Source organism: Pithys albifrons, chromosome 2 (genome assembly GCF_047495875.1).
Source record: "Pithys albifrons albifrons isolate INPA30051 chromosome 2, PitAlb_v1, whole genome shotgun sequence".
NCBI classification, from domain to species: Eukaryota; Metazoa; Chordata; class Aves; order Passeriformes; family Thamnophilidae; genus Pithys; species Pithys albifrons.
Genome location: NC_092459.1, coordinates 31,995,862 through 32,140,040, shown reverse-complemented (window position 1 = coordinate 32,140,040; position 144,179 = coordinate 31,995,862). Strand labels below are relative to the sequence as shown.

Genomic DNA, 144,179 nt, shown 5'->3' with positions numbered 1-144,179 from the left:
ACTAAGGGCAAGAAGGAGATGCACAAGCAGTGGAAGCAGGGACAGGTATCCTGGGAAAAATAACAGAAAGTTACCTGGTTATGTAGTGATGGGGTGAGGAAGTTCAAGGGGCAGATGGAGCTGAAGCTGGCAAGTTTCACAAAGAACAAGAAGGACTTCTACAGTTAAGAAGATATACATGTTAACCAAAAAAGGAAGGTCAAAGAAAGCATACCGCCTCTGATAAACAAGGCTGGCAAACTGGCAGCTATGGAGGAGAAGGCTGAGGTACTCAACAACATTTTTGCCACAGTGTTGACTGGCAACGTCTCTTCCCACACCTCTTGAGTAGGTGGACTGCAAGATGGGGACTGAGGAAACAGAGTCCTTCCCACTGTAAGAGAAAGTCAGGTTCATGACCACCTGAGGAATATAAACATACCTAAGTCTGTGGGACCTGATGTGATGCATCACAGAGTTCTGAGGGAACTGGCTGATCTAGTTGTCAAGCCACTGTACATGATATTCAAAAAATCATGGCAGTAAGATGAAGCCTGTGCTGATGGGAAAAAGGAAACATTGCACCCATTTTTAAAAAGGGTAGAAAGGAACTACAAGCCTGTACTCAACTCTGTGTCTGGGAAGATCATGGAATAAATCTTCCTAGAAGATATGCTAAGGCACATAGAAGACAAGGAGATGATTTGTGATGATGTTTTGCCCTCCAGGGCAAGACCAACCCAGTGGCCTTCTCCGATGGACTGGGTACATCAGTGGAGAAAGGAAGACCTATGGATGTCATCTATCTGGGCTTCTGTAAGGCCTTTGATACAGTTCACCACAACATTCCTCTCCCTAAATTGGAGAGATAGCTTTGGCAGGTGGATGGTTTAGTGGCTAAGAAATTCACAGATATTCACTGAATATTATGAATTGGAAGGGACACACAAAGATCACTGAGTACAACTTTTAAGTGAATGGCCCATATGGGGAATGTACCCACAACCTTGGCATTATTAGCACCATGTCTAAATGTCCAGATGGACATCAGTGGCAAGTTGTATACCTTAGGGATTCCTACTGGGACCAGTGTTATTTAATATCTTCATTAATGACATAGATGAAGGGACTGAATGCACTCTCAGCAAATTTGCAGATGACACCAAGCAAAGCAGTGACACACCTGAAGGACAGGATGCCATCCCAAGAGATCTGGACAAGCTCAAAAAGTGGGGCCATGTGAATCTCATGAGGTTCAACAAGGCCAAGTGCAAGATGCTGCACCTCAGTCAGGGCAATGCTCAGTATCAATACAGGATAAAGGGACTGAGAGAAGCACTGCTGAGAAGGACCTTGGAAATGCTGGTGGATTAAAGATGGACATGACCCAGCAACATGCACTTGTGACACCAGTTCTTTAGAGAAAACGACTGGATCATAAACTTCTTCCGTATACAAAAGAATTTAATAAAGTGTAATACTGCTTATATCATAAGGGTCATATATATAAGGATCATACAAAACATGTTGAGGTCATGTTTATGACCTCAACACACCTCACAGAATAGGACTTTTCAGCAGCTCCACTTCCACTGAGAGGTAGCTCAGCACTGGCAGTGCAGGAGAAATGTGGGAGGCCATGAAGAGGCCTGGAAGCTACTCCTGGTTTTTCAGTAGAGCTGTTTAGGCCTCATGACTCACTTAAGGACTATTTTACAGCTTGGTGCTCTTCCATATTTCTTAAGTATATTCTATATTAAACATGAACTAAAATAGACAAAGACACAACTTACCATAGAAATGGTAAGTGCTACAAGCTGAATATAGAAGCAAAGTATTATGTTCAAGCATGACAAATCCTGCCTACAGCTCTGGAGTTTACCTGAGGTCAAACTAAAATGAGGCTTGCTGAGGAATAAAAAGCCCCACATTAAAAAAGCCTTCCACATGGACTTTTTAACATGTCCACACAGACCAGCTTCTCAGGTGTTACTTCAGGGCCTGGGAAAGGGTCAGAGCAATTGTGCCTCATAAATGTAACTGTGGGAATGGTTTAGCTAAGCACCAGAAATTCTGGGAAAAGAGATGAGAAGGCAGAGGTAGGAACCTTGTGTAAGAAGGAGATGTCAATGAAGACAGGAATGTGTTGGGCAACTAAGAGTTGAAGAGGACAGCTAGTGAAGAAATAGCTCTTTAAACTCATTTTTATATCTTGTTGCATTTTTAAAAATTCCTTAAGCATTTCTTCACCATGCTGATCAATATGTTACAGTAATGTTCTTATTGACTATAAAAATTATTCCCACCAATGGCACAATAACCAAGACAATGAGATACATAATCCCATTAGTCTTCAGTCTTACAATTAATTAAAGTAATTAATGAGGCACTATAGGCATTTTGCCTTGAAAGAAACAATCTTTGTCATTCTTGCAACACAGTTCAGAGGGTCTCAGAAACTGATGACGGGAATCAAGTACAACATATTAGGTCTCTCCTCCAAATATTAGTCCAAAGTGCCCTCAAATGGAATCAGAAAGTTCTTCTGCTGTCAAATGCTCTGGGAAAGAAAGGAGACAGAGCTACCAGAGAGTGCCTTGTGTCTTCTGTAGCCCATTTGTTGCAGCTCCATGTGACTTGCTCTCCAGGTATTCATAAACTGCTCAATTTATGTAGTTTTATTGAAATATGAGCCTGAAGCTCCTTCAGGTAACTCATTATTTTGTTGTTTCTGAAGCTTTCGCAGGAAATAAAATCTGTCCACCGGTCTCTGTCATTCTGCATGTCTGTGTTGTATCTGACACAACTGCAATAAAACAGCACAGCAGAGTTGTGGGGTCCAAATTAAAGCTTTGGGAGAGGGGTGTGTCATTGTAAGAGGAGTGAGAGAGGCTGTCATATTTCCTAGCAAATAACTGGTATCCATGGGGCAAGAGGGCAACTTGTTCTTGCATTTGAAAGCCCTTAGCAGTGAGTTGTCTGTGCAAATAAATACACAGTTCATGTTGCTACTGCAATCCCAGGAAATGAGGGAAAGGTGAGGGTTTTGCTCATGTCCAATACAAATTAAATGGGAATTCAATCTATAGGTACTTCTCTCAGAAGTGATCAAAGAAGTAATTGAATTAAGCAGACAAACTGCAGCAGCAAACCCCAAGCCCAAATGTGTCTGATCAAAGAGCAAGTGCTGATAATGCATGAGCTGTGATAAAACTGATTAGGCTGCTGACTGAGAGGAAATTGGTCTTTTTGTGGTTGTTATATTGACCATATCCTCTATTAATTCCTTGTAGCTGTACCTGGGTAACACTTTGAGCACTGCAGAACCTATTTTTTGAGAAATAACCTCAGTAAAGCCACAGATGCAACACATGCAGAGATAAATGAGACAGGAATCAAAGCCACACAAGTTGGCTATCCTTTTTCTATCAGAAGTGAGGTGAAAATCATTAAGTAGTTCTCAGAGGGAAATTTAAGTAGAAAGCCAAAGGGGGTGGTCTTCTTCCAAGGAGAAGAGGGGTTCTTTGTAGGCTTGTTCATCTCATACCCTGGAGATAGGAGAGCTGCTGCATAGTGCTGCTCATTTCAGCTGACTGAAAACCCATCTCAGCTAGGTTGCTGTTTTTCATTCAGGAATGATTTAGCCTTGATCCTTTGCTTTCCTTTCCTGAGATATCCTAACCACCACTGAATACAAGTTGTGATCAGTGCAATCTCCACAGAGGTGAAGATCATCACCACACTGAAGTAATTGTTATCCCACTCCTGCCTGTCTGTGATTCTTTAGTAGTCCTAAAGAGTCCTGCAAACAACATCCAAACTACAAAAACACCATGTCACTTTTCCTTCCTGTTTACAGAAAAGTATACATTTGTACAGATAAACTTAGACCAGCTGATTACTGTGGAACTGACCGCTAGCCAGAGGGTGGGAACTTCTGGAGGATAATAATTTTAGCTTCAGGTGCTTCTACTGAGAATGGAAAGAGGCTTTAATGCTCCCTCACAGAAGTCAGAGGACAGAAACTAGGGGGTTTTTAACATGCACCATGTTAAAACTAGAGGGTTTTTAACAGGCATGTGCTGCAAGTAGCTCTCTAAGACCATGTCTAAATGAAGATCTGAATAGAAGTGGATGGATGCTGAAGGACAAAGTGAGGGTCTGGAGTATACAGCAGGGGAATATACAAATGTAGGAGAACTGCTCTATGCATGCCAACCACAGGCCATGTGGTGCATCCCCTACTCTCTTCTTCCCACTAAAATTTCAGAGAAGCAGTTGGAAACAAATGCATTTTCTTTGCCATCACAGTGAACAATTTTTAAAAGTTCCACAGGGATACAGGAACAAAAGTGTCAGCAGAGTTTCCCAAATGTTTTTGAAATCCCTGCCTACTTGCCTTATGTACACACATGATCTTCATGACTGCAGCATTCAAGCACCCTGCCATCCTTCACATATTAATCTTCTCAGCATCTTTACTAAGTAGCCTGGCTGTGACAGCTCTGCTTTACAGCAAGTGGTAAATGGCAGTAGAGAGACCAAAGGACAGAGCCACAAAAAGACTTGGGCATTGTGTTCTTGAGGACAGTGAAATGCTGCACCAGTGGAGGTTTAGGTTGGACATTAGGAAAAATTTCCTCACAGAAAATGGGCTTCCGAGGGAGGTGGTGAAGTCATGATCCCTGGAAGTGTTTAAGGAAAGACTGGACATGGCACTTAGTGCCATGATCTAGTTGAAAGAGTGATGTTCAGTCATAGGTTGGACTTGATGATCTTAGAGGTCATTTTCAACCTAATTGATTCTGTGAAATGCAACATGGATCCAGCAGGATGTACTGCCTGAGGCCAGATGCTCTTACAATACACAGGGAGGCTCAGGGGTGTACACGAAGAGGCAACTGCCCTTCCAGTGCCCTGGAGGTACAGCAATACGTGGCACAGCAGGAAGCACATCACTACACTAGAAGGGTTCAAGGACATCTGAGGGATGGGAAGGCTCATCCTCAATGACACACAAACATTTCTATATACATAGAAAGGTCTTTCTGAAGCCATCCTAACTCCTCACCACTCCCTTTTTTTAGAAAGCTCCTGCCAGATTCTGTTCCTTGGGCAATTAATGATTTCTGACAATTTTCATCATCACCAATTTTTTTCCTACTATTAATGTTGCCATTTAACCTAAACAGTTACTTTCTTTCCCCATGGTTTTCACTATATTACTTTTTCATGAAGGTCCTGCTTGCTTTGTATCATTCAGCCAAACAAGTCACTCTCAGTCACCACGTGGAAGATAGACTTCCCATTGCCTTTATCACCTTTAGAGCCTTTCATAACATCTGTTCTAGTTTATATTTTATTAAAACAAAGCTGATCAGAGCTGGAACCAGTCTTCTAAATAAAATCTTACATTAAGCCGTGCACAACAGTGCTAATGCTTCTCATCTGTACTGGGAAAATTCCTATCCCATCCTAAAATTTGACTAGATCCTTTAAGCTCACATTTTGTCTGCAGCTGCATCTCTCCTGCAGCTGAGCTCAGTTGCTGTGGCTGTTTGAGAAGCATAAGAGTCCAGCCTGCCTCACACCTCCCTACCTCTTTCTTTAACAGCCCTGTGATCAACATACTTAACTTCCTCCCTACTTCATACTTCATCTTTTGGGCTTAAACCACTGGGGTTGTTTGTGAAAAGTGCCTATAGGAAGGCATGGGAAGGAAAGGAAAAGTCACCCCCTCTCTTTTGGTTATCTTGCCTATCAACAAAAAATAGCCCAAAATAGTGAAAACATTCATACCTGACTCCACCGGATCTAAGACTTTTTTCCCTTGCAGATGATAATGTCTCTTTATGTTTTGGGCAGATTTCACTGAGGGAGACACGACAGCCAAGACAGTCAGCCCCACTTGCTTTTGTTTGGTTTGTTTTTGTTTTTTTTTTTTATTTAGCCATTGATAGCAGAGCTTTCTGACTAATAAGCAGATAGCAAAGGACAGTCTTGTGCTTCCAAAATGCATATGGCCTTACACTCAGAGCAATTTCTAGGGCATAGAGGCAAATACTCCAAGGAATACACTCAAGTGCAATAAGAAAACGTTCCCTGGAGCTACCTATCCCTGATGCATCCACCTGGCTGGGCAATTAGTCTTTTTTTTTCATTAGTATAAATCTCTATGGCAGCCCATAGTCCAGTTTTAAATATCTGTCATAACCTTCTGGAATATATTCACAAGCACATGATGAAGCTTAAAAAAACACTAAGAAAAAGGCTGTGTAACAACAGGAGTACTGAAACTACTGTGGTGTCTGGTAGCAGCCTTACTGTGCTGCTGGGGCTAAAAGAAAAACAAAAACACAGAGGAGCACAAAGTAAAATGTAATATACCTATTGAGTTAGGGTTTGATAGAGGTATTAATCAAGCATGCTCTAATTATTTGGCTTAGTTCTCCCTTTAAGAAACTTCTAACACTGAGAAGTGTCTTTGATCTGAACAAGGGAACAAGTGTCTTTGATATGAAAACAAAAGTGTGTTTGAAGAGAGACATATCCTGTACCTCTTGCATAATTACAGAAATGTAACCAAAATGGAGTCCTTTGGTGAGCTACAGGCATCTTTAATGGGACAGACTCTGGAAAGGTATGGGCTGTAAGCTTACTGCACTTATGAAGAGAGGTATTGTGGTCTCGGAACTGCCATCAGCGTTTCTGAAAAAAAGAGATCTAGGTTTAAGTAGAGATGATTATGCAGAAAACAAATTTAGAACTTATTTTGAAGTCAGTCCAAGTTTTACGTCATAGCATTTCTTGACCACATTCCTAGCATTGCTTTGGAATGACAATTGAAAAGGAAATTGCCTCATCTAGTGAGCAGCCAAACTTCTGTTCAGCTGGACTACTTGAAATGATCTGTGAAGGAACCATGTGCTTTGTATTTCTGGGACTGCAGTAAACAAGAGCATCCCATGACTGACTGCAGCAAAGTTCCATTCAGATAAAAAAGAGATCTGACCTCTCTCTACAGGTAAAAGAAGTTTTGGCAAGACTTTCTGTTCCACCTGCTGGGGGAAATCCTGAATCTCTCAATTGGAGCTGTAGGAACTGAACCCAGACAAATCACCATTACTGTTTCTTCTTCCATTATTCTTCCCATGTGTACCACAGGCTTACCATGGTTGTTGACGTTATTAGAACTTTCAATCACAACATGAAATATGCCACTACCTATACAAACAGGAGGGGAGAACTAGCACATCAGGGACCTTCCCCTGCAAGTCAATGAGCATCAGAAGCAATGTAAAACTCTAGACCCAGCAGTCATGTTGGCGTCGCATTCTACCAGGAACCATGAAGCTATTAGGGAGTGAGAAACAGTGAGTGTCACATACTTAAATTACTGTGTCATGGTGGCCTGCAGTAACACCCTGTAAAAGGCCCTCAGAAAATTTTCCCCAAACTCTCAGGAATGTGACAGAAAAAGTTTGTGCTCAGCCAAACTCCAAACAAACCCAGCACATTGTAAAAACTACAATCTACAATTTGCTGCATCCCATTCTGTTACAGATATAGATGTAGCCAGGGACACCCATCTGGCCATGGGTGTGTGACAGCTCTCACCTCTCCAGCTATTGCCCTAGGACATTATGCTCTGCATCTCAGCGTGCAGTAGTCAGTGGCTTCATGGGAAAGGAAAGTAGCTGGAGCTGAAAGCAGTGGGATCTAGCAAAACCAACCTGGTTTTGCAATGCTCATCACCACTTCCAGTGTCTTGCCATGAGTATAGTAAATAGATGAAATGAAAACAAGGGAACAGCCTGAGGTTCCCACATACACTTAGAATTGCTGGCCACCAGATTCACAGGAGCAATGATGCAAGTGGTATGAATTAACCTCACAAACGTTACTCATTTTTCTGGGTGTAAAAAGCCCCATTTTAAAATTCAAATATGGAGGGAATCAGCAATACAGTACATGCAGAATAAATTAGTGCTTCGTTCCCAGAGACACCAGGCCAAAACTGTGTCTGCTCAGTTCTTGTTTCTATCTGGTTTTGGTCTCTATGACTCATAAATTCAGCAGATGACTTCTCCAAAACCACAGACATTGGTCCTTTCATCTACTTTTTTCCAGCTGATCTTCAGCTCATTTAGGTCTTTACTAATGTTTTGTTGACACAATGCTCTTGGTCATCCATGACCTGTCTTCCCAAACATTTTCTTGGCTCCTATTGGCCACAGGACCTTGCCAACTTTCCTCTTCACTATCTTCCTGATCTAACCAGTTTTTCTACCACAGCTTACTGGTTGCGATCCAGGTCTCTCAGACATTTCCAGACCCATAACCCAGGATGTTCTCTCAACTCTTATCCCCTGTCAACATTATGAGAATAAGTGAATGACTTTAACTCTTGCCATCCATATTTGTTTGCACCAGAAAGTACAGTAAGCCACTGCTTCAGGGTTTTACCATTTGAAGGGTTTTTACCAACTGCTCTCCTTGATCTTTCCTCCATTATTGTCATACCAGTTCATCAAGAAAATGAAATTCCTCAGCACTACTGACCTTTCCTGCCTGTTATTGAGCTGCATTTGCTTTTCTCCTCCAGTGGAAAGCAAACAAGACATATCCAGACCTTCCTCCCATGTCAGATTCTGCTTGGCACTTTTGCCTGAGTGTAAGGAGTAGGTGCTGCAAGGTATCAGGTCACCCACACATCCAAAGCTCCTACCAAAAGCTGACATTATTCCAGCACTTCTGCACCCCTTAGCATACACAAAAAAGGAGAAGTGATTGTCATCATTTTTGTCTAATTTCTATTGTTGCCTTAAAGAATCTGGCTGGTTTGGGGACAGTGTTTTACACCACATTCAGGGTTGACATAGAGTTGCAGTTCTGTTTTTCCTATTTCTTCTGACATCTTCTGGGTGCTATAATCTTCCCTGGGCTCTCTGAAAACACTGTGACTGTGAGGACACCATTGCCAAGGTGTTAGGGCTCATGGATGGCCCAAGCTCTCCAGTACAACTTCTTGAGTCTCTTTCAACATCCATGTTTGGCTCACACTCAACCTCCCATCTCTGAAGCCTCTCACTGACTCCGTCAGCAGCCACTGTCCTGTTCTATAGAACCAAGCTTTTCCTGCTGGTTGAAGATCAAACTGGAATTAAACATAGATTCTCAGAATGGTTTGGTTTGGAAAGGACCTTGAAGATCATCTACTTCTAACTCTCCTGCCATGGGCACAGACACGTTCCACTAGACCAAGTTACTCAGGGCCCAAACCAACCTGACCTTGAACACCCACAACCTCTCTGGGGCAATCTGTTCCAGTGTCTCACCACCCTAACAGTAAAGAATTTCTTCACAATATCTGTTCTAAACCTATCGTCTTTCAGTTTGAAGCCTTTCCCCCTTGTCCTATCACTACATGCCCTTGTAAAAAGTCCCTCTCCATCTTTCATGTAAGCTCCCTTTAGGCACTGGAAGGCTGCAATAAGGTATCTCCAGAGCCTTCTCTTCTCCAGGCTCAACTACATTAGCTCTCTCAGCCTGTCTTGTTGGAGAGGTGGTCCGGTCCTGTGAGTATCTTCATGGCTCTCCTCTGGACTCTCTCCAACAGGTCCATGTCCTTCTCATGTTGGGTCCCCAGAGCTGGATGCAGTACTTCAGGTGGGGTTGCACCAGAGCAGAGTAGAGGGGTAGAATCACCTTCCTTGGCCATGCTACTTTTGATGCAGCCCAGGATACAATTCACTTTTTGTGCTGCAAGTGCTCATTGCTGGCTTATGTTGAGCTTCAGTGTGCCAGGTGGCCAAGAGGGCCAAGAGGGCCAATGGCATCCTAGCTGGTGTCAGTACCAGTGGCCAGCAGGACCAGATCATGCCTCTATATTTGGCACTGGTTGAGGCTGCATCTTGAATCCTGTGGTTTGTTTTGGGTCCCTCACTACAAGAAAGACATTGAGGTGCTACAGTGAATCCAGAGAAGGGCAACAAAGCTGGTGAAGGGTCTGGCATACAAGTCTTATGAGGAGTGTCTGAGGTAGCTGTGGGTGTATAGTCTGGAGAAAAAGTGGCTCATTCTCTTGTAGAGAATGAGAAAAAGACCTCATTCTCTACAATTCCCTGAAATGAGGTTGTAGCCAGGTGAAAGTCAGTCTTCTCTCCCAAGTGACAAGTGATAGGACAAGAGGAAATGGCCCTCAAGTTAGGCTAGGGGAAATTTAGATTGGATATTAGGAAAAATTTCTTCCCCCAAAGCATGGCCAGACATTGGAACAATGTGCAGGGAAATGGTGAAATCACCATCTCTGAAAGTGTTCAAAACATGTGTGGATGTGGCACTTGGGAATATGGTTTAGTGATAATATATTGATGTTGGCTGGACTCAATGATCTTACAGGTCTTTTCCAACATTAAGGATTCTATGATTCTTATCAATCAACACCCCTAAGTCCTTTTCCTCAGAGCTGCTCTCAATATATTTTCTGAGCAGCCTGTACTTATGGCTTTACATGTGTGCAGGACCTTGCACTTAGCCTTGTTGAAGCTCATGAGGTTCACATGGGCCCACCTTCCAAGCCTGTCCAGGTCTCTCTAGATGGCATCTCTTCCCTCCAGCACACTGACCACACCACACAGCCTGGTGCTGCCAGCAAACTTGCTGAGAGTGCACTCAATCCCACTGTCCATGTCACCAACAAAGATTAAAACAGTGCTGGTCCCAGTACTGACCCCTGAGGAACACCGCTCATCACTGTCCACAAATCAGGCATGTAACCAAGGCATTCCCAGTCATTATTACTGCAGCTGCACATGTGCCTCTGGCCTGGCCACAGTGCTCTCCACTGCAAAAGTCACTCCTCTGGGACTGATTGCTTTTTTTCTTGTTAACTCCCACCATGCTTACACACACACGATTTTGGCCAAAAGAGGTCTCGAGAGCAAAAACTGCTATGTTTTGTACAGGACGGCTCATCCAGCAAACAATCATGCCTAGAACACCAGTTTTACCTTTCATTTATTAATTTTCTCAGTTTGTATAAAAACACAAAGTGGGATTATGGGAAGAACATATTGAAAAGTAATACTTAAAAAGTTTCAACATGAAAAGATTGCTACGTGTTTCTGACACAGAGTCCTGAATTAGAAAACTTCAAATATGTAAACATCCCCGAAATGCCTCAAAAGATCAGGTCAATCATATCTGCCACATGACTGACTTTATTATAACTGGAAGCAATACAGGTACTAAACATGGATTTTTTTTTTAATACTTTGAGATATTTTGCAAGCTTCAGAAGGGAATGCTTGGCATAAATACTGCTTGCAAAAGGACTTTTCAGCAAATGTATTAATCTTACAGGATCTGCCAAAATGAAAAATCCATCTATCCATGGATTTCCTGTATCATTTGGCATGTTCATTCAAAAGAAAAAATTTGGGGGGTTTTAATTATGATTATTATTTTGGAAGCTCAGTAGTGCTCTTGAGATTTTAATCCTGGTAACTGAACGGTGCAGTCAAACCACTGACCTGTGTACTACTTGCAAAATAGAGAACTTACAAAGGGCTCAATAAAAGTTATTTCTCTTTGCAAAGCCCTGAAGGTGCCAGTTCGCTTGGTCCAGGTGCCAGTCTACAGCTTGCCCTTGAGGACATGGGAAAAAAGGAACTAGCTTTGATTTCTGCACTGGAACCCTTCCTGCCAGGAGTGACAGTCAGGGCAGGGGGAGGCTGAGGTTCCCTTGGGGTCAAGCAATGAGGAAGGTCCCCTGGGTTGAGCATCCTCATCAGATCCTGTACCATCCCCAACACTGCTTCCAGAGCTGACATGCCACAAAACCCCCATGGCTGGGCTGGTGGCACTGGTTTCCTCTGATGTGTAAGAGGCAATGCCTGAAGTTTCATTTCTCAGCAGGCTGCTCAGTTCCGTGGTAATAACATGTTTGCTGCAGCATGTAAAAATAGAAATGTATAGATGTGGTAATCTCTCCCTGAAAGCCCAGCCAGTGTTGCTTAGGGAATGGCTGAACACAGAAGCTAGCCCCCATTGTACTTTCTTACATGTTTTTCATCATCTTTAGCTGTACCTGTGCTGCAAGATGAAGGCAGCCAAGTCTGAGTGGCAGAGGTGAGAAAAAAATAAATCAAGGACTTTGTTTAAACAGGTTTTTCTGTTAAAGAAACTGTGTCAGTTTTGAATCTTATATCTGCATGGAAGTATTTTTAGCTACTAACTGCTACAAGCCCTGCTTTAAGTTTCTGCAGCTAAAAGCAGACCCCAGCAAACAAACTAAAGCATAATCCCTCTCTTCCAATGTGTTTACCTCAGTCAATCTCTGGCATATAGCACACTGACAGAAACTCAGCGCTTTTCTCTCAGGTGTGTTTTTTCACACATGGGAAAGGAAGAGGTCGAAAAATTGTTTGCAAAAGCCAAAAAAAAAAACCAAAAAAACCCCCCAAGAAAACCAAAAAACCCATGATGGTGAAAAAATGGTGGTGGTGGTGGGACTGATATAGCAGAAATTAACTGCTTTTCCTTCTTTTTAACAGAGATCTCTGTGTCAAGATCACATCAAAGAACTGATTTAGTACGTTGCTGGCCAGAGTTTAGATGTTCTCCACAAGAATCACTGGAGATGCCTCTTGGTCATTTTTTCCCTTCCAACAATGACATAATAAGCAAGGGAAGGGGAAGCAAAGGAATTAAGCTGAACCTTGGTAATACAAGCTGATTCTATCCCAACAAAAAATACAGTCAATCTAACAGTATATAGCAGGCTGGGTATATATAACACAGACCTATACTGGCATACAGTGTTTACTGACTACCATGGTAAGCTCCAATGAGAAATGCAAGTGATGAGGGAGTTTTTAAGGTGATGATGCTGACAGTGATGAGGGAGAAGTTCTTCAGCTATTCCGTGGTGTACTTGCCCTTCCCTCTGACAGGACCACTGGCTGAAGGAACAGGTGAGGATCTCATCTTTCTTATTGCATCCATTCCAGTGGAATTGTACCCAAAACAGCATGCAACTCAGAGACTGCAGTCTGGACTGCATAACAGCTTTCTTTTTCCAGCTCTGTGGCAAAGCAGGGCTGCTCTTGCTCATGGCACCACGGCATGGCATCGCCTGCCTGCTCAGCAACAGAGCCTGCCCATTAGCCACATAAACAAGAGATGCTGCAGGCACTGGCAGATTTGTGTTACCCCTCACAAAATATGTTCCCCATGTGCCAGCAGTGCTGTGGGCAAGCTGAAATATGTTCCCCAGCCAGCAGCCAAGTACCACATAGCCACTTGTTCACTTTGCTATCAATAGGATCAGGGAGAGAATCAGAAGGGTAAAAGCTAAAACACTCATGGGTTGAGATAAACACAGCTTAATGGGAAAGACAAAAGCTATCATGTCAACAAAGCAACACAAGGAATTAATTCACTGCTTCCCATGGGCAGGCAGGTGTTCAACCATCCCCAGGAGAGCAGGGCCCCATCATGCTTTACTGTGACTTGTGAAGGCAAATGCCATCTCTACAAATGTCCCCCCTTCTCCTTCTTCCCCCAACTTTATATACTGAGCATGATGCCATATGGTATGGAATATCCTTTTGGTCAGTTGGGGTCACCTGTTCCAGCTGTGACTCCTGCCAACCTCCCAACCACCCCTAACTTCCTCACCAGCACGTCAGTACAGAGAGCAGAAAAGGCCCTGGTTCTGTCTAAGCTCTGCTCAGCAATAACAAAAACATCTCAATATTATCATCACTGTGAGATCACACATCACATATCATTGTGTATGCAGCACAAATCCAAAACACAACCCCAACTAGTTACTGTGAAAAAAATTAATTCTTTCTGAGCCCCAACCAGCATAACTCCTGTCACAACCCTTCAAGACCCTGAGCACACCACCACTGCTTTTATGGAGGTTTGCACTCTTTCATGGGCTGGAAGCTCTTCCCAGGTGCGCAACAGAGCCTCCAATACCTAAAGGGAGCCCACATGAAAGACGGAGAGGGACTTTTTACAAGGGCATGTAGTGATAAGATAAGGGGGAATGGCTTCAAAGTGAAAGGAGTAGGTTTAGATAAGATACTATGAAGAAATTCTTTACTGTTAGGGTGGTGAGACACTGGAACAGGTTGCCCCAGAGAGGTGGTAGATGCTCTATCCCTGGAAGTGTTCAAGACCAGATTGGATACAGCCCTGAGCAAGCTGATCTAGCTGAAGATGGCAGGGAGATTGGACTTGATGACTTTTAAAGTCCTCTTCCAAACCAAACTGATTCTATGATTCATGCTTAACATCCCAGCCTTGTGAGATCCTGCACCAAACCCCAGTAGTTTTCAGGTCTAAAAGAATCCGGACAGTTTCATGGTCCATATGTCCATCTCACAGCTGCCATCACTGGGCTCTTAGTTGTGTGAAGATAACAGACAGGACAAAAATGTTTTCAGGACATTCTCCTCCTGTTTAAACTGCCTGAAACAAGGTTTTTCTCATAAAAATGTGACATTCCCAGTCTTCAGCAGTCAAAAAACTGACTATGCGGAGGACAGAAGGAGTAAAACATGAAGGAAAACAGCAGTCTTGAAAACAGATGTCCAGAAAGCAGACAAGGGGACAGGGTGGGCAGCATCTTGCTCAGGGATCTGCCCTCATGCGCCTGCAGCCACTGCACTGGGAATGCCTCTCTGCCTGGTGCTGGCTCTGACTGCACTCAGATGGGCAATGGAGGAACCATGACTGGCACTTTGGAATAGGATAATTATAATCTGGGCTCTGCAAGTGTGGGTTAGCTCTCACTGAAATAAACTGCTTGAATCTGTGATGAATATCAACATTGTAGGCTCAAGGGGCAAGGCAGTAAATTGTAGTAGGATGAAATACCTACATTTAATTATGTCAAATTATATACAATTTGAGAGTTTTTTCTGATGCATGCTATTTAAAGCTACGCCTAAGTGCACTTCCTTGTCTGAATAAAGCAGCTTTTGTTGCAAGATGTGGGTTTGCTTTGTAGTTTACAATTTATAGTCTTCACCACATTTTGTCACTTTCTTATTTCTTGACTGAGATGTTTCTGAACATCTCATTTCAAATAATGGGACACAGGTCAAGTGCCACACTATATATAGGCTCTTAGAAACGCATAAGCAGTGTTCTGCTGATGTTTTTTCTTCCAATATACTCAAGTATCTTGAGTATGCTTTTCACCAAAGCATATATATAACACACGCATGCACAGACAGTCATTGCTCCACAAGCCTAAAATTCATGCACTTCTACACGTGGGTGGGGCCAACCCCACTGATTTTCACTGCAAATAATTTTTGATCAAACCAATCAGGGGTGTATAAATAGCCCCAGACTGGCCCAAGTGAGCTCACTCTTGGGCTCTGCAGTTGAGCTCTGCCTTGGGACACTGCCTCAGGAGCTGTGTGCCGCACTCTCATCATGGTGGGGCTGGTAAATTACAAAGTAAGGAGCCTCCATCTCGAGGCAGAGGGACATCTAATCATTTCCTGTGTGGGCAGAGGAAACAAACAGCTGGTGAAGCCGAAAGGGTTGCCACCCACACAGTTCAATGGCCCTGGAAATAAAAGAGCGTTTATGTGCAAGTAAGAGCCTGAAATATTGCTGTCTGATGGGCTTGGTGTGCAGGACTGTGCAGAGAGCGAGCTCACAGCCGCAGGCCAGTAAGGATGCACAGCATGTCGACAGAGAGACTGAAATTTTGTTCCGCCTCAGCAAGCACAACATTTAGCTGGTGGTGGTGACCCAGACCTGAACCATTTATTCACATGCAAAGGCACACAGGAACATTTCTGATCCGGTGTTCCTGCCAGTGTGCAGCCCTGAGCTGGAGGGTTGTCCTGTGGGGTAGTGGGTCCCACACAAGCCCTGTTGTTGCATCCACTGGCATGGCCAGGGCCTGGTGGTGCGGCAGCAAGCACTGATGTTCTCCAGGCATACAGAACACAGGACAATACATTTCATGGTTTTATTTCTCAGTGTTGTGGCTTAACCCAAGCCAGCAGCTAAGAACCATGCAGCCACTCATTCACTCCCCTCCACCTCCCCAGTGGGGAGGAGAATAGGGGAAAAAAATATAAAGTCTGTAGGTTGAGGAAAGAAGTTTAACAACTGAAGCAAAATAAAATAAAATAAAATAAATAATTACAATAATAACAATAACAATAGAAAAAAGAGAGAGAGAGGGGATTCAAGAGAAACAAGTGATGCACAATACAGTTACTCGCCACCCTCTGACTGATGACCGGTCCATCCCCCTCCTGGCCAACTGTCCCCAGATTATACACTGGGCATGACATTCTATGCTATGGAATATCCCTTTGACCAGTTTGGGTCAGCTGTCCTGGCCTTGCTCCCCACCAGCTTCTCATGCTTCTTTTCATTGGCAGAGCACGAGAAACTGAAAGCTCCTTGACTCAGGGTAAGAACTACTGAGCAACAACTGAAACATCAGGGTTTTATCAACATCCTTCTCATACTAAATTCAAAACACAACACTGTACCTGTTACTAGGAAGAAAATTAACTCTATCCCAGACAAAAGCAGGACACTCAGATACACCATCATGTCTCTGTGTTCCCTGGCAGTGAAAGGGGAGCGTTCATGGTCATAACTCACCTTGTTGCAAGGGATTGCAGCAACACTTACCTAGCAGCACGAGCATAGCATCAGAATTAATGAAAGGATTAAAGAGCTTCATAAATAAGTAGTAAAAGAACAAATCTCACTTGAATTTAACTATTTACCCTGGTTGAAAAATAAGCAAGAACTAGCTTAGAAAATCACCCCATGTTTCATAGCAAAGTCGAAGGATCCTAAGGTTGCATCTATGGGTATGGATAGATACTCCAGCATAGGGGAAGGAATTGACTGTAAGATAAGGATTACTTGTCCTTAAAAGTAAAATTAATCAAACTCATTGGGAAAAATACATTAAACTTCAGTTTCAGGGAGCCAGATTGATACACGTGCAGACTCACTCATTTCAGTATGTATGTGTATCACTCTGCTTTTGCAGCTATGCTCCACTGAGGTAATTTTAACCATACTAATAACTTGAACATCAAGCTGGATGCAGGTGGTTCCTGTGCTGCCACAGAACAGCTACGCAAGAGCAGAGGTAGATGAAGCTGAGGAGAGTGAGTTGGTGCAGAAACGACAGAAACCCATACAAATTTGCCCGGAGCCTCACTTAAACCATAGCACCGTGGTAGCTGAAGGCTGTTAGAGACGCTGACAGCAAAATGCTTAGCTATTTCACTGCTCATAACAAAAGATGAATCACACCTTCTTCAGTGAGAGCTAATTAGGTAAAGTGCCATCTTCCAAAGGCTCATGCTTTTCGTGTGACAACACCCCTATCATCGCCTGAGTGGGCGTTTCAGCCTCTTGATGGCCCTGAGCAATGAATAATTGTAAGTCACCAAAAGTGCCTCCACCTGGGGGAGATGGAACAAGAACTTTCTCACAAGGGGTGAAACACAATGGCTGCAGACACCACAGGTAGGTAACAGATGCAAAAGACCATGATTTCCAGGCTGGCTCCCTCTCCCAAGGGGCTGGGGCTGGGTCTGGCAGCAGAGCAGGAAGCCTGGGGAAGTTGGGATCATTGATTGAGGGCAGGCAAGGGTATGACCCCCATAACAAAATCCTGCTGCCCACCTCACACCTCTTCTCCCTCCCACCCATAAGCGGCTGCCGCCACTGCTGTGGTACCCCCTCCACCCCCTTCCTTGGCTCTGCCCCCTCTGCCTAGGAGCAGCAAAGTCTCCCGGGAAAATTGTGGTTTGGTTTTGGCACAAGGCCAAGCCAGGAGGGGAAGGATGGAGGTAGAAAGCCAAAGCTTCAGACCGTCTCGATTCAGCAAGGCTGTTCAACGCCCACTTGCCTTTTTTTCAGTCACCTCTAACTCAAGTGTAACACCAAATGAGGAACAGCTCAATAACACATACTTTGGTTTTATTATAAGCAAGTATGACAAAAATCACTTCAAATATTTAAAACTATTGAAGTATCTAGGTTGTTGGCAAAAAGGGGGGGGGAAACTGGCCTGAAGAAACGGGTGGTGGGAATGACAAAAAAGTCATTTGAGAGGAGTAAGTTACCATTACTCTAACCTTGTCCTTCATCCTTTTTGTTCTTTGTATATTAACATTTGTACGCCAATCTGCTCACACTTTCCTTCCCAAGCTACATTCTGTTTTTTGAACAGGACCAGTAGGTTACAGCATGAGATGCAACTATTAGAGCTGTGCTTGAACAAGGCTGTGCTTTGTTCCTCCACTGCCTCACTGCTCTCTCTAGAGGCATCTGAAAATCCCTGAGGCCAAGCCAGAAGGCATTAGAACGTTATCATCACTGCAAACACAATCTTCCTGTTTTTTATGGGATAAATAATTACCCCAAACCACTCTAATATGTGACATACATCTCTCCAGTGCCTTCTGCTTTGACTTGAGGCACTGCTCTGCAGCACACTGGATAGTAGAACAAAGCCTACAGAATTACATTGCAGCTGTGTCCTGCTGGAGGCACCTTCTTTGCATCTTCTGCACAAACCATCCCAAAATGTTAAACCTATCTAGGTTTAAACCTATCTAGGTTCGTCTCTTTCTGCAAGTCCCTGGATTAGAAAATAAAGAGTGTGAGACAGCTGAGCTGCACGTCGAAAGCTGCAGTGTTGCACTGCAGATGCATGCAGGCTTGAAATCACACGGTGCCTGTCGGGTCTCAGGTCACTGAAGAACAATCTCTCTCCAGTATCTCCTCCATGCAACCACTAGAGACCTACTGCCTGGATGTGCTGCTCCAGACTCAGCCAGGCCCTGTCCCCAGGCTTGCAGGCATTAGCAGTCCCACTGCCACAGCTTGACCAGATGCAGGGTTCTGCAAGTTCTCCTGCCCTCTCCCCTGACCAAACCAGAGGTGCTTGGGATCCTGGCATAACTCTGCACACCCATAGTGTCCTCTACCAGGCAAGGTACCCTGGCAAGGACTGCCTCAAGGCCCTCAGCACAGCTGAAACTGGCAGGGCAGCAGTGGGAAAGAGGTTGCATCAGCTTCACTCCCTGTGCATCATACTGCAGAGACCTGAGAAGACAAGCAGATCACATCTGTGTGCAGGGGCCTCTCTCTGACCTGCAGGTGTGTGGATGGAAGTGGCAATGTGGACTGCACTCCCTGCCAACCCCCCACCAGTCACTGGAGCAGTCCTGCACCTCCGCTAACTGCCCTGCTCTCCAGGTTTCCCCCTGGGAATGACAGGACAAGTCTGGGTCATGCATGAGCAGCCCAAATTCATAGTGGGAGCTAACCAGAGAGGTTTTGCCTGGAGGGGGAACAACTGTGCTCATCTGTGCTGTTTCATCATCCAGGCTTAAGGGGGGTGACCAGCAAAGGCTGTCACTATAAATAATCTCTGTATTATCAACACTGTTTTCAACAGAACTCCAGACACAGGCCTGTAATAGCCACTTTGAAAAAAATTAACACTACCCCTGACAAAACCAGCACAGGTGGGAAAGATTGGAAAGAAACTATCTGCCTGCAGCTTGGGTCACTTGCTTCAGAATTGTCTGAGACTGCTCAAGACTGGAACTCATAGTGGCTCAAGCATGGCAGAGCTCACAAACACTGCAAGAAAAGAGCAACCACAGGCATCATAAATCCAGACAATTTTTGTTTTCAGCAAGTACTCAGCTGCAAGCAGAGTGCAAGTAAACAGGAATTATTTAATTATCAAAGTAATTAATTACACACAGAAATCAACAGGGAGGCCTTCTAAAACACTGGTGGCACATTACTGTCAGTTGTAGAACAGTTAGCCACAGACCTACATGAGCAAGACCAGACACTAGTTTCTACTCTTAAAGTAGTACAGTTATTTTGGCAGACAAAAATAGGGTTTAAAAACATCACCAAAGACTATAAAGCAATTTCAAGGCCAGTAATGTAAAAACAAAGCTGGGGCTGCTTCAGTGTTGTGCTTGTAGTACAGAAATAGATTAATGATCAAGTTAATCAGTATCGTTTATCAGGAGGCTGTTCTTTCTGCTAGATGGCTGGGGATGACTAATGTGATGTTAAGTATGGATGAGGCCAACACTGCTAGTAGCAGCTGTACTGAAGTACAGACCATCTTCTCCCATCTTCTTGTGCCACTTAGTGCATGGCTGCAGCATCCACACAACACTTCATGTGCTTCTTTTCTGCTCCCTTTCCCTTCTGCCAAAAGCAAGAAATGGGTAATTTTCTCTGAAGTATCTAATAGCTACATTTGGGATGTTATGCCATGACAGCCACAGCCACTGGAGAACTTGATTCTGTTGCCCACACATTTAGCAATGATGCCCAAGATGACTTTTAGGGCAGCCAGAAAGAAGTACCTGACTTGCAGGTATGACTGTGGACTGAGGGGAGACCTGAATCTTTCCTGGTAAGTAGTCAAAGGCCAGGCAGGACACCTTACAGTACCTAATGTGGCACTAACCACTGACAACTGAGGCAGTTATCCAAGTCAGTTCAGCCTATAGAATGAGTCAGATTACCGTAGAGGAACTTAGTACCAGCTTAAGTGCTCTGTTCAGCCATACACAGATACAGCCCAGTGCTTAAATTTTAGGTGGCCTAATCCTGAGCTGAATCCCACACACAGCCTGTAGGAAGCAACGGGACTGTAGGTCCCTCATCTCCCTTCAACTCACTGCTGTTACTCATGGCTTTGCTGAAATTGAAACAGGTCTTGTACATGTGTTATCTTCAGATATTCATCAGAAACCTTATGAGTTACGGTAACCAACTCCAGCCAGGGGATATTTATAAGCCTGAGGTTTTCCTCTAAATTATTCACCTCAAGGAACTAACAGACCAGTTCAGCATCAGCCCATCACCCAGGAGACAATACTTGCTTTCACACACAACATGTCATGTATCCCACCTTATGTACTTACTGGAGATTTGAGCAATTTATTTTGAAAATCAAGGAATGCACCAATCTCAGTGCTGGCCTTTTATGCAAGCTCACAGAAAAACAGTCAGACATCAGCTATCCAAGCTCCAGAAAACAAAGGGCTCCATTTAGATGTCTGAATGCCAGCATCTAGTGCCTTTTGAGATGCCCTAAGGCACCCAAGATACACATGGGGTTGGCAGATAACACATAGGACCTATGGAAGCAGAAGCTGGAGCTGTGGAGACCATGCAGGATACCCCAGGGTATCTCAAATGCTACTTGATGCCAAAGCATAAGCAATCAAATTAAGTTCTAAAAACCTTGTTTATACTGAAGCCAGCTATACATCTCCACAGCTGTACATGTCTAACAAACGTATCTTGCAGAGCAGCTAAGCCGCAAAGAAGCTACAAAGGAATTGCATCCTTATTTCGGATCTGCTGATATCTGGCAGAGCTTACAGACTGTGTCAGCTTATTTTGTTATGAACATATAATGCTCGCTGAACCCCATGAGCTGCTGTGATAACAATCTCTGCCAGCTTGCTGAATGGATTCCTTTCAGTGGCTGCCTCTGAAGTTATGTGGCTAGAACAGAGCTTCTGCAGTATCCTAGTGCACTGGGAGCACCACCTTTTAGCTATGGGAGCAAGAAAGCTGTCGGAAAAGATTAACAGGTTCAGAATTGATTATCAGACCATAGGAGCAGAAGGTCAATTGTGTCAAGACTCCTGGCTACTGCAGGGAGAATGTACTGCTGGCTAATCCTCTTATAAACACGTGCAGTTCCACAAGGAAGAATACCTCTAATGATTTAAATCCAGTTTGTATTAATCAGTACACTGTTCATTACAGCATAGTTGTTATGGCACTACAGTCTTAATTTGAAATAGATGGCAGCAGAAGAGTCTTTCATTTGCAGTTAATGAACCTGGGGCCTCATGAAGGTTGTGTATGTCTTTCATAGAATCAGTTGGAAAAAGCTGGAAAAGACGTCTAAGAATCCAACCATTATCCCAGCACTGCCAAGTCCACCACTAAATCATGTCCCTAATGTCACATCTACACATCCATTAAATACCTCCAGAGATGGTGTCTTCCCCACTTCCCTAGGCAGCTTGTTTCAAAGCTTGACAGCACTTTTGGTGAAGATCTCAGAACCTAGTATTAAACTATGTATCGTAAGTATTTCTAGCAATTAATGTTAAATGAGCATGACTAGATAGATTACTAATTTTCTGGACTATCAGCAAGGAGTAGTGACATGATTTTTCCCTTCAGAGTATTTAGAGTGAAACAACCAATGGCTAGGCTAATTCTTGAGAATATTTGACCATATATTTTTTGCATAATCTAATTAATTTAATTAAAAAACCTAAGTGGTTAAAAACCAGAAAATGTGATTCGTCTTTAGATTTAATTATTAAAGAACTTAATGAAAAACAGTTATTTGCATGTACCAGCACACATATCTTCCTATCCATTTTAGAACTGTTAGTCATTTTTCCATAATACACAGTTTAAATAGCCTTCATTCTTGAGCACAGGTTATGTGAGTGAATACTGCCATCTAGGCAGGCTTTTGGGAGAAGCACCTATTTTTAAAACATTCCTGTTTGCCAAGGAAAAATATTCTATTACCCAAAACAGAGAAGAAAGGAACATTTTTTTATACTATTAAAACTGACACATCACCAGTCACTGAAAATAAAACACCTGACTCTCAATCAGATTGTCTCAATCCACATTAGGAGTAAATATTTTCTACATGTTTATTAAGAAATATATTATTCCATATTTCCATACAGGCATATTTAACGTAAGCTTTGCATTAAATTAGAAATTGCTTTTATCTATGAAAACCGCAAATACAAAGTGTATCATATTAAGGCTATTAATTACCAAAGTACATTTTACTATGGCAGTAGTATAATTGTATCTGTTTTATATGCTTGGAAATACAGTAACAGTACATTTTGAGAAGACAGTAACTAAAATATCCCTTGAAGTTCTACAAAGACAGAAATAATTTTTAAAACCATTTTTCTTCATACAACCAAAATAGCTTCCATTCAGCACAAAAAAAATATGTAATGCATCTATCTTATTTAAAACTATGAACAAGTTCTATACATTGCATTTACAGGAGAATTAGAAGACTTGACTAGCAATCTCATTTTCATTGGAGACATGAACAATCAGCTTTATCAGTTGTGTGATTCTTTAGGGAATGTACAAACCATGAAGGCAGAATCTTGCACAAAATGGTAGTAGGACCTGAAAAGATTATCATTTAGTGCTTTCCATAGTTACAAGTCCTTTAAGCATGGCTTTTTGAACAGAGTTCTGCTGGAGGGCAAGCCTTGCCACACATTACAAACAATGAAGTACACCACAAGAATTGCTCCTGAGGTTTGGCAGAGTGAGATGAGAGCTGTCAAGGAGCTCTGAGAAGCACAGCACTGAGATGTCAGCGTGTGCACCTCAGCACTCATCACCAAGGACAGATTTCCCTTGGATGTCAGTGGGTCTGCCCAGTTAACAACCTCCCATGTTATCAAAATGGGTGACAGAGAGGCATGGGTGGGAATATCCAGTGTGAAGTTATTCCTCCTTGGTGTGTTTCAGCTGTCACCTTGAGGATTGTCCTCAGCAGGTTTGTGTACAAAGGTATTCTTTCTTCCTGGAAGATCCCCCTGAATAATCATGGGAAATGTGACTATCTGCCTACTGGTATACATTTCCCCAACCCCTCAGCTCCTTCCCCCATATAATAAGAAGCAACACAGCATGAGACTGGTTTGTACAGAGAGCAAAGCAAGAAAAGACTGGGAACTGCTTTTTTCACAACTGCTTAGTAGCAGACACATTTCATATCTAGAGGAAAAACAATTAAACAAAGATACTGCAGCAAGGATGTACCAAATAAGCCTCTCACCTCTAGCAATAAAGCAAAAAAATCGCTCCTCCCTTCTCAAGAAAAATCGAGTTTCCCCTTGCAGAAAGGAAAATCAAGTATTAGGGACTATTATGCATGAAGCCACTCAGTAGAAAGACAGATAAGGCCAGTAGTTAAAGCAGGTCTCCATTATACAAATTGATCTGGCTGTCTAAGGTTTATTTTGTTGAAAATACTGTCACAATCAAATCACTTCTTTGGGTTTTTCCAAAACAATAGCAAAACTAAGAGACAACATGAGCTTAGTATGTTTTATTGAATAAAATCCTGCTTCTAATATTTACACAGTGAAGTCTTGAGATGTAACCTAGTGAAGCATGGCAGTGTGTAACATTCATACAACATCTGGAATATCTTTAAATACATCTGAAACTACTTATTACAGCCATCACCTGCCCATCACTGATTTCGTAACTAAGGAAAATTTGAACTTTCTGAAGAGTAGCCAAGATGAATATTAAGGATAGCTGAGTTAAAAGAAAACAGTCTGCTATGTGAATTCCAAATGCAAAAGATCTGAATAAAGTGTCAATAGTTTTGAAGGCAGCTTCTGTATATCCCTGTGGTTCTTCTCATCTCTGCAGAAAAAGATGACAAAATAAATGATAAATCTTACGGCTGAAAGTAATAACCACACCTTCAACACACAGCACTCTAGAGGATAACCTTACTTTTTAAACTCATGTTTTAACCTCAAGGTATGTGGACTATACACAAATACTCATTTTATATTAAATACTATTTAACACTATACTATTTAAATACTACTTTTAAAGGTAGCGCCATAGAAGTTAGAAATGTAGCAACTGATATCTAGTGTCAACACAACTTTAATTATTGCCATTTACAGAAAAATTTTAAGAAATGTCTTCCATCCCACTCTAAAATGTTAAGCAAAGCATTACATATTTTTTTCTAAAGCTCTACTAGACATACTACCATTCTACTATTACAGTGAAAAGGCGTCTTGTAATAAATCCATAATCAATACCTTTCCCGTTTATAGGTGGTTTTTTAAAGGTAATTTCCTTATTGATCTTGCATGAATTCTCAGCAAGATTTGAATGCAAATATAGAGTTGCAGCAGCCATACTAACAGACCCACAGCCCTAATAGACTGCGATCTTATATTTGGACTACTCACTGGTTGTAAATAAGACAAGATTCTCTGGCCATTTGCATGATTTTTGTCATCCAGCAGGAAAAGATTATAAACCAGGAATGTTGCATCCTACTCAAGCCTCTGGAGGTTGTTTATTCTAGTGGGTTACATTCAGAGCATTATTAGGTAGGCAGTTCAGTCTGCCACATCTGCAGTTTCTGTGTTGGAAAAAAACTGGTTGTTGGTTTCAGATGAAAAAGATCTTGCACAGTCTCTCATACCTTACTTACCAAACAGGGAGAGGAGTTATAGTTTTCTTGTGCCTCAAGTTAACTTGTATAAAGCCCTGATGAATAGCCAGGAGTGTACGGAAGAAACGATTATGAATCAAAGTACCTACCAGGTCCCTTCCACTTTCCCAGCACAATCAACTTCAAATACATGCTTGGAAAGAACAATAAATTTAAATCAACCACCTGACATCTCCTAACATCATCTAAACTTTAAGCACCAAGACTAAACTTTCCATAAAACAGTTCTGCAGTGAAGTTCAGTGTGATAACTTGGCATTTTTAGAGACTAAATTTATAACAGTAATGACATCTCTCATAAACACACACTCTTATGGAGGTAAACTGTAACCTGGCAAGGAACAGCTTTAAAATTCAGACTTCAACAAGAAAATAAAATACGTAAATGTGGTAGTAAAAGCTGCAAAAGATAACAGAAAAGCATTTAGCTATCTGACATTTCTATGCCAGAGTCATCCCTTAACATATTTGTGCATCATGGTAGTGTATTTTATAAAATTTGGGGGCTACTTTCTTCTGTTTCTTATGGGTTTTTTTTCTCTCCCCCAAATGAACAGACAGACACCATTCCATTCACACAGGAAATGTATATCCATCCTAATCTCACTGCTTCTTTTATCTTTATCTGTTTTCCAGCTACAGAGTTATCTGGAACACAGCTGCCTACCTGGAAGCTATTTCTCTTATAGCTAACATAGCTACAAATTTTAATAACTAAGAAACTGCTGAAAGATAGAGACTTTGCTCTTGCGTGTCTCATTGGTGATGTATACAGGATGAACTGACAAACACTGTCTTTGAGCAGGAAATCCATCTGTACTGTCAATCTCAAGATAAGCAAGTATCCATGTGTGAGATGCTGTCAACATAGGTTGAATAAAACCAAATGTACATTAAGATAATAAGGCTAACTTTAGAAATTATTAACTGCAGCATCCAGCTTGAAACCCTTCATTAGCCTCATACAAGAAGAAGTAAATTAATTCAGGTGTCCAAGAAGAACTTTTCTGGCTTGAGGTACATTTGTGTGCACACATAAATACATTTCAGGGAGAATTTTGTTAAGATACAGATTTCTCCTTTGTAAAGTGAGAAATTCTCACTTGTGTGACTAAGGATAGAAAGATTTTGACACACCAATAATTTAAAAGCATATTATTACTGGTAAAAGTTTGGAGATGGCATGTCCATGCTTTAATATAAAAGCTGTTTCCAGGTCTGAAGACGACTTTCAAGAAGTGCTGGAACATGAAATATCACAAAATTTGGTGTTATCCAGTAACAAGGGGAGTGAATCACATTGCTGCACATTTCATGAAATGAAATTTCAGGTAGCTTCTCAGTCAAACTACAGAGATTTCAAGGCATGTTAGAAAGGGCAATCTGACATATACCACTGATATATTTGACAATTACCTCTTATGTCTTTTTTCCCCACAGCCTGCCTTAAAGCCATAGATGAAGCAAATTTCAGTAAGCTGTCAAGAGAGAACAGAGGAAGGCAGCCAGACATGTCACCAGGTTGTATCTAAAAAAAATTACTTGAAAGACAAGCCAAGCAACATCTTAGCGAGCTGTGTCAGTTTTGGTTATGATAGTCAATATTCCTCACAGTAGCTGTTTTGGATTTGTGCTGAAAACAGTGCTAATAGCAAAGGGATGTTTTCATTACTGTTGAATGGTGCTTGCACAGCATCAAGGCTTTTTCTGCTTCTCACCCCACACCACCCATGAGTAAGGACAAGGGGTGCACAAGGAATTGAGAAGAGACACAGCTGGGACAGCTGAACCCAACTGACAAAGGGACATTCCATACCACATAGTAGGCTCAGCATATAAAGTTTAGGGAAAGAAGGAGGAAGGGAGGAATGTTTGGAGTGATGACGTTTGTCTTCCCAAGTCACAGTCACGCATGATGGGACCCTGCTCTCCTGGGGATGACTGAACACCTGCCTGTCCATGGGAAGTGGTGAACGAATTCCTTGTTTTGCTATGCTTCCATGTGTGGCTTCTGCTTTCCCTGTTAAATTGTCATTATTTCAACTCATGATTTTTTTTCACTTTTTCAATTCCCTTCCCCATCCCACTGGGGGAAAATGAGTAAGTGGTTTGTGCAAGTCTGAGTTGCCAGCTGGGGTGAAACACCAGTTTCATGATTTCTGTAACTCAGAAGCCAACCATACACTCCACCACAGGGAACACATCTTCTGTCTCTCCAGCAGTATGACAAGAAGGGGCCAAAGTTCTCTAACTTCCAGAAGACTGTGCTCAAATCCACACAAACTACAACACTGCTTCTTAGAATTGGTCTCCCTATACATGAAGTGGTTTGGAACACACTCACCCCATCACTCCGTACCAATGGCATGTCATTCATAAATGTTAGCATGAGTACAAAAACAAGTAAATGTAAAGTAATCCTTCAGTTTCTCAGAAATGTGATGCATTATAGGCAAAGTCTGTGGAGTCAATAGCAGGATGGAGATCTACTGCAACTGCTGTGTTAAGCACATAAGGCCCATGTGTAGCACGCAGAAAAATAAGGGAATGCTCCCCTGAAAAGTGCCTCACGACAAGGCATATTAGGATTCCCTCATAGAAAAAACTTTGAGCAGCTCATTCTGTGACACTAATATCTAGTCATGCCAACCGAAAGACGTGGTGCTATGGTCCCCAATATCTGGATGTTTTGTTAGACAAACCAGAAAGCAGAGTTTTCTGTGCATTTACACTGTATTCCAGACAATCTCTAATAAACCTGCTTCTTGATACAGTAAATACACATTTTTAGCTGGCTAGTAACCTCCTCTGATATTTGTCTGTGGTTCAGCCCACAGGAGAAATTTAAGTATGAATGCAGATGACTTTTCCACGTTTTAGATCAGGTCGCATGGAATTCCAATGTGGAAACTGGATTGTGTGCAAATTCAATGCAATCAATCCCAGGGCCCACATACCTCCCTCACTTTACCATTCTGTGAAAGTGTAGGGTGTTAGGTAAGTCTCTGAATCACCAAATGTCTTCAGTTTGTCTCCCTTTTCTTACAGAGGTAAAAATATTTGGTCCTTTGGTTTCCTTTGAAAAGGAACAGATCAGAGGCTACCCAGCATGACCCAGTAAGGAGCAGATACAATCCATTCCCTTTAGGAAAGCCTCCCTGCATTTGTTACAGAGGTGCCAAAGAAAAAAGAAAATAAGTCCTTAATCAGTTTACTTCAACTCAGGTAAAAGGCAAGGGCAACTGTGATGAAAAAGAGAGCACTGACTACCTATTCCACAAAAAAGATTACAGATCAGAAAAGAGTTTTAGTTTTAATCCTAAGCAAACAGGGTGCATGAGGCACAGCATCGCCAGCTGGTCAAAGGAGGTGATTGTCCCGCTCTGCTCTGCACTGGTGCCGCCTGATCTTGAATACTGTGTGCAGTTTTGGGCACCACAATATAAGAAAGATATGAAGCTATTGGAGAGTGTCCAAAGGAGGGCCACGAGGATGATGAAAGGTCTGAAGGGGAAGCTGTATGAGGAGTGGCTGAGGACACTGGGTTTATTTAACATGGGGGAGACTGAGGGGAGACCTCATTTGCAGTCTTCGACATCCTCATGAGGGGAAGTGGAGGACCAGGCACTGATCTCTTCACTGTTGTGACAGAACTCAAGGAAATAGCATAAAGCTGAGACGGGGGAAGTTTAGGTTGCATATCAGGGAAAGGTTTTTCAACCATAAGGTGGTTAAGCACTGGAACAGGCTCTTTAGGGCTGGTCATAGCACCAAGTCTGTCAGAGTTCAAGAAGTATTTGGATAACACTCTCAGGCACATGGTGTGATTTGTGGGGTGTCCTGTGCAGGAGCTGGACTCAATGATCCTGATGTGTCCCTTCCAACTTTGCATATTCTGTGATTCCATAAAATGCTCTGGTATATCAATAACAAGTGATTTTTGATAAAAGTGGAACTACATTATTTTTTGGAGACACTGCCTCACTGGTAGTGTTCCCATCTCTCATACAGGCACTTCACCATTGGCTATTGAGAGAAAAAAACAGAGTGAAATGCAAAAACACCTCCTGAAAGTAAAGTATGCATATAAAGGATATTAGCTTTATGGTACTGACAACCTTCTATCCATGGCCCTAAATTTAATGCACAGTTTGATGTACAGGTGAAACAGATAGAAGATGGCATTCCTAATACAGAGTCCATCTTGGCCCTCCCGTCTTTGCTGTCAACAGCTTAAAATCCCCTGTCTGCCTTCTATAGACTCTCCTTATTCCAAAGAAAAACAAGCCTGTTGTTTTCTTCTTTTCTTTTTAGTTCAGATGTACAAGATCCACCAAGACTATATCTAAAAAACTAGTCTAGTTGCTTCAATTAAGGAAGTAGAGAATACGTGCATTGACGCATTTGCTGAACTCTTAAACTTCTGTCATTAAACAGAAGAAGTTCTCCCACAGCAATGCACAACACTAAGTCCTAGCTGGTCACCCCATAGGCAAATGCTACTTAGTATTACATTGCAGTGAAACAGGACAAAAGATGTTACAGACTGCAATTAACAGAGTTGTAGTAGAAATACATATTACTCCACACTGTCGGTACTATGTAAAAGCATGATCAAATTACATAAAAGATTGTAAAGAAAAACCAGTTTTAGAATAAATACTGGATATTAGTCTTATAATTGTACTTAAACAGAACTGTAAGACACTATAAATACGTCATGTATTTTCAATGGTCTGTGTATGTTTGCAATGCACAGCCAATATTCAGGGTAAATTGGATGTTATTAGTACCTCACAGGATTACAGGTCACCCTGAAGAGTGAAAAATGGTAAAATTTAACACTATGGTTTGCCTATGAAGTAACTCTAAGTATTTTAGTAGAGATGAAAATATATTCTCTGCATTAGTATTCCTTTCACCTTTCACTGTACATCCTTTTCACTTCTCATGATTCAAGACATTTAATTTTGAGATTGATTAGGCAGTTAATTACTTTTAAGCACTGACTTCAATGGCAGTACTTAAAAATATTCAGACGCCTTTAAGACTGAAGGCCCAAAGCCATACAAGGCAATTCTTACCAAAATAAGAATTAAATAAAATAAAACTAAATAAAAGAGTAGCAATGTACCACCAAGCCTTGCAGTTCTTCTGTCAGAATCCTTACAGGTAAACTGTCAGTATAAGACGTTATTTCTCACCTGTACTACTGCTCAGTAGTTAATCATTTTTCGAAGAGCATCATAGCATTTCCATTTGTCTGGGATGTAGAAAGGCTCAAAGATGTGAGGGAAGGGAGTATCATAGCCACACACTCTTGAAATAGGAGCTTCTAAATTCAAAAAGCATTCCTCCTGTTAACAGAAATACAGAATAAATGTTAGTGAGGCCATTATTTTCAGGAGTCTTGCATCACAAAATGAGGTCAAAGGAACTGTGCCAAACTGACAGTCCTGGAAACTCAAACCTTCTATTTATGTCACTGAATAAGTAGTCCAGACCAGAATAGTGCTTTCTTTTGCCCAAAGGTACATATTAGAATAACAACTTGTATTAATGTTATTTTCATTTTCTACATGTGTGCTGCATTAAATCATAGGCAAGTTATATTTAGTACATCTGCTATACATCCAGACACGTGCTGCCAAGAATCAAATATTTTAGGAACAAAAGAGTAAGAGGCTCTTTCCTGTGCCACTTTTAAAAATATGGAAAAAGTACATAATCTTAGAGTGTGCATTATTTGTTGGATACCTGCATATCATATTCAAACTTCTTTGAACACTTAGATTATTAAGACTCTGTCTAAGCATTAAGCAGTTATGAAAATTATGAATCTGAACTCAAGTGGATTTGCATATCACCAACCTTTGAATCAAATCCATGCTCTACTCAAAACCCCAGAAGTTGTGTTCTGGTAGGAAAACAGATTTGATACTGATTGCAAGACTTTCATTACTTGGTCTAGTAGGGCACAAAATATTACAAATATACCATACTAATCTGAAAGCAACCTGTAACATTATCAGCCTTAATAACCAGATAAATAGTGGGGCTTCAATCTTCTCACTCTCAAGTACCAGATTGATGGCATGGACCGCAACAATGTGCAAGAAATAGATGTAGAAATAACTTTGCCAGATCGAACTGATGTTAATGCTAATTATCAGCTCCCTTTTCCCTCATATCTTGCTTTCCAAAGAAGACAAATGAAGAGACAAAATATGTCGCCTCCTGGCCTCTCCTTTATGGACTGCAGCAAGTGAGACATCCTGGCCAACTTCCCCTGTACTTTGGCTCAGCCAAATGGAAGATGAAGTATTATCTACCGGTCCTTTTCCACCAGGCCCACAAGGAGAACAGTTAAAAGTTTTCTACATAAAAGTGTTAAGTATTTTCTCAGACTGATGAACTGTTTTGAATGCACGTTGCCTTGCAGTCCATGGCAGCCTAACTCTACTTAGTGTGCTTTCTACACATCACGATATTTGGCAGTATAGGAGGTATTTGGAATGCACCGAGAATGAAACCTTTTCACTCCAGCTGTCACATTAGTACATTGTGAAGCAGATATTTCTGGAAGACGAAATTAAAATGTCCAAGAAATGTCTGATTGCATGCAGTGTCATTACATTTATTAGCGAACTAATTCACCTAAAAAACTTCAGTCTGAATAGATATGAGGTAAAAATATGCAAACATAAATTTTTGACCTCCACTTTCAGGCACTCTTTTCTTTGTAAAGTGACAGATTCACATTAGTACAAAAAGCTGAGGAGTGCATTAAATCTTTTACATGTCCATGAGGTAGATCATGATGTCCTACTCCAACCTTCTGGCAAGGGTATTTTTTATGTGAAGCAGTCCTTGAACCCATGCTGTAACTGACCAGTAAGACAAGGCAATGGCTTTTGGACCATGCCAAAACAGACTGCCCAGGCCACCTGTCAGGTTGCATTAGCAAAAAACATGCAAGTTTATTCTAGACCCACAGCCTCCCAGTCCTGCATTAGTGGTTCCAAGTACCAGACAAGAACACTACCTAGGAGAGACTTCTGATTTACCATGTAACCAGCTCTGTGAAAACAGACCATCCCAGATAAGAGAAAAAGTTCATTTGTTTCATTGAAAATATTTACTGCAATACTCCCAGTATATTACTACTAGGCTTTTTTAAAATCCAACTAATAAAGTTAGTAACACTTACCAGTTCATGGGTGTTTGATTTCTCTCTGGAACCAATTCTAATTTATGGGACAATACATTCAACTGTGTCCTTTAAATCTAAATCAAAACAAGCTTTTTCACAAAGCTACAGAATATGAAACTGGCTGCTTGATGACATTAACTTAACAACTCTATTTTGAGCAAATGAGATAACATTCTTCATTAGATGACATCACACTTAAAAAATCAGTGTTAGCAAGATATATATCTTGATACAAAAAAAAAAATTATATAGTATATGGATGTATTTCTAACTAATCTTTCCTTTCATGCAGGAAAAGCGAAGTCAAATTATCGGCCCAACAAACAGCCTATTTTTCACATATTCTTGTTCACACCTGCTGGAATAAGTTAGACCGTAGGCAAAATAAGAGTCCACTTCATCCCAAATGTGATACTGCCCCATCTGCCGCACATATTGCTGTGCCAGATTTTTTGCACCTGTGCAGCCACATTGTAGAGAAACATGACAGAGAATATTAAATACAGAACTCCCAGCTCTTTTTAAGACTAAATAGCAGATATCGATTGTCCAAGCCTACTACAACAAGCCAACCACAGTATTTAAAAGACTGATAGAACATCAAAATTTAAAAATTAGTGGATTTACTCCAAATTACTTGGGCATATAAGGGCTAGTATTAGCCCAAACCACTACTGCACAATAACAGAATGAAAACTTACAGCCTTCACTAAGTCCCTGGATATTTCAGAGACTGTTTAAACAATCTGATATCTTTCAAGAAAAGACCTTAGAAAAAAACTTAAAAATTAAATGGTTTTGGAAGCAGAGTAGTAGGCATGGGAATTTTTACTTGGTGTAAAATGGTTTAAGTTCACTTTTCAAAATCAGTGTGAAAAAGTCACACTTATTCAGTAGGGTATCCATAACTTCCAAAACTCAACTGAAGTAAAAAAATATTGTTTTCTTAGAAAACAAAATGCTTACAAGGCAACAGATATAGTTATAAGTCTAATATATCCGAATTTTCTTAATATAGAAAAATCAGACAAAACATTAAATTGCTTTGTTGGTCTGTTTCCTAACTATAGATGACAAATTCTAGCCTAAGTTATTCAATATGACCTTTGCAATTATCTTCATTTACCTGATTTTCATTCAAAGCTTCCTGGATAATACATTATTATGTTCTATTGATCACACTAATTCCTCTCAACATTTGATGTTTAATACACACTTAAGAGGACTTCTCAAAACTACTTAAGAGCCCAAGTCCCACTGAAAATATGTGCTTGAAAGTCATAGCAATCAGTCAAATTTATGCCACACACCACTTCAAATCAATCTCATGCCTTGATTTTTGGAGTAGATGCCAAAACCAAGGACTTGATGAATGCTGCATGTTCGTATGTGAAATGTGACCTCCAGTACTGGGTACACTCCCTATATTTCCTCAAATTATAATACTCTAGTATGATAATATAGAAAATTCTATCCAAGATTATTTTATATTTATTTAAATGTATCCTTTCCTCTTATCAGAGATTCAGGTACTCATTGCTAAATCAGGGTTCTGAGTGTAAAACTTGCAACTGAGAATTGCAGACATTTATAGAGACATATGATTGTACAAAAGGATAAAGATAGAAAAACAAATCTATTCTTGGACCTTACTGCAAGAAAATATTATTCAGCCTTCTGCAATGTACAGGAAAAAAAAGCAATCCAATCCACAGCTTAGATGCAATTAGGCATCTGGCCAATAAGAAAATAGTTAAAGAGTTTTTTGCTCCAGACCATCCTTCCTCTGAAGTGAATCTCTATTGTTCCACAGTTACGGTACACAAACCAATTGCAAACACTTTGGTAAGTAAGTACTGGTTAATGAGACTATTTAATACATAGCAAGTCAGACAAATTCAAACTCATACTTTCCCACTATTACTCTCTTTACTTCCGTATTTTTTGGGTCTATTTCACTTTCCCCCTCTAGTTGGCATGGATTAATATCAGTAAAAAGGAATATTTTCTTTTTAATTTATACTGTTCTGTAGAATACTTTCTAAGTGAGAAAACTTTCCTTTAAAATAAATTATTTTTGCAACGTTTTTTGTCACAGGGGTCACTCTTATTTTGCAACACTGCAAGTACCCCAAAAAATAAACAGCTACAAGAATGGCTGCTATAAGAGAACACTGATTTTACAATTCCTTTTTCAGTACAGGGATCTACTTTCCATAGCATGATAAACAAAAGGTTGATATTAAAGACTAATATGAATAAGAAGAATTTGATAGAAGTTTTAGTATTTTTTTGGTACTATAACTATTATAATAAAAAGACCACACATAAGGTTAAAGTCCATTACACAAGGCAAACCACAGGAACATTTTTCATGCAAGACTAATCATTTTTTTTTGCTGACAATAACTACAAAATTTATACTCAGGAACTCATGTGATGAGTTGCAAATGTTTAATTAAGTAGTGGTCAGTTCTGTCACTGAGAATACTGAATTTTACCATCTCATCTATAGATTATGAAATCTTAAAAGCCACATATACGCTTGAAAAACTTTTCAGAGCATAACTCTTACCACATAAGAGTTTCACTTTCTGTTCTGTTATTCTTATTCTGATTTATGGTGTTGCTATAAACTAAAGTATGGGACTCTTAAACAGTTAAGAAAACTTATTCTACATCACTTTGTTGATGATTTTTACATTTATATTATCTCTTACTTCCACCTATGCATTTTCAACTGTAAATTACCTACTACTGTAAAAATAAGATGAAATCTACTGTAGGTTAATAATGAACATGACAATCTTTTTTGACAACAAAATGTAATTTTTGTCTCATAGCTTAGATAAAGATTTTCATAAGAAGCTTTCCAAACAGGTAGTAGATCAAACCCAATTTTATAAAAGGTGGATTTCATGCAATAAAGCTGACACTAAAGATTAAAAATCTTTTTCTTTGGTTTCTGCTTAAAAAGAATGCTTAATTTGAACAATTTTCTTTTCAATAACAGAAAAGTTAAGCATCTGCAATTTTCATATATTTCCCAATTGTAGTACAGGACCTTCCTTTACAGCTGCAAGCACCAAATGCTACACATTTTAAACATAATTTGCTTTGACTATATATATGTCACATTCTTATGAACAGTCACTTCTATGAGCTACCTAAGTAGTATATAATACACCCATGAGATATTTTCAAGGTGAGATATGTGTGGAGATATATATGTATTTTTTAAAGGAACACTTTTTTCCCAACAGCTTAGCCCTTTTCATCTTAAAATATTTTGATAAATCTTTTCTTCATAGTTACAACAGTGACACAACTTTTCCTCAGAGGACTCTGCAGTTATATGTTGTAAATGTTTAACTTCGATCAAAGAGTGTTTTCCTTTTTAAATCACTTTAAAACTACTTATTTATAACTTAGCATAGATCTGTAACGATTCATTTTATTTGTTACCAATTCTTTGCATTTACACAATTAATATCTTGTGAAATACAGAAAAAATAGTTCACTGCTAAATTTATTTATGATTGCAAAATGAAATATATGTTTACTTACAAAATACTTCAGTAATCATAAAATAAAGAAGCACTTAGGGAGAAAAAGTCTAGTCTGTGTAATTCCTTGGCTTGTTATCATTAAAAAGCAATTAATGGCAAATACTGTCTTTATAGTAATAAATCACATAAACCAGTATTTATAGATGAAATCAAATTTGCTATATAAAAGATAAGGTATTTTAACATAAAATGAACAAAAATCCTCATTCATGCACGGGTTTGAAGATTGCCTTCAAATTTTATTTCAGCGAGCTTAAAAATTAACAGAACAATCTTAAATAACCCAATGCAAGATTGGTATTGTTTGCAAAATTTTCTTTATCAAGTTAACAACACAACTATTCCAACAAACATTCACAGCAAGAGCACTGACTTGAAGCTGTCAGGATTAGAGCCTTGGTCAGTGGCTTAGTTGTCTTGGTGTTACAATTGCACAAAGAAATCAGTACCATGTTCCTCAGGTATTTACAATACAAAACAAAACAAACAAACTCACAGAACCAAATAAACCAGCATTCTATTTGTATCAAATAGCTTATCTTTCCCACAAGAGGAGGCAAACAAATAAAAAGCAATTTTCACTTCTTCCCAATCTATCCTATGTTTTATGCAAAAAGGCTAAGACTTTCCATGAAAATTTTACATAATTTAAATCCACTCTGGCAGGGTCTAGGAATAGAATTTAAATATATTCAATTCAGAATAACACACTGACAAAAATTAAGTAAATTTATTTAGGGCATGAGGTGCAGCTAGCACAATTCTTCTCCACAAAATAAATGACACAAGACGGATACACCCAAGAGGATGTAAGAGGATTTCCAGGTGATAGATTATGCTACTGCCTTAAGGGAACTATAATAATCCTCTTTGGCAAGTAAGATTTTTGATAATTAACTATAATCCACTAAACGGTCACTACCCTTCTTTTCACCCCAAGTACTAGAAATACTATCTTTTCCTAGGCAATTATTGCTGCGCTATAGCTGACACACTCTCAGGCCTTTCCTAAAAATTATGTATGTTATACATTATATACCCAGGATATGACAAAATTATTCAAGTAGAAGTAACTTCTTCTGTATAGCAGCAAACTGCCATAGAGCACATTCACTACAAATTATGTTATTCTATATGATATTCCAAGTTTCCTGTGCACTTTCTTAGTGGCAGTTATGAATATTTGCACTGAGACCCGCATATTTTCTAAAAGCATGCCCAAAGCCCCACAGTTAGAATGATTTCCCAGGCCCATGAGTACCTGAAGATTCCTGCTTTATTTAGTTACTTGGCATTACTAAGTCATCTGTTCAGTAAATGATCCTGCAAACTGCTACACATACATTAACATGGGAGAATAATCCAAGGTAAACCAATGGAGCTAAAATGCCTGCATAAAATTATTCTGATGCAAAAATGTTTGCAGATCATAGGTCATTTTTCTACAAGAATGAGCAATATAACAAACATTTGTTCAGATTTTCAGTGAAGATTATTATTCTCCTAATTACATCCTACACCTTTTAATAACAAAGCTAGAAATAACCTACCAATACAACCAGACTTTACACTTTTAGATCATCATTCATCACCTACCTCTCTAATTACATATTTAAGTATTTTGTAAAAGCATCTCCTGGTTACACTCAGCTGCCTGAAGTGACTGGAAGGATTTGCTGCCAAGAGTTTTAATAGTCAGTGAGCAGTATTTTTACTTTTACAGCTGTTGAGGCGGCTGGGAGAGCCTTGCAAAGACAACCTTGTCAATCTATGTATCTGGCTCAGCAAAATCCTAACAGAAGTACTTCACTCAACATACACTAATGAAATTCAAAAGAAATGCAATTTCAGCTGCTGTTACTAAAACAATTCAAACCAGCCTATTTCCCTTTTTATATCAAAGCATTTCTATTTTGGGGCAGCATAGTGAGAATGATGCTGTCACTCTGACTGTCACCAAATCCTTCACCAGGGCAAACCCACAGCTTGGCCACACAGCCAGGGAGAGACAAATACAAAGGAACTATCCTGCCCTCCCATGAAAAGGTTGGTGCTTGCCTAATATTTTTCCACAGCATTTTTTAACATTATCATCTTTGTAAAAGAGGCTCAGAGTACGAAGGAATTATTAGATTACTTAAAACAAAGTTATAAGGAATTTTATAGTGCATTCTTTAAACCAAGCTGTCATTTTATTTATGCCTTTATTTTATAGGAAGCTGCTTGATGACTTAAACCCACAGGTAGAAGAATTCTAGTGCAAAGCTTAAACTCACATAATATTCTCTCACATAAAGGCAAAAGTAACAGTTATGAAAGCTGACTGGTAAGAACATAATTAAGGTAATTTTTATTTTGCAGAAAAAGTGTAAAACATTGAATGGAGAGAAATGTAATGAGGTTTTACAGAAAGTATAAAGGTTTATGCAAAAAATACTCAGAACACTAAATGAATCATATTGGTGAGTTTTTGGGTACAAGCTGACTTAAAAAGCATAAAATAACTATTTTACCAAATTTCTTACAATAATTATCTTTTCTTCTTTCTGGGAGAGATGCATTTTTATAGTTTTGATCGGTTTTCACTACATTTCCTAAATTACTATTCAAACAGGCTATGTTGCTATTTCATTGTAAAGAAAAATTGCCAACCAACCAAATAAAAAGACCTCTGAGAAAATAAGAAATTAATGCTTCATTAATTTTTGCAGCTATCAATACTCACTGCACCAAGTGATTAAGAAATGTGCCTCTAATGAAACACTTTCATTTTAAAACGTTTAATTAAACCATAAAGAGTTAGCATTACATCTCTTAATTTAAAAACTGGCCTGAAAATGAAAAAGAGGAAAAACAAATTTCAGAGGCTATGAAATTTTTAGTTTACCTTTATGCCAGAACGAACAATTCAAAATTATTGACCTGATTTTGAAGTGTCCGTGAAATGCATGTATAAAAACAAATGCATGGGACCTGTGACATATCCAGTAGCATTACAAACAGAAATAAAGGTAACAGAATGAATCATTTTTATACAATAGAGAAATGTAACGATACAGGTTAACTGTATTCTAGGAGTCTCACTGAAGTTTTAATTGGATTAAGCCCAAGTATTTAACTTGGTCTATGTTTTAGAACTGACTGCTTAAATAAATTTCATGTTTGAAATGGTTATGTGAACTTTACTTTTACACCATATAGTTTTTAAGATTTTAATTTTCACTCCACTAATGAAGTTACTGCTTTACAGTCAAAACTATAAATCTTTTACATAACCTAATATATGTCTTCCCCCAATATTATCAATTGTATACCGAAGCTTCTTAATGAAGAAACAAAGTAAAGTACCTACACAGCTGCTGTAGTTACCATGAAGAACCTCACGTAATTTTCTTCTTTTCAGTCACAGAGTTAGCACTCAACACACAGCTGCCATGAATGAAATGTAAAAATAAGCTATTGGTAATATTGCAAAAAGGAAATTGCAATACAGTTCAAGCTGAGATTTTCTTTTCCTCCTATATGACTCCTAAGCAGTAAAAGTAAAAATGTTTCCTTTGTGTAAATACTTTAAGAAATTCTTTCTCAGTTTATTCACAAAGTAAAATTTTCATAGACCTCAACCTATCAGCACTCTACAGGAGTAGTTATCACTAAAAATGGCATTCAATATAATAAATATAAAATTTGACTACAGTACAAATGGGAATTATTATTTACAAGGTCTGATTCTATGAACCTAATTAGTAAACAGCAATTCTACTCTACCTAAAAAAAAAACCTCGCAACTAGTATATTAAAGCAAGATTGTTTGAGAATTAATGGCCCCTACGTCAAACTATTTTTTTCTTAAAGCATATTGGGTTTCAGAATTAGGCCCATTTCCTTTGCTGGTGGCCAAACTCACAATTGCCCAAATCAGAACTTCTCTCACATAAAGGCATCACTGATGGCAGCAGTCAGGGATTAGGTGCACTGACACTGACGTGCTCTTCCAGCTGGGCAACTGCAAAACCAAAACACATTTTTAAACAACAGCTATCCAGTCATGGAAACTACTGTGCCCACCAGCCCATGCGTCTGATTTCCTCCCACTAATCAGGTCACCAGGCCATGTCCAGCTAACGGTGTTTTGGTGTTTTTTTCAGAAACTTCTAAGAAAGTATAAGGACACAAGACTTGGCAAAGTCTCATCTTAGAAGTCCTGTCTCTGTTATAACAGAAAGTCATAGTTGTTGCCACAAATTGCTTATATTTGACTGTACTGTACTGTAGTGATAATGCAGTTACTGGCATTTTTATCCAAAATCCTGTATAACAAGTATCTTTCTCTAATTTCAAGCAAATCATTTCAAATTCAATCATACATGATTTTTGCCCCAGCATTGCTTTAGTAATTACTTCTGCTGGTTACCCTTTGCTCATTTCCCCAGTAAATTTATAAATAGGACTTACATCTCTGTATCTCCATTTTGATAGTGGGAAGAAGACAGGCACTGTTAAGCGGTTTTCATACAGCAGGCTCTCCACAGCTAGACCCAGTAGCTCCTCACTCACATCGTCTGGTTTCAATGGTTTTTTAGAAAAACTAGTTGACCACACTAAGATACAACATTCCACATGAGATCATACCACTGTCTCCCACAACAGAATAAGTCCTTACTATTTCTACAGTAAGGGCCTCTCCAAACACACTTGTCTTTTCATCCAGCTGCAGGATACACAACTGAGCCGAAGGTAACTGATACACCAACTCTTCCTCCTTTGCCCAAATAATCATCAATAAACTTATGCTAAAAAAGGCTGTTAGTTCCTAGCCATGTAGGAACTTAGACTCAAATCTGTTTCTATTTCTGAGACCCTCAGTATCATCCAGGTTCCTTTTAGGAGTCTAATTTTTGTGTATCAGCAATAGACTGATTTTATGACTTAAAAATTCTGTGGTTTGTAACTAAGAAACTCCAAGAGTGGCAAGATCAAGCCAAGTCTTAAGAAACACTACTCTTAAAACATTACTCTTACAACTTGCTAACACTTTCAGGAGTCCAACATACTGCAATCTCCACATCACATACCTCGCAGCTCTTGACAAGATTTTATAAAGTCAGGATCTAATATGTCTGGTTAATCTGGCACAACCTACACTTGCTGTACAAAACACAGCAAATTCAGTGACAAACTAAGTTTCAGAAAACATCAGCCTAACAAAAGTTTTCATCAAAACACAGTAACTGAACGAAACCAGTATTTCATGCTTTCAGGAGGAATTCAGAGCTATGAAGACAGAAAACTAGTGTTGAGAAAAATCGAGCTGGTACAGAAGTTATTATGGAGTTTTTCTCACTGTTTTTCTCACTGTATTTGATGAGATTTTTCATTTGTCAGCTGGTGGAAATACAGTCAACTAATTGTGCTAACAACTATAAGAATGAATCCTACAGACAAGGGTTTATATTGCTAAAGATCCAGTTTAAGTGTTTAACATTGTACTTTTTCTTGAACAAGACAAGAAATGTGCTCTCAAATGTATTCTTTTATTGTTGGTTAAAAAAAAATTAGGCACCAGGAAATAAAGTTCACATATAACATTATGTTCATGGTTTGAGTTCAGAGATACTCCAGAAATTATGGGGTTTGTTGACTGCACACTTTCCTGTCTATCATAACATCAGTATTATTTTCAATGCTCTACAAAAATAGAGGTTTAAGCAGCGTTCTCTGAACTGTGTATAATTTTTCAAGGCATTTCTACTTATTTTAGTAGTTACCACAAATTGTACCAAGAAAGAAAAGCTTGGCTTTTAGTGGTTAATAAACAACTTCAGCCTAGAAGACCCTGTGACCAAACAAGCAATGGCTGAGGTTTGCTGCAGCACAAGGGCCAGAGCATGCTGAAATTCAAGTTGGTGGTTTGCAGTTTTCTCATTGAGTACAATGGTAGGAGTCCTCTTAAGGGAAGTTGTTAAAATGGTCTTATAAATGCACCATTGATGACGTAATTCCAGTTTTGAATGGATTGCTTCTTCTGTATTACTTGCCAGGTTCCTTGCTCATCTGACACATTCTCACTACATTCTGAAAATAAACTGCTTACCTGGATCATTCTGGAACAATTTTCTGACTCAAGACATAGCAATATACAGTGTTACAACTCATATTTCACAGACATTTTCTCTCATTTCTGTCCTTTGGGACCGAATAGAGCATAACTCCATTAATATATTTATTAGTGTATAATCACGTTAATTCCATCAATATCAAAATACGTTGTGGTTGACTCAGATATATGCATATACCACAGACTTGAACTTGACACCGACAGTATACAAAAGAATACTCAGTGTTAAGTTTTTGTACTCAATAGTTCTTATTTACAGCCAAATAAGCATTTCCAATGCAGGCCAGCAAAAATCTGACGTTTGGAACCAGGTAGAGGAGCTGCAGCTATTCTACAACAAGCAAATAAAAAAAAAACCAAAACAAACAAACAAGAAAGACTAGTTTTTTTAAGTACTCACATGAATACAAAACTTCACTAATAAGCCACAAAGAGGGGTAAAATTAGAAAGACTAGGATTCTCCTTGTGACATCCAAAAGTCACAGTGTCACTGAAGAGCAAAGAGGGAGCACAAGTGAATACAAGGGGCACTAACTACAAGCAGCCTCCAAACTGTGGAATTGGATTATTTACTTATTCCTCCTCCAGGTCCTCAGCGATTTTTGTCTTCTTCTTTCCCTACCACTAACGTCTTGGATCTAGCCACGGCTTGCAGACATACTCAAATATAAGAGTCTGCACATCTTTTACAGTTCATCTTCAAGAAAAATATTGAGACTATGTTAGGCCAAAGGACAGATACATAATATTTCTATTTGAGTATTTCATAAATGAAATGCAATGCTTGTTTCTCTGGAATAACACCAGTCAATGCTAACCACCCAAGGGGCCTTCCAGGATTTAATTATCGAAACTTGGGCCTGCAGATAGCTTTTTTTCTGTGACAATACTGAATAGTGTGAGTTTGACTCTATCCAGAGCAGCAGCCAACCTTAAAATACAATTCATCCATCTCAGCTGTCCAACAAAAGCATGGACCTCTCACATTATAATGTAGGATTTAAGGAGTGGGGTTTTCTGCCCTTTTTTTCTTCCCCTTAAATTTCTGCAAGAACACCACGTGAGTTGTCTTTGGACTCATACTGTTTCTTGTATGTTTTTTGGATTTCACTGTAACCAGTATTTCTGCCTCTCTGCTGGAACATCTTAGGTCTGAGGTTTCATGATTCAGAGAAATTATATTATAAAAATTGAATGTTAAAATAATTCATTTACACATATGTTTAAATTGTTCCAAAGATTTTGTACACTGAGATCAAACTCCACCTGTGTTTCAGCTTCAGCTAACAGACTATTCACATCCAGTAAATTGTTTTAAAATAAGATGACTGCACTTAATTTTAAATTTTGTATATTTTTATAATTATATTATACTCTAATGCATTTTTGCACCGACTTTATTAAAATATTTGGCAAAAGTACAAATGTAGTCCAATTAAATTTCCATTCACTACTCAAAACTGGTTTTGACTATAAAACCTATGAACAGCTGTAGAAAGAAAATTTTTTCCTTTAGGTGTAAAAAATAAAAGTTGAAATATTAAAAAATTAAACATACAGAGTTCCACCTACAATACCATAATTATCATCCTAATTTTTACATATGGGAAAGAGTGATTTTTTAAAATCAAAAATTATTAGTATTAGCTCTAAAGAAAAAACCTCATATGTTAAATGCCTTTCTGATCTTTAGAATGAAATTTATTAATGTTTTAAAAAGCAATACATCATAAACATATCAATTTAGTATTGAAAGACTATATTTTAATTTATAGTCTTGGATTTAAGTTCTGTATTTACATTCTCTAATTTACTGTAAAATCTCATGCTATGAAATCAGCATGAGAATGGCTTTCAGATTTAAAAGCTGTAGTCTTACAACACACCAGGGCCCATGGAAGCAATTAACTCAAATTGTAATCATCTTATACTGTGTTTAAAGAAAGTGAAGGTTACACTTATGTGAAATGGTGATAATTGGCAAATACGCTTGGTCTATACATAAAGAGAATTAGAGGTAATCCATTGTCTTCTAGTATGCAAAGAAATACACTAATTAATGAGGCAATAACACACATCTTCTCTGGAATATATTTCATAATTGTTATTAATATTCTTATAGAAAAACACACTGAGTTCTTTCACTCTCACTAATTACCATTCTGAACTCTTTGCACAATATAAATAAAAGGACTGGTTCAGAATTGTCAAAAAAGAAGTTAATATTGCATAGAGATTAAAAACTCCAGCCCTGTGAGCTGTGAAATGCTTTCCACTTTTACTGAAAACTCTCAGACTTAAGTCAGAGATGACAGCAATAAACAATACAAAGGGTTAGGTCTGAATTCTTTTTTGAAAGAAACAGTACAAAACATATTAATGCACTAAATTCTCTTACTTATTATACTGATTGAACATGTTACAGCCCACTAAACAGCAAAAAAAAGCCAGAAAAAATTCATTTGTAAAACAACTCCCTGGCTTGGTTTTGTTGCCCTCGAGCAGGACACAGTTCAGCTCCACAGGTATTTTGGCCATCGAAGGAGTTATGCATACACATCATCAAACATTCACATTTCTGTGACATCTAGTCAAAGACTGTAAAAGCTGAGACAACAGACTTTACGTTATATTTATTGTAATTCAATTAATTCAAATACAGTGACCAGTCTGCTTCATCCGCTGGTCTGGAAATGAGCCCCTGAGAAAAGTCATCCATTCCACTCATCAAAAGCTTGCTTCAATAAAATCATTTTTGGGCCCTCTTCCATGTTTTTTTTCTGAATTCAAGCCAAACACCTTCTTTAAATTCCCTAGGCAACTTCCAGACCCAGAACTTCCACCTCACTCTGGACACATTTCAAGAAGTAAGTGAACCGCTGCAGTGACTGGAAAAGCTCCTCAGGGTGGAGCCCCCACAGTCAAAGGGGCATCTCTGACATCTCTCTGAGGAATCAGAGCCCTCCCCTCCACTGAGCAGGCAGGAATAGCACAGTAATCACCTTCCAACCTTGGGCAGCACAATTCAGTCCCTCAAGTCACAAAGCAAGCACTGAACCCCCAGTTTGGCAGGTTTGAGATACCTAAAAGCAGATTTTGTTCCTCAGAAACCACTGAATAAATTTGCGTTACTGTACTACCCAGAGGGAAATGGCAGCAACCGCAGCTGAGTATTACCTGAAAGAATTTCAAAATGCGTCTTGGACAGTAAAATATTTAATTTGAAACTGTTTTGTCAACAAAATGTCTGAAATCTGTCCAACAAAGTGGGCAAGTTCTAACCTCAGTTGGCTATTTTAGAGCCAGCATCTGGTTTCAGCTAGTTGTCTGAAGCCTCCTCACAGTTTGAGGGAGAAGACAGGTCCCCCTGGGGGCACGGCAGATCCCAGGGGCTCTGTGTGACTGACACTTCTGCTTTGTGACTGCAGAGAAACCTCATGGCACCAAAACTTGCCAGTTCTTTCAGATACCCTGGCCCAGGCAATTGTACAGTCAAGCAACAACCAAACCAAAAATTAAGTCCTCTTTATATAAAAAGTTATCAACATTAAACTTAAGTTACTTGAGTCATACAGAACATACAAAAATGTATACAGGGTGCACACAATAACCATGAACCCTGGTCATCCTGATGATTGCCTACATAGTGAAGTGAGTATTTTTCATACAGGGCAATAAATTAATACATGCTGGTAGACGCCACTGTAGAGCATGTCTTAAATCAAGAGAGCCACTGAGGAATACCTAAAAACTGTGCAGCTAAAGAACTGCAAAGAACCAGTACTAAAATCTCCCATATGACAAAAGTGATAGAGTGAGAAAAGGAAAGTATAAAAATACTTTTGTGGTGTGGAAATGCTCAACAGTTTATATCTCTGTAACACACTTGACTATCAGCATGGTTATCTGCACAGCAGCATCTTTAATCTATCTGTCTCATATTGAAGATCAAACCTTCTCCCACTTCCCTAATGTCATATCCTGGCTCCAGGACTTGCCCATTCTGTGACATCTCTCAGTGCCGGGATGACTGGAATGAACAACTCTGGCTTTCCTCAGTTTAAAACATAAATACCCACATTTTGGAGGTGAAAATCCTAATTTTCAATTCTCTTGCTACAAATAATAAGCACTTCTGAGGAATTTTATCTTCTTAATATTCAAGGGTGAAGACTCACAGGAGAAACATGAGCAATGGGTCTCTCACGATTTCCCAGCTACGAAAATGAAACCCTCAGAGGTTCCAACCAGCTCAAATGCTTTGCTCTGCTAAGTCTGAATCAGCTTTTCCAACAAACTGAATACTTAGCGGTTACAGCACATGATAAAACCAAAGCACCAACAACAGCATTTGCACAGCAAATTATTGCAAACATCATGATTTTCAAAAAGTCAAACATAGAAGGTCATTCTTAAGTCTGTTGAATTGTAAAATGTGCTCACTTGTAAAATCTGGCACCCATACAGCAATGTAGATCTTACGAACCTGAGCAATAAATTAAGAACAGCCTTTAAAGTTTTAATTGTGTTTTATTCTTAATCTTATTCTTCAGAAATTGTGTTTTCAATGAAGCAAAAGCATTTCAAAGTCCAGAAAAGTTTCAACATAATTAAAAACAAATGAAGCAAATTTTTGTAACAAAATACTCGTGGAAAAGCCTCAGTGACATAGAATAATACCTCTCAACAACAGAATATATTTTCCAGATATAGTCTTCTTGCATTTTTAAATACAAATTGTGAATATTTTCATGTATATAATTCTCTCAGTCTGCACAACTACCAAAGCTAGTAAGTCAAGGGTAGAGCCAGTTTTATATCAGAGCTTCCATCAACATTTACTTTATTGTGCTTCTTTTGCTTGTCTTCCAGAATTAATGTCATCTGTCCTTTTCAAGACTATCATCTTGATTGTTCCCCTCCTTTTCCCTTTATGAATTCTGAACTTTGCAAACACTCCTGAAATCCCTGAACTCATTTCTCCTTTTGGACTCCATTCTGAACTCCAATACAATTTCTTTCCTGTAATATTAGTGAAAGGATTAGAACTAGAGCAATTGCTTTGCAAAGAAATTCAGATTTCTGCCACTGTTTCAGGATATTTGAAAATGCAGGCATTGGGCAAATGCACCACCATATGAAGTTCATATTGTTAGTATATTTCTTCCTAATATTTAAAAATTTCAAGTGACTTCTGCTTACTTTCATTTCATAAAGTGTCATTTTGTCTATAGCATTACATTAAACAAGTTATATTTTTGACAGACCCTATTTCAGCTTCTTCTATTTTAATATCTGAATTATTGTCATTTTTGAAAACTTTTAATCCTCCCATTTCTCATCTGCACTGTGTAAAACCCCACTGCTTACTCTTTATGTATGATTTCAAAACTGTCATTCATCAAGCAAGTAATGTTTGAAAGGATACACCATCCCTCCTTTCACAAGAATTTAAGGTTGGCATTAAAAAATTTAGTTTGATATCACTTACAAACTTCCCAATGAATATTTTCTACTATAGGGTAAGAGGCTGTTTTTGCAACTGTCTTCAGAAAAATAAGTATACATTTAGCCTTTAATTTCTGCTTTTCAGATACCATTACAAAACACTCCTCCAGTCTAGTGACCTTTGAGCATGTAAAACTAAGGCTTTTAGATACTTGGGAAACTATCTTGCTAGATCAGACAGGATGTAACCTTGCCCAAGACCCTGTGGTAGATTAAACAGTTTGGATTTTGGTACCATAAATACATATCCACACACTAATCACATGTGAGAGCATTTTCCCCTCACTGAGATTTATAACTGTGAGTCCTTATTTTATAGCAGTCCATACGTACATACATATATTCAAAGGTATATATATTTAAAGGGTAGTTGCTCCTTCTGCATCACTTACATTTTATTAATAGGCTCAAAGAATCACAGAATCACTAAGGCTGGAAAAGACCTCTTAGATCATGGAGTCCAACATTAGCTTAACATTGCCAGCTCCACCACTAAACCATGTCCCCAGGTACCACATCTACACATCTTCTAAATACCTTCAAGGGATTGTGATTCTACCACTTCCCTGGGCAGCCTGTTCCAATACTTAACAACCTTTTCCATGCAAAAATGTTTCCTAATATCCAATCTAAACCTGCCCTGGTGCAACTCAAGGCTGTTTTCTCTTGTCCTATTGCTTGTTAGTTTGAGAGAAGAGACCAACCTTCATGTGGATACAACCTCCTTTCAGGTATTTGTAGAGAGCAGCAAGGTATCAGAGAGCTCAGTGATTACCTCAACCAGCGTCCTCAATACACTTGGGGTGGATCCCATCCAGCCCCATAATCCTGTGTGTGTCTAAGTGGTGCAGCACGTCACTGACCATTTCCCCTTGGATTACGGGAGCCTCATTCAGCTCCCTATCCCCATCTTTCAGCTCAGAGTTACATGGAGAACAACTGGTGTGACTATCAAAGTCTGAGGAAATAACAATATTAAGTTCCTTGGTCTTTTCCTCATCCCCTGTCACTGCTTCACATCACATCCAATAAAGGACAGAGATTCTACTCAGCCCTCCTTTTATTACTACTATATTTACCTTTTAATTGTCTTTTATAGCAGTAGCCAGATTAAGGTCAAATTGGGATTTGACCCTTCTAACTTCCTTCCTGCATAACTTCATGACGTCCTTGTAGTCCTGCTGAGTTGTTGCCCCTTCTTTCAAAGGTTATAATCTCTCTTTTCCCTGCTGCAAAGTTCCAGGCAAAGCTCTCTGTTCTTCATTCCCGCCAACTCTTCTTTCAGCACATGGGGACAGCCTGCCCCTGTGCCTTTAAGGTTTCCCCCTTAAGAATATCCAGCCTTTCTGGACCCCTCTTGACCTTCATGACTGCCACCCGAGGGACTCTCTCAACCCAGCTCCTGAACAGGCCAAAACCTGCCTTCTGAAAGTCCAAGGCAGACCTTCTGTTGACTCCCCCTACTTACTTCTCTAAGAACCAAGACTTCATGATTATATTGTGATCACTGTGCCCAAAAACAGTCTCCAGCCATCACGTCACCCACAGTCCTTCTCTGTTCAAAGACAGCAGGTCACGTGAACCAACCCATAATCCAAAAACCCCAAAGTTCTGCCAGTGACACTGGGCTCTGAGTAATCTGTTGGCTCTTCCTTCTTCTTCCCTCATCATTCCCAGCAACTGGAAGGACAGAGGTGAACACTACTTTTGCTCTTGATCCCTTAAGCAATTGTCCCAAGGTCCTGAAGTCTCTCCTGATTGCACTTGGACTTCTTGTTCCAACTCCATTGCTGCCTACCTGAAAAACCAACAACGGACAAAAAATCCAAGGGCTGCACCAGGGCAAAAAGTTTTCCTGTCACATCTTTAACCCAGGCCCCAGGTAGGCAGCAAACTTCTGTAAGAAGGGGATTGGGTCTGCTTATGGGGTCTTCTGTTCCCTTCATGAGGGAGTCTCATATGACAACGATCCATCTTTTTTTTTCTTTATGGAAAGTTTTGACACAGAACATAGCTGACTAACTCCAGTGACACCTCTGTGCTAGGTGAACAATCATCCTCATTATTGTTCGGTTCCACTTGCAGAGCCTCACACCTCTTGTGCCAGAGGACCAGAGAAGGTGGGGCAGTCACAGAGGAGATGTGCCTGCTGCACCAGGAAAGGAACTTGTCACCACTGTCCCCTGTCCTCGAGTCACCATGTTTAGCCAGGCAAAGAGAGGATAGGGAATCCTCCAGCCCATGATTCCTGTCTGCCTGTTGGGCACATCTCAAGGAAGGGCAGGGTGTAGTCTACTCTTTCTCTTGACTCCCTGGCACTCTTCAACCACTCACCTTCTCCAGGAATGCTGACACTGAGCAAAGCAGTTCCTCTACCAGGGCACACTTCCCCACTGCTGTGCTCACAAATGCTGTTCCTCATGTTACAGCTTATGTTATACTATTATTTGATATTGCCCTCATTGTAAAATTCTTAATCACCTCTGCATTTTAAGGCTAATCTCCTCCACATCTGGTCTTCAGAGATAAGTTTATTAATCTCAGTTCTAAATGCATTCTTTACCTTATTCAAAATATTGATATTATCCAAACTACACAACTTTTCTTTAAAATAGCACAATATTCCTCCTCTATTTGGCAATTAATGTCTACTCTGGATACAATTTGACTCTGAATAGACAATCCTGAGTGTCTTCAAGTGCTGGTCACAAATAATTTATTATTAACATGTCTCCTTTCAACAGTAATGCCAAGCAAAATACTTCTGGAAAACAATGTGCTGTCTTAAATGTTTATGAACTGTCTAATTAGGTGACATTAGCACTCCTTACTCAAAATGAGGGATTTTCAACATGTAATTCTTACCAGACATGGAATTCATAAATCGCCTTTTGTAAATTCTGCAATTTGTTCTGTTTAGTTCAGCTGTCTGCTATTTCTTTCCTCTAAGGACAGAACTCCCTAACTTCAGCTTAAGTCAGGCATCCTAACTAACCTAGCATCAAAGTTTTCTAGAGGGGAAATGTAAGATACAGCGGAGACGAAACATCCTCTTCTCTGTAAAATTCTGTTTCATCTGCTGTTAAAAAAAATAGATGACAAATCTGACCTTAATCAATTAAAAATCTGTCTGACAAAGTAGTTTGCATGAAGAAACTGTCTATCTACAATACAACTGTAAACCAATGGCTAATATTCAATTACAGAAGCAGCACATTTGCCTTTGGAGAACATCCCCATTCAAGCATACATATATGAAGTGTGAGAATATAAAATAGTCACAAATGTAATAAATTCAACATTTGCTTTGAGTGTTACTAAACAATTTTATTTCCATTTTTTAAGTAATGCAAAATAAGCAAATACACCACTCATAATACATTGGTTATGCTGAACTGTAAAGGTCATATGTTGCTATCATTGGTAAGTGAAGCTAACAAGCTTTGTATAACAACTCAAAGTTTAAAGAACTTATTTTCAATTGCTGACACTTTTATTGATTGCATTGATGTCAAGCGCAGGTAAATTACATAAGCAGTGGAGCTCAGTTATGCAGTAATTCAATACAACTACATAATAATTGTTGATAAGCACCCACCTAAAGCAGAAGTTTTAGCACAATCAATTAGCTGCTTGCCAATGCTGCCAAGTTAGGGGATGCAGCCTGCATTCTAAGTCACAGCACCTCTGCAACTTCCATCCAGATTTTGTGCTGTGTTCTGCAAAATCCCTTATGAAGTGCACTTGCTTACTATGCAATTCATCTTAAGACAGTAACAGTTTTACTTGACACTTCAAAATAATTCTTTAATAATTTTTTATGGCCTGAGTTAAAATCAAATCAGTTTACTATTACAGGTTCTCCTTAGGTCACTTTAAAATATTTTGTTGTAAATGAGACCATATGATTGCTTCCCTTCCAAGAATATTTGAAAGAGCTTCTAAAATAACTGAATAGTGATGAATTTGAGAAAAGGCAAAAATGAAAATAAGAAAGGTACATTAAAAACAGAGAGTAAGAAAACAAAATAAAATCTCATCATTAATTATGTAACATCACCATTTCAACTTGATTGTGTGGAGATCTGAAGTGTTCTCTGGAACTAAAACCCCACAGAAACTATTTGACACCAGAGAATAAGACACAAAGTGAAAGCTGTTTGTCAACAGCAGCCATGGCTTCAATGCAATGATCAGGAGAAACACGTACAAATAATCCCAGATACCAGATGGATATCCATGCTACAACGCTGTGCTTTTCATGGTAATTATTCCATGGAAACACATCGTGGGCTCACAAACTTTCCAAACTAAAGTTCCATTTTATCTAAATCAGTCAGCAATATACAAACCAGGAATCTAGGAGAGAAAATTTTCCAAATTTTCTTCAGAGAACTGCTCCCTTTGTCCACTTTCTGAGGTCAATTCCAGATGTTGCAAAAAAATGCAGTGCAAAAAAACCCTTCAGAGCAATCTGATGCTGAAAACCATGCATCTCTGCAGGATACAAAGCCCACTAAACTTCCAAAATAAACAACTTCCTTCCCTCAAAAGTAATACAATATTCATTTAGGTTTTCTTTCCCAAATATCTCAAAGTGTCACTGTTTGAACCTTAAGAATAAGTATGTCAGGAGAATGTTCAAATAAAACCCAAACTGACTTGTTTGATGATGAATGGGCTTGGCAGACCAGATGAGAGTTAATTTAGGTAGTGAAAAAGGTTAACACAATGCATAGCAAAAGCATTCCAGTCTCATATGGTCACTGCAACTTTTCATGTTGACACAATAACTGCTAAGCACTGACTAGGGTTTGGGTGGGGTTTTTTACAGAAATGCTATCATTAGTTTTCCTTTCTTTCCACCATAATATTCTAAATTAATTAGGAAAATTGGTTATGTAAGAACAGAATAGCCCATGCACTTCTGCCAATACACTGGGTACTGTATAAACAATACCCAACACAATCCTTAAATTAAATCACGTGGCTGACAGAGTTGATTCTTCTATTTAGAGGGACTCCCTGGTGCCACAGAAAGATCTACGTTGATTTCTTCCTCAAATCTTGCATGATTACAGGAATAGGACACGGTAGGGATGTGATCTGCATAGTAATGTAATTAATTAACATTTTTAGGCAGGGCAAGAAGGAAGATTTACAGAAATGTGATTCTGCAATTGTAAGCCAGTCAGCCTAATATCAGGTTCCTAAAAATATGAGCAAGTCATCCTCAATGCCATGTCCAAGAACACCTAGGAGGACAAGTTGTTTGGGAACAGCTAACAAGAATTTGACAAGGGCAAATCTTTCCTGATCAACCCATCTGCCTTCTAAGATAAGATGTCACACTTAATAGACAAGGGGAGAACAGCAGACACTGTCATACCAGGATTTCAGCAAAGCTATCAAGAGCTGCCCATAGCCTCCCTTCAGTCAAATTGGTGAAACACAGTTGAAAAAGTGAGAATGGGTGGAAAACTAACGATTAGTCAGGTTCAAAGGGAACCTAGGTCAGCAGGACAAAATCCAGTCAGCAGATGATTAGTAGACATCTTCCTCTGGTTCAGTGTTCATCAACAGCTTTATTACCAACCTTCATGATGAGATGGAGCACATACAGCAAGATTACAGGTGACACCAAACCATTCAGGGGAAAGACTGATAAGCTGGGGCACGGGGCAGCTGCTCAGAGGCATCTCATCAACCAGAGAAACACAATGACAAGCACCTCACAAAGCACAACAAATTCTGCACACAGGACCCCTGCAAGATGGGTGCAGCTGGCTGGAAAGCTGCCCTGTAGAAAAGAGGCTAAGAATCCTGCTGAACAATGAGCTGCACTGTGTTACCAAGTCCAAGATCAGACTGGTTTTAAAGACTTTGCTTTCAATGTCTTTTTTTCTGTGTTTCTGCAAATCATATTCCTTACATGACACAAATGTAATCCTCATGGGCTAATACTACAACTGGTAGTAGTTTTCAGCTAATGAGTTCTTCCTCAGCTCTCAGTCTTTTCTTTCACATATTTAGACTTTTCATGAATTTTCATTTAAAAAATAATGTAGAAAATTAGGAAAACAGAAAACAGATAGGCCAATGTCTGACAGATACATTTTTGTCTGGGTTTCTTTTCTTTTTTTTTTTTTGCTTTAAATGAACACTCTTGTGCTAATGAATCATAACACATAACCCCTGTTCATCTATATTAGTTCAAAAGAATAAAAGCCAAAAATAATTGGCATCAGCAAAGATTTCGAATTTAAAGAGAGTGAGCACAATATATTCCTTGTGTTATGCCTCTGTATGGTACTAGGAACTCTGTAATATTCCATCATTACAAAATGTGCTTGTGAAAGAATATAAAAATAGGCAAACAAAATAAAGACCAAAACACTCAAGCTCAGAACACACAGTGCACAAAGTACATTCCCATTATATTTACCCAGTCATTAGCTATCTGTTTGCATTGTATATGGGGAAGTGCAAAGTAAACTAGAAAGCCTGCTTGCGTAGTCTCTGACATCAGGACTGCAGGGTTACTAGACACTGGACAACCTTTTGCAAAAAGCTTTTACGATTTGAAAACTTTCTAAAATAACAGATATGGATTTACTGTGAGAACTGAGACAGTTCCAAGACCTCACTGCCATGCTTTCTCTAATTAACACTCTTTGCTACGGTGGGCACAGTCCCAGGCATTGCACCAAACGTTCAGGTTTTCTGCTAAACATAACACTCTTGAATTTCAATATACGATAATTTAAAACCAATAAAAGCAGAGTACAAGATTATGCATTTCTGAATCAAAAGCCATTACTTCCCTCCCATGCCCATTGGTAAGGCATACAAAACTGAAAGAAAGAATAGCCACGACTGTGAAAGTATCTCCGAGATCTGTTAATGATCTTCTAGAGAGGTGCACCTCACATTGCCAAGTACAAATGAGAAAGCAGGGAAACCAGCCCAGAAGAACAGTAGCATGAACTCATCCTTTTCAGCCCAAAAGAAGCTATGGAACAATAATCCAATTCATATTCACCTTTAGCACCAAACAGAGATATGACTCTTTAGCAGAATGACTACCCTAAACCTGTCGTTTTTATAAGCATGATAAAAAGACAAGAGTGTAAAAGCAGCATGGTGGCATACATCTCCCATAAATTAGTTTTTCCTATTACTTTTTGTTATCCTATTGTTTTTTTGTTATCTAAAACAAATGTTTTGTTGAAATGGACAGGTAAACAAAATCACCTGTATAGGAAGCTTACTATGATGACTGGCATGATTTTTTATGATTGATGGATATCAGCAGTTCAGCATCATTCACCTAACTTCGGCCAGCTGAGACCTGGGGAAGGATGACACCTCCCCCCCCAAAAAAAGAGAAAAAAATTTACAGTTAAAAAAATTAAGAATTACTCTTTCATTTTAGAAGCATATCAAAATGACATTTATTTCACTTTATTTTCAAACTTGAAAATTGTCAGTAAAATCTGCACCCATATTTCCCTTTTTTTTTTTTCTGATTAGTGTACCTTAAGGTTTCAGAAAGCACAAACATTGCCACTTGAGTCACAGGAGATAAAAAGACATTTTACAATACAAGTGCTTCTAATCATTTCAGTTGCAAAACCAAAATTACCTCAGCCATCTTCCTCAACTGCTTTGTGCTTTTAATAGATTTACTGCTAGTAAATTAGAACAGAATTAAAAGCAAACACAGATTAGAATATTTTGCAACTGACTGGAGAAAGCAGTGCGGTTGCCTGGAATACAGCCAGGTATTTGTCTTTGTGCCTTTGCAGAAACTGTCAGTAACAAGGAGTAAAGCTGTTGCACAGTGCACCTATTTCCCAGCAAACTGTAAGGCTCCAGCAACTGAAGCGGGTGTAAATTACAGCTCTTAAAGGAAACAGGGGGTTTCCTTCCAACACTCAGCAGATATCAAGGGGGAGAGGGAAAAGACACTACCTTTGGGTTTTGTTCAAAATGAAGCTGTTATGCTCTGTTCAAGATAACACATTTATAACACCCAGTGAGACTCCATTCTGGTCAATAAATTTGTACCAGAGCAGATTTTAGTTCTGACAGAAGCGTTTGGGGTGTTTCGATGCTTTGAACCACCTCCTTTGTTCTGGCATTTGTGGCCTGCTCAGGTTGTACTTTTCCTATCAGAGAGAACATGCTTCATACAATTTCCCATGGATTGAATAAACTTACAAGTTTTTTTAAGATGCTTTGCTGTCTTTGCTGGTGATGAACGGGAAAGTACAGGAAACATACATGTATTTAACTCAATCATCGCAACCAATAGCTTGTCAGATCTGTACATCCAGTAAACCATGAAAAACAGCCTTTCCTAATGTTATCCCATACTTCTAGAGCTTTTCAGTCTTTTTTCCTCATGGTTTCAATCAGTATTTTAAGTGTTTATTTTCACTGTGATACTGGCTGTGATATTAATGTTGTCACATTCAGTCACAAATAGAAGTAACCTATACTTTGGCCCTTATGTATTTCATAATTTATTTCAGCCTTATTTTGAAACACTGCCAGTCTCTGGCTCTATTTATGTGACTCTCAGTGCTACTCAACCTTAACTACTGCAGAGCACGACCATGTTAAGACACACATTGCACAAGGGCAGACAATCAGCACTCACACCTTCTGTTTTGCAGCTAACTGGCCAGGGAGCGAGTGCTGTGCTCACAAATGAAGCCAACACGATGCCTGTTAGCACGCTAAGAAAGGACTGAGATCTGACAATTGCAATAGTCTTTAACTATTGGATAGGGCTTTTCAAGCCAGATAAATATGATTTGCTTCCACAGGTGTAAGTGATCTTCATTGTATTTTTAGTAGCACTCCTAGTTCATGACTCAAAGCAGGATTAACTTATGCAGAACCACATCCCACAAGAACACACTGAAACATATGCAAAAGCAGGGGTGTTTTCTCCAGAAAATATTTCAAAATGTCAGTGAGGAGGATTTGTTCCTTATAAGTATAGTAAATACTTTATGGACTGATTAAAGAAAAGCTACACATGTAATTATAAGACTGTGTAGCCTATAAAACTTCAATAACAAACCAAAACACCATTTTATTTAACACTTCAGAACTGTTTTATTTAAGATAATGTGTAATTTTATTTAACTACCAGGCTGTAGTCAGATTAAAGAAGGTATTTTTTTTTGCGATACATGTTTGTAGGTTTAGAAATACATTTTATTCTGATCATAGTAGAATTTACTAGCACTGGAATGCAAATTTCAGTAGCAGAATTTTCTTTCATCTTTAATTCGAGTAGTAGCATGTACTACCACAACTCAGGCCAGAAATTCACTTCTGCAGTATGAAGTCACTTGGCTGCAAGAGTTTCAACAGTTTTCATAGCACAGCTCTAGAATGAATCACTATAATTCTGTTTTTAAAACTGACTTTCTTTGAAATTAAGAGGAGCTAATTTTAATATCATCTAGAGCATATTTACCTGTGATGTTCAGGAAATGCAATAATGAGTAATAGCCTCACCATGGGATCAGTTATTATTCAATTATTTCTGCTTACTTTTTGTTTGACTGTTTGCACACATGAAACACAAAATATACAAAGAGTGTAACAGAAAAAAAAAACTATTACTTTATCACAGTGGATATTTCTCCATCCCAAAAATGCTACGTACATGGTAAAGATTATTACATCTGCATCTTCTAATGCAATTAATTGCTGAAAAAGCAAAGTTCTTAAGCACAGGAGGTTCAAATTATGTATTCATATCATCACAGAAGTCAAAAAAATCTTCTACAAGTGATTAAAAAGGTGAAGACTTCTGACACATGAAAACTGTGAACTCAGCATTGAAAATGTCTGAAACATAGTTTGCAATGATTTCCAGCTATCCTTTTTTGCAGGCCATCCCACCTATCAATAACATTTGCTCTGGGGTAAAGTCAGCCCACGGATAAGGAAATAAAGCAGAGGGGAGGACATGAAAAGTAAATTTTATTCCCAATGTTAATTTTATCCTTATTTCAAAATAAATTCTCAATATATTAGCATAATAGATTTCTGCATCAATAAGCATTATACATGTGCAAGACAAGTATCAATCTCTGTCCCTGGGAAACCAAATTTCTTCATTTAAATTTGTAAACCATGAAACACACCACTGTTAATCATGAAAGTGCTGGTGCCTCAAGAAATAAGATACTCCCAAATCTACAATCCATATTAAGTTATGAGTGCAAAGCTGCTGTGCAAAAACCAGATCTCTCTCCAAAGATAGAAAAGCTTCTTTATAGAGTTTTGAAATGCTGGCTCTGAGGAAGTTAACTAATGACTTGTTGATCTCAGTGGTTCAATTACCCTTGAATAGAAAACTTCAATACAGACCCTTCCTTTTTCTTTCAGTACTTTCTTAAGCAAAAGTGTCACTGTGATCATGCCCTTTTTCTCTTATTTCTTAAGAAGATGATTTATGGAGCACCAAGTTTAAAGAGAAGAACTAGGAGATACCTAGATTAATGTTTTCATAATCACCCTGTTTTTCATGAATGAGAAGTTCTACAAGAATGAAGACATCAGGAACACTTCATTAAGCTTCAGGACAAATATAGATTTTTTTTTAATCTTTTTTTTTTAAACTCAGTCCACATATATTTAGGTAAGCAAATACAGACTTTCTTAGTCTATCTACATGATTCTTATGAAGAAAAAACAAACAAACAAAAAGAAAACAACAGCAGACAACTTTAAAAAGAAAGCTCACAGGAGTGAAAAAGGGAAGACTGCAGAGTCTCACGAATAGCTTCTAAGACCAAAGGTTAAAAAAATTAAATTCCCTTTTTTGACTCTCCATGACAGACCCATCATAACTGTGGCATATTTTTCAGAGAATTGTGTGATGTCCATAAATGCATTGCATTGCCTTTCATAACTTCCAGTAAGGCAAGACACACTTCCAATTGTTAACTTGCATTTTTGCTAATGGATAATGAAGATTCCATCTTTACTGCTGCTTTTATCATTTCATGTGGCATAGGTACAATTTTGAATTGAATCACTGTGTTGAGAAACCTGGAGTCCTCTCAAAATATGCACTGCATTTTGATTTAGAGCTTAAAGTAAGCGAGTCCAAGACACAAATTTACGCTAATAGCTGGCTGCTAAATAGCTTCATTTAGGACTCCTAATATACAGCAAAGACTAGAAATGCATGTAATATAAAGTACAAAGCCATACAGGATTTTTATATCATATTGCTGAAATCAACAAAATTAGAGATAGCAAAACCTTGAAAAAGTCCCTCTCTAGAACACTCAGTGACAATTTTTTTGTATATATAATTTATCAATAATATTATTCCTAACACTGTAATATTAGAATACAATCCTGACATTTTCTTTCCTTAAAGATGCTGCACTTTAAGTGTTTATTTATTGCAAGGTTTTTTATCGATGCACAGGACAACTAATGTTGTTGGCTGAACAAAAGAAGGCATAAAAAAGCAAAGCACTACAGGTTTTGCTGTAAAGAACTTGAGCTTTCCCATTATACATATGTGTAATCAGTTAAAGAAAAATATTAACAGGTGACTCCTAGGGCCAATCACCCTCTCCACACACTGACATGTAAAAGAAGTGAAATGCCAAAAAAGAGGTATTCAGAATGAAATCTTAATTACACAGATATCAGCATCAGGGCCTATATTTTCACCATGGGTGACTTAGAGTCAGCAATGCCAGAGACACATGGGAAGGAAGAGGATATGGTATCCAGATAATAACTCTGAAATCTCTGCGACTTGCATTTCCTGCAACCTTCCAGATGACAAGTTAGATGTTTTTTTAATGTTACTTTGAGTAAAATGCCACATTTTATCTATGTTCCTTCCTAATCTGCATTACTCCAAATGTTGGACAGCAGTTTCTTTAAAATGTACGAGAGAAACAGAACATTTTCACCAGATGATGGGAAAGAATGTGACCCCTGCTTTAAACATCCACTCAACATCAGACATCCAAGTGTTAGTTATTTGTGCATGCTTAGTGCTTCAGCAAAACACAGCTGGGTGATGAGCACACCACTTGCTGTAACATGGACAAAAGGCACTTCTTCAGTGATGGCAGGGAACAAAATATTATTTCCAAGTAAATGTATCTTAGGAAGAATTCCAGACACAACTACATAGACCAACTATTCCAGAGTCAGAAATTTCCATATGTAGATTAATAAAAGACGGGTCGGCCTGTTTGTAGAGAAATGTTTTCAGTTTTGAATGTTGTTTTACAAAATGATTGCTTCAGTGGTAGGTGCAGAGGAAGCAGTCCTTCCTTCCTGACTCAGTCACATCCAGCATTAATTCCTCACCAGTTTTCTCTCATTGTGAGACAACTGTCAGTAGAATAATTTGTGATATATGTGCCTAGGACAATTTTTCCTGCTTGGATGTTCGCTGTTAAACATGGCAAGACTAACACACATTTCCAGTGGGATATAGACAGATGCCATTACTGCCATTGCTCTTTCAATAAAGCTGCCATTCAAAATCCCATTGTTGTAACGAACAGCACAACTACACAAAGCATCACAGGCACTGACAATGTACAGCATATGAATTACATGTACCACTAGGAGTAGCTCATGCTTATTCTCTTATGCCGGTGTTACATTATAAAATAGACCTTTCTCTAGCTGTCTAAAGCCTCATTGCAGACCTTCTCCCACTGTTGTCATTTTTCTCATGTAAGTGACTGCAACTTTTCTGAGGAACTAATTTCAGGCTTATATCTACTATTCAGGAATTCTTAAATGGCTTTAATAACTTTTGTTTTCTAATTGTAGTGTTTTAACTCTTACATCCCTATGTGATAGCCCTGAACATGCGTCCATTTACATTAAAAAAGATTAGCAGACAAAAAAGACTATTCAACAATTATTTCCTTTGTGCCTACCTAAACTATCATAGCACAACTCAGCATCATCATTACTTACCCCACAGCTGTATGTCCAGATCTGAGGCTTTAAGCCAGGGTGGCACTTGGGCACTGATTAGCTGTGTCTGTCCCCAGGGAGAGCAGGCAGTTCCCTTCTCAAGAAAGCAACAAAAGATCCTAGGCTAGTTTTTTAGGCAATACAACTGCACCCTCCATTTTCTCTGCTTTATTAAAGATTTTAATTTAGCCAACAGCAACAGGATAAAATTCACAGCACTCTGGAAGTGCACAGAAGCACAGAAGAGTTCAAGAGGCTCTTTTTACATCCTTTCCTATGAATACATTCACCACAGAACTGAAATAATTTGATCTTGTGTGCATACATAAAACATGAATAAATACACAGTTTTATAGGCTTTTTATGTATTCATTAAATCTACAAGAAAATTTAAAAATAAATGTTCCTTATATAAAGTATTTTAAAAACTTCACTGAGCCATTAACATGTAAGGATAGATTTTTCTGTTCTGTACTAAAATTTTCCCCTATTCTGCATGGATTTTTATATGCCACAGATCACTATTCTCCAGTCATGCTACTTTGAACTACATCTGTTTCTCTAAACTAATAGTCTAGCCAGACCATTAGCAATGGCCATATCAAAATATTAGAGGTCAGGAAAAAAAACAGAACAATATACTTGCATGAATCAGTATTTTAGAACCCCAAGCCAACCCACTAAAGCAAATTTTAAAGTAAATAAGACAGGCCACTGACTCCCTACTCCAAAGAAGCAAACCTGACATATAGGGCAAACAAAAAACTCCCCATTATTTTTACCCTGGCTTGCCAGTGTCCCTTAGTACGTATTAACTTGCTATACCTGGGCCTAACAAAGGATTCGAGCTTCCCACTGAAACATTTCGAGAAATGATGCCAAAGGTCAAGTGACTTCAACCACCCAAGGAGTGTTTTATAGCTCTCAAGCACAGGAAAATGGAAGAAATATCATTACCACACTTTTACAGGGGACTCCTGCTAAACTGCTGTTCCAAGCATTTACCTGGGGTTCTAAAGCAATTTGTAATTTATTGGGAGGAACAGATAATGCCAAACAAAATAAAGGAAGTTAAACATAGTATTGTTCAGTTTTCAAGCAGAAGATAAGTTAAATATCCTTGAGTTAGCAGTTGCTTTGCAGAGTTGCCCTATTCTTGAGTCATGCCACAGATCATCTTTTATCAGACTAGAGTCAGAATTTCAAAGGATTTTATTTCTTATATTAATTTTCATTAAGCAATTTTCATTAAATACAGCACTGGTTCGTTCCTCCTCTCAAAGTTGGTGATTTGCCATGGTGTATATATATCTATATCTATATAGATAGATATAGATATATCGAGGCCTGCTCAGTAACAGCTTTAACATGGACCCAAAATGGCTATAGGAAAGTTCATAGTTTTGATGGCCCCCTAAATCACCATTAATTATGTTTACATGCCAGTTGGAAAAGCTGATGTTATTAAACCCTAATACGGTATTAGAGGGAGACAAAAACAAAAAAGAAAAATATCACAGCATCACAGACCAAAAAACACAGGATATGCAGACCACAGAAGTTTTTCTGGTTTTTGCCCAACTCACGATGTGGAGTAAAACCATCTCATTTCCATCAACTCCATGGCTATCAGAAAAGCAAATGTTAGATTCTTAACATGATTCTAATTAAAGCGGTTTGAATTAAAATTGCAAATATAAAGTGTACCTTAGAGTACGTATAAACACAAAAAGGTTCCTTCAATTAGAAAAACAATTCCTAATAGCCAGAAAGATGAAAATGCAAATTGGATGGAGTGTACAGAAAAGAGAAAATTTTAATTCTGCCTCAGTGCCCATGCTTGGTCTTTTTCAGAATCAGTGTTTGGAAGACCAAACACATTGTTCAAAGCTATAAAACACAATAAATGAACAGGGGTGCATCAGCAGGAAAACGATGCTGAAGTTCAGCCTCAGGCATACCGACATTTGCATGCCAAATTAAATATCAAAACGTTAAAAAGGCCTCCGTGAATACTTTAAGAGCATACTTAATACCATACACTCGAATGATTAAGGTGAATCAAACACTGAACTTGTTCAGTAGTTAAAACTTTTGATTTCACTGAACCACAATGACTCTCAACATACTTTTGCCACTTTACCACTTCATATTGCCCTGGGATAAACTTCTGCCTCTTCAAGAATTTGCATTTAAAAAAATGAAAAAGTGCTTAGCTACACACTTGTGTACCCCACCAATGCAGGAAAAACCAGTTCAAACAGGGGAAGACAAACAGGGTTTGATCATCTCAAAGAAATGCTGCCCTCTGCCTAACAGACAGTGCAGCTGAAAGTGGAACAGGAAAGGGTTATTTTGCTTCAGTGCCAAAAGCCTTTGTCCAGTACATTACAAGAAAATAAGTAACTCCATAGAAAGCATGGAAATTAACTATAAGCTGCAAAAACGTTCTTTTCTCAGTTGAATGCTTTCTTAAAAGGTGCCTATTTGGCTGGGCATTGCCTATCAGAAATGCCTTCCTGGCAAAGCAGGCAGCCTCAAGCTGATCACTGCCTTTAGTTTTTTCTGTTCCATCCATGGTGAAGTATTCACTGACACTCACCTGCCATCCTACCCACCCTTTCCATCAGTGAACTCTGATGCCATAGCAGCAAAGCTGGGAATCATAGCACTCTCCTAAAGAGCAGGCATTTAGTCCCATATGCTGGGAATGGCCCCTCAAAACCTTACTGATTGCCTTGTTCTCTCACTTAAAATTCAAGACTTGTAATGAGGCAGCGCTTACTATGTCCCTCTCCTTTCCGCACCTATGGAAACTGCCAACCTCCTGTCTCATTCTTGTCTCTACCTCTCCAAAGAAGAAAGAGCTTTAGCTCCCGTAGCACATGAGAAAAGCTTACTCCAACCCATAATTATTAGAGAACACACTAAAAACCAAGTAGATAGGGCACACTCTCAATGTGTAGAAACCTACATCCAAATCAGTGCCACTGGGATTCAAGTGTGGGTCAATAATTGCTATGAGAAGCCATGTGCTACAAGTGGGTGACTGAAACATCACCTGCAGGTACAGCACTGGTTCGTGCCTCCTCTCACACATGGAATGAGATTGCCCTCAAAAGAACGAGCGTGCATGAGCAGTCCCCTGGCTGGGAAATGTCAGCCCACATGCCCCCTCTTGCATGGACCTCTTCACAAGCTGTTTCACAGAAGCTAAAAAGACTTCAAGTTGAGGTATAGATGAATAAGACATTATGATTTTTGTTAAGTCTAGAGACTGGACTAATTGGACATGTAAACAGTCAATGTTTACATCTTTTGAGAGTGTGTTCTAGGGCTGATTTTACAAAAATCTTTGAGCGCTTCATCTTCCAAGTTGAATGTTGTTTTAGGATTTGGGTGTTGTTTGCTTGTTTTAAAGAAACGTATGTGGGGGTTTTACACAGTACAGAATACTGTGTGTCCCATTTAATATTTGGCTAAATTGAACTGATTAAATCATTTTTCTCTCCTCAGTACTGAATATATTCCAACCTAGAGGAACACAACATTCCCTTGTAGACTGAACTGATAACATGTGCCAGTATTATAACAATTTTCTGTTTGCGTTTTAAAGAAATTTGTTCCTCCTTAAGTTCACTAAAATTAAATAAGCGTGCATAAAGTCTCATGGGTAAATTGGACTTTATGACATGATAACATCAAACAAAACATCTTAGAAGTCCATTCATCCTGTGCTGCATTTCTTACAGTTATAAAACAAGACATTGGTATGGGTCATAGGTATCAGAACACAAGACAAATGAAAATTAAGATGCTTCTATGCGGAGAGTCAAACTATAATAAGAGACTTTTGTGTAACATCCAAAATCATTTGGGCTTCAAAGAGTTAGTGTGGAGAAAGTCCAGGCACCACCCTGTGAACCGGCATTGCTTGTTAGATTTAGGTTCCCTTTTAAAAGGAACACAAGCTGAGAAAAATGCCACTTCTGTCAGACAAACACAACCACCAAATCTCTACAGCTGGGGTCACAAGCCCCAGGACTGTGCAATGGTTTAAGAGGGGGCATACAGCAGAGTACAAGGCATAAAACTTGTTCTTCCTAATTTACAAAAGAAAGGAAAAAAATACTAAATGTTTATTGCTGTATCAAAGCTCTTTAGAAAGCTCTTTAAGATAAACTCTTAGTTTGATAATTAGTATAAAAGAGTCACATTAAATTCCTAGATCAAATTCCCAATCTGAAAGATCATTTTTTATATAGATTTTACAGAACTTTTCAGCATCACAGGGAATCTTACTTTGCAAATATTTTTGTAGTATGTAAATCTCATTTTTATTGATTAATATTACAGCTTTATTTGAGAAATAGTTTTTGTATCATCTTATCTATTTACTTTCATTTTCTACACTGTGTAACAAAATATGTTTACATTCAATATTGTGCAAGACTTCAGACTCGAGTAGCAAAAGCTGCCTCTAGTTCATGCTGCATCATAAATTGTGAGCTTGCTGAACAGCTTACAGTCACATTTCATAAACACAAGAAACATTTTCACATACCTTTGACTCAAGTCACTAAATGGCAACTTTATGCTGATATTTCCCTTACTGCTCCCAACCCCTATACCAGTATTTTCTAGGTCATACTTCTCCTGACAGAAACTGATGGTGATCTATAAAACCAGACTTGTATATTGTAGTTTGTGATTCCTGCTGGATGTGCCAAAAGAGTGACATGAAAATTAAATAGGGTAACAAATGAAGGACTACACCCTGTCAGTATTTCATCTCTTCCAATTTTACTGCCTATTGTAATTGTGTCAAAGAAAAGTAGAAAAACATCATTTCAGATGCAATAATTTTCCTACATCAGCTGAACAACCATATTGCTGTACCTGCATGTTTTATTGTGCCTTTTCCTTAGATATCTGTGTTACATTTAGTCCAAAGCCCCTTCATTTAGACATTCCATTAAATGTCTAAACTCAGTGAAAAAAAGTCTGTGTTCTATGAAAAGCTGTCCAGGCTGGCCTGTGTTCAGTCATCTTTCTAATTAATATGGGAAAACATGTTTGAGTCTTCTTTTATTATTTCTCCAGCTGAACAGAGAACAATTAAAATTTCCTTCATTTCTGTAATTATGTAGTTATAACAATTTGTACCTCAGACTCCACCAGCTTCTTAAGACATACATATTCCATCATATCTCAAAGGTCACTTCAAAAGGCAACTTACTTCAACACATATTCTGAGAATGAAAACGTATAAATATAAAAAAGTAACAATTACACTGGAAGCATTGCTTTCAATAAAGAGAGACTTTAAGTAGCAGTTTACAGCCTGTTCATTAAATTAGACTTTAAGTGGCACCAGAACAACATCTGATGCTTTCACCATAACACCAAAATAAATCCCACAGACCCAGTCATTAACTAGTTCCATTTGCACTAAGTACAGACATAGGTGCATAATCTGAAATTCAAACCTGGTCTCACAAATATTTTGAAGTACTGCATTGCATTGACTTCCTCAAAACGTCACAGAGAGCCATGGAGGACTGTCACAGCCTCACTGGGAAATTCTACTTTAACTTCTGCTCACAAGAAAACTGAAATAATGGAACTATTTCGAATATCTCAACATCCTAAATTCTAAAGACAAATAATGTAGTGATATGAAAAATGATTCAGGACAAACATTCTGAAATTACTTTGTTGGAAAGGTGATTTTTTTTTCATTAGGACTCCATAAAATAATACTTGTTTAAGACAGTTGCTGTATAATTTCAGCCAATACCAGTCCAATATGATTTTACTTTAAATGCTGATACTGCTGAAATTACCAATTTTTGGGGGATTGTTGTTTTTGTTTTGCTACTTTTTTCTCTGTGGTAACCTGCTTTAGAATAAAACTGCTATGAAACTCTTATGTCTTTGAAAGGTATTCCTAGACATACCCACTTTTCCTTTTCCTGAAATGCTTCTCACAAAACCAGCTCATATAGTTTTCCCTAATGTCACACTCTAGCAGGAAATTATGGCACTTACTGGAGATTAGGCTTTATTTTGCTGCAGGAGGAAGAAATCTAAAGCACCACCAACCAAACAATCAAATACTATTATCCTCAATTTTTAGATACAGAACCCAAGATTTGAAAAATAAGATCATGTAACTCAGCCTCAGATACAGGTTATTTCATTGAATTTTCTTGGTCCTATCATGTGGAAGACTGTTAGCCCTGTGTAATTCTGAGAAGCACATTGAGTCCTATGGAAGGGCTCAAAGGGATAAAGCAGTTACCAAGCAATAAGAGAAGAAACTATGTTAATAAGACAGAAACCCATAATTAAATAAAAATTGCTTTGCTCCTGCAAGAATGACAAAATGCCCCTTTTCACATCTGTGCAACCCTCTACAAAAAACAATGTGCTGACTTGTTATTTTACAGACAGCCACGATCTTTACAAGGTCAGCTAACAAATTTAAGTCATGTGCATTTCTTGTATTTTATTAACATCACATATTTTCATCGTGTATTCTGCTATAACGTCATTGATGTACACATTAATCAAAATTCCTAAAAGAAAATTTTAATTCCTTACATGAAAACATTAAAAATTATTAAAGCATTTTCTGTCTTTCAGTATTTTAGCCATTATTTGTAGAGAATGGCTAGAAACCACCAAGACCTTCCTGTGACACACATTTTCTGTATTTGTGAGATCAGTGCCAAAGGGTATGTGCTAAATCCCTACTTTTATTTAAGCCCTGCCAGAAAACAGTAACCATCTTATTACTGTAACTATAATACAACCTTCCTTTCTATGCTTATCTCTCAATTTTCCCATACCTATGCCTCCCCAAATCAACCTGGTCCCCACGGCTCCACAGTTTTGGTTCCTCTTCTAAAAATCCTACAAGTCTTGTATGATTCTAAAATGCTTCTCCCCACATCTCATAATGCAACTCAAATGCTGGCAAGTAGCAAACCCCCTCAGATCCAGAGTGTCCCTTACTCCTGGTGCTGGCTCTCTCCACACCAGCCCCCGGGGCAAAGGCTCATGACAGCCCTGGCAAGAACTGAGTCTGGGACTCCATTTCCCAGACTATTTGGGTTTCCCTGCCCACTGAGCTGCTGAGCTCTGCTTCGTGTGTGTCTGCAGACTGTTGAGCGTTTTATCACACAACTTAACAGTCTATTCCTGCTTCCTTTTTTCCACCCATTCATCCCTCTTTGAAAATATCCTGCTTCTCCCTTTTCTTTTTTTCTTTTTCTTTTTGTTTTTTTAATGGACACAATTATTGGATTTACGTTTCTTTGTATTACAAGTGATTAATGTTTTGATTGATTCCACATACAAGTCTTCATTATTTTGGAAGTGACATCTCAGTGGGCCTTTCTCCCACATCTTCTCAAACTTTGCTCCAACCATACAGCTTAAACAAAAGTTTAATGTTTCCTCGGCTGAACATGACATTTATGCATGCTTTTATACAGAATATAACCAATTTGGATTATTAACTGTAGCTGTATTGAATTTATCCTAACATCTGTTGCTCACTCCAGAATATTCATTGAGATCACATGTGAAACATCAGAACAAAGGGAAAAGTCTTATCACGTAGCATTTTTACTACACCGTCTCATCGCGTTCATAGTTTTATGTGTTTGAGTCCAATAATGTGGCCCTTTCAAATATTCTGTATTCAACATAAAATTGATTTAATATGCTCTCCACACACTGCTTTTAATCTCTCAGATGCAAAAAGAAAACTATTAAATGTCGTTTATTCCTAGAGTTCATGAGTGAAAGCCGTCATTTCCATTTGTACTCTTTTCTTGAAGTGTACATCACCATAAAATGTTTGTGACCATTAACTTTAAAAATAACCTATATACTTTTATTCATGTTATTTCTATGACAAGCGACCTCACAGCAAGGATGGAATAACAATATGGAAACTAACTATCTAATCCAACTGGACACACTTTACTGAAGTCCTATTACTTCCATGTGTAAAAGGAAACTAAAGCCAACTGCAATTGCCAATTTTTTGCATTCACAGTATACACTGTATCCAGCAAAAGCGAATTTCACTTTTTATTTTTATTTTTACAGCATGGTGATATGAGACATATGGGCTTAACTTGATCATTTAGAGATCAGGTTTTTTAACTGAGTAAGAAAGGCAAGGTCTTTTGTATGTCTAAAGCAATACTGTTCTTTAAAAAGTTGTAATGCTTTGAAAATATTATTGTAATCTCTTTTACAGTATAGTCTTTAAAGTACTCATATCAAAACCTTAGTATGGATGATAGAATCTTCAAGAACGGACATACAGAGTAATGAGAATACAGTTATAACAGATTCAAGTTGACCCATTTATGTAAAAGAAACTTGTCACAGATAAACTCAGTGCCAGAGAGTTATATTCCAATTTATTCTGAGGGAGCACATGTGATAGATTAACTAGTATTTCTCAAGATAAAAATCATAGTTTCCTAAGAAGTATAAATATAAAATTACAAGCAACTATAATAAAACAAGAAAATACTTCCTTCAATATTGACAGAAACAAATAGCACTTCACTAAAGCACTTTAAACTTGGTTTTCTAAAAAAGTGATATTTGTCAAGATAGAGCTCTGATATGAAAAATTACACCATGACAGATCAGTTGGGTAAGTAGCTCTGTCAGTGGAGGTGTGAGGAGATTAAAAACTCGCATTATAGTTTTAGCAGTATATTGAGCATCCCATGCTCTTCCAATGATATTTACTGATGAGGCTTTTTCTTTTCAGCTCACTTTACTCTCCAATACATATGCTTTCTTTTGCTATACCAGTAAATTCTGACATGGTTGCAGGGCTCAGTACAGTTTTCTCCTCAAGTGGTAATAACAACACAAGACACTAAAAGGCAGGCTCTTTTGGTTGAGTTTATTTGACATTTTTGTATGAATTTTTTAAATGCTATCACTTTCTACACTCAGATTTGGCAGTACCATAGGACTTTAGTAGCCCTAGTTTAATCACAGAGAATACCTATAAAAGGAAGGAGGTTAAATGCTAATTAGTTAGAAAGATGAAAAATAATAGAATCACAGAATGGTTTTGATTGGAAGAGACCTTCAAGATCATCTAGTTCCAACACCTGCTGCCACAGGCAGGGACACCTTCCCCTAGACCAGGTCGCTAAAAGCCCCATCCAGCCTGGCCTTGAACACTTCTATGGATGGGGCATCCACAACTTCTCTGGGCAATTGATGCCTCATCAACCTCAGAGTAAAGAATTTCTTTTATAAATCTAACCTACTTTCTGCTCCTCTCCTAAACTTCCCCTCCTTCGGTTTGAATCCACTACTCTTTGTCCTATCACTTCAGTTCCTGATGAAAAGTCCCTCTGTGGCTTCCTTCAGTTACTGGAAGGCTGCTATGAGATTTGAACAGTGACAGTGAAGTCCTCGGGACTGTCACAGCACCCGGTACTAACCGGGACTGACCCTGCTGAGCATCCGAGACCTGACGGGATGGGATGGCAGGGAGGCATTGAACTGCCAGGGGACGGTCCCACTGAGACTCGAACTCAGGACCTTGGGATTCAGAGTCCAGAGTGCTCTCCTATATACCACGAGACCCCCTCCGCTACTGATGTAAAGCCTTTCAAAACTGTTCTGCTCATACAGTCAACATGTGTGTGAGCACCACAATTACACAAGAACAACATCTGAAGACTCCTTTTCTAATGAGGTCTCTGAACACTGTTATACTGTACTGGACCTGAGTGCTTTTTCTGGGTCTGATTTCCACATTCCTAGAAGGCAGTTTTCAGAAGCTTCAGGGATAAGCATATGAGAAAAATAAAAAGGTATATTAAAACCAGAGTGTACATAAAGATTTTTCCTCTTCATCTGACAGTGCATTCTCCCTGCTTTGCAGTGAAAGTTCAACTTCTAGCTTAGCAGACACTATGCTTAGTACCTGATATGTAGATGATTTCTCAGCTGTACAGATAAAGTAAGGCAGGCAACCACAAAACTGAAATTTAATAAAAATGCAAAAGAGAATAACCAGGAAAAAAAATTAAAACCTCAATTTTTAATGTAGTAATAAGCATTTCTTCCACAGGTAAACATATTCATCCATGCAGAACACTTAAAAACAAATAACCTGTGTACCTGAACTGTGGAACTGATTTCAGATGCAAATCCTCCTGTCAAGGGAGCCTCATGGCTAATCAGCAATCGCCCAGTCTTTGCCACCGACTGAAAAGGAAAAACAAAACCCCAAAATGTCATCAAATTACAACTCTTATGATTTCTTACTTGTACTACACGTGGAACATATGAGATATGTGACTTCATTAGCAGTGTTAGAATGTAGCTACTTTTCCCCTATTGCATTTCCAGTGAAAGAAAAATTATCCTAAAAGACTAAATTGAGGAATCCATAGGATGTTCTCATATTTACTATAAAAGTGTTTGTATTTTCCACTCGCTTTTAAGCAAATATCAAGAAAAAAATTGAATCCATCATATATGAATTTACCCTATTAATGCAAACTGCAACATTTCTGAACTAGAATAAGGATTTTAACAAGTAGTCCATAAAAAATTGAATCATGAAAATACTAAAAGACAGATATAAAGAAATCCCTCACTGATATCTCTGCACAGCCAGTTCCTACATTCCTATGAATCTTACCTATTCAGAAAGTAAACCTGGTAAATAAAAATTTTAGCAAGAAAACACATGGATTACTATGGCTTATTTAAGTTTTACACAGCAATTAGAAGCAACATTGTCTAATTTTACATCTCAGTGTTTGTGCAATTTTTATGTGATCTACTTTACAAAAAAATACATAGCATAATATATACAGAAGGTTATCTACACATCTTTAGTCAAGAAACAAACCTGTGTTCATTATGAAACATAACAATGAAAGTAAAATATTTTTAATCTGATGGGAATATAAAGCTTCACCACACTCAAATATCTTGATGTTTATTGTAACTACACATGAAATTGCCTAGAACTGAACAGTATCAGATACCTTTGGTCAGAAATATGGCGGAAAAGTCTCAGTTTCCATAATATGCATTTTAAAATTAATATAATAAGGTGTATTAAAAAGTCTCATAAACTTCTAGACATGCACATCAGAAAAATAATCAGATTAATGTGTACGTTAATCTTTCAAGAACAGTTGAGATCTGATATTTAAGATAAGTACATAATGTACTGCTGGTGCACCATTAGTCATCAAGTGGAAAAGCTCAAGACAGCACTAGCTATCATATCAGATTTTCTGATCCTCAATTTAATGTCCACACCAACACAGTCTCCAGTTGGGCAGCTCCGTGTAATCTGTCTAATAGAATACATAAAGACAATGCCTTAATTATGCAGCTTTCCGTCTGGTTCAGTATTTTTCTAATTCTTTTGCTCTTCTAGCAATGACTCAATCAGTGGCTCTAAGCAGCTCATCCACACATGTGCTGGCAACTCACAGGCTATGAACATGATCCATATACTGTACTATGAAGTGGTTTGACAAGATTCAGAGCTAAACAAGAGAGAAAAAGACATTTCAACAATTGGAAAGTAATCCAGTTACATAGGCTGATTTCGTGCATTTCTTTTGCCAACACTGGAAACTCATACCTAAAGAGCAGAGGCATTAGCTGAATATAAATCTGTCCAATACATCAAAACACTTCAACGAACAAAACGTACGCTTCAGTTTTAAGTTGATATGATAAAACTGATACAATCAAGTACAAGTTGCTGTGGTAAAACTGATACAACTAATCAATGTTAAAGTTCAGATTTTGGGTTTGTTGTTTTGGTTTTTTTTAATCCTCCTAGTTTTATTTTAAAGAAAGATTCTCTTGCATATATATTTGTTCTGAGAGCCTGACATTTTAATACATTACAAACTGTCATTAAAGTTACAGATTTCATTTTTCAGAATTCAGGAGTATGAGATATTAGAAATCATATAGGAAAAGTCACATGGCACCAGACCAGTAATCCAGCAGTCCGATATCTTATCTCCCAAAAGGAGATAACTTAATGTTCAGGGAAGAGTCAGAATAGGGCCTCTAATTTGTTCCTTCACTTTGTCTCAGTCTCCAGTTATTTCCACATAACTGGTTTCCTGAATCCAATATGGTCTCTTGCACTAAATAGCTTGGAACTTTTATTTCAACTGCTCTCACACTAAATCAACATAAACAATAAAATTAAAAAAAAACTTATAAAAAGTAAAAAATAATCTCTTTTTGGAAGCCTGCCTCTACTATATGAGAAATCCTTGTTTTTACATATTATTCCCAAGGTCTTCAAGGATTCCTTGCTTGTAGGAGCTTGTTAAGAGTGAGCAAGCAGCTATGATCACCAAGCCCTGAATACATCATGCCAGCCCTGCTAGAACACAGTATATATAGATATACACACATCATTTCTGGTACAAAACCATGCTAGCATAGCTTCAGTGCCTTTAGCATCCATACCAGCTTGTTCAGGGCCACCAGGGATACCCGCACCACATGGCACCATATTGAAAACAAATTCTCCTAATGGTTAAACCAGAATCAAAGTGAGCAGAAATGAACCACTACACTGCAAATGAGAGTAATGGACTTTAAAGAAGGATGCAAGTATTGTGAGAACTAAGTATTCCAAGCTCCCCACATCAATTTCTACTTTGTATTAACACCATGTTCCCAAACTACAGTGAGTCTTACAGAATCTTAATTACAGTATTTCCAGTGTTTGCAAATGCATCACACCTATTGCTAAGTTCTTCCAGTGTCCAACACCCTTCCCTGTACAATTTTTCACTTTATTTCCAAACTAATTTGACTGACATCAACTACAAAGCTGTCTGTTCTTGTTATTATTTGTTTGCTAGAAGGGGACACAATCTATGATCACATTTCTGCTCCCATATGAATACATTAAGACTGTGATCAAATGGTCTCTTAACCACAGTTTTGCTCAACTTAGCTGACTGAGCTCTAAATCTTTCAGCAAACAGCACATTTCCAATTCCTTCATCATTCTCACAACTCTATCCAGAATTATCTCCAGTTTTCTATGCCCTTGAAGCACACCCATCTGGAGCTATCACTACAGATTTTTTCAGAACACCACCAAACAAAGATAACACAGCCTCAATACTGCAACTCTTAGATGTATGAGGCCTTTTGGCCAAAGCATAATAACACAAGTCCAGCTTTAACTGATGACTGCAATTCCCTGTTCTTGGGAGAGAGGATTTTCTCCTTAAAGGATAATTTCTTCCTGGAATAAAGATGGATATATGGTGCACATTTATTATTTCAACACACAAGATTATATTGAGATATGCTGAAAAATATATTGTGTGTCTGAGTCTAGCTCAGCTAATGAGCTTATCCTCTCTTTATCAGTCACTGAGTGACTATTTTATCTGTTTATTCAGCTGTTTGTTGTCTCTAATTTTTATAAGTAACAGTTTTAAATGCTTTCTGTATATTTGATGGAAATATTTAAAAAAACATGTTCGAAATCCAACTTTGCAAGACCTTGGGACTTTACTATTTCTATTCACTAACACTGCCCTTTTCTGCCAGAGAGTTAAAGTCAGTGCCTATTTAGCATTCTCAAATAATGTTGAACTGTTCATCATGTATTCCTAATTATTTTTGAATAGCTGCTTCTCTTCCTTGATAATTTCTTCCTAGTTTATAAACCATTCCCTCTAACTGATCTGGTACAGGGAGTTTCTGTGGCAAAACAGCTCTATAAGGTATCAGATTAATAAATTCCTGGTCAAGAGTTACTTTCAGTCAGCAAACATATCAGGTCTTTGCATTCCCTTTTAATTTTAATTATGTTATTGGTTTTTCCTATCTTAAAAATGACAGTACTATACATGAATAACAGCAGACAATAGCAACAGATGGGATTTTTTTAAACACAATTTTAAAATATATATTACCATGTAAAAGTGTTTCAGTCCATATAGCTTAGAACAAAGCCAAATGAACAAACCCCAACATTTTCATACATTGATAGTGTACTAGAATGGCTAACATAAAATTTCTATATCTTCATACAAAAAATTTAATCTTATTTCCTGGAAGCAAAACAGTTAATCAGTTAAAAGTGAAAGTTTCAAAATTAGCTGCTATACAATCTATAGGGCACAGTAGACATTGTTAATGATAATGCAGATATCAGTGCTGTCCTATAAAACATTAATTTCATTTTTAAAATCTATTGCAAAACGTTAGTCCCTGTTAGTTCAAATGAAGCAAGAACTCAACTACCAGGATAATCAAAGCCCCAGTGCTCAGAAAACCATTTACAGACCAAATAAATGCAGTTCAGTAACATCAGGTAATGGTATCTTCAACCTTCAAACTGAATGGGAAATATCACTGGCATAAAACTGGACAAAACAGTACTAAAATCAGCACAGTGTAACAAAGTGGCCAGCATTGAATCCTACCATTTTATCATCTTTTAAAAAGGAGTGTTATCTTTCATTTGGATTAGTGAGAGAAAAGGATGGCCTTCAAAGAACAATGCATTTTGTCGCCTCACAAGAAGACACTTGCATTACTGTAAGGTTTGATTCTCCATTTTCCCAGCATTCCCACTGTCTTCCAAAACTCCAGCCTTTTCACTTTTTCTTACATAAATGAAAGATGAAAATTTTGAACTGCATTAAGATTTTGAAATCTTACAGCTCATGTAGACTGCTTTAAATATGTAGTTTTGAAGAATATGGTATGGCTGAAGAGATTGCACTGACAAAAATATTCCCTCTTTACATCCACAACCAGAAGTTTTTGCTTGTTGATCTTTACTGTCCAAACTTTTGAGGGCACTCAGAGATTCTGTAGGTATATCATGTCTCAAATTAAATGAAAACTTTTTTTTTTTCCCAATTTTAGTAACAGACCATAAGGGGAATTCAGAGGCACCATCCAGGCATTTAGAGACCATGGCTGCTCTTTGTGTCACGGTCACTCTGTGCTTTCATAGCCAAGTTCAGATGGGCTTTCAAAAGGGAGAAGAGCTAACCTGGTCAGAACCTTCTGTTCCAAGCCCATCCCTGACACCTCCTCAATACCCAAGGAGCTACGGGGCAAGCCATCTGAAGGGGATAATCTGATTTATGTTGCACAGTAAGCACAAAGCAGCAAACACCACTTCAGAGACAGATTTAAAGATGGGAGGCAGATCAAGATTCACTCACAGAAACCTTCAGCAGTGCTCTCCCTTTGGAAGGCAGGAGAGACTCAGGTTATGGCACATCACTATCATCTCTGCTGTATCTAATCATTAAAGAAGAGACTCTAGACCTTAAAACTACTAAAGTAACCCCAAAATAAAATCAGAAATCAATATTGACTATACTTTTCCACCTCTATTTCATTGCCATGACTGTTGTACATTGGGTCATTCACAAGGACAACAACTGGTGTTGCATCAGAGCAAAAGGCTAATGATGGATCTGATAAGGGAATGTAAAATAACCCTCTTAATGCCTTTGCAAAACAAGTACTTTCAGGGTGCACTCTGAAGGTTGTCTGAACTGCAGCCCAGTATTTTTGCAGTGAAGCAGCTGAGCAAACTGTTTTCAACTTCCCTGACCACACTCTTCATCCAAGAGTTTCTATAATCACTTTTCTGTTCAACTCTCAATTCATTGTGTTGGCCGATGACAGATGAAAACAACACAAGTCTGGCACTTCCAAGCACTGTGAAATGTAGGTGTTGACACTATCAATAACACCCTGAGCCTACTTAGGAGAAAGCAGTCAAACCAAACTGAGTTTGACGGGAAACTGCATTTAACACTACTACTCTCCACACACAGCAACACCACTACTTCCAGCATAACCAGTTGCTTCACTAACACAGCAAATGCCTTTAAAGAAATTATCAAAGCCAAAATTTTATTATAAATGGCTGTCATTTGGTCACAATGGCAAGTTGCCTGTTTTATTTAAGAAGAAAATCTTGTTCTCAGAATAAAAAGATTTTCCATCTCTTACTACAAAGGAATTATTTTGATGTTCACTCTTCCATTTAAGTTTTTGCATACTTTTGATTGTGCACTTTAAAGAGTATTAAAATTTCCTGCTCAATTGAAAAATTAGCTTTCCACAGCAATTTTTTTAAAGCCAGAATTCTGAAATTGTATTTGTATTGTAAACCATTTAGCAGCAAATATGTATGAAGCAATTATAACATCGTATAAAATGAACATTAATAGATATGTGCTTTTACCAAAACCAATTCAGAATATGTAAGCTTTTAAAAAAATAGCACTTGGTAAAGTTTCAATAAAAAATTAATTCATTAATTAATTAAATAAATAAATAAACTTTTTTTTTTTTCATTTTTAGATCAGCGTTAATAAATTTTTACTTGGAAAATGTAAAACCTGAGGGAGGTTACTTTCCCTAACCCATTAGTTCTACTTTCCCTCTAACTTTTCAATAACAAATTAAATAGCATAGCAGCATTCTTGGTACTGAACACCATAAGCACAGGACTAGAAATAAGACCCCCAATTTCTATTCAGCACTTCCCACAGATAAATATGTAACATAATGTGCTGTGGATTACACATAGCACACACAGATCCATAGCATGACATGTCCCAAATATAACGCATTGTTTGTGTATGTGATACATTGACAATCTTAAAACAAATGTAGTTATTCCATCCCCAATTTTCAGACATCCCAGAGCCTTACTGAAGTTGTGGGATCTTTGGAAAACCAGATCCTCAAGCACCTTAATTTTTTTTTTACTAGCGTCCTAAGGGAAAAAAAGGAAGGAAAGGGGAACAGGTTGTCTCCTAATAGCCTGAACACAAGAAAGCCCTGTAGCTTTCTAGTGATCATGTTCTAGTTTGCAAATTATAGCCATCAGTTGCCCAAGACTGCCTTGTCCTGGAAGCAGGAAAAGCTTGGAATAGTATGAGCTTTTTAAAGCTCCAACCCAACAAAAAAAACCCCAACTTCTAACATTGAAGAAAAAATTAATGAAAAGAAATTAAAATAACATCATTTGGTGTGGGTTTCAACAGAACTAAATTCACAGAGAAGGAAAATGAGAGAAGCCTTCAAACATTCTCTCTCACAGTGCATACACAACACTTCCAAAAACTGACTGAAATTCATTTACTCATTTACCAGTAAAACCAAGATAATTCAGAGATAAGCAAATTACATGAAAAACCATTACTTCACAGCATACAGCTCAACAGCCCAAAGCATGAATGAGATTTCTCAGCTACTGGTAACAAGACAGTCAGCCTTACGCTCCTTCTGTTAAGATTCTGTCAAGTATAACAAACATGTCACAGCATTGTATAGCAGAGAATCCTAGTGGAACACTGGCAACAATCTATGTAGATCAAAGATATGCTACTTGGAAAGGAAAAGAGGTCACTTTTATTCCATCACTTAGGAAAGTCATTGGACAAAAATCTTTAACCAAAACTTTTCAAGCAATAAAACGAAAAAACATAGATAATAATGTAACAGATGACTACGATGATTAACAGCAGGGAATGGAAAACAAGTCCAACACGTTTTTAACTTGAGACAAACAGCTAAAAAGTTGCCAATTTTAACTGATCCGCATTAGCAGAGCACAAATCTTAGTCTTCCTGCTAGTAGTTAACCAAAACGCAGGCTTCTAATCCACTCCTGTCTGCTTGTTCAGCTGATGCAGCCGAAGTTATGCTTTCTGACCTACAAGTCCGAAATTCAGGGACTGCAGAGGGCATGGCTGAGACTCCTGCAGCAGGCTCAGAGCTACTGCCAGCTCTGGAAGCACAGAATTAGTTTCCCCAAAGCAAAAGGATCTGTGATAATCGATTTACATGGCAAGGATGAGCAGATCCTTTAGGGCTCACAGACAGCAAAGAGCACAAAGATGAAGAGGCTTTGATTCTGGTTTCTGTCAAGGAGAAGCAAAACATAGGAGACAACACTAACAGGAAACAGGGACAAGGGAAATAACAGAGAACAGCCTCCACTAGTGTTGAACTAGTGCAACCTTTACCTATCAGGGTGGTTAGAGAGGCTGTCCTGCTTCACAAATACCCTGTGTCACTGGACCCACAACTTTACCTGCCTTCCCTGGAGCAAAATATGAAAATAGACAAAATCCACAGGAGACCAAAAAACCCAAACAACTCATAACCTAGAAATTACAATTTTAAGTATCATAGTAATGGAGAAAAATGTAGGAAAACAAGGAGCAGTATTTGAAATGTATCTGCTGCTCAATGAGATGTTTACTTGAAATCAAATGATTAATGCTTCATCAAATAAATTATCAACTCACGTCCTATGGTACAGCATGTCAGTAGACAGCACACAGATTTCAATGTCATACTGTCTATTCAGCTCTTTGAAAGTGAGTATTGTGCATTTGAATATTGATTTCTAAGAAGGAGTAAAAGCTCAAAAAGAAACAACTTCAGTTGATTTTACATGGCCACTTCAAATCTCTTCCCCCTAAGTGATCAGTCCAGCTATACTTCCACCTGGCTACTACTTTTACCACCTCCATAGTATTAGCACAATACAGCAGGATGAAAATCCTAATGAGAGCCCAAAGGAAAGGGAAGGAACAAGCACACAATTTAGAGCATAGGGAAAGCTGGACGACATTTTTGACAGTGGCAAAGGCAGAAGCAGGAGAAGATGTTAACAGCAGAATGGCAGGAGGAAGGGAAGGAGGGAGGAAGAGAAGACAGGCTCTAGTACAGACCCCTGCAGTACTTCCTTGTCACTGGCTTCCAGGTAGAATACTATACTCTACCCACTAACCATGACTATCTAGGCCCAATTGCACAAACACCATTCTACCCATCCAGTTGTCCATCAGCTCAGAGAGGAACACACTAACTTGGATGTAGGAGTATTCTGAGAGAGTATCAAAAGCTTTGCTGCAGTCAAGGTAAGTGTCATTCACTGTTCATCCCTTGTTCACAGATCCAGACACTTATCACAAACTTAGCCTCAGCAAGGCCATGCTTACTTTTCCTCATCTTCTCCTTAATATGTTCAGAAATTATATGAAACTTTCAGTCTGTGTGAAGAATACTAGGATTAATTATTAAAAACAGCCTCAAAGCATTACTGATGATTCTTTCATGAAATATATAACATTTTCTTAAATTTGATCAGAAAAAGGCAACCCAGTGGTCACTGAAGCAGAAGACATGCAAGTGTAAACAATCTGAGTTCTGCCAGTGAGACGACCCACAGCAGGGAGCACTCCAGCAATCTCAATACCCATTTGCAGAATCATATTCTAAACCATTATTCAATAAATATTATTGTTGTTTTCCTCTTGAGCAACTCTGCAGTTGCATCTTGGGGGACTGTATACTCTCAGCAGAGCTGCAGATACAAAACTGGGAGAAGTAGCTGATAGGCCAGAGGAGCTGTGATGCCATTTGGAGAGACCTGGACAGACTGACAGGAACCTCATGAAGCTCAAAAAAGGGAAGCACAAAGTCCTGTTCCCAGAGAGGAACAACTCCAGGCACCAGCGCACGCTGCAGCTGCACTGCTGGAAAGCAGCTTGGTAGGTAAGGCAGTTGGATGCCCTGATGGCCACCACATTGACCATGAGCCAGAAATGTACCCCTGAAGCAAAGGAGGCAAATAGTGTGCTGAGCTGCATTAACAGTGTTGCCAATCAGACAAGGGAGGTTGATGTTGCCTCTCCACTCAGCATTGGTGAGGCCATACCTGGAATGCTGTGTCTGGTTCTGCACTCCTCAGAAAGAGACAAATGAACATACTGGAGATAAACCAACAAAGGGCCACAAGGATGATTAAGGGACTGTGATGCAGGGACCTCATCAATGTACATACATACCCAAAGGGAGGGTGCAAAGAAGACAGAGCCGGGCCCTTTTCAGTGGTGCCCAGCAACTGCACTGCATTTTGTCATTATGCTGATGTTGCATAACATTCTGGTTAAGCCTCACCACTTTGAAATCCACATCAGGATGGATCTTTGCCCCAGTTTAAAATGTATGCGTGGCTGGAACAGTTCATAAAGAACTAATGTGACCACAGCAGAGATGCATATATGAAACATCTTGCAGAGAAATGTTAACACAACCATAAAACTTACTGACTCGACACACCAGGATTTTAATATTCTAGTATGTATCATTTTACTCTATAAATGCCAAAAATAATTCTGAAATACTAATGTGGGTTCTTCCTGCATAGCACCAAAAACATAATGCTGTAGCATGAAAATGGTGGTGCAGAGACAATAAAAAATGAAAACAAGCACAGAAGTAATGCAAAGTAACATGGAAAATTAAAAAAAAATTATAGTCAAAACCAAAGGGGCTGGCTACAGGGCTAGAAATGATAAAACACTTATGGCCTTTAAATCCTACACAACATTTGTCAGGGTATGGTTGAGATGATCAACAGGGATTTACAAACTTCCTGCAAAGTCAATAACCACAGACAGATTCCCAGTGTTCTAAGTACCATAAAAATACAGAATAGCAGAGAATTCCTCTTCTAAATAGCTTGCAATTTAAATAGCTGAGACTGTGAAAAGAAAAAATAAGTATAACCCAGAGCAGGGTGCATCTCATTATAGCTTGCACAGAAGAATGTTAAAGCAGAATAAAAGGACTGATAGTCTATCAAGTAGGGGCTAACCCTCTAATGACTTTCAGTAAACTTATTGTTGTAAAACAGCACTCCTACAAACCCTCTCATAATACTTCTGTAACTCCATTATATGTACCCTAAAACAGTTAATTGCTAAGAAAACAGTAACTGCTAACAATGGTCATAGACTGTGGAGATAATGGAGAAAAGCTGTTTTGTGCAGATGGATACTCCTGCTTAACCAAAAAAATAAAAAACTAAGGAACACAAATCAGTCTTCAAAAACTAACTTGTTTCTTCAGTTCTTACGTACTCATGCTCAGAACTAATACTTATTTTAGGTCTAAGAAGTTTTAAGTCTATCAGTAAATTAAAATTTAAGATTATTTAGCCCTTCTTTTCCTTTCAGAAATTATGTGCATAGTGTTTATTAATAGCCATAGGTTTTGAAAATTTCATCTGTCCCTCAAATTCTTGGAATAATCAGGTTGTAATAGTACATCTCCTTTTCACTATAATACTTTTTTAGAGGCTCCTCCAAGCTCACATTTCACGAAAGACTGCAGTCTTCTACAACCAAAAAGGCGGGGAAAATGCCTACATTCCATAAGATGCAAGTCCCAAAATATTAAGAGGCATCTACCTCAGGATTATCAAGGTACCTAAGCCCCTGAGACACTAAGAGCATCTAGCTAGCTTTATTTATCACTCATCCTCATAATCACCACCATTCCCTATTCAGTATCCTAGCACTTCATGACCAGGTGCTCTGACTGTCATGTAGAGTCACATGGAAAAGTCAGACAGCAAAGCTGAGTCATAAAATTTTATAAGCATGAACAGTGCCTCAGCTAGATTTATTCTTTTATTCTGGAAAAATAGATGGGACCTTGGCCAGTTTTTGAAGAGCTGTTACGGACAATCCAGTTACTTGCAAGATTAACAAATCTTCTGAACACTTCTGCAGTTATTTTGGAGAATTCAAGAACGGGACAACTGATTCACTGCCATACGCACACCCCATTACAGACACCAAAACACTGCCTGGAATAAATTTCAGCATTATTCATCCTGAAGCAAAACACTGTGCTGCCAGATATGACCCACATAACAGGCCTCCTCAAAATAATTTTATTGAAGTTAACTATAGGTTTGGAGAACTTGAAAAAAGCCAACTGTTCCTAAAAGCAAAAAAAAACCCACATCAGGTCACCAGGAAAATAAGCAAAATGGTCTGAAATTTTATTGCTGAACACAACAATACTTTGAACATGATTCAAATAACTATGTAGGAAAAAAATTAGTGTCCTAGCAAAAATCCTGCTTTGATCCAAAATGATTAAAATGAGAGTGATGTTACTTAAAGCTGCAGATGAAGAGCAAGCCTGTGAGAATAATGTAAGAACTTGCAGGCAGAAGAGACAGAAGAAACCCATGAATTCTGGAAAATGAGAAGTGCAGGAATTTCAATGAAACAAAAAACAGCAAGAAAAAAAAAGGCCACAGAAAGAGATATCTCAAATTTTTGAAAGAAAACACTTGGATCTTGGAAGGTATCGAGAAAGGAACTAAGAAAAGTACTGGCAATAGTAAAGTATAGTATCGCCAAACTTTGTGAACAAAGATTTGGGAAGGGCTCTCCCCAAGTAGGTGTGGTGCCCTTCCAGCCCGCGCAGTGGATTTTTTAGGTGAGGCACAGCGTGTGCAGAACTGGCCCCACCGTTTCAGTCCTGAGGTCCATCGGCCACAGCCGAGCAAGCTTGGACAGTGACAGGGAAGTCCTCAGGACTGTCTGCAGCACCCAGTACTAACCAGGGCTGACCCTGCTGACCATCTGAGATCTGACAGGATGGGATGGCAGGGAGGCATTGAACTGCCCGGTATGGTCTCCGCTGAGACTTGAACTCATGACCTTGTGATCCAGAGTCCAGAGTGCTCACCATTACACCACGGGACCGCCCCACTGGCAATACCAATTGTGGCATATCCCTTGTCTGGTTTTCACTCTGATTCTTATTGGGAGTTCTGGCATGACCAGGACAGCAGCAAGACTTTGTTCAGGCCATGACAGTTCACTACTAGTCTGATCTACGCAATTTGGTCTTTATCCCTGTACAGTACCTTCAAAGATTCCCTTCCACCTGTTTCTGCCCCATTCTAAGATTTAAGACCCCTGACAGTCTTCTAAACCACAGATTTAACTGTTTATGTTTTTCTTTCAGGAGTTAAAAAGCCCAAACAAACCGTGCACAGTGCTCAAAGATTCCCTTCTAAGACATAAACCTCCTCAGATCACTATATTGAACTGATCCAACTAAACATGACACCAAACCTTCAACAGAAAAAGATTGAATATCAAGTTGTAAGACTAGTATAAATAGCATTTGAACTATTAATAAAACATCATCTATCTGTGGGCTAATCATGCCAGCCATAACATCTGATAATACAACTAACCAAGTGTAATGTCTCAGAACTGGGCACAGGGTTTGTTTTTTGTAACCACAAACAGGAACAGAGAAATTCTGTTCTGCTCCTTACCAAGATACTGGCATGGCATGAAAATAAGTCTCCTTGATGAAGAAAGATATTTTTTGCTTGAAAACACTTTTGCCCTGAGTCAGAAGTCATCTAAATCTCTCAGCAGGGAAAAACATTCCTAAGTTGATTCCCATTCCCCGCATCTATTTATCTAACTACAGATTGTCCGTGTTCTCACAAACAATCCAGATATCAATTGCCTTTATGATGCACCCAAACAGCAAGTGAAAGTTAAAAGGAGATTTCTCAACTCAAGACTAATATTCAACCTCCTAAAAGGGGAAATTGGTTTACAAAAAGGATGTTTTAAATCATCAAACTTTTCACAGATACAGAGTTTGGCTAAAATAATTAACTCAGTACTAACTCGGTGTCCTCCAGTTGTCACATGTTCACAAAACATTTTAGACACAGAAGAAGAGAACATCACTAAGTTTCTAGCCACCAATAAACACCTGTGAAGATGTCTTTTAAGTGAGTGGTGGGGAAAGAACCACTTTATTGATGGATCTTATACCACCAACTCTCTTTTTCAGATAACACTGCAAGAATCACACTGAAGAAGACCAGAGCACGTATGCTAAATCTGAAAGTCAGTGCATTCTATAATCTGAAAAAACATTTTGAAAATTTACACTGCATTTCTAAAAAAACTTCACTAAGAGTTCCAAAGAAGCAGGGGCTTCAGCATCTACGAATCCAGCATCTGCTTCATTCCTGTTTCCTGAACTTCCTTTCAATTCTGATAGTACAAATTCATATAGCTCTGAATCAATTTCACTGCAGCTGTTAAACCCACTTATGCCTAGGATTTACTGGACTTAGAATATGAATTACTAATATGGATTATATGTGAAAGTAAGAGGCAATATAATGGAAAGATCTGAGCAAAATAATCACTAAATAATTTAAGAAAATTATGAAGTAGACCAGAATGGTCAGGTAGATGTCTGAAAATGAGAGCTGTGCCATCTCTGACTCCTTTCAAAAACAAGCATTAATAATTTTGTTACATACTCTCCATATCTGACCTATTTCAACTTGTGGAAGAATGAATAGTCATTTTCACAGTATTATATTAATTTTCAGCCTGTCAGCCAAGAAAATGAGGGTCCTGCAACCTGATCTCATTTTTCTGTCGATTTGCCAGTGTCCTTATAGTCACTTTGCAGCCAAATACAAGTCTTAAAGGTATTAAGTTCCTTCAAGCTTAGTAAGAATCCGCCTCTCTGAGGGAGATTAGTACTCCTACTTAGTAACCTAATAAAAAACCAGGTGTACTTAACACCGCCTTTCCCACAGCCCCTTCAGCAACTCATATGCACTAATAAATTAATTCTCTTTGTCACTTTTTGTCTAGCCAGCCACTTCAGAAAGGAGACGAGCATCCTAATGTAGGTAAATGGAGAACACAGAATGGCGGAAGGGAGGAAATATGGAACACGAACCATATAAAACCAGGTTTTACTACTCACACAGTAATTAATTTTTATTCTTTACCATAATGTTGTTATTCAAAGTAAAGACAGAAATTCATTGCTATGCCTTCATTGCATTGCATGGGAGGAGAAAAGATGGTAAAGCTAAATCCAAAATCCATGGAACATATATTTGAGAGCTCTCTGGTTTTGCGGTTTTTTCCAGACCTCCATTTCATGGAGCATTCTTACCATGCTGTTGGGATTTTTAAATCATTAACACATGAGTTCTCAGTAATTTGCCCATAACTTTTTAATTTCAATTTCCATTAAAAGAGCATCAAACATGAAACAATAATTATTTTTTATTTAAGTAGCAACTCTGTTGCTTCTACAACAATTAGTTTGATCTTTCTGATGTGTGTCACTCAATCCAGTAACTGATATAACTTCTTTTTCCCCAGAAGAGTGACTACATCTGCAATGCTTGGGATAAAGGTAAAACATTACATGATCACTCAGTCTGCATAAATTTGCAGGTTTTACTATTCCTGTTTTCTGGACTGATTGTATGTGACAAAAAGTCTGAAACTGCATGATGTAAACAGAGGTTGATATTCAGCAATCTTTCCTTTATCGTAAATTTGAGTTTTATAGTCATGACTGTTTTCTGACATATGTCACTATTAGAATTTTCCAGCATGTTCCATCAATATCTTCTATATCCAAGCTAAAACTAATAAAAAGATTCAATTGCACGAAAATAAGAACCTCTCCCAAAGCTCAAAGACATTACAAAGGTCAATCATCTGCCTTTTAGTCCTACAGTACCTGACCAAAGTCATTCTCCAATTACCCATTTCCATTACTGGCCCCACTGTTTAAGTCCTAAGGTCCATCTGCCACAGCCAAGCGAGCTTGGACAGTGACAGGGAAGTCCTTGGGACTGTCACAACACCCGGTACTAAACAGGGCTGACCCTGCTGAGCATCCGAGATGTGACGGGATGGGATGGCAGGGAGACACTGAACTAAGACTCGAACTCAGGACCTTGGGATTTGGAGCTCAGAGTGATTTCCTTTACACCATGGGACCTTTGTTTGCAAAGTCTGGCCATTCATACACAGTGGAAGTCTCTTCAATGGCAAACACCAAATCCAGTCTCACATTTGAGACAGATATTTCTTGACACGTAGCAGAGCTACATTTAAATGCTACATTGAACTCGTTAACAAGTTAGCCCAAGAACCACTGATTATAGTGATTTTAAATATACATAAAAGTCTGTCTATAGACCAAGAAATATATTTTATTTTTAAGTAACCACTCCTGATGAGCTGAAAAAATTGTGAAAGTTAACTGTGAAAAATAGCTGCTTCCATTAACTGATACAGAATTTTTCATTGTACTGATCACTACTGCATCAAAAGGAGCCAGCAGCATCAACAAGTTATCAGCAATAAGAGTTTATGAATATTGCTTATCTATTTAGTGTATACTCCTTAAAGAATTAACTATTTGGCTTCTTCTGTGCAACGTGAGGCACAGACATTTGCATTTTTCACTTTTATCAGCCGCTTAAAAGACATGTTGAACCCTTTACATGCTTACCAACTAAGAGACAGCTGTCATCTTTGTATGTGACAGAATAAATAATCAAAGCCTGTAATTCATTCACTTCAGGGTTCAAATATTGCTGAATAATAGTCTTTGATCCCTCATTTCTGCTTATTTTGTACCATTAACATATCTGAGACACAGTGTTTACTCTAAACACTTTAAAATGTGCTAGTCTTAGACAATGTGTCACATGAATGTTTTCCTCCCAAATGACTAAGGGGAGTTATGTTTGACTGCAGATAGGATGCAGACAGAAGATCATGAAGTTGGCATAAGAACTATACAAAGCATAAATGAATCCTTCTTGTATAAAGCTTTGATTTCCTAATGTAATACTACTGAATAACACTTATTCTAAGTCAGGAATTAATTCTGCATCACTGTAATCACTGAAATGCCTGTAGACATCTCCTCATTTACATCCTCTACATATGCAAGGACCAGAGAGAGAAGATGTTAAATGGAAATCCATGGAAATACCAAGGAGCTTTGTACATCTCAGAGTATGACAATGGAAGAAGCATAACCAAACTTGTCCACAGAGAAAAACTAATATGACCAGAATGTCACTTTGTTCTTGGACAGCAATGGTTAGCAGAGCCGTAGATGTGTTATAGATGTTTAAAAAACTTGGTTTGTTAGTGGAAGGGCCAGAGAGAAGACCAATCATCCAGCACTGCAAGTAATAAACAAAATGTGGTTGTTCACTAGTGCTGTCCATTTTCCTTCTCTGAGCATCACTTGCTTACAGAAAACCACTTGCTACACACTCCCTCTTACAGAAGCTCCACAACTTACTGCTCCATAACAAATTCTGTGTCCTCAGAAACTCTTTGGAGCTACGTGTGCAAAAAACTATTCAGGAGCAGATTTATCACAGTTTCTAGATTACTCGGGTAAAATTGTATTGAGTGCAATGTAGTCATTTTAGAGAGAGACTTGCTTAGACTTTGTTGTGACTTATTTCCCTCAGAGGGGAATTGGTTAAGCAAATATTAAACAGTTGGCAATGCAGAATTCAGAAAATTGGAAGGAGACAAAGGGGCTGTATTATAGTGCCTTGAAGAAAACGAGACAAAAGATCTAAAGCTTTAAAATTTACTGAAAGCCAAAAATAATTAATATATTTACAACAGACAACACAGGAAAAAGGAGAGATTAACACAAGTTTTATAAGTGGCAAGACCACAAAGAATTTGAGTAATTTGACAAATATCTTCAGCAGTATGTGGTAAAAAGGATCGGTAAGTAAGGCACTTGACTAATGCAAATCACAATCTCCTCCTTTATACTTTCACATTTATAATGATGTTTACTTATAAAAGCACTGGGCCTCTAAAGTATGTAATTTTAGATTGCTCAGTCTCCTATTTATTTAAAGATGGTCACTCCTCTATCACAAGTGAATATTTTATTTCTTTAGAAGTTTATTGATGTATACAGACTTAATATTTTAAGAATACACTTGGTGAGAGCTTAAAACTTCCTCACACCAACAATTACCTCAGTATTTTGCTCAATCATCAGCTGCTCGGTTGTGTTGGTTCTGACATTACTTTAGATGAGAAAGAAATAAATAATAAATTGATAAAGAATATGGGAGGGAGGAGGAATATGAGTCTTCTGCTTCACAGTGACCTTTATTATGACCTTTTCCCAATTTTTCTAGATTACTACTGGTCAGAAAACTAGTTAACACTATAATGGTTTAAGTAAAACATGTTACAATCTCATGGAATATTTGACAACTAATGAAGCCACTGAGAAAAAGACATATAGCTAAATTCATCTTTTGTATTAGGCAAATTCCAGTGTGTTACTAAGTCATTTCTGAAAAAAAGAAAAGGTCCATATATTAGCTTTTCAATTACCACAAATAATTGCCCCTGGAAAATCTCTACATTTTGCAACATTTCACTAGTGCAAGTAAATGTAATTAGGTATAACAACCAAGATCTTCCAAGCTTAACTTCAAAATAGATACATCAAGCATAATGATACTTAAATACCTAAAAGACTTAAAGGATACTTTACATCTAGCCACATACATACCCAGTAACAAATGCGTTAACTACTTGTGCTGGTTTGAAGGTGAACCAGCAGGGGAAATGAACTCACCACGAGAGAGATTATAAGTCAGAGCTAAAATTTAATAATAATATTACAATAACAACACTGACACACAAGGGAAATGCTTTCAACTCACAATACCCCAGCAGTATAACCCAGTGTCCTGGGGCACAAACCCAAGGGGGTTTTTTTGCCCTTGTGCTGAGACTCCTGTGGCTCCCCCAAGTCCAGAGCAAAAGGAAAAGAAAAACCTGTTGGTGCAGGCGAGGGCTGTGGTCTGGGCGAGAGCGGTGATCTCCTGCTGTCGAGGTCCTGCTGCTGCTCTGGATCCGACAAGAAGTTCCCGAGGTCTTCTTACCCACCCCTTATGTACCCTCAGGGAGCTCTCAGTCCCTCCCCCTGGGCGGGGACTCACACAATGGGTGATTAACTCTGGGAGCCAGGGGGTGTTGAACTGTTGATGGCCCATTAGCAGCTCCGCCCCCCTCAGGCTGGGTGTGAAGTGATAATGGCTCCCTGGGCAGCTGCTGCTAATGGCCCATTGACCTTGGGGAATGAATAGAGGGGGTGGAATACACAGCTTTGATCACCCTCACACAGGGTTAGCTGGTCCCTCCTGCTGAACTAGGACATTATCCACCCCTTATTCTACTCCATCTAGTCATTCCCAAATTAATCCCCTTTTTACCTATACATATATATACACATATATACGATGAAACATTACAAACTCTTCTCGCTCAAAATTAGGTCCCCTTGTGGTACACATCGTGTTCCTCCATCTTTTTGCATTACCCACCAAGTGCAACCAGGCCCTTGAGCAAAGACAATCCCTCGGATGGGTTTGCCTTTGTTTGAGGTGGGACTCACCCAAACAGTCTTTCCTAACATACCTCTCATATGGACCACAGGGACTTTATCTCCATCTACAGTATTCAAGAGTTCTGATTGGGCAGGGCCAGCTCGATTGATGGAGCCCCGGGTGTTGACCAACCAGGTGGCCTTTGCCAAATGCAGCTCCCAGTGTTTGAAAGTTCCCCCACCCAACGCCTTCAAGGTTGTTTTCAGCAGTCCATTACATCGCTCAACTTTCCCGGCAGCTGGAGCATGGTAGGGGATATGATACACCCACTCAATGCCGTGCTCTCTGGCCCAGGTGTCTATGAGGCTGTTCTTGAAGTGGGTGCCGTTGTCAGACTCTATTCTCTCTGGGGTGCCGTGTCTCCAAAGGACTTGTTTCTCAAGGCCCAGGATGGTATTCCGGGCAGTGGCGTGAGATACGGGGTATGTCTCCAGCCATCCAGTGGTTGCCTCTACCATGGTCAGCACGTAGCGCTTGCCTTGGCGTGTTTGGGGAAGTGTGATGTAGTCAACTTGCCAGGCTTCCCCATACCTGTATTTCGACCATCGTCCACCATACCATAGAGGCTTCACCCGCTTGGCCTGCTTGATGGCAGCACATGTGTCACAGTCATGGATAACCTGTGAGACACTGTCCATGGTTAGATCCACCCCTCGGTCACGAGCCCATCTGTATGTCGCATCTCTGCCCTGATGACCAGAGGCATCATGGGCCCATCGGGCTAGAAACAATTCACCTTTATGCTGCCAATCCAGATCTACCTGAGAAACTTCGATCCTGGCAGCTCGATCCACCTGCTCGTTGTTACGATGCTCCTCATTAGCCCGGCTCTTGGGTACATGAGCATCTACGTGACGGACCTTCACACTCAGCTTCTCTACCCGGGCAGCGATGTCCTGCCACATCTCGGCCGCCCAGATGGGTTTCCCTTTGCGCTGCCAGCCGGCCTTTCTCCAACGTTCCAGCCATCCCCACAGAGCATTGGCCACCATCCACGAGTCAGTGTAAAGGTAGAGTCTTGGCCACTTCTCTCGTTCAGCGATATCCAAAGCCAGCTGAACAGCTTTCAGCTCTGCAACCTGACTTGATCCACCTTGTCCTTCAATCGCTTCTGCAACTCGACGTGTAGGACTCCATACAGCTGCTTTCCATTTCCGGCTTGTCCCTACAATGCGGCAGGAGCCATCTGTGAAGAGAGCATATCGCTTCTCCTCTTCTGGTAGCTGGTTATATGGTGGGGCCTCCTCAGCTCGTGTCACCTGCTCCTCTTCTTCTTCAGAGGACAATCCGAAACTCTCACCTTCCGGCCAGTTGGTGATGATTTCCAAAATCCCAGGGCGATTAGGGTTCCCTATCCGGGTTCGCTGCGTGATCAGAGCGATCCACTTACTCCATGTGGCATCAGTGGCGTGATGGGTAGAAGGAGCTTTTCCTTTGAACATCCAGCCCAACACTGGTAGTCGGGGTGCCAGGATGAGCTGTGCCTCAGTGCCAATCACTTCTGAGGCGGCTCGAACTCCTTCATAAGCTGCCAGGATCTCTTTCTCAGTTGGGGTGTAGCTGGCCTCAGATCCTTTGTATCCCCGACTCCAGAATCCCAGCGGTCGTCCTCGAGTCTCCTCAGGTACTTTCTGCCAGAGGCTCCAGGATGGGCCATTCTCCCCGGCTGCAGTGTAGAGCACATTCTTCACATCCTGTCCTGTCCTGACTGGCCCAAGGGCTACTGCATGGGTAATCTCCTGTTTAATCTGCTCAAAGGCTTGTTGTTGTTCAGGGCCCCACTGGAAATCATTTTTCTTCCGTGTCACAAGGTAGAGAGGGCTTACAATCTGACTGTACTCAGGGATATGCATCCTCCAAAAGCCCACGGCACCTAGGAAAGCCTGAGTTTCCTTCTTGCTGGTCGGTGGGGACATAGCTGCTATTTTGTTGATCACCTCCATTGGAATCTGGCGACGCCCGTCTTGCCACTTCACTCCTAGGAACTGAATTTCCTGAGCAGGTCCCTTGACCTTACTTCGTTTAATGGCAAAACCAGCTCTTAGGAGAATCTGGATTATCTTCTTTCCTTTCTCATAAACCTCCCCTGCTGTGTTCCCCCACACAATGATGTCATCGATGTACTGTAGATGTTCTGGAGCCTCACCCTTTTCCAATGCAGTCTGGATCAGTCCATGGCAAATGGTGGGACTGTGTTTCCACCCCTGGGGCAGTCGATTCCAGGTGTACTGCACCCCCTTCCAGGTGAAAGCGAACTGCGGCCTGCACTCTGCTGCCAACGGAATGGAGAAAAAGGCATTGGCAATGTCGATGGTGGCATACCACTTGGCTGCCTTGGACTCCAGCTCATACTGAAGCTCCAGCATGTCCGGCACAGCGGCACTCAGGGGGGGTATGACCTCATTGAGACCACGGTAATCCACCGTCAGCCTCCACTCTCCACTGGACTTTCGTACTGGCCATATGGGGCTATTAAAGGGTGAGTGAGTCTTGCTGACCACCCCTTGGCTCTCCAGCTCACGAATCATCTTGTGTATGGGGGTCACAGAGTCTCGGTCAGTGCGGTATTGCCGACGGTGCACTGTGGCTGTGGCCAGCGGTACCAATTGTTCTTCAACTTTCAGCAGTCCTACAGCAGAAGGGTCCTCTGAGAGGCCAGGCAAGGTGCTCAGCTGTCTGATTTCCTCTGTCTCCACAGCAGCTATGCCAAAGGCCCAACGCAGTCCCTTTGGGTCTTTAAAATATCCATTCCTCAGGTAGTCTATGCCAAGGATACATGGGGCTTCTGGACCAGTCACAATGGGGTGTCTATGCCATTCCTTCCCAGTCAAGCTGACTTCAGCTTCCAGTACAGTCAGCTGTTGGGATCCCCCTGTCACCCCAGAAATAGAGATGGATTCTGCCCCAACATATCCTGATGGCATCAACGTGCATTGTGCACCAGTGTCCACTAAAGCTTTGTATTTCTGTGGGTCTGATGAGCCAGGCCACCGAATCCACACAGTCCAATAAACCCGATTGTCCCTCTCCTCTACCTGGCTAGAGGCAGGGCCCCCCTAGTTCTGGTCATGGTATTCACTGCGCTCTCCCTGTGAATATGACTGGGAGGTTCCTTCAAGAGGATCGGGCATAACATCATCATTCCTATACTGTCTGGAGCCTTGCCCACGAGAGACCGGAGCAGCCTTCAACCTTGAAGAATTCCCTGTGTTAGTTGTGCCTCTTTGCAATTCACGTACCCGAGCTGCTAAGGAAGAGGTGGGTTTCCCATCCCACTTCCTCATATCTTCTCCATGCTCATGGAGGTAAAACCACAGATTGCCGCGTGGAGTGTACCCTTTCTCCTTAGCTGGAAGACGCCTGCTTCTGATGGCAGAGACTCTCGTTTGTTCTGGAGAGATATGGAAGAGTCCTTCCTTAATCTTCTCTTCCAGCTCAGCCAGTTTTGTTTCCACAGCTGATACGTGGGCTCGTAATGGAGCAGTGACAGTGTCTTCATAAATCCTGAGTTTGCTGACCAGTGCACCCACCTTGTCTTCTCCCTCTCTCCACTGCAACGTTGCAAGGTAGCGAGAATACATTTCTGGCCCAAGTCGTGCAAATTTTAACCACATCTGGGATGTGCACTGGACACCATCTGGACTTTTAGGGAATCTCTCATCCTCTGAAAAGATTATCTCCAGTACGGCTAATTCCCTTAAGCACCGGATACCTTGTTCCATCGTGTTCCATTGTCCTTGCTGTACGTGGAGGTCCTCCTTACAAAGATATCTCTCCCTCACGCTTGACAACAGTCGCCGCCAGAGGCTGAGAGTTTCCTGTCTCTTTCCAATGCCCTGATCAATGACAACATCTCGAGAAAGGGATCCCAGCTGCCTTGCCTCACTCCCATCTAGAATTGTATCATTGGCTGCAGCATCCCAGATTCGAAGTAGCCAGGTCAAGATGGACTCATTTGCCTGTCGTGTGAACTCTCTCCGGAGCTCACGCAGCTCTCCCAGGGATAGGGACCGGGTGATTATTTCTGGCTCCATTTCTTCTGCTTGAGATGAAGGTCCTGACTCTTCCTCATCATGCGCTATACGAACTGATTTGGTCTTTGATTTTCTTTTCTGGACAGGGGCAACTGCTATCGGTTTCTGTTGTCCTTCTGGCTCCTCCATGGTTTGTGTGGACATGGTGCTGGTTGATTTGTTTCCCTTTCTCTCTGGCTCAGCTGTGGTTTGTGTGGGCATGGTGCTGGTTGATGTGTCTCTTCTCTCTGACTCGGCCATGGTTTGGGTGGACATGGCGCTGGTTGATGTATCTCTCTTCCTCTCTGGCTCAGTCATGGTCTGGGTGGACATGGTGCTGGTTGATGTATCTCTCTTCCTCTCTGGCTCAGCCGTGGTTTGGGTGGACATGGTACCTGTGGATTTGCTCCTTTTCTCCTCCTCCTGATGATGCTGTACTACCCCAAGCAGTGTGCGGTAGGCAGTGGCCAGGGCCCAGCAGGTTGCTGTGAGCTGCACCTCTCTGGGACTACCAGAGCATCTTCCTTTCACATAGCTTAGCATTTTGGCAGGGTCCTGCAGTTGTTCTGGGGTGAATTTCCAGATCATTTGGGGAGAGAAGGTCTCCAAATACTGGCCCATATCTTCCCACTTCCCGTGCCACTCAATATCATCCGCTCCCAGGGCAGGCCTCCAGCAAGTCTCCTTAGAAAGCCCAGTTCTGACCCTAAACATGGTGTATACAGTACAGAGGAGACAAAGCAACACTAACAGCACTAACAGTAGGATTATGCTGTCCCTAACATCAAAAGGAAGCTCAATATTTTCAATGATTGTTGTAGCAGAGGTGAAAAGGTGGAAGTAACCATCTCCGCCTGTTTTCCCCACAGTCTGGGTGCTATTTTTAATGAGACCCCAGAGGTAACAGCCCAAACCAGGACAGGCACACCAGACTGAATATACATTCACAATGAAATTCATTGCTTCTGATGTTATGACAACATAAACATAGTATATTAATAAAGCAATTTTGATCCTTCTCCCTGGTATTAAAGAGAGCATCAAAACAGGCACATGGTTCCCCATGTGTCGAAATATGAACAGGCCCAGATACAGCATCCACATGAATACATCAAGCAACATGGTAGTCAGGGAGTTTCTGTATCCAAATACACAAAATGAAATTGTAATTCTGACTTCTCTCTCGTGGCCCCACGTTGGGCGCCAAAAGATGTGCTGGTTTGAAGGTGAACCAGCAGGGGAAATGAACTCACCACGAGAGAGAGATTATAAGTCAGAGCTAAAATTTAATAATAATATTACAATAACAACACTGACACACAAGGGAAATGCTTTCAACTCACAATACCCCAGCAGTATAACCCAGTGTCCTGGGGCACAAACCCAAGGGGGTTTGTTTGCCCTTGTGCTGAGACTCCTGTGGCTCCCCCAAGTCCAGAGCAAAAGGAAAAGAAAAACCTGTTGGTGCAGGCGAGGGCTGTGGTCTGGGCGAGAGCGGTGATCTCCTGCTGTCGAGGTCCTGCTGCTGCTCTGGATCCGACAAGAAGTTCCCGAGGTCTTCTTACCCACCCCTTATGTACCCTCAGGGAGCTCTCAGTCCCTCCCCCTGGGCGGGGACTCACACAATGGGTGATTAACTCTGGGAGCCAGGGGGTGTTGAACTGTTGATGGCCCATTAGCAGCTCCGCCCCCCTCAGGCTGGGTGTGAAGTGATAATGGCTCCCTGGGCAGCTGCTGCTAATGGCCCATTGACCTTGGGGAATGAATAGAGGGGGTGGAATACACAGCTTTGATCACCCTCACACAGGGTTAGCTGGTCCCTCCTGCTGAACTAGGACACTACTTCAAATACATTTTGACTGTCCAGTAGAAAAGACAATTTACAAATGACTACATAGACAGATTCACAAAGTCTCAGAATCACAGAATATGCTGAGTTGGAAGGGACCTACAAGAATCCAGTCAAACTCCTGGGAAAGATTTATTTTCTTTCACAGGGAAATAAAACTATATTAACATAACCTACTGTCACTGTTTTTAAATATTAAAAATCACACTTTCCTCTAGTTAATCCATTATTTAAAACATCATTAAGTGCTTAGCCAAAAAAAAAAGAATGACAGCATCGAGAGGTTTCTCTAACATGAACAAAAAACCATAGCTGGTAATCAAAAATTGTTTCCACAGGCTTTTTTAAGCTCAACATTTGTTGCCATCGTACTGCAAATACTTTAAACCAACAACTGGAAAACTAAAAGTCACATGGCTATGCTTAATAATCCAAATTTTTTTTTCTCCTCAACTCTTAACTCCATTTTCCCTCTGTGGAGAAGCAGACAGAAAACACACACACCTTCCAAATGTAACTAAAAAGTTGAAATTTCTAAAAGAAAGCTTTTAAAACTTTGAAAACAGTAATAAATCAACTTGTGCTTTTAGTGCTAAAATAACATACCAGTTTAATGCAAATGATAAATAGAAGCCACATACTCTTTAAATTAAAATTTGCTTTTGGCAATAAAGGCTTTTAAAAAGCCCTTCCTCCTTAAGGAATCTGTAGCCTTCCAAACACAGCACTGTTGTGAACTTCAAAGTCTAGGTAGCAAGTCAGTAAATGCCAAATATGATAACGTACTATAGATTAATACTTAGTGGTAAGATTTGATCACATGCCAAAAGAGTGAGTTTAGTTTTGTCATGTGCAGAGCAACTAAATTAGTAAAACTGGCAATATGGGGTTTTTTTAGCTGGATGGAGAAATCAAGATGCACACCTGCAGCACGAGCATTATACTGGAACCAAGTGGTTTTAAATTACCACTTGCTGTTTTTCTCATCTGGAAAATTTGATTAGCATTGTCTGTAAACAATTGCAAGTCTTAAGCCACAAGACACAAACCAAAGTACAGTTCCAACTTACAGCACACTGCAGTGCTGACACAAGGAATGTGACTATGGTTGAGACTGAATATCGCTCAGGCAAAATGGATAAATACCTCACACATGTATCAAATGGGAAAAAAGAATGAATTGCATGATCTTAAAATTTTATCATGGTAAGCATTTATAATGCTGGCAGCTCCTCCACAAAATTTAGCCTGAATGAACAATTCCCCTCACACCACACTATTTTATAAAATGATAAAGATTATTCTAATGTTTAGCATGGTTATTTTAGAATGCTTCAGATTAAGACCTTCCAGTATGTTATTATTTTAATTTCTGGCTGCTTTTCTTACACATTACTTTCCATATTCTATCATCAACAAGAAAGAAAACCAGCTTGAACTAATTCCCCATAAACACTTTTTATAATTTTATTTTAAAAAATCTTACTTATTTTTAAATAAACTGGCAAAACACCTATATAACACCAGCACATCTAGTTCACAAGCTACAAGGTTGATTAATGGCATAACCATTTGCAAAGTAATCACCCAGGCAGAAAACTAGTGAAGGAAGAACAGTATCAACGAGATAGTGCAGGAGATTTATTTTGTACTAAGCCTTACAAAAAGCAGAGAACACCTAATTTCCCTGCATATTTAGCATTGCAGTGAGATCCATTATGCAATAAGTAAAATCCCACCAGAACTATACAGATGGGTAGTTCTTAGTAAAGTCACGGGCAGAAGAAGAGGACATGAATCAAGTGTACAACAACATTCTAGCACTGCCACTTGAATTTCCTGCTTTTCCTCAGATATCACTGGTCTATCCTGCTTTTCCTACAACTAAGGCCAAAATTTTTCCATTCTTCTCAAAGTAATAATGACCTCTGCCACAGTTCAAAGCACTTCCCTTCATCTGGCTCCTCATTTTAACTAGTTTGTACTTCAAGTGCAAAGGCTAGAAATTAATATAACACACCTCTGAAAATGGATTCCTGAAAGAGAGCAACAAGAGCAGTAGCAAATGTTGCAACAGTAACTCCTCCTGCTTTTTGTGTCTGGGAGAAACCAGGACAACTGCTGGAACTAGGAGAAGAATGCAGTTGGATTAACAGCAAAGCTTTCCTCTTTTTCAACACAGATAACAATATATGCTCAAATGTCAGCAGTGAAAAGGTACAAAGATCTCCAGAGATATTAAAGGGCTGATATTAAATGTAAATTAGATGAGCATCTTCCAAGAGATGAAGACACATGGTGTCACAGCATCGGCAATCAGCTGCTGTATCCAGCACAAAACCAACAAAAATCTATATGCAATTTAGCTGGGAGCAAAATTTCAAGCTGAACAGACTAAGAGTAAAAGGTAAGATCTATCCCTTGAAATTCTGTCCTGTGTTTTTTGCAAAATGGTATTCTGCACAACAGCCTGCTTCTTAGTTCGATAGGGTTAGCTCTACATAACAACTGAAAGGACATCAGAGTTGAGGGGAAGAATTGCTAAAATAGACTGCCGAAATGCACACCACAGAAAAGTGTAATTATTTTTTTATCCTTTTATGCTAAAAAGCCATTTTCAGAAAATTCTGAAATACATAGTTTAGGACTCTCAAAAATGGACATTAAATAAAAAAATTTCCAAATTATTAGTAGTAAGCTTTAAATATCAAAAATATTTTGCAACTGAAGAGGTAGGAGGAAAAGTGAGTCTGATTAGTTTCTGGAGGGAAAAAAAAATCCAGACCTGTTTTTAATGTGTTATACCATATAGTCATGCAATAATTAAACCCATGCATCTCATTTTAGGACTTTTTTCATGACATTACAGGTGATTTTTGTTCTCCTATATTCACATGCAAAAATAAGATGCCCACCAAGCCCATGTAAATTCTGTCGTACTCTATCATATTATTAAGTGAAATATTATCCTAAATTTCAGGACAGTGCAAGTTAAATACACAGAACAAATAAGTAAATTGCAAGGTTTTCAGAGCAGTTCAGTTTCCATATGATAAAAGTAAAAATAAAGTACTTATTAAAATATATTTAAAAAATAAAATATTTCAATATGGTAAGAGGTCTTAATGTGTGTCAGAGAAATCAAATATTGCATAACAAGAGGATATAATACATATAATAAGAAAATAACTGTTTTCTATCATAATGAGTCAATAAGTTAATTAGACATTCAGGATTTTATGCATTAATTCAGCTCACCAAATTTGCAGGAGGGATCAGTCAAACAGGCTAAAGAATTTCAATGGACTAGGGGGATTTTAGTAGTACTGCATTGTAGACTGACAGAAAAAGTTACTGTAGAATATATTGAGTTTATTTGGAAATCTCTGCAGTCTATACAGCCTATGTTTGTATTACAAGCATTTTGGACTGCATTCACCGACACCTCACTGTGAACAGAGAAATATGCACAAGAAACCAAATTCAATGCATTATGACATCAGTAAATAAACAAGCTGTTAGACAATTCAGCAAAAAGCAGACTAAATCCTGGCATCACAAATTTCAACACTATCTTTAAATTATTGCAGAAATACTTAAAACTACATTTTCATGGGGTAAAGGTTAATAAAGCACAAATAGTAAGTACAGTATCCAAATTCTAACAGAAAAAAAAAAAACAGTTTAAGAGCAGCAGGCTCAACTACGTGATAATAGCAGGATAAATAGCTATGGGCATTTAAAGAAAGGCAATACTGTAGGGAAGCAATAATTATCTCTATGGAAGAATGATTCATATATGATTACCATCATGGAACTGCATCCCAACTACCATTAGCATTCAATCAGCACCAGTTGCAAGGAAAAAAATCAACACACACACTGGAGCTATAAAATTACTTCTAACTATAGACCGTAGACCACTACTCATTTATTTAAGTAAGTGCCTTTAAATTTGAAGCTTGTAATATGGAATATGAGCAAAACGGAAAAGGCTTTATGAAGAATTCATGGGTGGTATCATCAGCACTATACTCAATGTTAACAGAAATCACACACAAATGCCTTTTCCCTATTCAAGGTTCTCTATAAGCAGATTCTTTCTCCAGTATCACTTATGAATGCATACATGCATAAAAAGATTGAGAACTACTTTTATATTGGGAGGGAGAAAGAAGAAAACAGAACTATGTATACATGAACATCTCAGCCCTGAGGTACTTCCCTGAAACAAGATGCATAGGAACAAAAGACAAGGTTTCTATTCAAAGATTTCTTGAAATACAGAATTGCAAAAATACAAATAATTAGTTTCTGAATTGGTTATGTATATATTCTCATAACTTGAACATGACTGCCTGCAAGCATGGCTCCAGTGTTCTGCTTCTGGAAGCCAAGGAACAGTCCACAGCACACTCTAGCAACCTGAAACTACCAGACCAAAAGACAGAAGTTTCTGATGGAAACAGTGACAAAGTTAACTGTCATCATGTAAGCAGAACAACTTTAATCATATTTTATAGGTACAAGATCCATTCAGTAAGAAATCCAAGGAGCAACATGCAAAATGGCAAAAGATCAAGAACAGACAGCCAAGAAACACAAATCTGATCCCAGGATACCTGTCCTACAACTGTACAGTTTGATGCCTGGTGAGCGCATTTAATGTACAAAAAACCGACATCAGGGTTGCTGATCTTGATTTTCCTTTATTCACAGTCCAAATAGATGAAGTAAACTTAAAGGAATGGGAACAACCAGCTGGTAGACCAATAGGTCTGCTAGGACATGCTAGCTCTTAAGTGTAAGACACCAACAATCTACTACTGAAAATTACTCAGTTGCTGACTAAATAGTCTGACTAAAATGCCACTTGTGCATTACAGAGAATGCTCTCATAGGGGCTGCAAAATGGCTCCCATAAAAGAGCCTTGATGAAAAACAGGCATAGAGTTTGCCCCTGATTTGCTTCCCAATGCTGTATTACCTGCTGTTTCCTATGTGGAACTCTGCTCTCTCTTTTGCTCAATTTGCTCTTTCCAATGAGCAGCAGATGGCTGTGCTGCCTGACAAGCATTTGCACTGACCTCCACGGGGAGGTCTCCAGATCCCTTCCTAAAGAACAGCAAAGCAGCACCAGGTGCTCAGAATTACATACACTCCTTCCTTGCCTGTACTATAGTGTCCTAAAGAAGCAACTTCAGAATTACTATCCTTAATAATGTCAATCCATAAACTATGCTTCTGCAAAGGCACCACTATTTATTTGCAAAATTCCGAGCCATCCAGGCTCACAGTAACCCATAAGCCCTTAAAAGTTGCAGTCCAGATTACTGTGCTTTTATTATTAAGTCACAAAGGAACATTACTCCACATTTCTTTGCACTACGGTAGCAACAGTTCAGAGAAGGTTAAGATGGCTAATTAGGTAATAAAACCAAATTTTTACCATTATGCATGGCAAATACTTGCCTTCTAAATAATACAAAAGTACAAAATGTGCATTTTCAAATTTTCAATTGCAAAAGTAAAAATGTCAAAGGGATATTAATCAGTTTAAAGTTTAAATAAAACTCTTGGCTCGACTCAGGGTGAAAAAATACAGTAACTTGCACAATCCCTTAAAAACACTTAATCCTGAGCTAGATTACCCACTTCCAGTAACACATACATATTTTTCAATATAAAAACCACTACAACTACAGAATTATACCCTAAGTATGACCAGTGAAGCATTGGGAACTGTGCCATGGGCTTTTTAATCAATACCACACCATCCAACTTCTCATACATAGAAAAATCCACACAGTGGATTCAAAGTTTCCAAGTTAATCGGTTAAGTATACAAAAGAGAACAAAACTTTTCTCTGAAAACTTGATTTCTGAAAGGGAGAAAAAGTATGTTTAAGCAGTTTTGTAGGTTAAAGAAACAACTTTTCCAGATATTACATATACATCTCATGTTTCATTTTCTTGAGCAGCATCCTTCGTGGTAGCTTAGTCTTTAATAATAACACAGCTAACCAGTCACATAGTGTGAAAATGCCTGGATTAGGAACTGACATCTTTGCTGTGGCTGCACTAAACGCAGATGTCTGCATGCACATGCAACAGCTAGCAGTCAGCAGAGCATGGTCAAGGCAGAGATTTCATTATCAGCTGGGTATGTTGAGAAACACAATAATTTCACGTGTTCATGTTTACAGGTGAAGGTACAATGGGGAGAAATCTCTCATGATCCCAGTCCACTCACACACGAATAAAACACACAGATGTAGGATGCTGATGTTAGAATAAGCACAAGAAATGCATTCTTCCTCTCAGCTAAAAAAAAAATTAAAAAAAATCAAATCTATGGATATGGACAGCTAACTCCTCCCTATTTGAATTATAACCACTGTATCACTCATACTACAGCCCTAGGGAATAATGCAAAAGCATTAGTCAGAAACCAGTGAAAACTGTCAAAGTAAACAAAAGACCTACCAATTTCTTCGCTGGCCCATGAAATGACATCGTGCTTTGAAAATGTTGTATTGAAAAGAGGCTCAGTAATCTAAGGACAGCCCTTACTGCTGCATTTCCTAAGGAAGCAGCAAAGGCAGCACATGCTCTTTAAAAAAGGTTGTCAGTTTTCTGATGCATAACAACACAACTTTTTATGTTGATCTATACAGTTACATATATGGAGTTGATGTTGGGTTCCCTTTCAGTCGTCTAGGGGTAAAGCACAAAGAACTGCATCATGTCTCATTCAGAAGCAACGTAGGAGAGGCTCTGTGCATGTACAACCTATACAATCTACTCCACTTCTCCTGTGAAAGACTTTAGAAAAATTACAGACCAGCATGTGTTTTAATGTATAGACATCTATATAAAAAACCCACACACAGAGATTCTTTCTTTTTATCTTACCGAAGAGATGTCGGATAAGTTTTTTAAACAAGCCAACTACCTATGTCCATTCTGTCAGCAGTAGGTGTCATCTATCAGCTATAGAATGAGGGTACAATTTATCTCACTTAACCTTACACCATATTCCTTAACTTTTTCTTAAAAAAGACCAAACTTGTAAACCATGACATTTCCAGAGGCCAATTTATCGCATCCAAAACCAGACTGCTGAAATACCTGGGATGACTGATCCTCGGGAGATACCTGTTCTCTAGAACAGCTCTGTGAGCTACCGTAACTAACTCAAACTTTATTACTCATCATTAAACATCTGAAGACTGACAAAAGAAAAATCTAGCCTATTTTCATGTTTACCTATCCCAGGAATTGCACCAAAAAGAAAGTTACCATTACTGCTGGGATCCATTCAAAGCCCATGGTAAGTCTGTTCAGGTAAGTGCAACCTCATCTCCTCATGCAGATGAAAAATGCTAGCCTATTTCAAAACGGAACATAATGTCAAAATCTTAAAAATGCAAATACAATATCAGTAAAATTAGGCAGCAGTTTTTAGCTATGTCTACTATATTTTTTCTTTTTATTTATGTTTCATTCAGAGCTATAGATTCAAAAACATCCTCACAAGAGCAATGCAAAGTCAAAGCAGACACTAAACTTGACTAGAAGAGGCCTCTGGTGGCAGTTGTGAAGTACAACTTCTCATAGTTCTAGGAAATATGCATTTTGATGACAAGTTTCACTATAGATAAAGCTACAAAAAGCAGACTAAGCAGTTAGACTTGCAGTGAAAATTCTGACATATTACTGCACTAACCATTTCATGCCTACATAACAGTTATCAAATTAGTCTTAAAGTTTCATGTATTTCCACCTAAGTAAGACTAAAATAACAGCCTTTACTGATCACAAAGGACATCCCTCCCAGCAGTAAAACAGAGATGTGTTTTCACAGTAAAGCCCGAAGTCCCACTTTCCCACACCACACAGACTCCCATCAGCAAGGACCATGATGCATCTGAGTGCTGGCAGAAGAGCAATGAGGTTGCAGTGTAACTCATGCACCATCCTGTTCCTCTGCACCCAACATGACAGAGACACTAGATATATTTCAAATACTCACATATGACAGGGTAAAACAAAAACATTTATGGAGGCTGACACAAGTAAAAACCTGAGGCAAAGGTCAGCTTCTAACAGCTGATAATTTGCTTATTGGTTGGACTGGAGTAAAAGTAACTCCATTTTCATTTAAGAGCCCAGAAAGAGAATGTAAGCAGACCAACGGAGAGCTGAGGACTTTCTCTGGCATGGCCAACTTCTCTGTTGTTCTCTTGGTCCTTGACATTGGCATCTCAAGAAGGGAATAACAAGCCCCATCACACAAACTGGCCCTTGTAAGCCACTGTCAACCTCAACAGCTGCAGCAAGCAATTCCTCTGGGGAGGCTACAGCAAGGACCTGGAACCGTAGTTTCCAACCTTCTGTTTGCATTGGCAATTACCTTAAAAGCTGTCCACAATGCAAATTAAGTTAAAAACTTTTCAGTGTTGCATAATGGAACCAATTAATGCACAAATGCAAACCACTAATTATTTTCAGCTGTGCCAAACAGACAAGATTTACAGAAGAGAATTTAGCATTTCTCTCATCAGACTGACCCGCTTGCAGCCAAGTTAACATAAGAGCAATGCTAAAAACATTTAGTATTTGGTATTTATTATAACAAACAGTGAACTGCCTTGCCAACATGCACTGTACTTTTTTTGAAATAACCCTCTTAATTCTTAATGGTAAACAGATTTAAATCAACAGGTCCATCTGTTCCATCTTTTAAAGGGATGGAGCACCTCTCCTATGAGGAAAGACTAAGACAATTGGACAATCAAGGAAGAGAAGACTTGGGGGTGGCCAAATTGAATCCTTCCAGTACCTGAAGGGAGCCTGTAAGAAAGATGAAGAGAGACTTTTTACATGGACATGCAGTGATAGGATAAGAGAGAACGGCTTCACACTGAAAGAGAGTAGGTTTAGATTAGACATTAGATGAAAAAAAAAATCTTTACTGTGAGGGTAGTGAGGCTCTGGATCAGGTTGCCCAGAGATATTGTGGATATCCCATCTGTGGAAGTGTTCAAAGCCAGGCTGAATGGGGCTCTGCTGAATGGGGCTCTTAGAAATCTGGTCTAGTGGAAGGTGTCCCTGCCCATGGCAGTGGGGTTGAAACAACATGATCTTTAAGGTCCTTTCCAACCCAAATCATTCTATGGTTCTGTGATCTTTTTATTTACACTACAGTTACCTTAAAAGATGTCCAAAATGTCCACAATGGAACAGGAGCTGAAAATCTTCATGAAATATCTATTTTTAAAGAACAGATTTGCAAAATATTGTACAACTAAAGCTCTGCACTTCCTATGCACAGCTGCATATTTTCCTGATAGCATTTCAGTGCAGGTTCAACCCAACGAAACAGACTTAACTGCTCATTCAAAGAGATGCTTTGCTTTCAAAAATGACAACTCAAATCTTTAAAGAAGGAAAAAAATTTAGTTAAAAAACAGAATAAGTTTACTTTTCCAGAAGAGGTTGTAAAGGATTTACTATGGCCAAAGTTTCTCTTCATATTGATGACTAACTCAACACATTTCTGTTTTTACAGTTAGAAAGTATATCCAGGTAACATGAAACACACTTCAAGCAAACACTGAAAAGACTTCAACTGGTAAGATCAAATTTACAAGAAACAACTCATAGCTATACATGTCAGTACCCAACTTGTTACATATCCACAACTGAACAGCAGGACACTGCAAATAGCAGATGCCAACATGGATCTTTCCTCCCATAATTTGCTCCACCCAGTCCCATTGGAAGTCCCTCAGGTAAATATAACTGTGGAGAAATACAAGGATGCCACAGAGTAGCAGATCAATGGTTCATCTTTCTTTTTATCATACTTTATATATGCAAACTTTACCTGACCAAAAGCAAGGCCCTTACCGAGCAACTACAGAATGACAAAACACTTGTGTACACAATTGAGATCCTCCAAGTATACAGAGAGAGTTAGATAAGGAGGTGTGCCTGATCTGCCCTATTTAAACATTTTTACAATCTGAGTTAAGCTGTAGATATACTGTATTGCCTTAAATCTGAAAATGCAGGCAGAGAAAGTACTTGATGGAATCACACACCTTTTTCAATCCCTTGGCTCTTCTCATCTCTAGGGTTATCTTAACTCAGTACACCACAGTTACTAGGCCTAAGCTGACAAGGCTACAGACATCTGACAATTTTTCTGACTGAATAAAGACCTGCAGGAAACCTGCAGCTGTAGTAGAAACAGTAAGAATTCTGCTAATCACACACATTGAGGGAGCCACTACTGTAAACTGAGGGGTAAACCTTTGACTATGCTTTAATTGTTAATGCTGTCAATAATGTAGAAACAAAAACACCTGTAGAACCTTTACATTACAGTCCAAAAGCACATTCAGCAGCATTTGTACTGCTGGATGGTACTCAGCAGCAGTTCTTCTCTCAGTTCTCAAGTAGCTTGACAGAAAATAGTTTCATGGAAGAGACATAAGACTAATTTTCATGACTAACAACCCTAGCATTTAATTTGCAGAATCTAAGTTTGTTTAGTCTATTTATAATGTTAAAAATACCTCACCAAACAGTTAAGTGAAAAATGAAGGAAAAAAATAAGATTACAGGAACTGAAAATAATGACAAAATTGCTAAATCAGGACAATGTGAAAAGGCAGTAACTGAGAGAGGGGAAATCAAGTTTTCCCCAATAAGGTTTTGCTCTAATAGCCTCAAATTTCTTTGGTGGGTTTTGGTGGGACTATTTTCTTTCTTAATTTTGACAAATGACATTTTTAAAAGTGTGCCTTTGGATTCTCCCTTCTACTTACAAAACCTTTTGGAAAATACTCCTCCTCCCATTTCATTTAAGGTGTTTGCTCCCAAAAGCTCTTAGTTGCTGAAGAGAAAACAGCATGGAGGGGGGTGGAGAGAGGTAAGCAGAACAAGATACATGGAAGTGCAATAACCATTTCTCATGGTTTCTCAGTATATGTGAATTCAGATTCCAGTTTCAGCTGCCCAGTGTTTTGAAAGGAATGCTTTGCAAAATCAAAGACTTCCACAAGGAAGACAAGGACTTCACAGTACCCATGAATTTGAAATTAGATAGTCTGAGAATTGCAAATGCTGTGTTTTCTCCCTAACCCAAATATTCACATATCTTAAATTAAAACATTTCTTTCTAGAAATACAGACGAAGTAAACTAAGGCACATTAATGCAGACCTAAAACTAGGTCTTTGAGTAAAACAGCAGGAAATTAAAATAAAGATTTCTCCTGATCATTCACACCCAATGATGGCAAAGAGGATACAAAGAGTCAGAAATTGTAAAAAAACATATTTTCAAGCAGAAGTCTGATTAAATCCTGCCCTCTGCTTCAATGCAAAGAACATGAATTCTGATAATATTCTGAATCCTGAAACATGACTTTCTTTCAGTGCTAAAGCAAATGTTTGATCCATGTAATGTGCATTTATACTGCATATATGATACAGAACAATACATATAATACAAAGGAAAAATATGTTGGTCCTTAAAAAAAACTTAGATTTGTTGTGGTTTTAAATTAACATGCACCACTTTCTTACCTTACAAACGGTCTCTGTATCCCAGGGTAAGATGGTCCTCAGATCAATTACTTCGCAGGACACACCAAGCTTTTCTTGAGCCATTGTTGCCACCTCTTTGATCACATGTACCTGTAAAAGCAATGTATTATCACCAAATCAATATGTAATTTCTGTTTAAGTTGTTTTAAATTATCCATATTCAAGCAGTGGTTATAATACATCATCTGTATGCTGAGCAGAGACCTTTCTATTCAGTAATAACCATTTATTACTCAGTTGATTCATCTGATTTACTACTTATACTATTCCTAGTATTTCAGCATTACTCCAAAAAATAACTTGACTGAAGAATCACTGAGAACAAAACTGTTGCTTTCTAGAAAAGTATTTTCTAGTATCAGACCTCACTGTTTTATATTTGTAGTCAGTTTGATTAAGTTTTAGAAGTTTTTTAGTAGGACAGTAACTAAGACCCAAATACATCAGAGTAATGCATTTTGATTTAGCGGTCACGTGCAATCATGCAGGAATCATTATGTACCTTCAAAAATACTACACTGCATGTATTGTATCTCAGCCAAAATGCCAACGGACTGTTCTACTAGTCCTAATAAGTACACTTACTACAACTTACCGAAACAGATAACTGACTGATCATCTTGCAAGCAGTAGCTTGTGAACAGTTAGGAGAGAAAGTAAATGCCACATAAAGTTACCTGCAAGGATCCAGTACTGGCCCCCACAACCAAAAGACATGGGCACTGCTGTTGCAATATTATAATTCAATGGTCTTCCAACATGTAGTTTAATACCAACATTACAAATGTTGCATTATCTGATTACTATAATTAATATTTTACTAAAACAAAAAAGTATTCCTCTCTAGCAAGAGGCTACTACTGAAATGGAATACAGATTATTCACTCTCCCCCAGTCAAGGAATCCCTTTAGCAGCATATGTAACTGCATCACAGTAGATGTCAAACAATCCACATCTATTACCACCGTTTTCATAAGGTATATTATTGTAAGAATGGAAAAAAAAGCAATACTAGATACATTCAGAACTGTATCTTGGCATTAAGTTATAAAACACTTTTAAGCAAAATGTATTTCAGACACTGGCTTCCCTAGAACAAATATTTGCAAGCAAATGCTCCAACACGGAAAATAACAATAGTTATGACAACAACTCAGATTATCCTCCACAAATATCTCATCAAGAAGTGTTTACTCATGAGATATGTGCGCAAAAAAATTCTTGATATGATGTTGCAAAAAACCTCTGGGGCACTCCTTATAGTCAGAAGATTTTATAATACAGATTTGGACTTGGCAGATGACTTCCATCAAGCAATTTCTAGGCACAGATAAGGGGTTGGAAGCCAAGAACCATCCCCAACAAGCATCTTGGTCTTGAAGGCAATAAAATTTAACGATGTGGAAATGGTCAGGTAGTGTCAGTTACCTGAGGGTGAAGGAACATTAATCAATTCTATCCAGGGCAAAAAATCTACACAGAAACAAGGGAATTAAGGATTTAAACATGCAGCTACACCACACAAATATGAACACCTAAATGCCAAAGGATTATTTTAAAAGATGTATAATAGAAGTATTGTAATAATAGAAAGAAAATATAGCTTGCAGTATCTTTTTTTAAACTTCTAATATATCTGTGGCTGAAATAAGAATGTTTGAGAATTTTCAACATGACACACAGGATGGATATTTTTGCTGTTTCTCTGATGCAAAAGTGAAAATGTTTGCGTAGCTCACAGGGAATAAGGACTAGTTAATGACAACAAAACACTGAGCGTGACTGGAGAAGAACTAAAAGCCTTTGCTGCCCATCATTAGTATCACCCAGGAAAGCTTGTATCAGGAAACCCCACGAGAGTACCTGCTGCCAAGCAACTACCTTATGTCCAAAAACACATGAAAAGCTACCCGTGAGTACATGAAACCCCTCTGCCTACTGACAGTAAGTTCTGGATTGGCCACACAATTAGCAATCAAAGTTTAAGTGCAGCCCACAAACACTCGCAGTACAAACTCACTGAACACATTTGATCTGCAGAACCCTGGCACATCCCAAATATGCCGGATTTACTGCATATGCATGAAACATCTGTCTCCACGCCATATTACACAGCCACACCCATGGTTTGGTCAGCTCCTAAATCTCAATTAGGGCTGCACATCTGTCCTATTACTAGTCACATCAAAAGAAACGGGTCTCTTAACTTTTTCCAAGCACCAAAGTACACAGCTTTCTTGAAGGGTGTTACTCCAAGTTCCCCCTGCACTACTGCCAAATGGGTAAATTCAGGATTTTATTGTATCTCCATAGCCAGCTTTCAAGCCATTACTTTATCAATATCGGCTGGAGAAAAAATGAGTACAAGTAAAGATATTTAAGAAGTCCACAATTTAATATCAGTGCAAAGTATCAGAAACTAATAGGAATAACCATAGATATAAAGGAGATCAAATAGTCTGAGGATAAGGAAACTACCACAGAAAAGCACTAAAAACTACAAATTTCAAACAAAAACCAAACAAAACCCAAACAAAGAGAAAACAATAACCAAAAGGCATAACCCCAGAGATCAAATGAATACTCTTGTGATGAAAATTGTAACACTCTCTCCTCTAAAATCTTCTCAAATACAACCAGGCCTAGAAAACAGCAATTTCTAGCAATTCCAAGCTAGACTTCAGTTTCTTTTCTATAATTCTGGAAAATGAAGATGTATTTTCTCACCAGATTTTTCAATATTTGCACATCTTAATTTGGCCATGTGTATGTGCCCAATCATGTTCTTGAAGAGCTTTGAAATGTAGCTGTTAGAATCAAAAGTATAGCAATTCCTATCTGTATTAAAAGTTCAGTGGATTTGTAACTCTCTGTAGAAAGGGAACTCCAGACTGCACTTTTCTTTCAGCACACTATTTTCAACTTTCCTACCACCTTCCTCAGAGTCACATCTCACTAACTCATTCTTAAATCTGTCATTTTCATGATCATAGACAAATCACGGACCTTCTGAACAGGTCCTCTTCCACATGTCCAGAGTCATCTTCAATCAAAAATTAGTAAAAACTTGCACAATAAAAGGCAGGTTTCATATAAATATAAACACTGACAAACATTTATTCAAGCATACAGTAGTGGAAGACGCACTCAGTTTATTGTCTGGCACGCGAGCTTGAATGCAGCACTATTAAAACATCACCTAACCCTTGCCCCAGGCTTTGCTGGGTGACAAACAGCTTGTGAGAGCATTACTGACCTGAGTGCCCCAAGCAACCATTGTCACATCACTGCCCGTCTGCAGCACCTCAGCTTGAGACAGCGGAATGTTGTAGGGCTCTATAGGAACTTGTTCCACTGAATAAATTAAAAAAAAAGGGAAAAATAAGCATTCAATTCCTTTACTATTCAGTATTATCCCATAAAAACATACACTAAAAATCTTCTTCAATATTAATGCCATCTACAAAACAGATCAAAACATTAAGAATTAGCATACATTTCAAAGGTCTAGCTGTAATTCAAATTCTTTTTGATTATACTCTTAAAAACACATTCAGTGTAGAGTTTAAGTCATATTATATACCACAACAATAAGATGCATATATACACATACAAAAGACACTAATAAGTCTTGGTGTATATCAAGTCAAAATATCAGCATCAGATTTGGAGATGGACAGTATTACTGTTGATAAAAAAATGTCAGTAACTTCTGCAGGTAATTCTAATAATCTTCAAGACAGTCTTGAAATTATACTTCAATACTCAGACAAGAAGGAAAAATGGAACAACTGTGCCAACATGCTCCTGATATCTGCCAAGAAAGATGCTCCTAAGTGTTATGTTTAAATTCAGAGAAATAGTTTTCAGTCCTTCACAGAAAGTGTCACCAAAACCTTCTGATTATAGCAGTTTTAAATTAGTCTGAATATTTTTACTTTAAAAAAGTTATCTATTCACCAAAAATACACCAAAATTAGAGAGAGTAGGCAAAAATTAGGCATCTCATCTTCTCTAAGATATTCAGGGTAGTTCCACTCAAAACCCATTTATTTACTAGTTTTCACACAGAAAAATGTTTGGTCAGTTGTTTAAGTTTTATATCAATGCTCCAACGCACTATACCTTGACTAGTTTAATGACTTAATGATAAAGCATCCATATATCATATTTTAACTAATTTCTTATTATAGCTAAACAAATCTGCAACAAGATGTCCATTAGATGAGTTCACCTATAATTTCTGACAATCCTAAATGCAAAATTCAGCTTGTCAAAAATTTATAGGGACATCCAGATTTGATGGGATTTTCTTTAAATGCCTTTGCAAAAACTCCTTTTCCCACTAATAATGACGAAAAGTAGTGTATGAAATTATTCTATGAATATTCTGTCATAATAATTATCTAAACCAGGATAACAATGTTTACATATAAAGCAGCCCATTAGTCTGTTACTGAAGAAATAAGTATTTTAAATCCAATATTTCAAATACAGCAATTAACAAAAAGTTGTAATTATGAGCAATAAAGAGCTATCACAAGTTAATTTTAAGAGGCTACAACATCTGTTGGTTTTTGTAAAGGAGAAGTCTGAACAGCAGAAAGAAAACACGTTTTCTCATCTTACATGCCTTGTCTCTATAACAACCACTGATGCAAGTCATATTTATTTCTACACCACCAATGTCATATATGGAACAATTAAATGAAACTGAAAAGGTCAAAAAACATTAGAGTAGGTTCTCCACAAGATGTCTAAACCTGATAATGTCAAAGTGACTCATCTTCTCCTTTGATCATAACCATTAGGTGCTCTTGACACTGCACAGGCTGTTAACTACTTTTTATAAATCAAAGCCTCCTTTTCTTTTTAATTCAGGTATTTTCTTAGCATCTCTGACATTTACTGGGACATCAGTACAGCACTTTCAATAACATTATGATCTCGTAAGTTAAATAGCAAAAGAATTCTTTCTCTGTATGTGTACTTGCATATTTAATGCTGGATTTTTACCCAGAAAGGCTTAACCTTCTTTGTTCCTTTCTAATATTAATGACGGAAAATTAACATACACGAAACTTCTGATGAACACTTGTATGATTATGTGGAAGAAGACAGCATCTGCTCCTTTCAAGGGTGTCTGGATAAGGATGTTTACAATGCAAAAGGATATACAGCAAGAGGGAGAAACCGTAAGGATGAACACGCAGAGACACGACACTAACCAACAAAGAATGAGGGTGGCAGTTTGGAGAACCAAACCTGCTCAGTCCCACTTACTGATAAGGTTATGGGGAATATGAGAGTTTCTTTGAGTAAAATTATCAGATGAGGACCTCCTCAAATGGGAGGATAAAGAAAAAGGAGAAGCTAAAAACAAAATATAGAGACACAAACCTAAAGACAAACACAACAAAGACAAGAAACAAACCTGGTCAGGAACACTCAGTAAAGGACTATCAAGAAATGATGGGCCCACCAGGAATTTGCAACAGATAAGCATGCAAACCATGGAGCCCCGGGTGTTGAAGCAGGTGCATGAAACTACACCAGCTGATGAGGGCATGTGAAGGTGAAGGGGGTTGACGAGGAGCAAAGTGGGAAAGAAACAGGGTTATAGAAGGGGTCAGTTGCACATAGAAGTGGGCCAATCAACATGTTTGTCTGACTGAGCCCTGTGCGTTGCCAACGTGGTCAGTCCCAGCTTCTCTGGAAATCTTGTTCAGTGCAAGGACAGAGTGCTGCAAAGACTAAGCAGCACCTGTTGGTGAAACAAATATGAGAAGACACGACATTAGGCTAGCCAAGTGGAGACAAAGGTGCAGTCACCTGGGCCTGTGGTGTGAGCAACAGGAGCAAGTAAGGGTCTTGGCCACCTGCTGCTAGGAATAACATGCAGCCCAAACACCAGCTACCAGGAGGGACTGGAGTGAGGTAAGTAAAAGCCTGTTCTGTGTCCTGTGGGAAACAACACAGGGCTGCTAGAACTATCTTAGATCCTTCACTCAAGAATCTTGAAAGGAAAAAAGCCATCCAGGGGACATTCCCTGTCATTCCCCCTCCATATATATACAACCAAGTTGGTAGTGGCACTGCCAGAACTGTCCAGGCAAGTAAACAAAAAGTAATGATGAGCACTCCAAAGTGCCCAGGTACACTGAGGAATAGCAAGTCATCTGCTAAACAAACTGCTAGCAAAGTGGGTGACTGTGTAAGAGAAATAGGCCCATGCGTTTAGCCAGAGATGCAGCACTGTGCTGCTTCCCAGCATGGGAATTACAAATCTACAGTTACTAGCTACAACTATGCATGGTAAGTATACTTTTTTTCTTTTTCAAACTAGCTACTGCTTTCTCATGTATGTCTTATATACATATATATCTATATGAACGTATATATTCACATAGATAACATTATATATACACCTATACATAAAATCATCTATTTGTATATGGAGACTATTTCAAATCATTTGCATATCAGAGCTAATGCATAATATGAAACATCAATTGTATTTCATTCAAGCAAAACAGTTTTCTTCCATAACTTCTAAAATTTACTATTAACAGATAACCAGGCAAAGTTTAAGATTCTGCTCTGGGGGTGTCTGCACTGGAAACACATAGAGCTATTGAAGTGGGTCCAGATGAGGGTTATGAAGATGATCAGAGAGCTGGAGCACCTCTCCTATGAAGACCCAGTTGGGATTGTTCAGCCCAGGAAAGAGAAAGCTCCAGGGAGATTTTTTTGTGGCCTTTCAGTACTGAAAGGAAGCTTATAAGTTGGGGAGAGGACTTTTAGCAGGGTCTGTTGGGATAGGATGAGGGGTAGGGGTCAGTTCAGAATAGATGTAAGAGTTTTTTACAGTGATGGTGGTGAAACACTGGAACAGCTTGCCAGCAGAAGCTATGGATGCCCCATCCCTGGAAACGTGCAAGGTCAGCTTGCACAGGGATCCAGGAAATCTGATCTAGTTGAAGATGTTCCTGCTCACTGCAGGGAAGATTGAATTAGGTGACCTTTAATGGTCACTTCCAACCCAACTATTTTATGATCTTAGTTTTAAGCCCATTCCCTCCTTTTGGTGTTATTAGGGCTCTTGGATATTTAAGGTATGAGTTATTTTTGAAGGAACTGGAAAACATTCCCAAAAAGTTCTTGCAAAGTTGTTCTTCAGTTTGGAATTTGCTTTTCTTCTTGGTTCATAAGTGTGAATGTGGTGAACTTAAGGCAATGCTACTTTGATACTGGGATCCACAGGGATGACCAAGGTGAAGAGTATAGGTCTAATTTTACTCTTATATCTTGTATGGGCAAAAACAAGTTTGGATAGCAAATATTCATCTAGAAATTAATGTTCATTTAATAATATGATTAGTTTTACCCCATGTCTGAATAAGCACACAACATATTTGAATAACAGGCAATTTGTTTTCATTGGGGAAGACATTCAGCTAAACTCATTATTCCCAAAATGTAGCAAGCACTTGCACTTTCCATGTGATAGCTATACTGAAATATTTTGTCCTACAGCTCTGATTTATCTTTGAGACTAGATTTACATTTTAAAACACCTATGAAGAGTCTTTCTTTTCTTTGTACAATGTCTTCAGTGTTACTAAAAAAAGTTATGCTTGAATGTTGCAAAACCTGCACTGTCATCAGCAAAAAAAATTAAAATACCCAAATAAACAAACAAAAAATTTGAAAGCGATTAGTGGGTCTATACAGCAATTTGGAGGTATGCATCAGATGCAAAATCACAAGACTGGTTTGGCACAAGACCTTATATAAAACAGCAATGACCTGGCATCCTGCTTAACATGCTCAAGAAGCAACTTCAGACTACACATCCTGTGCTAGGATGCATTATTTCCCATAACTGCCATTTAATATCTAATTTCAACAATAATAGCAACACTCAGGAGCAGAAGCATAGAGCACAGTTTTTTGGTGGTTGGGGTGTAATGCATGTGGGACTTTTGTCATTTTTTGGTTTGGTTTGATTTTTTGTTTTCTTTTAAAAAAAGCATTTTTAGCTTCAGCCCACATGAAAAAGGACAGGTATTCTGTGTTTTAAAGACTATCCCACCTACAGGCTACTTTCAGCTGTAATTGCAAATATATTAACAACTCTGAACAAAAATATCATGGACAAATATTTAAAAGCCTCATAAGGAGAAAGAAATCTCCATTAGAGAAAAATGATGAGGCTCAAAGGTCTACATTAATTTTAAAGATAGAAAATACTCCTTTCCATTAACGTCTTTGACACCTTATTTTTATAACCAAGTCCCTACAACACCCACTGTAACATCAGCCACAAAGCTCTTTGAGCAAACATGTCTATTCAATATGAAGCTAGAACAAAAAGAAATGTTATCTTAGGGGCAATACAATTTCATTTTTTTTCCTGGAACAATTAGGTTCCAAATCTTAGGTGGAATTTTATACCATGCCATGATGAACCTGGTCCACTTCTGAATCCACTAGGCCACTTTGTTTCTATGGTGGAATTACCAGAAACCCTCACTATGGCTAGCAGCCTAACAATGAACTTCAAAAGAGATCAGTCTTATAGGAGAAATTCTCAAACACCAGTTGTCTTCCAGTTCACACTGACCCAACCCACAAAACACAGCTTAACAGTTGGGATGATGAACTAAGGATACCAGAGTGAAAGGTTTACAGTGAAAATAAAAGGAATGTAAAAAACCATTCCACTAACAAAACATTCCTGCTTTACATTGTAGAAAAAATAAAATGTTCATGTATACAAAAGAAGTTACTTGTTACAAACATCACTGTCACATGTTGACACATGTACTAATAATTTCAGCCTACACTGATCAACTGATGGTCTTAGAAATTTTAAGACAAAAAATGTACGTTTAGAAAGCAATTCACCTTCTGTCAAATTTCTACTGCAATTTGATAAAGAATAATGCCTCTTCGTTCTATTTCCTTTTTTTTAACCTGAGACTGCATAAAGCATTTCATTTCCAAAGTTAATTGAGCATGAATCAGACTGTAAATGTTCATTCATCTTTGCAGTCAAATTTAGAGATCTTACTCCGTGTTCACAGTTTCTCTAAAAACCCAAGCCCCAACATAGCTAGAGTGAAAACAAGTCAAGACTTCTGCTAAAGTATTCTTTCAGCAGTGACTATCAACATATATGCACAAAAAAAAAAAGGCTCATTTACTGGAAAATACAGCACACAAGTCTTTACCTGCAGCTCTGTAAAGTATTTTAGGTTCAAAAAATATGCATGGATTTTTGTCCTCTATACACGACAGCAGCAATCCTTTGGCCTGAAGAGGACTCCTTGGAATAACAACCTGTAAAAATAAATTTTTATGTAGCTTATTTAAATTGCAATTTTGCTAGAAACTTCCTAAACAATATTTAAAACTACGCAATTACTTGCTTTAATAAATCTATGTACAGATTGAGCAGTTCTTATGAAGTGACTTAGTAATGTAGCACTGATGTTAAGATATATTCCAAATTTTGAATTTTATTTTGTTCATTGATGAGGCTTTCATAGCTCCTTCTATACCAGATAAGGTAGAACCAACATCTTAACAATAACATTTGAGGTAAAAGGAACAGAAGAAATTCAGTCAGATTAAAAAAAACCTAAAACATATATAATATTATATATATTTTTAGCCACATAAACTTAGTAAAACTAATGTAGACATATGACAAAAGAATTCAGCTGTGTGATCCTCAGTTGCTTGTGTAAAGATTCATCAGAACAGACCTAGAAGATATTCAGACTCAGTCCAGTAAGTTTTGAAGACTAAAAAGGAAATAGCTATTTAAAGTTGACTTCCTTTGTTTATGGTGAAAGCCAGAAATTTGTTTATTTTGGAAATGAACAAACACCAATATGTACCTTAAACTATTATCAAGCAAAGGAAACTAAGCAAGGCATCCAGATGTACTCTGAGTGCTTGGAAGAGGAAACTATCATTTATTTGCCAACAGAAGAGTTAATTTTGGATGACCTAAGAGAATGCTAATTAGGAAAAGAAAATTAGTAAATTATCACAGTCTAAATGAAAATAGAATCCCAGAGCTCAATTCCCTTAAACCAGAAGAACCAACTAATTTACACCCCAGAGAACTCAAAGAGCTGGCACATGCAGCATGAAATCTACCAGCAAACATTTTTATAGCTGCGAAGTCAGAAGTGGTCCCCTCTGACTGCAAACATTAGCTGTAGCACTTGTGTGGAAAAAAAAAATCCCTGTTAACTACAGTCATGGTAACTTACTGCCTCCAGGAGTTCCTAAGGCTTAAAAATGCTTTGAGAGTAATATCATTTATTTATATAAAAGTATTAGAAAAGAGTCAAAACACAACCTAAATCTTGTATTACATCAAATGAATTGGTAAGTGATTTTTCTAAACAAGGGAGAAGCAGTCTAATAATATTTCACCACAGTATTTAGTAACAGACACATGGGAAATTACCCATGGATGTTACTAGTACATCTCCTTAGGCATCATTTTTAGGACAGACTTTATTTACCTGATTCATTTATGATGTTAAGTCAGAAAAAGGCAATGAAAACTATTCCAAAGCTGGGAATCACTACCACTGCAGAAGATGATACCAAAAAGAGCCAGTTCACATTGAGGACATGACTGACAAAAGCCAACTGAAAAATTCATACTGAAAAGTCACATTTAAAGAACTACATTTTTGTTATAAATTTAGAACTCAGCAGTAGAAATTCAGATCTGAATTTATTATCTGCTCAAGGGATGACTAGGATACTATGCAGTACAGTCCTAAAAAAAAACCACAACAACATAGCCAAGGAACTGTTAGTGCTATTGCAAAATCACTGCTAGAAACTTAACTAGATTACTTTATATCAACCCTTTGAAAAGAAAATGAATGAAACAGATTTCAAAAGAACTCCAGAAATTGTTAACATTTCTTTGATGGTTCAATTCATTTAGTCTAACAAAACAAAGACTAAAAGGAATACAACTGTTTTAGTATATGAAAGATAAGGTGAAAGACAGATAAGTTAAATACACAAGTTAATCAGGAACACATCTAGGCTGGAAATTAAAAGAAAGCTTCTAGCCATGACAGCAAATACTCTTACAATGAATGCAGAGAATCAATATTAATGTCTTCCATCCACTAAAATGTACATCCTCACAACTGCAGACAAAAGATACAACCATTTAGTAGTGTCCTGTCACCTCAACAAGTCCTGCCTTAAGTACCAACGACTGCAGACCTGCCCCTGAATAGCCAAAGTTGTACAAACCGCCTTTGGCTTGGGAAATCCAAACCTCACCTGGCACTTAAAAAACACAAAATAAAATGTCAAAAACCTTCCACAGAGTTTAATAAAAGGACAGTTTTGAAGACCACTCTCCCCAAAGATCAGACCCTACCCTTCTTGGCTTGTGACATCGCCTTTCCTTCTGTGATATGGAGAAAACACACGTAGGTATGAGACATCTGAAAATGCATTTGAACCACAAGTTCATTTGCACTTCTTGATTTCCATGCTAAGGGATAGGTTTGGGTTCATTAAAACATACCTGCAATCTTGAAATATTATGAACTGCATTAACAAACAGCTTGGCAAAAAATATTAAAGGAACAATATGGTTTTCACAACACAACAATATTCAAAAGATGAATTCTAATATACTTCTCTGTGCACCAGAAATTAGTATATTGTTTCATCGGTTTCACCAAGTTAATGTGTCCTTTCCCTTCAACTGAAATGACAGCTCTTAGTGGTCGCAACCTATCTTAGCACTTTACCCAAAGAAAAGTGAAATAAAGGGAAAAACCAACAAGAAAGATCAGAGATTGGAGCAATATATTACATGGCATGACTAAATAAAATTTTGACTTACGAACTTATTGAGAAGACTATGCACCAGTCCAGGTAGAACTAGGCTGGTACGAATTAGAGCTTTAATCATCTCTGTGGACCACTAAACTTCAGCACTTGGTTCAGTATATAAAAATTTGAGATTGATCAGCAAGATCAGCAGAAATTAGATAGACTTGGCATCAGTATTTTAATCATGTAAGTTATCTTGTGCTTTCATATGATAATAAACTAATTTTTAAACAAGCTCAAGAAACCATTTGATTCAATTACCTGGCAAAAGACTCCGTAGACTGCTTTTTTCTGTATCAGGAAAAACTTTCAAATTCAGAATAGGAACACCTCAAACATCATGAAGAACACCCAGAGACAAAAATGTATCCCATTCCTCAAATATCATGAAATAAAATGCGAATAATACAAGGGGTTTTATTTAAGTAAAGAGAAACACGAAGGCAAAATGGCTATGGCCTCCCTGTAGATGAGTAATATCTGCAGAATCATACAGTTTAAACAAGAGATAAACAATCAACATGTGTCTTCAGCATGCAAATATCAGTTCTGCTTAGGTCATCCACGTTAATCAGCTATGAGTCATTGCTCAATGCTCTGGATGTCAGCTAACTCAGACATATAAGTTTATAGACAAAAATTTACTCAGAAAAAAATGGAGAGCTGGCAAAAGGGCTCTCTTAATCTGAGATAATTAGATCCTGCAGTTGCTCCCTTTTCTTCAAGCATTAGGAACCTTAGCTTCAAGGGATGCCACCATCTCATGCAGAAAGCTTGCCTAAAGTTATCACTCAGAGAATCACCAAGCAGCTGAGATTGGCAGGAACCCCCAGAGATCATCTGGTCCAACACCTTTGCTCAAGCAAAGCCATCCAATTGCCTAGGACCATGTGCAGGCAACTTCTGACTACTTTCAAGAATGGAGACTCCACAATCTCTCTGGGGAGGCTGTGCCAAGTGCTTCCTCATGTTCAGACAGAGCCTCTTGTGTTTCAGTTTGTGCCCACTGCCTGGCACTGTCATTTATATAAATTAATTCAGTAATGCACTTAAGACAGATACAGAAAGGGGAAAAAAAAACGAAAGTACTACTTATTAGTGTCAAGTTTTCAGGTTCTGTACAATACCGGACACACAACAATGTAAAATGTATAATTTTAGTGCAATAAGCAAGCAAATACAAGATGCTATGTCTACTAAAGATTGCTTCAAAAATGGCTATAAATTCTCAAACACTTAATGCAGTCTACATTTTATACCTTGAAAACTTTAATAGTTCTTACTTAACATATTCAGATATTTTGCTGTGGACTGACATCCATTCTTTCCCTGCCTGCAGCCAGACTCACTGTTAGTCAGGTCCATTACAAAGCAAGCAAAGTTAATTTTCATATAATAAAAGTTACTGTACCTTTATTCCTGGACAGTGAGCAAAAAAGGCTTCTGGACTTTGAGAGTGATATAGTGCACCATGACCCACACAGCCCCAGGGTGCTCTGATGGTGAGGTTTCCACAATTAAACAGATCTCCAGAGCGGTAACGGTATTTTGCTGCTTCATTAACAATCTGGGAAGGTTTATATACAAAAGAGCATTCAGTCCAATACCTTTAGTTATGTATCATTAAGCCACTTCAATACATGGGATGTAACTACATCATCTGTGCCATACATGGGATATACAGGACCAAATTAGAAGCAAAGGAATACTGTAAGCCAGTGCAAAGATGAACATTTTCCAAGGCAAGTAAAACAATATTTTATTGTGTCCCAGTTAGATTCCTAAGCCTCAGGGGTAGCCTTATAACCCAGTTGTTTCCTCTTTGCATACTGTCAATCAGCCCAGTTCAAATCTGTCGTTTGTCCTGTGGACACATGGCCAGCTGCAGCTGCTTGCAGAAATGAGAGATTGTGTTGGGAAGATGCAGCTCATGAATTTAAGGCTGCCGAAGCCAATACAGCCACAACACCAAAAATTAAAACAAACAGAGAAGCATTTGCTTCAAACAACATCTTAAATTTCCATTACTTATTAAGCCTTCAAACTGGCCTTTGTACAGTTTACTGTTTACAATACAGTACTGGTACTGTTTGCAGTTTACTCCCGTTTACTTAGAGCATGCATAAATGTTAGCAATACAGCTGTGGACATATTTGCAAAAATTACATATTTCAACCAAGTATTAATGCTAACAGAAGAGTAATTTAAACAGTCATAAGATTTCTTTTAACCTCCCTCAAATTTATTTATACTAACCTGATCAAATGCTGGAAAAATGTAATCTGCAAACTGAATTTCTGCAATGGCTGTAGCACCTGCAACAGCAATTCCAATACCAAAGCCAACGATTCCTTGTTCACACAAAGGGGTGTTGAAAACTCTATCTTTACCTATGTATAAAAAAAAAAAAAGACAAAAAACCCCAATACACAATTCCTGTAATACATCAGCACTAAGTGGAAAATATTGTACCTGAAATATTTTACTTACAACCAAGTGACCTACAACTAAACATATGGCTCTTTAGACAGGCTTTTTAATGTATAGGAACAGTAACAATCCATTACAGGTACAGATACTTTCCCTCTAACTTGTAACAGCTCAGAGGAAGAGACGGAGAAACTAAATGAAAGATAAGAACAGTTTTTGTAACTTACAATGCTCTTAACATTTCAAGGAAAATATTTTGTTCTGATGTATATACAGTTAAGCATGCATAGTCTTTAAGGTTACATGGGGGCAAAGATTTACAAGCGAGAATACTCACAAGCATTTTAAAATGCTTACAATAAAGGTAAGTGTTGTTTCTTCCATTTTCTGCAGGCAGTCAAAACTAACTGTCCCTACTCAAAGGCACACAGTTCTACAAGAGTCTTCATGAAGGCATAAGGCCTCTTGCTCACACTCCTCATCAGCAGTGCTCATTCTTACCAGTCTTCTCTCACAAGGCAAGGCCACATTTAAAGAATTTGCTTTGTCTCCAAGGCAAGAGAAAAATAATGCTGTTCCTGCTACAAACTCAGAGTACTTGATTTTGTATCTTCCATGTAGGAGTGCAAAAGGTTATTTTAGTCCTGACATATATGTGTGCCACAGTAATTTCAGGCCCCAAATATGCATAAATCTAATAGATAGTTGAAGACAAAACTGTTCAGTTCATGAAATTAAAAAAGGAGTGGGAGGGAGATGAAACACCACTACAATATCCTCTAAGATATATTTACATTATTTGCCAGCAGTACTTTCCTGCCAAGGGAGTACAACAGCAGAATCCTGGTATGGTACTAAATCTTCCCTTTGAGAAATAGACAGCAGGTTTCTATAAGAAGTCCATCATGCATAAAAATGACAAGACTTCAAACTGGATGGACAAAATGTGCAGAGTGCACACCACTGGCTATGAAATAAACAATAACTTAATAACCATGAAATAACAAAGCAAAAAAAACGAGACTAGTAAATGGGAAAGTTGTTACTACAAAGACCCTTAATTTCAATAGCTGTAAGTTAAACTAGAAAAAGGAAAGTTAACATAAGTTTTCAGAAAGGGATGATTAGGGAAAAACCATTGCTCAAGGCTGTATTTCTGATATACTACAGGGAGGCAAGTTTTACAAATATTTAAAGTGTGTATCTTTCATTTTCACACATCAACCCACACAGCATTGTCACTCCCTGTACCCTGTCCATGTGCTTTATCTGGTGTTTTGAGTTTTCTACTTCAAGAGTTGATTTGGTTTGGGGTTTTAGCTTGTTTATTTGATATATATAATATATACATACACATACATAAAATGTATTTTTATATATATATGAATATATTTTTGACTCTCCCTTCTGCTTTCCTTTCTTTTCCCCTCCACCAGGAACAAGACTAAGACACAATTCATTTAAAGCAAGTAAAAGAAAATTTCATTGAATGATACTACAATGTTAGTGGTGTCAGTGATTCCAACACCAAGCATAAAGAGCTACCACAGTTGCAGGACAGTCCATGACTTTTCATACAAAATAATGGAAACAAAGAGAATGAAAGACTATTTTTTCACACTGTGTTGTTTCCATTTCTGAGATCACTATAACCTCAGTTCCTATATAGCTTCCTCTGGTGCCCTCTTCTCCACTGATGAGCATCATGGTCAAACAAAGAGGAACATAGAACGCCTATGCAAACATGTACCTGCACTAGACCTTAATACCAATTGTGAAGGTGGGGAAGACCACCTTTAGATACAACCACAAGAGCTGTCCCTCTACTCATATCCATCTGTAACACTATAAACGCTTGGCAGAAATCTTCCCTCTTATTTATTTAGTGTACCATGAATTACATATCTTGTTTCCCTTCTCTTTCATTGATGCATTTCAACTTGAATTTAAAACAAATCTCACTTTTAAAATGTACTAACGTTACAAAGACACATGGTAACATTGGTAATTTTCTTTCCTACTTTCTACTTTCCTACTTCTTAAAGTCCATTGGCAGATCACTATTTCACTTCACTTGCTTACAGGATATTTTGATATAAGACTTACAGCTTATTCTTTTTTAACAAATTTTTTCAGAGTACACTGAAATTGCCTAATACATGGGTTCCATAAATAACTGAAATGTATGTGAACAGTCCTATAAAATGAGCTTTTAAATAATAATTGATACAAACTTGAAAATTAATTTTTAATATCAATTTGGGGTAGGTGAATGAATTTAAAAGCATGTTAGCTCTACCACACCAGTACGTCATTCTGTAATTCAAAATATAAAATACATCCTAGTAAAACTGCTGAAATACTACTGAGATATTAAATTAGAGGCAACATGCTGCTATCAGTGGAGTATGATGGAACAAATGAAGTGAAAATCAATAAAGCAAAAGTGAAATGTAACAAGACAGCTGTAACGTGATCATCTTGAAGCACCTAATTTGGACTTTCATGACTGAAGGCACAATTCTGAAGTACCAAGGCTTAAAACAGCAAAGATTAAACTTAGGGAATTCAGTGAATGAGATTTATTACTTAGGAATGGTTTTGATTGTACCATTAAAACACTAATACTGATCCCTTAAGAGCAAATCCTAAAGAACTTCACTATTCCTCAGATGGGAAAACAAGCTTGGGTAGAGTTTTCTTTATAAAAGAAAGGTAATGTTTTCTTTATAAAATCTAGCCTTTTAAGACAAAAAGATATACACATCATTAGCATTAAAAAAATTCATTTCCCTGAATATTAAAATTGTATGGCATAGCTTTAACCTCCTATTTTTATAGATACAGTATGAAAAACTTTAGTAAAAACTAACATGAAATATTTCAACACATAACATCTAAATGCTTTAAGCCTCTGTATTTTTATCTATTTTTTTTCACTTTTTTTATTTTTCACATTTTTCAAAATGTGAAAAGGAAGTAAATTTTGATAAACAGCCATTCACATCATCCTTTGCTAACCAGCTGAGTCAGACTTCAGTTGAAATATGAATGAAGCACACAAATAACCCAGACACACTTTGTCTTTCCATATTTCATTTCCTTACCAATGAAAAAATATTTCCTAAAACGTACTCTTCTCCTATGATTTGCGTCAGCCACACAGCTCAAAACAAGCTAATACAAACTCTGCAAGCTCACCTGTCACTGCAGGTGAAAGCAGTACCTCTACATTATCTGACGACAGGTGCATCAGCCCCCAGAGAAAAACATTACGCTGGTGCCCATTTCAATTAACATGCCTGGCTTTATAAACATCCCTCATTTAAACCATCTGAACGGGTCGGTGCCCTTTGCCAAGCAGTGAAGGAAGCAATACGGCAAACAGAGTTATGGTTATACAAAAAAAAAAAAAAAAGAAAAAAGGATGATTCCTCTCATCTCTCCAACCCAATACCTCAGGATTAAGACAAGATGCATTTAAGGAAGTGAACGAACATTCTAGAAGTATTACCTAAGGCAAATCTGAAATTATCACACTAATATTTGATTTGATTTTTAAACAATTACTTCATCCTGCCCAGATCTATTTTTACTTTAATAAAAAAAATTGATCTTTGTGATTTTCAGAGCAAAGAGTACCCCCACATTACCACTGACCATCTGTCTAAGAGACAACAGCTTTAAGGCAGTCTCTAAGACATCTTCTTGTCTGCCAACAATAAAGAGTTTCATAGCAACCTAACAGAACATGTTTACAGACATACATAGTCGATTATTGTGCATTAATGTTTTGGCCTGCTTTATCTCTTTCTGTTCCAAGACATCAGGAAAAAGTATTTCAGATCTCAGTATCTGCAACGAGTCATGTTCCTGTCTTAATTTAACTTCAAAAATGAGATATTTAAACAGTATCGAATCTTTAAAATGTTAACACACCACCCAATGCCCTAACTCTGAGTAATTTCATATTGTTCTGCAGGAGTCTACACTGGACCACTTGAGTGGTTTAAGGAGTACTGATGGTGATTTAGTCAAAGGAGAGTTCTGTTTTGTTTTTAAGATACTTTTACATCACTGGTGTTAAAAAAAAAAGGCATAGTAAACGATGTCAGTGCACTGAGTAGTATTAACAATATACCTGGAGAGCATTTTATTTGTCCCCATGATCTCACTGACTTCCATTTAAAACATGCATTAGAAATCAAATAGAAGAGTCTAAGCAGCTAATTCTGTCCTCAGAGTGGGTGCACGTGCAGAAATGACTGGGGAAAAAAGGAAGCCCCAGCAGATTAGCTTCGCTACTCACCAGAGACTGCCTGTAGAAAATGGAAACAGAAATTACTGATTTCAAACCAGTCCTGTCTTTAAATACCTTTTCTAACCCTAGAATATCTAGGATTTTTCACAGATGTACATCTACATAAGCCTACTAATTTTATTTCTTAATATAATTAAGATAGTTGATCCAGGAGTTGATCCCATCATTCTTTTTAAGACCCATTTTACAACTGGTCACATTTGTTATCTTCCATTTCTCTGATATTATGTGAGAGGGCATGCACAACAGCAAGTAGTTTGATCGATTTACACTCAGCTCTTTTAGAGCTCCTGGGTGAAAAAAAAAAGTTCTAGTAATTTCTCATTAATTTTAATAATTTTGGTTTACTGATATCCTAGCTACAGTTCTTAAGCTTAAAAAAAAAAAAGGTGTGAAATGGACCATATTCCTCTACAGGCAATACCAGTAAAAGCACATTAGCTTTACAGCTAAATATGGAAAATTCAAACCTACTTGTCCAAAGCAGGGCTTCAGCTTCACAGACACAGAGATGGTTTACCTCTCAATGTTGAATCCTTGCACTCTAAAATGCCATGTTGTTTAAAAAGCTGATTTTTCCAGAGCTATCCACGTTACAATACATTATTTCACCCATCTAACAGATGAAAAGCAATCGTACAAAAAGAAAAAATAGCATATGCAAGTAGCTTAAAACTTCTTAAGATGACTTTTATCTATTGTGCATAGAATACAACCTACAGAACTGAGCTACATTCCTCTCCTCTTCTTCCCCAAATTTTGATTATCTGTATCCTGCAAGAGCCAACAACACTTGTGTGTGCCCAGACATTCACAGCAGGGTTCAAGGACATGCCTTTGGCCCAGCTCAGTCAAGGACACGGCTGAGTGCCCAGTTCCCAGCCCCCCGTCAAGCCAATGTAATATCTCAAGTCAAGTGCAATGAGTTGGGTCTGTTACAGGAGAAACGCATAAATCCACACACAGACAAATCACTGCATACACACTGCCTGTGCCTTCAAAAGAATTTCAATGTTTAGTTACTCAGAATTAAAAAGTCATTCAAATTTTTACTATTGAGCAACTGATCACACAGCATTCCCATTACTTTTCCATAAATATTCCAGAAAGTCACATTAACACAGTAAGATACAGGAGTTAGTAAAAAAAATGTACTGCAGAAAACTTGAGCAACTGACAACAGGGTCAGAAAACAGATTTGCATGCACTAAATTAAATTACCTTCTTCCTATTCTGCTGCTCCAAAATTCACTATCACATTCTACTCTGCAACAAAGCAGCTGACTTATTCTAGACAGAAGTTTTAAGGGTCAAATGACAGATAAGTCTTTCTTATTCAGTTTCACTTGTTTACAGGAGTCTTAATTATCCTTTATTTGGGACAAAAAAGATCACACAAAAAAATTATCCTTCTGAAGCACCAATCACCACAGTGTGGCCCGAAGTAAGGGTCACCTGTTCTGCCCAACAGGATAAGAACAGGATAAGAACAGGAATTCCTCACATCTTTATCATATATGCCATTGACATAACCAATACTCCTGAAGAGTAGCTCAAGTAAAATAGAACTTAAGAACAGCTGGAGGGTTGGTTTTCCTTTCAAGTCTCCTCCAGTTATTAATTCCAAGGTAATTACACTTTTGAAGGAACACTAATGTTTGAACTAGCAGTTCTAGCTCAAAGTGTTCTCAACAAGTCATTACTCTTACTTAAGACAAGGAAAGGTGGTGAAAGTGTAGTTGTGATCTAATGAGCTCTTGGAAGGAAAATGCATAGTCTTGAGTAAGAGAATGAGTTGATGAGAACACTTTGAGCTAGAACTGATAGTTCAAACATTCATGCAGGTTGCCCACTCCACACTGAATTCATCATCATCATCATCTGGCTCACATATCTATTTGTAGCCTAAATAAAAGTGTGATGCCTATCTGTACAAGGGATTCAAGTGTTCCTCCAGTGATGACTAATAACATTCCTTGCTCAGCCACAAAAAAAAATTTTGCTGTGTGAGAGATACACTTGCAAAAAAGCATAAATGACTATGAAGTTTGACATGAGAAGCTCTACCAGATGACAGAATGCTTACTTGCAAAAATACGCCCTAAAACTGACATCTACCAAACACTTCCATGTGGGTATAACCAAAGGACAGTATCGGCTTAAAGAAAGAGGCTTAGGTCAGTTCCATGTATTTTCACACTATCTGCAACATCACATAACAAAGAGATCCAACAGGAAACACAGAACAGTTACCAAAGCTAAGTATTACAACATGTTAATGAAAATTCTGCTGTAATAAGCTGAGTACACTATCTGGATGACAAATTAGGGAATAAGCAAAACTGTCAAATACAAGTTACCCTTTCTCATATTCCTCAGAATCAGAAGTGTAGTACTACTTTCTAGTCAATGTGAAAGTATGCTAGATCTCCCTTGAATAGTGAAGCAACTATTCTCAACACAAGAGCAAGGATTTCATGCTGCTCAAGAACTACTCAGGAGCAAAGTGCAGAATGACCAGTAATCTGCAGTAATGAAAACCATCTTATGAATCTCATTTGCAGCCATGCCTGTCCCACATGCAAAGCATGAGCATGAGAAAAAAAAATCAATAAATTGATCTATACTTGGTGTTTCCATGTAAATATGAACACTCCTAACCAGGTTTTAAGAATTTAATGTTCTTACAAATTAAAAAAGACGGTAGATCTTTTATAATAAATGACTAGCATGCTATGGCAGCCCAGTCACTGGAAGATGACTCTGAATCAAGTTAGATGGCTCTGCTCTTCAAAGTGCTTTTGCTGCAAATCTGCTTACACAATTGACTTGACTTGGATACTAGTCCTAGCCTTTTTCACCTTTTTAGGCTTCAAGCAAATTACTTGCAAGAAAATTCCTTAAAAGCTTTACTCCCTGTAATAAAGCCTGCAGCACCTTTTTACATAGAAATTATCACACTCTTATCACCAAATTCAGAAGTAGAAAAAACAGTGGACATATTAAATTAGTCCCACTTGGTAAGTGGGATAAATGAACATAGAAATGTCCATATGTATGTGGGTGATCACAGGACTAGCCAATCACTTGATTCCACCTAAGGAATACCAAAGGCATAAAGACAGACATCTAAAACAAGGTACACAAAATGTCCTTGCAGACCTGGTATTAATTCAGGCAAAGACTAGTTATGCTCATCAATTTCACCTTGCATCTTTAATGCATAAAGTTTCATCCTCCTTGACACAATATTATTAAAATATTATTTTATATGTTTCACTGCAAGTACTTTCTGAAGTGGAAAACTCCATTTTTATGAAACTCAGCAGCACATACTTTTTTTGCCCAGCAATGTATCTTGAAATACCTTAAAAATGTGTTAGAACAGCTTAAGCTCTGTACTGAGTATCAAGTTCTATGTTAAAAAGCATATTCCTTATCTTTCCCTCAAACAGGTTTACAGGATATGAAAAGCAACATAACAAACATTAATAAGTCCCAAACAAATAAAATAGTGCTTTCACACCAGACTCACTAACAGAACAATTAAAAAAATAAAAACAAAACTAAAATAAAAACTATTTAGCTCTGACATAGACTGATTTATATCATTATCCCACAGTGTAAAAATATGTATTACATTTTAGTAAGTTCTCAAATAGCTTTTCTTTCTAACTGTAAATCTTAAAAAAAGAATTGGCTATTTAAGATGAAAATGAACAAAATGTACTATTGTGTAATGAGTCTGGAACACATTCTCCAGATGTTACTGTTCAAGGACATTTACAAAAATCAGAGCAAAATCCAGGTCTTGCCAAACTGCTCTGGAAGAAATAGGCAAGCAAGCTGCAGAATTCTCCACTTAAATCCATCCACAAAGAAACAAGGATAACCAAATCCTGGACTACTTAGGTTTTACTCAATCTATACACAACAGCTAGCCATTTTAACTCTGTATAAAATGTTCTACCTTCAGTTTAAGTCCACCATGTCAAAAATCCTGAAGTACTTTCTCCTACCACATGCAGTGTGGTAGGAAGGACCAGCACATATGTAAAAGAAGCACTGTGCTTCACCAACAAGCTTGCAGTTTGCTTCTGAAGCTTCAAGATAACATTTTCCATCTACCTGTTTATACACTAAATCCCTAACACCTACGCTACTTTAGGCCGAGTTTTTCCTCCTCTCTGTAACTGTATATTGTTATTCTAAAAGAATGTAAGACACCATGATTATTGATTAAAAAAACCACATAAAACCCAGAATGTCTCCCCACCAGTTGAATTAATATCCAACCACCAGTAGCTTCCAGGAGGCAGAACAAACTACCATAATATACTACATTACAGTCAATCTAAATTGTGTTCTTGTACTTCTTGTCTTTTGTGCTGCAGCATTTGGCACCACAAGAACAATCTGAACAACCCAGAATCTCCACTAACAGATCTCTGCTTCCCCACCAGTAGCATGCAGTGAAATCCAGACAATAAACAATTTCCTGAAACCACTAGCAAAAAATATTTACAATAGAAATGGATTTTTGAGGCAAACTATCAGAATTTTCTGTAAAAAACCCCTACACTATACCTACCTCTATTAGCTCAGCTTCAGAAGGTGATCCCATTATTTCATGCTAGTAAGAGCCATCAGGATGTTAAGCAATTTTTACAGGCACATCCAAACTTTAGCCAAGAAGCTTTACCAAATACCATAACAACCTAGGGACAATTCTTATCTCCTCACCCATGTTTTTCCTTGTGGGCTTCACACCTAAAACACAGAACTTGCCTTCGGGAGTTTTCTACAGCTCAAGCTCATAGAATAAAATGCTCAAGTCAATACTTATCTTCAAAGAATGACTAGCATTATTCTAGAAAGGCTGGTGTCCCTTGGGCACAGCGAGGTACAGCTATCTCCCGGACACATAAACAAAAACCCCTGAATTATTTTACTAGACTATAAACAAAGGATTCATTTACTGAGAATGAAGTGTTCTCTGAAAACACAGAGGCATTTACACCGTAGACACAGGTCTACAGAATAACAACCAGGGATTACAGTGGATTAGACACTGTCAATAAACATTGTTGCTGCAAGGCAAGTTAGTATCATCATGAGATGTAACAATAGAGAGCTGTAAGCAACCAGGTTCCACCCGGTAATTCACAACAAAGTATCCAGTTTTGGATGGCCTATATCCTCTAGGGCAGTAACCAGAGTTCACAGGACACTGATAAATAAGGAAAAGCTTCAAACCATAAGAATAACCCTGCACCGGGACCATGTGTGCAGGAAAGCCAGAGAATCTCCATCACTGAAGGCTAAAAACAGCCTTTGCCAGCTGATCTGTCCCAGAACATACCCTGTGCTTCAGAGATCAAATTCTGTAAGGCAGGCAGAAAGGAAAACAAAACAAATATGGAAGTGATAAATAAAATCACTTTTAAAGCATCCAGCTAATTGCTAATGTGGCTAGGTCATCCTGACATAAGGATGTTATTTTCTCACTACAACTGTGGTTTCATATGTAGTTCAGTCATTTGCTTTTTGATGTGTTTGAAATTTTCCAGAGGAGAAATTTTTGATTCAACTCCCCCCGTTCTCACAAGATTCAATACAAATGTTATTTCTACTCTTGATTTTACTTTCTGTTCTGTGATTTTCCAATTTGCAAGCAAATACCCTGGACTGACTAAACAGACATAAATTACTGTTTATAATATGTTCCCCATCTATTTCACACTTTCTTTTTAAATACAGTTTGAAAGAAAAAAATCCTGCCAACTTTATCTGCACTTCTAGCTGCATCAAAATAATAAAGAATAAAAAGGATTATTTATAAAACAATCCTATTTGCTTAGAAATATTTAGGGGGGCAAAGGTCCCTGAATTAGAGGTTACATGTGCACCCTTTCCAATCTATATGAGGAAATTTATTTCAGCTATGAAAAATGAGGAAGGTGGAAAAATACTGAAGCTGCATATTCCTCATTTACTACTGTCTGCATGTATTAATGTCTCTAGCCATGTATGCAACTCAGAAATACCTGAAAGGAAATGATCTGAAATTGATTCTGGTTTATCCTGTGTATAGGATGATACACAGTTGTTCTCACTGTGTTTCATTTATCAAGTGTCCACCCAGAAAGAAGGCAATTAGTGGCTGCACAGCAGTAGATTAGAAAGAATTTAGGGACTAAATCAAGCCACTAACTGACAGTCAACAGTGCATTGCTAATAAATGTGGCAAACATCACTCTACAACATATCAGCAATGTTACACAGAAACCTTATGAAAAGCATTGAGTTCTAATTGACTGTGTATGAGGGAAGCTGCTGCAGGCAGTACATCTCTGTGCCCACTGGCAAACAAAAAAAAAGGGGAACAGCAATAACAGAGATCAAACACAACACCTAAAAGGAACCATAACAAACAAAAAAAAAAAGCCATGAGTGAAAAAACCCCAATCAGGGATGGAACACGAATCCAGAAAGGAAGAAACGTATCTTCCCCTTGCTCACTCTGATATCACACAAGAGGATCCCAAACAGTAACAAAATGAATCACATGAGCAAAAGACAAATTCATCCCAAAGTATTTCAAAATAACAACTGTTGACAAAACCATTTCTGCAGTCTCTCCACAAAGATCGGCATTGGTACTTCAGTCAAACCTTTGTGGACTAAGTTCAGAACTCCTGAGGGACAGCACTAAGGCCAAGTCTGTTCTACCCTGGGCAAGCACTCACTTTTGATGGGAGACACCTCAGTGGCATCCTTCAGGAACTGAGATAATCTTTGAAATAAAAATTCCCATTCAATGTATTCACATTCTACTTGCATTCGCAAATAGCTGCAAGTGAACTAAAAAAGTATTCAAGAAATCCCTCCTGAAAAGTAAAAAAACTCTTTTACACTACTCTTTCAGTCCAGAAATTCTATTCAGGCCTGCAAATATTGCAAATCAATTTACAGTCACTTAGACTCCCTTGGTGTCAAATACAAGGACATTCCATGAAAGAGAATTTCAGGCTGCTGTGTAATAGGGAATTGAGCAGAACCTCAGTAAATTTGCAAACCTCATCTATAAAAGTGAACATATAAACACAAAGAAAATCATTCTCCTCCAAAGCGCTGCTATAGGGAAAGACCTGCCAAGCCCACATTTCTTCTGTTGGATTCTTATAGTTCTGAGCAAGGACTGATCCTATTTCACATTCTCAGAATATTGAGCTTTGAAACAGTCAGAAAGCTCTTGCTCCTTATCTTCACTAAGGACAGTCTTTTGACATGGCTTAAGTGCACAGTAGAGACTCTCTTCAAGTGCAGACCAGAATGGTATGAAAGACAAATTGCTACAGAGGAAAATGACTACACAGATGCACTTTTAGACAAGGAAGCCCTCAAGTTGCAGGTGTTTGGAGGACAGCAGAGAGAGCATTCAAGGAAAGCGTTACATACGTACTTCACTTCCCCCATTCATATAATTTTAAAGCTTTCTTTTTTTTTTGGCCACAGTAGAACAGATAGATCTTCTTTTTTGGAGTTACCCAAAAAAACCTTGCCCTGGCATTCTTCTGAGTGCCATATTTTTCCTTTCTTTTGTCTGTCTTCACTTCTGCCCACTTTCTCAATTTTTACCTTACCCTGTTTTTTCCTCCCATTCCTATACCTCCTATCATCTAATTCCTACCTCTGATTTCCTCTCTATTTCTGTCACGTGGATGATACTGATCTTCACATGATACAACTTTATTTCACCTTCATGCAGAGCAATAGGACATTCCCAATCCAAAATCATTGTCTCAAATCCATTTGCAGAACTCAACGACAAATGTACAGTAAGTTTATTTTGATAGCATTTTCCCTGAAAGACAGAAATAATAAGGTACTTCCCTTTACAAAAATAAAATTTAAAAAATGTTTGCACACATTACCTAGGCTATAAAAATATGGTAGGCAGATAACATCATTCTGCTCTAAAGACAGGACACATCTCCAGACAGCAGGACTATGGAACAGTAGACATTCCTTATTTCAATAAAGATACTCCAGACGTTGGAGGATGTAACCTCTGCAAAATGGTGACAAGTAAAAACTTGTCAGAGGGTGACGAGGAAGGAGATAAGAAATAAAACAGGAATATGCCTTCCACTGCACAAGACCAGAGGAAAGGCATAAAGGGAAAAAAAAGTACACTTATTTCTCTTCCTTTATCTGAAATGAACACTGTACAAAAATATTTCAGGAACTCTAATCCTTTTCAGGAGGGAGGATTATACACATTTCTAAGCATTCAGTTCGATGCCAAAAAACTGGAATCATGTATTTCAGATCTTGACATAAGATGTATAAGGACAAACATACTACCCTAAGTCATGGCTATCACGGAAAAGAAACTTCCATGTACTGCCTTCTTTACATATGATTCCTTAATTAAACATTTTCAAACAAAATTCTCGGTAGCATGTTAAAAACTCATCTGATCAAAAGGTTGGATTTATTTCCTTACAAAGGCAATGAGCTTGACTTCCTTTGCTTACTAGTACAGGCCTCTAATTGTATTTATATTACAACATTACACTGCACACAGGCATAATGGCTCTCCTGGAAAAAATATATAGCTTTTATATTTAATGACAGATTTATTCTAAAAGGAAATTTCTTCACTTTTCTGTCTCTCCAAAGAGACCTCAGTAACATTCTGGACAGCAGCCAATATCTGAATAATACTAAGTATTAATATACTAAATTCTCCCTACTGTAATATTAGGTAGACCTTCACCTCTATAAAAGTGCTTAAAAAGGAACTATCAATTTGTATCAAAATAACTACTTACAGGCATAGACTGCCACCTAGTGATTTTGATTATCTACAAGGAAAAAGAAACTAAACAAATGAAAAATCAGCCTCTCTTCCAGGATAAGAGGAAAAAGACTTTCTCTCCTTTATATCATTACAACATATAGAAATAACCTCTATTATATTACTCATATCACCTATTATTATGTTGATACTAAATGCAGGGGGGAATGGAGAAAGAAGAGTCAGTAAGTGTATGTAACCTTCCTTTTACAGGTAAGATCCATGAGGCTGGTTGTTTGTCAATTCCACCTCACACTCCTCCTTATTTTACAAGGACTTTTAGCCTTTGCATAAAACAAGTGTGCCATCTGGGACTTCTTTAATCTCCAAGACAACACTGATAGACATCCCTCGAAATATTGGATTCCTCCAATTTTTGCATTTTCAGTCTTTCCTGGTTCTCCTCAGCATTGTAACTATATTTTCAGCACATCCTCTATTTCAGCTTTGCCACTCCCTCTTCAGTCGCTGCCTGTTTTCTACAGAATTTCACTTCTAGTGAAGAAAGAAGCCAAGTTACTAGTGTCATCTTACCTGCCTTACAATGTTGAATTATCATTTTGTAAATGAGCCTTAAATTTATTTACCTTATCTTCATACTTTTCTTCCTGTCCAAACTTGTATTTCATATATTGTCTTCATCTGCTTGTGGGCATCTCATCAGCAACATAAAGAATTTTAATTTTTCCTGAGTATTTGGTTTGCATGGCCGGGTTTTGAAAGCACCACACAAAATGGATAACCAAGGAAGAAATTCACTGGAAGAGCAGTGAAGGATTTAGAAGAGTCCTTTAGACTTGCCAACCAGATGTCAATTAACTAGGTAGTTACATTCTATCCAGCAAGGACTGTGAATGTGACACTTACATGCTTGTGCAACAGCATAGGATCTTTAAGTCTTTTCCTTCCTCCATCATCTTGGAAGCCACTGAAACTCAGTTGTAGGAGACTGTCCCACAGAAATTGCTGAACTAAGTTTCGTCCAAAATTAACATAATGTATGAATTAATTTAAATCACAGATCATACCAAAAAAAAAAATTAAAAGCTCCTGCAAGTTTTAAAGAAATTCCTTATTTAAAGCTTACTTAGAAAAATAAGTTTTTAACAAAATTTATAAAGTTCCAGTAATTAACTATTTTTCCTCTTCTATTGAACCAACCTCAACTGTCTGAAGTATGTGATACTTTTGTACCATCTTATTTTTCATGTACTTTTGTAAACCTCCTTTTTCTGTACAGTGACAAAGGCTACTTCTAAGATTCTTCAAGACAAGGTTGTAGCATTTCTCTGAATGCTTTCCCATAAGTCTCTCAAATAAGTAAACCAATCACATTCTAAAGAACAAGCTGTATCATTTCTTCAGAGGTTTTCCAGTCCATGCTAGGGAAAAAACTATTTAACAAAGAGTTTAAATCCATTTTAATGTAACTCCATAATTCTTAACAGATAGGCTGAAAAAGCATCACCACGTATTGTTGCTAAGCCATAACTGATTACAGTAATAGGGCTGCAATGACAAATATCTGGCCTAATAGCAGTTTAAAAAAATGAAGTTCTAGAGATACAGGTAGTTGAAGAAAGAGAAGACTACGGAAATTCTAATTCCAAGAATAATAGGAAGGAAAACAAATATATTTACAAGGCTTCTCCCACACGTGTTCTTCTCTTCTCCCAATAAACACAGTGGGGCACAAAAGAGTAGAGATGTTAAAATGAAACTGATGTCAGATTTGTAAGTTTACTTACCATATTTGTCTCGCAAGCCAACTGTACACCTGAAGACTCCACCAAAGGCCACGTCTTCACCAAACACCACTGAAAACAACAACAACAGAGGAGGCTAATATTACTCCAATGCATCTTCGTTTTAATGAGCATGTTTCAGAAGTTTTTATGAGACACTAACATAAGTAACACCTAACATTTCATTTCACTACAAGATTTATCTAGACCTAAGCATTTCTCATGCATAGCCTAAATATATCAAATCAAGAACTAAGGTTAATGAAGAATCAGTACAGCAACACTACTGTCTCAACACAATTGTGTCTCAAAACAGAATTCATGAAACTGATTCAGTCAGGCTTTCATTAAACCATCTGTTTATTTTTCTGAAATATCAGAATATTTAGAACTAAATTAATAAAATTTCAAGAAGCAATTACATTCAGTCACTATAGAGTCACTGAAGTCAAGCCTTCTGCTTCAACTAGTAACTATTTGCATTCTTCACGTAAATAATAAAATACAGTGTTTTGAAAACCATCAAATTAAAATTTTCTTAAAAATACCAATCCAATATGAAATTCCAAATCTTCTCCAAACAGTTGCCAGATCCCTGAGGAGTGACTTCAAAGGAACTTCTCTACAGTAAACATTAATATCTAATAACTAGGATAGTTTTCAGTATCCAATACTACTAGCCTTGAAGTTGATAGTTTTACCACTAAAAGAATTTGCCTTTAAAACTTGGCTTTGTAACAGCTAATCTAGGGGTTTTTCCATGAATTTATGCAGTGTTGTTTAATATTTCTTAAAAATAGTTTTGATATTTATTTCACAGACATAAGTATTGGCCATTTCAATTTTTTACGCATGTACAATGTGCAGCAGTACCACCAATAGCATCTTGCATGAACTGTGGTCAGTTCTGGTAATTCCCAAATTCCTCTACACTCTCCATATTCTAAAAGACACAAAATAGTAAGTTAACCTTCTTGCTTTTCAAGTATTATTCTTAGTAAAATAAAATAAACTTCTGATTGGAAGCACTGAAAGAGATTAACACACTCCTGACAATCACACCAATGACCACTTAAAGAAAAATAACTTCCATAATCATGTAAAATGAAAGCAGTCATCGAGTATATGATTAAAGAATGACCCCAGATCATTTCTCTAATTAATATTTAACAATAATTTGGGGAAGATTTTATGTACTTATTAAAATCTTTGTAAGGCCCTTCTGTTACCATATGGCAACTGACTTTAGAGCCAGCTGGCATAAACACACAAAAAAAAATCCCATTTAATGCTGGTATCTGCAAACTTGCATGGATTTACTAATTCAGTTCAGCCACCAAAACATATTTTCCTGGACAGATTCTAATTCTCATCAACACAAGCATGAGGATTTCCACTACTTAAACAACAGTTGCTCAATTCCCATACAACTAAAACCATATGAAGGACACGTTTTCTATTGTGAGAAGTACTAATCAATTCAGTAAGAGCAGTGATACTGACAGCTCACATGTCTGAACTGCAGAACTCCAACACGATCTCGCAAAGAGCTTTACAAAGATCCAGCACTGCAAAGCCGAGTAGCAAAGGCTGGAATGTTAGAGTAACTGGGTCTCTAAAGGCTGAGGATTATATATGTGTCTAGGTTCCTGCTAGACTAACAACTACTTACTTTTATATGGCTGATTCTACACAAATGGTACCAAAATCTCTTCTTGCCACTAATTTGCTCTCAGTTGTCTAAATTTAATCTAATCAAGGTGAATGTAACACAGCTGTAGATTGAGAGGGAATGTATACAGGCATAATACTGGACAGACAACATGGAATTTGTCCCAACAGATTAGACAGTTAGTCAGACTTTAGGCTGAGCAGTGGTTCAAGCAGAGCCAAAAGTTACTAAAATACTAAAAAAAAAAAAACAAAATTACACAGGATGGTGCAGCTTTTGCAGCTGTGTTCATGATGTCTCTTTCAGATATCTGGTCATCATCATGCCTTTGTTAGGACAACAGAAGCAAATAACCTCCTGCTATGTATACGAATTAAAAGTGAAGTAAATAGTTTTGTGCAAGCATTTAGGACAAGCCTTTTAAATCCAGCTATAATGAACCATAATCTTCAAAGTTATAGGTTACCTAGACCACTAAAGCCTAGCAAATCTTATACTGCCTATGCATCAGGAAAGCTATAAATTAATTCTGGAAGGCAGGAAAGAAGAGAAGGGAGAATGGGCACAGCTAGGACTATATAATCTCTAAAAAACTACAAATTTTAGAGAATAGAACGTATAAGAAATTAAAAAGTAATATTCATATTTTTAAAAACCCTTCCATTGGTGGGATTCAAGATGCCCTTTAGTACAATTCACATCATTAATACCAGAGGCAGGCTAAACAGTGTATCTTTCTGTCCTAACTTTCAAGTGAACTACATAGAGCGAATACAGAAGACACAACTGCATCTTAGATCACATAATCCAATAGTAATCTGTCAATGCAACACATTTTTACTATTTGTTTGAGATCAAAGTGTAGAAGTAACTTATCAGAAAACTTTATAGGCCATAAGAAATGCATTAGATATTGTACACAAATAGGCAAACCAAAACACAATTTATACAAAGTAAAACACACTAACAAGTACAGGATACCTGCAGTTGGATCTTTGGCTAAAGCATTGTCCAAGGCACTTGTTATGGATTGGAAGAGATTCATCTTCTGAGTTTGCCCTGTGTGAAAGTGATCATTTAGCAATTTAATTTAGTTCAAAACACAAAGTACATAGAAAACACTAGTATCAACATGCCTAAAAACTTAAGTTAACCATCAAAAACAAGACCCCTTTCAGGAGTACCCAAGACTCATTTCCTGAATAAACTAATGGGATAGATGGAATTGAGCATGGTATATTTTGCAATCCCGAGGACTATAATTCTACTATACCACACACAACCTTTTTTTCAAAAAACTATGCTCTTAGCTAGAGCAAATGCAGCTTTGCAATGCTCAAACACCAGGAACAATGACTAAAACAACTGTTTTTTCAAAGGAAGAAATCAAAGTATTATTGTTTTGTTGACTGGGATCTACTAGTAAGGTTCACCAGATCTCATTGAGCTTACTTCATCATGCTTCAATTACATTTTTAAAGCTCCAGCCTTTCCTGTTTACAGACATCTATTGTTATCAGAAGTTTTCTAGACCACTGGCTTGCTCTCTGCATTGCTGTTAGAAAGTGTCAGAAGCATCAAATCCATACTTCAAAGTAAGAAAACTTGGTGCTAAAGCAAAAGCATCAGACTGCTGCCGTAAAATCTTTGAATTTTAATTAAAATTGAAAGAAAAGCTTCAAACCAAGAAAGGCTACCTGAATGCCCTTCCTCATTCCAGCACTGCAGGGAAAAAACAAACAGCTTGAAAGCAAAGATGGACCAAAACAACAGCCCAGTTCCCACTGTTGTGACCAACTCAAATTCTCCAAACAAATACAATGATGCCTTAAAAGAAGCTAATGAATAAGAATCGCCTCGCTGACATTTGGTAACTTTAACCAGCAAAACTTTTAAGTCGTTACTAGAAGCCACAGCCCAGGGGAATGCCACCTACCAACACACACAGCACATTAAAAGAAAAAATAAATAAGAAGGTTAGGTGTAAATTCCAGACAAACGTTACAGGTGGTAAAATTCAGAAACTACATTCTGTTTGCAGTAGCTACAGTACCTCTCAACATTCAGCTTCCCTTTGTCCTAAAATAACATTAGTCTTTTTGGTTAAAAGACTCATGTGATGCCACACCAGAGATGAGCTGCTGCATTTCTACCCATTCCTGTGCTTGGTTACTTCATTTCACAGAATCACAGAATATGCTGAGCTGGAAGGGACCCACAAGGATCACAGAGTCCAACCCCTGGCCCTGCACAAGACCATTTCCAAGAGTTCACCATTGTTAGGGGAACTCTTCAAATTATACGAAAGGCAAACAAAATTAACAAATTCAAGGAAAGATGGAGAACAGCAGCTGTTTCTCCCTCTCCAAAGTCATCCACATTGGTACTTAGGTTACCTTTTCCACAACATACAATCCTTCCAGTATTTGATATAAAAAACCACCTATTATTTAAGCAACTGCTAGAGACTCCTCACAATGATAGTTCAGACCTTCTTTTGCTTATAAAACAACTCTTCATATAAGCCATCACAGCAAATGGAGAACTAATTGTGCCTTTTAGAGTTGAACTGTCAAGTTGGGCAAGCATTATCTCAACAATATTAGGATCAGTTTGGCATAATTTTATTTCACATTCACTACTTTTCACAGAATTTCAAAGAGTATTTTAACTCACAGGGAATTAGTTTTCTATTTGTAAATGGCAACAACTGGCCTGCCCCACTACAGCTCCTTCACCATGATCTCAAGCAGGGACCTGCAGCACACGAGGTTTATTCTGTGACACCTCAGACGACTGTACCTCATCACTAACAGAAATGGTCAAGATAACTCTCTCTGTTAGTCACGACTGAATTGCAACGGCAAGATATCCAAGTAAGTAACACCCTTGGAGAGGGCTGTGACATTCATGTGAGAGGAACAACTATTCGGCAGTAGCCAGGCTGCTTCCAGGTGAACGTGGCACTGGTCATTTGCAGGGCTGTATCTCAAAAACAAAGTCAAACCAGGAACTTTCACCCCGCGCTGCTCATTTCCACGTGATGCGTGTTTACACTCAGCCACGTGACCACGGGGATGACCTCGAACCTCTCAGCGCACAGCAGTCTTTACTGATCACAGGTTCATTATCCCGCTCATGACCTGAGCATGCAATACCAGGCTCGGGATGGATGTCAGTCAGCAGGTCATTGCCGGCAGCGTTGCCGCTGGAGGAGAAGGGGGCCGGGAAGGCCGTGCGGGACCGAGCAGAGCAGGGGCCGGTCTGGCGGGGCTGCACTGACCGCCCAAAACATTCACCACTCCGCGCGCCGGGGCCGCCTGAGGCACCGCCAGCCGCCTCCGGGGGTCTTCCCATCCACACTCCAGGATTTCCGAGGAAAACGCGAGGGTGGAAGCGTCGAGGACACGGTGGGGTCACAGGCCTGTGCGGAGGGCGAGCAGCGCCTGCACTGCCCGTCCGGGGACAGCCCGCTCCTATGGGCACCGCCGGGTCACGGCGGCCTAGGGGGGCGGAGGCGGAGAGCGCCCACCCTTCTCTCTCCCTCCCTCCCTCCCTTCGCCCCATGCCCGCCGGGCAGAGGCGTCCCCCAGGAAGGCGACGGGGCGGACCCGGCAGCAGAGCGAGGTTGAGGGCGGCCCGCGGGATGGACCCCGGCCCGGCCCCGCTCTCACCGTACTCGCTGGGTGCCGGGTCCGGCTGGAAAGCGAAGTGTGCGGCGGCCCGGCGGGGCGCGCCCTGCAGTGGGGCCAAGCGGCCCCAGAGCCCCGCGGGCAGCGCCCGGCGCAGCGCCCGCCCCGCCGCCGCCATGGCACGCGCTGTCCCGCGTCCGCCGCGCGCTCCGTAGGGGCGGGGACCGCGCCGGCCTCCCCATTGGCCACGGCAGGCGGAGGGCGGACCAATCAGAGGCCGCCTCGCCGTGGGTGGTGGGGTGGGAGGGACGGGAGAGGAGGCGGGTGCGCAGTGGGTGCCTCCACTGCCTTTGGTCGCTGCCGCAGGCCTGGAAGGAGTCAAACCTTAACCTCTCCCTTTGTTAACGTTTTCCTTTCGTTCCGCTGGGGTTGTGTCGCCATCCCAGATTCGAGAAATTGTAGAATGATTTGGGTTGTAAGGGACCTTAAAGACCGAATGGTTCCAAACACCCTGCCATAAACAGGGACAGCTTCCACTAGACCAGTTTGCTGAAAACCCCATCCAAGTTGGTCTTGAACAATTCGAGGGATGGGGCATCCACAGCCTCTTTGCACACTCTGTGCCAACACATTACCACCCTCACAGTAAAGCATTTTTTTTCTGATAACCTACTCTCAGTTTGAATCCATTTCCCCTTTTCCTGTCACTGCACATTCTTGTAAATAGACTCTCTCCATTTTATGTCTAGGCTGCCTTTGCAAGCAACTGAAATCCTCAAATTCTACCCCAGTAGGTGGCCTGGAAGAAGAAAAAGAATTCACAGACCTGAAGATATTCCCTGTTCCACTCTGTCTTTTAAAACCCCTCTGAACTGCACGTCCAGCCTGGCTCTGTCTGTCTTATAAAATAATTATTTCAAATGTTCTCTTTACCACCATTACCAACTCACATTCCTTCTCCAGATGCTCCCATCATCCAGGTGAATCCTCTTGCTCTACTTCTGCAGCCTCTCTTCCTCCATATGTCCGTCACTGTCACCATTTAGTTGGGTCCACATCAATCCTTTCCCTTTTGTCAGTGCTTCCCATAATCAGTTCATAAACCTGCCTCTTCATCCACCCCTTTCATACGGCCTCCAACACATGGGACAAGCCCCTTGGGGTTGTCTGTTAATGTTATCTATGAAGCTGATCCTACTGAGTAGCATTTTTACTTTGCTCCAAGAACTCTAACTCAAAACCTTGCCTCAGAGAAAAAGACTAGAAACTAGAGTGACATATATATGGCATCACCCTTTCAAATTACAGGGCTCAACCCTGCCCGAATAGGGTCTTGTTTTAAATACGGAAATATGAGATTTCATATCTAACATGAAATATGTATCACTATTATGATTACATTTTTTTTTCTATATAAGTTCCAAGCCATTACTGAATATCCCTGTAATGACCACAGGACCATTTCAGTGAAGACTATTGTTTCGTCATGTATTTTTTCATGTTGATTTAGAATTCCTTAGTCATTGAGTTTGTCCAAAAATAAAAGGCTGAATCCTGCTTCTAACTGGGGAGACCCTTCACTGGGTGTTTAACATGCCCTTTATCCTTAGAGACTGCTGACAAAGCACTCAGGATCACGGGATGAAACAAGTTCTGACATATACCAGTATATCCCATGGAAGAAACATACTATTTACGTTTCTAAAGGGGGGATGAGAATTTTAATAAACAATAGGAAAGCAATCTTTGCAACAAAAGAGGAGTATGAATGTCAGATGTTGAGATTGCCTCCAGCTTCACTGGAAGGCAAAACATGGATGTTTGGAAAACTTTAGTACCTAGCAAACATCATAACCATCAAATTTTGTGTAACCATTTACTTGTATGCCTAATAGTGAAACAGATCACAAATATCCAGATTTACTGTTCAAGTAATTGCATTTCTTTCAGGAAGCAGTGTATTTGAGTAAGAGGAATTTAGCTCTTTTGCACATTGTTGTGGCCAGATCTGCAAAACTTACAAATGGAGAATAATAGTATAGAGAGGAATTACTTTACATGTAAGTCTGTCAGCTACTACTAATATGCCAGTTGTTGGATATGTGAATTGCTAAACTCGCACTATAAACTAAGATTGTCCTAGCTCAGCAGGAGGAACCAGTTAACACTGTGTGGGGAGTGATCAA

General features: G+C 38.6%; 1 protein-coding gene across 3 annotated transcripts; it reads right to left on the bottom strand.

Moving 5' to 3' along the window:
• Positions 1 to 24,166: 24,166 nt before the first annotated feature.
• BCKDHB (branched chain keto acid dehydrogenase E1 subunit beta) lies at positions 24,167 to 142,217 on the bottom strand. 3 transcript variants are annotated; one of them, XR_011697117.1, is made up of 12 exons: positions 142,036 to 142,217; positions 139,343 to 139,420; positions 136,693 to 136,761; positions 121,584 to 121,717; positions 120,739 to 120,894; positions 116,666 to 116,774; positions 110,686 to 110,783; positions 107,408 to 107,518; positions 70,933 to 71,019; positions 30,547 to 30,699; positions 26,759 to 26,820; positions 24,167 to 24,507 (listed from the first exon to the last, which is right to left on the bottom strand). XR_011697117.1 is itself a non-coding variant. In XM_071548662.1 (11 exons), exons 1-10 carry the CDS (start codon positions 142,169 to 142,171, stop codon positions 30,559 to 30,561), a joined length of 1,119 nt encoding a protein of 372 aa, XP_071404763.1. In that variant the 5' UTR covers positions 142,172 to 142,216; the 3' UTR covers positions 24,167 to 24,507; positions 30,547 to 30,558. The 3 variants fall into 3 exon arrangements, 2 of the variants coding, with proteins under 2 accessions (XP_071404763.1, XP_071404764.1); XM_071548662.1 differs by lacking the exon at positions 26,759 to 26,820 and having other exon boundaries at positions 142,036 to 142,216; XM_071548663.1 differs by lacking the exons at positions 24,167 to 24,507; positions 26,759 to 26,820 and adding an exon at positions 25,231 to 25,249.
• Positions 142,218 to 144,179: the final 1,962 nt, after the last annotated feature.

Bases quoted from the DNA above. Each gene is read 5' to 3' on its own strand.
- BCKDHB (XM_071548663.1), bottom strand. From the start codon at position 142,171: ATGGCGGCGGCGGGGCGGGCGCTGCGCCGGGCGCTGCCCGCGGGGCTC. The intron at 139,421-142,035 runs GTGAGAGCGGGG...ACTTTCACACAG, and splicing joins CCCGGCACCCAGCGAGTACG to GGCAAACTCAGAAGATGAAT. The intron at 116,775-120,738 runs GTACAGTAACTT...TTATTTTTACAG, and splicing joins CTCACTGTCCAGGAATAAAG to GTTGTTATTCCAAGGAGTCC.